This window comes from Canis lupus, chromosome 11, assembly GCF_048164855.1.
Source record: "Canis lupus baileyi chromosome 11, mCanLup2.hap1, whole genome shotgun sequence".
Lineage (NCBI taxonomy): Eukaryota > Metazoa > Chordata > Mammalia > Carnivora > Canidae > Canis > Canis lupus.
The window spans coordinates 23712582-23852225 of NC_132848.1; the positions used below are offsets into that span (position 1 = coordinate 23712582).

Sequence of the window (139644 nt, forward strand, 5' to 3'; positions counted from 1 at the left end):
CCCCCAGCTTGTGCTATTTGTTGTGACGGCCCGAGCAGACTGACATGTCTGGGGCGCTCTGGGGCGCCAGCCCCCCGTCACCCTGGCCCCGGGTGGGGCACACGGCGTAGGCCCCAGCCAGTTAGTGCAGACCTGGCCACTGCGATGGTCGCGGTGGGCACGCGAGCCGAGCCTGTCCATCGGGGTGAATCTGGGGGCTCCGTGCTACGAATGTGGAATGCCTTTCTCCTCTGTACCTAAGCTGCCAGCACAGGGCGCATCTCCCCACGTGGAGGGCTCAGGCTGCCTGAGCCCCAAATATCCACCCTGCCCATGGCCAATCCCGAGCCCTCCCACTGTGACCTCGGCCTTGGACCTGACACTGGTTCTGGCCAATGGGGACGAGCGTGGAGGCCACCAGCCAAAGCCTGCAAACTGCACGCACCTGTCCCGGTGCCCCCACACGCATGCGGTGTGCCCCGCTTGGCCTACTGGCCACATGCATGCCCACCGGGGAGCCGCGTCCCCACAGCTGACCTGCAGCCAGCCCGACACGCACGCGAGCCCGGATGAGAGCAGGAGAGACGCTGCCCTGGCTGCCCGCCCCAGACGATGGTGGACAGCCGAGGCTCGCAGCTGCCGCTTTACCACACGGCGGGACAGCTGCAGGAGATGCCGGACGCAGGCACCCCACCGACAAGCCCCCACCTCCGGCTTAGCCACGCTGGACTGTGATTCTAGACACGTCATCTCATCTCAGCCCACAGCCCAAGAACGACACAGAAGGGCCAGCGCCCGGCTGCTCACTACAAGGCTCGCCAGGAGTTTTTTTATTTTTTAAACATTTTTTTAAAGATTTATTTATTTATGAGACCCAGAGAGAGAGGCAGAGACCCAGGCAGAGGGAGAAGCAGGCTCCCTGCCGGGAGCCCTATGAGGGACACAATCCCGGGACCCCGGGATCATGCCCTGAGCTGAAGGCAGATGCTCAACCCGAGCCACCCGGGCGTCCCTCGCCAAGAGTTGAATGGTGAGTTTACGAAGCACGAGGAGCACACAGAGCCCTCAATGCGACATTTCCAGCACTAGCGGAGGGTCCCGGCTGCCATCGGGGGCCGCGGGGGGCGAGACGGGGCCCGCGGGGTGTCTGTCTCCCCTGTGGCCTCTCGCCAAGGGGCCGCCCGGCTCACCTGCCCCGGGGTGTCGGCGCGGGGCTCCCCGCGGGCCTCTGGGGCACTGAAGACCTTCCCGTAGTACTCGATCAGCAGCTCGGTGAACAGGTTCAGAGGCACGAGGGCGCTCAGGGAGGACGCCCCCTGGGACGGCCAGATTAAATTCAGCCCGAAGACACACGCCAGGTTGGAGCTGTTCATCTTGTTAAAAATGCTCTCCCGGGACACCTGGAGGACACACCCAAGACCCGGGGAGTGACTGTGGGCTCTGCTCTGGCCTTGTGCAGCCACCTCGCTGCAGAAGGAAGGACTCAGTCTTGATGCTCCGGGACACTCTGGCTCTGACCGCCCGTGAGCTCCTTCTGGGATCTCCTCAGCACCCCCGTCTTCTCTTCCATTCCAGAGGACTGGGGAGGTCCCCTCAGGGTGGGGGAGTGCAAGCTTGGTGTTTGGGGTCACCCAGCCAGACCACGTCCCTGGTAGTTACACTTGGTGCTTTTTAAAAAAGATTTTATTTATTTATTCATGAGAGATGCAGAGAGAGGCAGACACACAGGCAGAGGGAGAAGCAGGCTCCATGCAGGAAGCCTGATGTGGGACTCGATCCCAGGACCCCGGGATCATGCCCTGAGCCGAAGGCAGACGCTCAGCCCCTGAGCCACCCGGGCGTCCCTCTGATATCTACGCTTTGGCTGATGAGCTGGGCATAGTCAAGACTGACTAGCACATGGGGGTCACTGGAGGACTGGGGGTGGTGGTAGGGGGAGCTGGCCTTACAGCACTTACAACCCCAAGCAGCAGGATACATCACCCATTTTACAGATGAAGAAACTGAGGCCCAGAAGGTGGCAGGGGGGCTACCTGGCCCGATCTCTTGCTTGCCTCCAGGGTCCTGGGGACCTCCAAGAATCAGAAGTAGGACAGTGCAGAGCCTCGGGGGCCATGGGAGAGCACAGGACCCGGGGGAGCACAGGTGCACGGCCCGGTGACCTCCTGGGGATCTGGTGAGGATGCCCACACTGCCCAAGCCCTGCCTCCGTGACACAGGCAGCCCCCAATCCCCTGCAGGAGCCAATGCTGTGCAGGGCCAAGCCCTGTGGACGTGTTAACGTCAGTGCCCTGGTGGAGGACAGAGAACAAACCCATCTCCAGCTCATGACAAAGAAGTAGAAAAAATGATTAGGATAACTTCATTTTCGGCTTCTGAGAAACAATATCAAGTGATAAAGAGGGAGAACGAAATAGTTTTTTTATTTTAAAGCCATGTTTACACCCAACGTGGGGCTCAAACTCATGACCCCAAGATGAATAGTCTCCTGCTCTACCGACTGAGCCACCCGGGTGCCCCCGAAATAGTTTATTTTTAAAACTAAGAGGTGGTGGGAACACCCAGGTGGCTCAGCGGTTGAGCATCTGCCTTCAGCTCAGGGTGTGACCCCGGGGTCCTGGGATTGAGTCTCGTATCGGGTTCCCTGCATGGAGCCTGCTTCTCCCTCTGCCTGTGTCTCTGCCTCTTTCTCTCTCTGTGTCTTGTGAATAAATAAAATCTTTAAGAAACAAAACACACACACACACACAAACCTAAGAGGTGGGGTTTGACAGGCTCCAACATGTGACACTGGCTGTGCCTGGGGGTCCCCTCCCCTCCCCTGGTCATCACATCCCCAGGCCACCTGCCATGGAGCAGGGCTCCCACAGAAGCCCCGAAGACCCTGGGCCAGCCCCTGCCATGGTGTCACCACACCGTGGGGAGTAAGAAGCTCTGGCCCGTGCCCCGTGGTTGGGAGCCCCAAGGCCCAGCACTGCCTTGTTCACACCTGTACCCGACACTGCCTACGAAGGGCCTGGAGAGGTGAGGTGTTCCAGGAAGGGTCATGTGACAGGATGGTGGGTCTGGGAGCAAGGTGGGGGCCCATTTGGATCTGGTGACCTCGCAGACCACTGTTCCCTGCCCGGACTGGGGAGCGAAGCCTGGACTCAGAGCCAGGACAGGTGTTTCTCTCACTGTTCATTTTTACGCTGTGCAGGGGGCTGAATGGCAGCCCCACAAAACAGGGGTCTCCCTGGGACCTGTGGGCGTAGCCTTACGTGGACAAAGGGTCCTTGCCGGTGGAATTAAGGGTCTCAAAGTGAGATCATCCTGGACTATCCAGGACTCGGCCTAAATGCAATGACGGGCACTCTTATAGGAGAAAGCGCAAGGAGACTGGCCACACGGAGGGGACAAAGCCACGTGGAAACCGAGGCAGGAGTGAGGCAGCCACAAGCCAAGGGACGAGGGGCCACCGGGAGCGGGAATGGGCAGGACAGACCCTCCCCTAGGGCCTCAGTGGGAGCACGGCCCCGTCCACACCTGGCTGGCCTTCTAGCCTCCAGGAGCGTGACGATAGATTTCTACTGTTTGAAGCTGCTGCCCAGTCCGTGGCCCTGGGTTACGGCCACCCCAGGACACTCATGGCCTCTCACAGGAAAGGCCCGCTCGGGCTGCTCACACCCATGTTGCACCCGGTGCCCTGGCCTGGGGACACAGCCGCCTCCCCTCCACCGACGGGCCATGCAGGAGATGACGCGGGAGCAGGGGACCCCTCCCCACCCAGCAGGTCTTATCAGTAAGCGGGGGCAGCCACGTGTGGGGCCAGCAGGGGAGGCACAATGGACCCTGCCCAGCAAAGTCAGGCCTGGAAGTCCTCTGGGCTGAGAGGGAGCCCCGAGCCCCTAGGCTGCATGGGCACCATGTGCAGGAGGGTCCCCCTGGGCCAGGCATGGAGTTTGGGCCTCCCCCTCCGCCCACCCCAGCCCCGGGGCCTGCTTTGTCCACTCACCTCATGCAGGAAGCCCATGAGGTAGCTGAGGACGGCATAGTTGTGTTCTGGAAGGCTCTGCAGGATCTGCCGGCAGCGCGTCACCCGCAGGCTGCTCTCCACACCTACAGCGGCACAGGGCTCTCCCTGAGTCCTTCCCGAGGGGACAGCACGGGCGCAGAGAGGAGGACAGCCCCGAGGACGGACTGTCCCGAGGTTGGGCCTGGAGCCCTTGCTTACTTCCCGGCCCCGTGGCTGTTCCCTGCTGAGCCCTCCGTCCCGAGAGCTCCAGTCCCTTCTTCACACCGCCTCGTGCACCTGCTACCTGCCAGAAAGCCCGCAGAGCAAGTCACTCAAGCTACACTCGGGAATGGCCTAGACCACGGTCGGCAAACTACAGCCTGTGGCCTGGTGGCCCACTTCCGTCAAGAAAGCCCCAGAGCCACACCCACTCATCTGTACGTCCCCGGTGGCTACCGATGCGGGACAGAGCTGAGCGGTGGCGACACAGACTGACCCACGGAGCTGAAAGATGGGCTCGTGGCCCTTTACAGAAAGGCCTTAACCTGTGAGTGATTCCCTGTGGCTCAGGGGCCCACACCCACTGGGGGCCTGGGGGAGCAGCCACAGACTCAGACCCCCCCCACTCTCCCCGTAACTAAAGCCTCCACTCAGCTCCATAAACCATAAAAAGTCAAAGTGAGTGCAGCCCCAGTGGCTCAGCAGTTTAGTGCCACCTCCAGCCCAGGGCGTGATCCCGGAGACCCGGGATCAGGTCCCACGTCGGGCTCCCTGCATGGAGCCTGCTTCTCCCTCTGCCTGTGTCTCTGCCTCTCTCTCTCTCTCTCTCTCTCTCTCTCTCTCTGTGTCTCATAAATAAATAAATAAAATCTTTAAACAAAACAAAACAAAAAAGTCAAAGCGACGCACATCCATGATTCACAGGGTGCTCACCGTGCTCCGGCTGCAGACACGCGTGCACACACATGCACACACACACGCACACATGCACTCCCCACTCTTCCAACACACTAACCTCCCCCAGCTAAGCCCTGAACACTGGGTGCTTTCCAAACACAGTCCCCGCTGCAAGCACAAACTTCCCCACTCTGCACGCCCTCGTTAGCCTTTTAATAAAAGCTATTCTTTAAAAAAAATTAAAAATTTTTAAAAAGCCATTCTTTTCACGAACTCAAGCTGCCGTAGGTAATGCCAGGGTAAAAGGAGTTCTCGTGAAATAATATTTCCCAAGAAACCAACAAGCTCGGAGGACACCGTAGTGTGGCCTGGACCTCAGGCTCCTGACCTCAACCTCATGTTCCCAAGAATTGTGGTCCCAGGGCACGTCCTCGTACTGGGCCACCTCCAGCTCCCACTACGGTCCCCTGGAGAAAGAGCACTCGGGGGCGAGTGAGAGGGAGCAGCCTGCTGACTGTCCCCGGTGCTCAGCGGTGCCATGAGCCATGCCACTCACTTTATGCACATGTAACCCTCCAAGCAGCCCCGCTTTTGGAAAGTGAGCTCAGAGAGGTTAAGTGACGCGCCCAACGTCACACGGCTAATGCCTGGTGAGGCCCAGACATGGCTCAGCGCTGAGCCACGCTCTTAACCTCCTTGCGGCACAGGAGACGGTCGTCCTGGCTGTGACTTCCTTGTGCCCTGGACACTGCAGGCCCCCGGAGAGCCCATTCCTCCTGAGCGTACCCCCGAAGGCCTCGCTTTCACATCACTTCAAGGAAAAACCCACCCCACCCGAGTAGGGCTGCCAGATGAAACAGAGCACACCTAGTTAAATGTTCATTTCAAATAAACGGCTAATATTACTTATATTTTTTAAAAAATAGTCCTTGTATATGGGAGAATCAAGTTGAGGTGAGCATCCTGTATTTTTTATTGCTGAATCTGGCAACCCTGCGCCTGTCACCACGCAGCCGGGCCGAGTGAGACCATGGGGTCTTCGGCTTCTGGAAGCATTTCAGTTTCTCCACGAGTGGAACTTCAGGATCATCTGAGTCCTGACATTAGCAGGTGGCAACACAAAACTGGAACCGCCCCGAATGTTTACCCAGAGTGTAACACGGTTGATGGAATCGTACACAAGCATTAAAGAGATGAGTAGATACGCACACGAGGAGGGAAGGAGGAGATGAGTAATGTCAGAAAACACTGAGAAAGCCAGGCTCGAAGAGCGCGCGAGAGGAGAGGAGCATCCCTGGCCGAGGGGCGAGCGCACGTGGAGCCGCTGCGGGTGGCCACTGCCGTGGGACCGCAGGGGTCGGCAGGGACTCCCATCCCATTACACAGCCTTTGCCCTGTTGATGTTTGGGATGGTTTGTTCTTTTACACTATGCGCTTGTGTTATTTCCATCATAGTATAATTCTTAAAAATTCTCAACATCAGCCCCCAGCCCGGCCCCACTCCCTGGTGCAAAGGGGCCACCGGTCGAGCTTCACCCCTCACAGACTTGATCTTTCTGTGGCCAGATCTGTACCCACGGGCCGTGCCTCGATCCCCTTAGCTCGGCGTTCCACGGCAAAAATCCGGACCATCTGCATCACCTGGGAATGGGCTTAGAAATGCAGATTCTTAAAAAAAAAAAAAAAAAAAAAAAAAAGAAATGCAGATTCTTGGGCCACTACCTGGACCTGCTGCATCTGAAACCCTGGGGTGGGCCCCCGCAACCCATGTTTTCACAAGCCCTCTGGGGGGCCTGGGGGAGCCCGAGAACCTTGGTGGCACTGCCAAGCCTCCACCTCTGCTCGCCGTCCTGCCCGGCCTGCCTTTCCCCTGCTTCCCTTCCTGTGAACGCCGACGCCCACCTGGAGACACGCTGCCCCCGCGTGAATCCCCCACACTTGGCTCAACTACGCGCCTGTCCCCGCAGCTAGCCCGGTGCTCCTGACGAGCAGGGCCCGCGTGGTCACCGCCCTCCTGTCCACGAGTGCCCAGCACGGGACCTGGCATAAGGAAGTCGCAGCCAGGACGACCGTCTCCTGTGCCGCAAGGAGGTTAAGGGCGTGGCTCAGCGCTGAGCAGATCTGCGTCCAGGTCTGGGACTCACCAGGCATTAGCTGTGTGACTTTGTCACTTAACCTCTCTGAACTCACTTTCCCCATCTGCATAAAAGTGGGGCTACCTTGAGGATTAAATGTGCATAAAGTGCGTGGCTCGGCTCAATGACACCAGTGAGCTCTGGGGACAGCCAGCAGGTGCCCGTGTCAAAGATGAACAGATGTGGGAGGAGGCCGGTGTGGCCCATGCCACGCTCCCACTGTGCCGAGATGGCTGGCACTTTACAGGGAGAATGAGGGCACACGGAGGGACACGCGGGAGACAGCGTCAGGGCAGGGGGTTAGGGAGCGTGACCGGGCCCTCTGGGTGTGTTGATGGGAGAAACACACTCACAGGAGGGGGCAGGGGTGCAGGCTGGGGTGAGGACGCTGGGATCTCCCCACATCTCAGGGACGGCTCTGGGGTCCCCGCGACAGTCCTGAGGGTAGAAGACTCCCATCCCCAAGGGCGGAGGCAGGGTTTCTGAGTGCAAGCTGTCTCCGGTAACTGTTCTGAGAAGGTGTGAGGGCATCTGCCCACACCTGGGGGGCCTTGGGCAGCACAGCCAAGTCTCCTACCCCCATCCCCTTTCTAGATGCAGAAGCAAAGGTGCTGGACAGGGGGAGCTCCTCCAGAGCAGCTGGGAGGGCAGGGAGGCAGCGCCCTGACTAGGGCGGCGTGCCCCAAATCCAGACGCCCCCTGCCACCCCGCCCCCCAGCCCAGCTGCACCTGACAACCCCGCCCCCTCCCCACGGGCAGCGGAGGCCTGGCCTGGCCGTGGTCACTGTGGTCCACGGGGTCAGGTCCCAACAGGAGGATGCCGGGCCGCCCCCGCGCCCCCCAGACTGGCCCTGGGCTGGCTCCCCAGGGCAGGCACCTACTGGTGATCTCGAGAATCTGCTCATAGGCCTTGAAGGTCAGCAGTGGTTGGGGCAGCTCTCGCAGAAAGGTCTTCAGGATCACGGCAGGGAGGTGGATGTCCCCGTAGTCATCAAAGTTCACGGGCTTCCCTGGATGCAGAGCGAGGTCTGAGTTTACAGGGCTGGGGATTCCGCTTCACGGTGGCTCTGGCGCACAGGGCTTTAGAACCCTTGACATCCGCTGGCCTCGGGGATGCTGCCACCGCGCCCTCCTCCGCTGTCCAGGTCTGGGGCACGCCACTGACCCCCACTGTGTAGTTTGGTCCCAGCCAGGAGGCGGGTGCCCAGCACCCAGGACAGAGGAGGGCCAGCCCGCAGGACCCCATGACGGGCCTGTCACCGGACGGGACAAGGCATGACTGTAAGGAAGGATGAGAGCGTGCGGCGCCCCACGGGAGCCTCCCTGGTGCAGCTGAGAAAGCGGTGCCAAGCCCGCCAGAGGGGCCGCCCAAAGGCCACCCCGTGGAACGGTCCCCACATTCCAAGCCACAGTCCAGGCGGCAGGAGCCGAAAAGCCCTAAAGGCTTTTGTATGACTTTACCTAAAAGCAAAATGGTAGCGTGTAGCCACCTGTCCCGGGAGCCGGGACTTGGGGCTCCCCTGGGCGGCTGCCCGGGCCCTGGGCTCTTCTGGGGGTTCGGTGGGGCGGGGGAGCTACGCTACCTCGGCATCTGGGACTCTGTGGCCCTGTGGGCCTTGTGGGCCCTGCAGGGCTGCACAGGCCGCCACGTGGGAGGCTCAGCGTGGAGGGTCTCCGGGGGGCAGGCTCACCTTGATTGTACAGCCGCTGAATCTCGCGGATGGTGTGGACACTGGCCGACCTCCGGAACAAGCCTTCAGCGTGGAGTCCTACAGAGAGAGAGCCTTCAGGCATCTCACAGGTCCCCGCACATTGAGCTTCTAGAATGTTCCGACCTCCTACCCAGGCATCACCCCCCTGTGGCTGGCGGGGAATGCTCTCCAGCCTGGTTCATTCCCTCCCACCCCCACCTTCCACCATCTTCACCTTTATTTATTCCTCGAACCACCATATTCCCCATCCCCACCCGACGGCCTACTTCTGCGGCCCCCAGGAAGGGAGAACCTGGTCAGATGGACCCGGGGTCCAGCCCAACTCTGTCCGTCCAACTCCTGTGTGAGCTCGGCGAAAGCACACCGCCTCTCTGCGCCCGGCCGCCCTGTCTGCAGAGCCCCTGCCTCTGAGGGCTGCAGGAAGGACCAGCGGGCGAGGTTCGGCATGCGTGCGGCATCCGAAGGCCTCCGCGGGGGCTGCTTCCCCTCATTCCTACAGCTGCACCCTCCCCGCTGACCCATCCGCTATGGCAGCCACTGGCTGCACAGGGTGATTGGAATGCACATTTCATTAGTAACAATTAAATAAAATCAAAAATCCAGTCACCCAGTGTAGGAGACACACAGGAAGTGCTCGACTGCGCTACTGCCACCTGCCGCTAGAGGTTACCACTATGGACTCTGCAAACACAGAACCTCCCAAGTCTTATGGGACAGCACTGGGCTCCCCACCCCCCACAATCTCTTCTCGAATCTGAAGCCCAGTGAACTATTCAAGGTACACACCCAACTCTGATCGGCCTGTGCACAGAGCCATTCCGTCTTTGCAGGTTAGCTTCCCGTGGGGACTTACATGGACCTGCACAGTCCGGCCTCCCCGGTCCCCTGCCCCTGCCTCCAGTCTGCCCCGTGCTCCCTACTACTCCTGGCCCTTGCATGCGCTGGTCCCTCTCTCTCTCTTTTTTTTTTTCTGAGACACTGCAGTAAACGTTCCAAGGTGGTTCCCAAATCCCTGGACCCTGCGGGACAGACACTTTCTTCCAGGTATTCATTCAAATACTAATCCATATGCCACAGTTGAGGGACTTGGCAGACAGAATGCAGGTCCAAGGCAGCTGACCTTACCACATGGAGATTATCTTGGGTGGGCCTGACCTAATCAGGCAAGCTTTTTAAAAAGGGACCAGGTTAGGACGCCTGGGTGGCTCGGCGGTTGAGCGTCTGCCTACGGCTCATAGCATGATCCCGGGGTCATGGGATTGAGTCCCACATCGGGCTCCCCACAGGGTTCCTACTTCTCCCTCTGCCTGTGTCTCTGCCTCTCTCTGTGTCTCTCATGAATAAATAAATACAATCTTTAAAAAAGAGAACATGCAGTTCCAGGGACATGCCAGGTAACAGAGCCCCAGGGACCCCAGCCATGGTGGCTCCCACTTCTCATCTGATGCACCCCCACCCCCACTCTGCAGCACCTGCACCTGCAGTGGCCGCCCCTCCCTGGTAGCCTGTCCTACCCAGAGAACTATCCTCCTTCTCCCAGGGTGAAAGCAGCCTCCACACCTCCATGATTTCTCTGTGGGTCTGAGCTCTGGCCTCAGGAGTCTGGAGGAGCCACAGGGCTCACCCTCTCTGGTCACTGAGCACACCCACGCCATGGGCAATTGCATCTGCAAACCAAGATATCATGCACCTCCTTTTTGGAGGGCTTTACATGTATTGTGTCATTCAGGCCTCACAGCAACCCCATCAATTGGCTACTGTTACTAACCCCACTGGACAGATGAGGAATCAGAGGCCCAGAGAAGGTAAGTAACTACCCAAGGTCACACAGCTAGTACACAGTGAAGCCAGGATTCAAAGCTAGCAATCCATGTGCCTGAGCCCATCCCTGCACTGGGCTCCAGCCCCTCCAATTCCCTGGTCTGCAGGGTGCTCAGGACGTGAGATGGGCTCCCCAGGCCAGGCCCTCATGTCCCTGGCTCAAGTCAGCTCTCACTCACCTTTCTCTCTTAGGTATGTCACTGTGAATCTCAGGACAGGAGGGATGAGTTCACCTTGATTTTTGTCCTTGAGGCTGAGGGAAAAGGGAAGGAGGCAACAGTATTTACCTGGGCAGGACGGGAGACTCTGGTCCTCTCCACACTGCTGCAAAAACACAAGCTGAGTTGTGAGGGATAAGTAGGAGCCTATGGAGGACAAAAGAGGGAGGGGAATTCCAGGCAGAGGGGAATGCACAAGGGAGGCCCAGAAGCATGAGATTTGGTCAGACTGTTGGTTCTTACTTGTCCTATCAATCCTTTAGAGAAGGGCACTGAAGTCTCCTCACAGATCTGTGCATCCATTTATTCCTCGGTTCTACTAGCTTTTCCTTTGTGTATTTTTTTTTTAATTTTTATTTATTATTTGTGATAGTCACAGAGAGAGAGAGAGAATGAGGCAGAGACACAGGCAGAGGGAGAAGCAGGCTCCATGCACCGGGAGCCTGACGTGGGATTCGATCCCGGGTCTCCAGGATCGCACCCTGGGCCAAAGGCAGGCGCCAAACCACTGCGCCACCCAGGGATCCCCCTTTGTGTATTTTAAAGCTCTGTTACTAGCACACAGATTTTTAAAATTATGTCTTACTATTATGAAATGTCCCTCTTTGTCCCTGGCTTATTCCTTGTTCTGAAGTCTATCTTGCTTAATATTAATACAGCCATTCCAGCTTTCTTTTGGTTGGTGGCTGCATGGCATATCTTTCTCCATCCTTTTACCTTTTTTAAAAAGATTTATTTATTTATTTTGGCAAGAGAGAGTGAGCACGTGCAAACTGGGGAGGGACAGAGGGAGAGAGAAACGCAAGCAGACTCTGCAATGAGTGGGAAGCCCGACATGGGGCTCAATCTCACAAACCTGAGATCAGACCTGAGCTGAAACCAAGAGTCCGACACCCAACTGACTGCACCATCTAGGTGCCCCTCCTTTTACTTTTAATTTGCAGTCTTTTAACATTTTATATTTTATTTTTTTAAAGATTTTACTTATTTATTTGAGAGTATGTGCACAATTGAGGGGAGGGGCAGAGGGACGAGCATACTCCCCAGTGAGCAGGGAGCCCAATGCAGGGCATGATCCCAGGACCCTGAGATCATGACCTGAGCCAAAGTCAGATGCTGAACAGACTGAGCCACCCAGGCACCCCTCATTTTATATCTTAAACATCAGGAACATCTTCCTTTTCAAAAACAAAATCCAAACCGAGAATCTCTCTTAACTGGAATGTTTATGCCACTTACATTTAGTGTATTTATCAATATGGCGTGGTTTAAGTCTACCATCTTGCTATTTGTTCTTTATTAATTTCTCTTCTTTCCTTGATCTTGTTTTGCTGATTATTTTTTAGAATTCCATTTTATCTCCTTATTAATATATTAGTTGTGTCTCTTTATTTGTAGTGGGCCTAGTTTTACAATACACAGTCTATTCCTCAAATATTACACTACTTGACTTACAATGTAAGAATGTTACCACCATAAAGCTCCACTCCTCAACCACATCTTTGTGTTAATGTCCCATTTACAGTACTCCGACGTGTTATTCATCTCCTATTTACTCATATATTTACATTTCTAAAACTCTTCATCCCTTTGTAGGATCTAAATTTCCATTTGGCATTAAATCTCTTCTGTCTGACACACTTCTTACGGTGTAGAAGTGTAGCATTTCTTACAGTGTAGAAGTGCTGGAAATAAACCCTCTCAACTTCAGTTTATCTGAGAAAGTTTTTACTGTGTATTTCATTTTTGAAAGGTTTTTACTGAGTATGTCATCTTAGTTCACAAAAATAAAATTTGGGGGATCCCTGGGTGGCTCAGTGGTTTAGCGCCTGCCTCTCTCATCTCTCTCTCATGAATAAATAAAATCTTTAAAAAAAATTTAAAGATAAGAACTTTTAAAATTTGAAAAATATATTGCTCCACTGCCATCTGACTTGCATCTCTGTAAGAGAAATCGGCTGTCACTCTTTGCTCTTCTATGTCTAGTGTCTTTTTTTCCCTCTACTTTTAAGATTTTCTCTGTCATGGGTTTTAAGCAATTTGATTATGATGTGCCTTGGTGTCATTTTCTTCATGTTTCTTATGCTTGTGGTTCAATGAGCTCCTAGAACCTGTGGGTTTATAGTTTTTATCAAATTTTTAAAAAGATTTATTTATTTATTTATGATAGAGAGAGAAAGAGAGAAAGAAAAAGAGGCAGAGACACAGGAGGAGGGAGAAGCAGGCTCCATGCAGGAATCCCGACGCGGGACTTGATCCCGGGACTCCAGGATCGCGCCCTGGGCCAAAGGCAGGCGCTAAACCGCTGAGCCACCCAGGGATCCCCTAGTTTTTAACAAATTTAGAAAAAAAGTTTTTCAAATATTTGTTGTCTTCTTTCTGGAACTCCAATTATATATACCCTACGCTATAATATTAATTTTTTAAAGGCTGTTGTAATATTCTAATTTATGTTTTAATTCATTATGTAATAATATCACAGTCTATTTTACAAGTTAAACATATGACTATGAAATAGAAATGGTACAAGAAAACTAAACATAGGTCAGGAACATGAATTTTCCCGGCAGCAGGTGCCCAAAGGAAGACATGTTCCTTGCAGGGCCCAAAGCGGAGGCAGGGAAGGTGATGGGAACAGCATTGGCTCGTGGTGTGTATTCTCTGCTATAGGTTGGTCTTTTTTTTTTTTTTTAATGTTTCATTTTGAATTATTTGTATGGCTTGACTGGGCCGAGGGATACCCAGCTATTTGGTTAAATATTATTCTGGGAGTGTCTATGAGGGTACTTTTGGATGGGATTAACATTTGAATCAGTGGATTGAGTAATAAAGCAGATTGTCCTCCCTAAGCAGGTGACCCTTCCTCCAATCTGTTTAAGGCCTGGATAGAACAAAAGGCCAAGTAAGGGAGAATTAAGTCTCTCTGCCTCTCTGAACTGGGACATTAGTTCTCCCCTGCCGTTGCACTCTGACTCAGACTGGAACAACCCCATTGGTTCTCCTGGGTCTCCAGCTTGCCAACTGCAGACATTGGGACTTCTCAGCCTCTGTAACCACACGAGCCAATCCTTTATAATAATTATCCTACTGGTTCTGTTTCTCTAGAGAACCTACACTAATATACTGGGTCTGTTTCTACTGATCAGTTTTCTCCTAGTTACAGAACATGTTTTCCTGCTTCCACCTTATACTTTTTCTTTGGAAACTTTATATTGTTGGCTGCTAGATTCTTTTTTTTTAATTTCTCTGAATGGAGATGAACGTTGTTCTGTCTTGCTTTAAATCATCTGGGATACTTTCAAGGACTGCTTTTAATTTTGCAAGGGAGGCTCTAGAGCAGTGGTCAGCCTAGGACTAATGTAACTCCACTACTAAGGTGGGAACTCCACCCAATGCCTTCGGTACTGAAGATCTTACTTTAGCTGGGAGAACAAGTATCGTCCCCAGCCCTGTGCAAGCTCTGAATAGTTTGGGGGCCTACTACCTTCCAGTGGTGCTTTGAATTTCCTTTCATATAGAAATCGTTTAAACAGCCAAAGACTAGAGGGGACCTTCTGCAGATGTCCAGAGCTCTCCATGCAGCTCCCTCCTCTCTAGAACTCTGTCCCACAATGTCACCCACCTACGGCCCCCCCAAACTCAGAGCTCTGTTCCCTAATGTCTGCAAAAGCACTGACTGGCCTCTCTCTGCTCTGCGGCCTGGAAATGCTCTCCAGGCAGTGGCTGGAGGAACCCCAGGGCTCGTCCCACTGGGGGCTCTTCTCTCATGGATCACAATCCCATGCTGCATGCTGCTCAATGGCTGAAAATCTTCTAGTTTCAGGTAGGGCAGTTAATTTGTTCTGGGACTCAATCGTGGCAAGAAGCAGAAGTCATCCATTTATCATTGCAGGGTTGCTGGAGGCAGAGGGGTGGCCTCAGGCCTAGCTACAATCCGTGGTACCCTTCAAGCTTCCCTGGCCCTCATTCTGCTCCATCAACAAGTAAGACCCTTGGGGTAATGGGGACAGGAATGGGGCAGGTATAGCTACCCCTCCGATTCTAACACACAAACTTGGACCTCTCCTTCTTTCCTTGGTTCCCCCAAGAACAGCCCAAAGCTCAGCAACCCCCCACTCTTTGGGAAAGAGTAGTCACCTTGCAAATACTCAGCATTACTCCTTGCTATGCGCTTGCACATCCATAGTTTCATTGGATTCCAACAGGGAACGGGTGGATGAGACAGGCTGTCATCCCCCTGCTTCACAGATAATGAACACGGAGCCTAGTGCGGGGAGACTGTTTGCACCCCATGGCTGGGTGCACAGTCCATTATCTCTCTGTGACTCCTAGAGATGTGTATGTAGTAACAGCACCGCTGTTACCAAAAATGCCTGTTAAAATGTAGCCACTGGCATATGTTTTTGTTATAATGGAACACGAGGCCGGAAGTAAGCCAATAACCAAATGATGGAAAACTCCAGCAAGGGTCGAAGGTATACTAGTTGGTCTTCCGGGCCTCACTAGACCTACACTTGATGCAAAAATTTTGACTGGAACAACCTCAGGATGTTTCCTTCCTCTTTGGCACTGACTTCCCCGATGCTCAGCGAGCTCTGAGGCTCCATGTCCCCTGGTGGCCTTGAGGACGCTGGTCCAGGCCCCTCCTGCCAGCACCAGCTCTCCTTCCTCCAGCTAAAGGCATCCGTGCTTCCATGTCACGCACTGACTAGATCCGGGTCCTGGAGCTGCAGGGGGTGTTCGGGTCGGGGACTCTTTCCTCACCATCACCCTCCCACCTTGTGGGTGAGCCTGGAGGGATCCCCAGATGGAAGGCCCTGAGAACGTGGGAGGGTGTCCTCCAGGAGGTGAAGGAGGGCCTGACCAGGAGCTGTGCACTTCCCTCGGGAGCCCCTATGTTCCAGGGCAAGAGGGCCCAGCTCTGGTGTGTGGTGGCGACTCATGGCATCAGGCTCTAAGACATATATGACGTTTCCGGAATGGAAGTCAACAGTATGTGCCCCAAACCTTAAAAATGGCCATATTCTCTGATTCTGGAAATCCATCCATTCCTAGGAATTCATCCCGAGGAAATGATTCCAGATGTGTGTGTAAGGCCTGAGTCAGCCTCAATCTCTTCAAATCCGGTGTCCAACACAGGATGTGAGACACAGTAACAGTGGCTACTTGGGGGCGGATGAGAAGAGCAGATTTCTGTGCTATTTATTCCTGACACAGAATGCTGGCTGGGCACCACAGTGGGGTCAGCTGGTGCTCACTGCTAAGTCTTCCTTCCCTCTCTGCTTTGCCAGGCTCTCCCGAGGATGGCCACCTCCCTGCCTCACTGATGGTGGGCTTGGCTATGTGACCTGCTGCGGGATGGCAGCAGGCATGATGTTCACCACCTCCAAGGAGATGCTCTGAACGAGACTGCTGCAGCTGGGCTCGGCCATGCTTGCTCCCCTCCTCCAGCACGACAGCGGCTTGCACCCCGAGAGCCCACTCTTCCCACCTGGTGTCAGAAACACAAGACACCCGAAGCAGAGCTGAGCCACCGCCTACACCCACACCTCACACAACCTGACCAGGAATAAACACTTTGTCACTAGACCCTGCCTGAGCCTGAGACTATTTGTTAAGCGGCACAGCCTAGGAAGAGCTGATGAATACACATGGGAAGAATGTGCGCTCTCAGGAAGCTCAGAGTCCAGCACTGCAGAGGAGGTATTTTAGGGACACACTGAGGATGTTGGATTTAGACACATGGAGACGGGATGTGCAGGGAACGCAGGGAACGTGCACGGAGGTGAGAACACAGAGGCTGTTTTGAGAAACCACTAGAACTCAGATGGGGAAACCGAGGCCCTGAGAGTTTAAGCTACTTGACCAAATGAGTGCAGAGCCAAGATGCAAACCCAGACTGGCAGGCTCCAGAATCCAGCCTCGGCACAGCAGCAGCACTGGGACATAAATGTAAGCCACAAATGAACGGCAATGAACGGCACGGACATCATCCACCGATGGCACGCTTAGCCCCCGGGAGGAGGGTTACCACCAAGACGCACAGGAAGAGAAACCGAAAGTGTGAGCTCTGGCATCAGACCTCCTGAGACCCAATCCTGGCTCTGCCACCGCAGCCGGGAGACCCAGACACACCCCTCGACCTGACCCCGCCGCCTGCCTCTATTTGCTCTTCTGTTAAATGGGGTGATCGTCGTACCTGCTACCAGGGTGGCTGAGTGAGCACGAGCAAAGCCCTTAGGACACACCCTGCGACTCCAGAAATAGTCAGGAGATGTGACCTACAGACGAATGACATCACGCGACCCAAAGACTCAACATCTGTAAAAGGAAGAATTAAACTAAAACTCGGGATCCCTGGGTGGCTCAGCGGTTTAGCGCCTGCCTTTGGCCCAGGGCGCGATCCTGGAGTCCTGGGATCCAGTCCCACGTCGGGCTTCCAGCATGGAGCCTGCTTCTCCCTCTGCCTGTGTCCCTGCCTCTCTCTCTCTCTCTCTCTCTCTCTATCATGAATAAATAGCTTTTTAAAAAATCTTTAAAAAAATAAAAATAAATAAAATACAACTCACAGCACCCTCCTGGCCAAGGATGCTGTGCGGGTGGTGACAGTAAACACACATAAATCCTTGTCGCCTTCAGACTCCTTTCCTGTGAAGGCCCTGGCACGCTCACTCACGAGCAAGTGGGCTTCCTCTTGTCCTCTCTCGGGACAAGAAACTGCAGCTGGGACCCCCGGAGAGGCAGTCCCCCTTTTATCAGGCCTGCACAGCCTCCCAGCCTGGCACATGCTCACGCAGGCACACAGCCCCACATGCATCTCACCTCGAATGCTGCAGGCACAGGGAAATCTGCCACCCGCGCTCCGACTCTCCCACACCTCGGGCCTCAGTGCCGGCTCGCAGCCCGCCCTCCGCCCAGCACACCTGCCTTCCTGGCTCCGGTGTGCCCTCCCCACCCCTCTCTCCAGGCCCAGGGCACAGTCCTCCTCCAAGGAGGAGGCCTCCTCGCTCCTCTCTGCAGGGCGCAGGCTCCCTGTCCTCCGTCCCCCAGCACCGTGTGTGGACCCCATGACGCCTACGGACTTCTCGTCTGAGTCACTGTGGTCGATGACCCTGGTCACAGAGCGCCTCACCCACGGTGCCGCTAATGCTGTCGATGACTGGCCGCCAGAGGTCCTGTACTGTGCAGATGTGGCTCCAGCGCCCAAAAATGTATTAACTCACTGAATCTTTGGGAGAGTTCTAGAAGTTTCCATGATAAACCCCATCTATAGATAAGGACACCGAGGCTCAGAGGGTTCACAAAACCAGGCCATGGCCACACATGTGGAGGATCGTCAGTGGCCTGGGGGCCGCGAACGCACTCCCTTAGATGGCACCTGCAGGTGACAGGTGGGGAGGTCACTCTGGACTAGTCGGCAGGCTTGAGCTAGGCCCACGGTGGGCAGGAGGGCCAGACTAGAGAGGACAGTAGCTAACCACGCCGGGCACCACCGAGTGGGCTCAGCCGCACCACACAGAGCAAACCCGCCCACTGAGCTCTGCCCAGCTCCTGGCCCACGGAAGTCGGGACACCAACACAACGGTGGCTGCTTGAAGCTGCTACGTGCTGGGGGGCCTGGGACCCACACAGGTAAACTGGAGGATGGACAAGAATGTGCCGCCAGGGCTCGGAGCCACGAGTCTGAGCCCACAGCCCCTGCTCCTGTATCTTATTCACTCAGTTTCCACTGTGATTTTATGAGCCCAAGTTAGAGACCAGACGAGGATGCTGGGAGTGGCTTGGTGACCGGCCGGAGGCCCCACAGCCCCGAGGGGGGCAGAACTGGATGCCGGGCCCGGCCCAACCCAAATCTGCCACCGTTCTGCAGTGACTCATCAGGTGGATGGCCACCAAATCCACCCTTCCTCGTGCTCCACGATTTACAGGGGACTCCTTACCACGTGGCCCCCGCGACAAGCACGAGAACTCCACCAACAGCACCGAGGGCCGGGGCCAGTCTCCGCAAGGATGCTCGGCCTATTAAGCCCACGCCCTGAACTGCAGTTCCGAGGGGCACACCAGGCTCAGGGGCTCTGGGGGGCAGGGTGCTATCCTGGGATCAGCACCACCGCCCCCAGGGAGCACTGGGGGTTCTTGGCACACGATGTTTGCTTGTAGCCCCTCCCCGTGGGAGACTCGCTCAGAGTAACTCAGAGCGCGTCCCTTCCCTGGTTTTGCAGGCGAGGAACGCGCACACGAGGGACTGTAGCTTTTCAGAAACAGCAGGGATGGGGAGGGAGGGGGAGCAGGCCTGCGTCGCTGGGCACCAGGCCATCCTGGATAGTTGGTCATTCATCTCTCATCCCCTCCCAGTTCCTAAATCAGGATGGTGGCTGCCACTCACCTCGCTGACCTGCGGAGGTCTCAGCCACAAAGGTGGCCGGGAGGCCCCGGGCACCGGGACAACTGGGCAGTGCAGCACGCTGCCAAGTCCTTGTACCCGCCGCAGACCCAGCCTTGCGCTCTGGCTGGGGGCTTTGGTGGGGTTACCCACCTCTGCGTGGCTGGCCTCTGGGAGGTGAATGAAGAACTGGAAAATTCTGTACCATTAACGAGACCAGTCTCCAAAACTCTAATGGGGTGGGGGTTTCTAGCAAGGCAGGCTGACCCAGGTGACTGAGAACCAGAGCCCCAGGAGGCCCGTTCCCACCCAGCATCATTTTCTGCTTTCCGGACAGCCACGTGGTGCAGGAGAGCAAAGACGAGGACCCAGGCATGCAGGGAAAGAGAGGAGAAAGCCAAGGCCCATCGCCTCTTTCCTTGTGACAGCAGGTCCTGGCTCAGCTGAGACCTTCTGCCCTAGGAGCCGAGCAGCTCGGAGCTGCGAGGTCCTGCTCGTGAACCAACAGCCCAAAGGGGACCTCTGAATCCATCGCCCCCACATCCTGCTTCCTGCAGATATGCGAGGAGGAGGGGAGGTGTGGGCAGGGGGACATGCCCATTCCTCCCACATGCACATAGGTTGTGTGACGATAACAGCACAGCGGGGACAAGGGATGGTGGTGAGTTTTGTACGGCGGTGAGATGGATGAAGGCATCCCTGCTCAGAACCAGTCTGCGAAGAACGAAGATGTGAATTCTAACCTTGAGGCGCAAACTATCAAGCCAAGTCAAAGACATCACAATATAAGGTGACTGCACACCAGTATTTCTTAGGAATATAGATGCCAAACCATCCACAAAATACAAAATACTTGATAGCAAAGCAAATAGAGTGCCACGTAAGAAGACGATCTACTAGGAATGCGTGTGATTCATCCTATGAATACGAGGTCCATGCAACATAAAAATCAGTGTAATTACCATATTAATAAAGGACAAAAACTATGTCATCTCAATAAAGGCAAACAAAGTATAGGACCCGATCTCACATCCCTTCATAGAAGAAAAAGAAGAACAAAACCCAACCACTCAACGAGCTAGGAATGGGAGGGCTTTTCTTCAGCTGGATAAAGGGCATCTATGAAAAACACACAGCCCAGATAACATTTAATGGTGGAAAAACCCAGCCACTTCCCGGTAAGGACAGGAAAAGACACTCCTACCCGACAGCATCCTGAAGGGTCTGCTCTGTGCGATGGGGCAAGAAGAAAGGAAATAAAAGGGATCCAAGATGGACAGGAAGACGTAAGACTATCTCTGTTTACAGATGACATGATCTTTGGATACAGAAAATACTCGACAAATTCACAAAACACCTATTAGAACTGATAACTGATATTAGGAGGTGGGATATAAGATCAGTGTACAAAAATTGACTCTTGCTAAACACCAGCAGGAGGGAGCAATCCGAAAAAATGAAATTGGTAAAACAATTTCATTTATGGGACACCTGGGTGGCTCAGCGGTTTGGCACCTGCCTTCGGCCCAGGGCATGATCCCAGGGTCCTGGGATTGAGTCCCACATCGGAGTCCCCGCAGGGGGCCTGCTTCTCCCTCTGCCTGTGTCTCTGCCTCTCTCTGTGTGTCTCTCATGAATAAATAAATAAAATCTTAAAAAAAGAAAAAACCAATTTCATTTATCGTTGCATCGCAAAGAACAAAAAACCCTTACGTTAACCTAACGAAAAAGCATAAAACGCACGGACTGGAGATGATAAAACATCATCGGAAAGAAATGTAAAAGATCCAAATATGTGGGAAGACTTCCTGTGTTCATAAAGTGGAAGATGTGCCACTGGGAAGATGGTAGTAATCTCTCCCCCCACAAACCGACGCACAGAGACAGCACAACCTCTATTGAAAAATCCCAGCTGCCTTTGGACAGAAACCGACAAGCTGATTCTAAAATTAATCCAGACGCCGGAGAGACCCAAGAAAGCCAAAACCATCTGAAAAAGGAGAACAATGCTGAAGAGTCCCACTTCCCGATTTCAAAACTCCGTACAACGCCAACGGTGGTAACAACAGCGTGGCACCGACCTGGGCCGACGGAATAGAAGCAAGAGTCTGGGGAGAAACCTCACATTTACGGGCCATCGTTTTTTGACAAGGGAGCCCAGGCATTTCCGTGGCGGAGAGCACGTGGGTTTTTCCAACAGATGGTTCTAGTCTGGGTGGAGTCATCACGGAAGGCTTCCTGGAGGAGGGGACTATGAAGGAGAAACGAGAGCAGGTGAGCCTGGCAGCGGGAACCGGTTCACACGATCTGCACACTTCTGTTGTGAGGCTGCCCCGGCCCTGGAGGCGAGGAAGGCAAGGTTTTAAGTCCAGTTACAGGGAAAGAAACTAGCCTGATTTCCCAAAGCTGGGACCTGCACCCCGTCCCTGACCCTAAGGAGGTGCTTATGTCCCCGGCCTGCTTCCTGCCACCTCACAGTGGCCCAGCTGGAGCCGCACTAAGCACACACCTGTATTTTCCCCCTTCAGGGACAGTGAGGAGCAAAGATACCTTGACTCTCTGGCTTCCCCTTAATCGATTTAACTTAACTAGCTTGTTCTCAGGTGAGAGCTTTGCGTTGTGTGCTCCTCAACGTAACTTGGCAAATTAACATTTGTGAATAGGATCTGGTTATGAATTTTAATGACTTCCGTCCATTCACAGTCCAAACAAAGTACATCTTTGTGCTCTATTTAATATGTTTATGGCCATTTTACTGTAGCCGTTTGCCATGGAACAGCATAAAATATTAATTTAAAGAGGCAATCGCGTGGATTATCTCCCAAAGTGGCACATGCAGAGTGTTTTTCAAAGGCTGGGCGACCATACTCATCATCCCCTCAAGATATAATGACCTGGGGGCGCCTGGCTGGCTCGGTCCAGGCGGAGCGTACACGACTCTTGATCTCCGGGGTGCTGAGTTCAAGCCCCGCAATGCGTGTTTAAAAAAAATGGGAAAAAAATACAATAGGGCAGCCTGGGTGGCTCAGCGGTTTAGTGCTGCCTTCGGCCCAGGGCGTGATCCTGGAGACCCGGGATTGAGTCCCACGTCGGGCTCCTTGCATCCAGCCTGCTTCTCCCTCTGCCTGTGTCTGCCTGTCTCTCTCTCTGTGTCTCTCATGAATGAATAAATAAAATCTTAAGAAAAAAAATGCAATGAACTGATGTTTACAGTTACAACCGGCCCCAGAACAGGAACGAAACCCAGGCCTTTATAAAGGACATTTCTAATATCTGTCTTCGGTCGGCTAACGGAGGGCTCTGGAGTTCAAATGCTCTATGAACACACTCTGCATGGCACCTGCTCGGGACAGAAAGCCATGGGTACCTCCCCCAATCTGTACTCAGGTAGATGCCTCTAGAAATCCACGAATTAGGTATGTTTTGTTTTGTTGTTTTTCATTTTATAAGTCTTATCGGACAATACAGAGACAGAAGCGGTTCTGAACAACCAAACAGGCAATCTGAAAGGCACTGCTAGGGCTGCCAGACTAAGAGCTTTTTTTTTTTTTTTTTTTTTTAAAGGTTTTTTATTTGGAGTGCCGGGTGGTTCAGTTAGTTAAGTGTCTGTCTTTGGCTCAGGTCATGATCCCAGGGTTCTGGGACCCAGTTCCCTGCTCAGCGGGGAGCCTGCTTCTCCCTCTCCTTCTGCTCCTCCCCCCTGCTCCTGTGTGCACTCTGTCAAAAAGAATAAATAAAAAATAAAGGTTTTTATTTCTTTGAAAAAGAATGAGAGGGATGCCTGGGTGGCTCAGAGGTTGAGCGTCTGCCTTCAGCTCAGGGCATGATCCTGGGGTCCTGGGATCGAGTCTCCATAGGGCTCCGTTCAGGGAGCCTACCTCTCCCTCTGCCTGTGTCTCTGCCTCTCTCTGTGTCTCTCATGAATAAATAAATAAAATCTTAAAAAAAAAAAAAAGAAAAGAATGAGAGAGACAGAGAGAGAGAGAATGGGGGAGGCAGAGGGAGAACATGGCCCCCGATGACCTGTTCCCAGCACACACCAAGGGCAGCACCAGCGCTGACACACAGGCCAGGCCCAGAAGCACAGAGCTGACAACTTGGGCCCACCTGGGCCCCTCCTCTGAGAGCTGAGATCTCACCAGCGCCCCCCTCACCCCTCCAGGTGAGCCTCAGGATGCTGGGGTCACACCCTCAGGCAGGAGTGGGTCACACCACCCCATTTTTACAGTGTGTGTAAAGAAGGAAAATTCGGTAAATTTTGGTTCCAGTTATACTTGGGAACATCATACTCGTACGGATGCTGTGTTCACGAGGTGCCTCCAAAGTGGCTCTTCAAGGGGACACCACTTGTGTACATGTCTGGGTGGGGAGGCAGGGGTGAGGCCCCAGGGCCCAGAACCGCACTGTCTGCCGGGGTAGCCGGGGGGCCATTTAAGCTCACATCCGTTAAAATTGAATGAAGTCAGAAATTCAGGGGATCCCTGGGTGGCGCAGCGGTTTGGCGCCTGCCTTTGGCCCAGGGCGCGATCCTGGAGACCCGGGATCGAATCCCACATCGGGCTCCCGGTGCATGGAGCCTGCTTCTCCCTCTGCCTGTGTCTCAGCCTCTCTCTCTCTCTCTGTGACTCTCATAAATAAATAAAAAAAAAAAAAAAAAAGAAAGAAATTCAGAGCCTGCGCTGCACTAGCCACATTTCAAGAGCTTGCCAGCCACAAGGGGCAGTGCAGATCACGTCTATCATCACAGAATGTTCTGGAAAAACGGGGCCCAGCTTTAGCCACTGGGACACACCCAAGGTCACTAGGCCCATCTCCTTACCTCCTAAATGCCAGCTCCACCCTCAGCTCCACCCCCCCCACCCCCCCGCCGCACCACTGCCCTCCCCGCCCAGCCAGCCCCCACCAGGTGTCCTGGGCACAAGGTTTCCACACACCCCGTCTCCCACACACTCCTCCCTGCCCAGTCTTCACTTCCTACACCCCCTAACCAACTACTACAGACTCTAGTTTGAAAAGCCAGGAGCTTGCGATCCTACACGGGACCCTACACCCATGGAGGTGTCAGAAGGCTAAGCTGGGTCCACGTGGCTGTTTCTTACCGAAGCTCTAGGGGAGAATCCACTCCTTTCCAGCTCCTAGGGGCCACCTGCATTCCCTGGCTCATGGCCCCGTGTCACTCCAACCTCTACTGTTTGCTCGGGTCCTCATGTCTCCCTCCTGACCCTGACCCTGGTGATGACACTGGGCCCACCGGATAATCCAGGATCCCTCTCTCCCCGTCCCAGTCACACCTGCAGTCTCCTTCACCACGTAAGGTGTCGCAGGGAGCAGGACACTGACCTCCCTGGGGCCAGGATTCATCTCATCACGTGCTTCCCTCCTTCCCTCTAGGCCAGGAAGAAAGAGGAGGTCCTCGGTGTCTGTCTCCCCTGGAGCCCCACAGCCCCTACGGGAGGACGATGAAGAGTCCCCCTGCCCAGATGCCTCAGGAGATGTGAGTGACAAGGACGAGGGGGGCAGGCAGGCATCCCCCGATCCCCCAGCAGGACACTGGCCAGAGAGTTTCAATTCACAACCTTCCAAATCCCATCAAGTCCCACCCTGGGGCTCCAAGTCGTCAGATTTTGGTTTAGGGAAACAAACTGCATGCAGGCTTCCAAGAGCAAGTGACTCACTTTCATGGGAGGAGCAAACTGCCACCCAGGACCCACCATCACCCTCCAGACCCTGGTTTTTCTACACACTGTGTAGACCAGACCCAACCGCCCCACGAGGATCAAACACTTCCTTTGTCTTCTGTCATCCTAGGTGCCCCACCCAGGGCCCGGCCTACAGCCAGTAGCAGGAGGATGCAAGGATGGATCAGCTCACTGCCAGGTGGGGGGGCAACACCTGGAGAGGCTCCCCGTGGAGCCTGCTGGGACGGCAGGGGATGCACAAGGCCCCGGGATTAGCCCAGAGCATCAGGGAAGCCTTCCTGGAGGGGGTGCCACTGAACGAGTCTCAAAAGAGATCAAGTTGGCCCAGAAATCCTTGACAAGGAAAAGTTAAAGTTCACATCATCCAACTCATTCATTGCAGAAATAAGTGAACAAGCTGAGATGGGGAGTGAATTCGAGGTCACATGGCTTAATAAGGGGTGAGATCAGCCAGGAAGGTCAGGACAAGCTGTGATCCTAACGGTCCCCAACCCAGCAGCAGGACCCAACGGAACTTAATTTCTCACTTGAGCTCCGCATCCGGCGTGGGCGTCCGTGGGAGGAACGCTGGTCACTCGGCGGGTCAGGCTGGCATCTCCACCCGTGCCCCGGGGCAGACTGCCAACTGGCTCCCAAAGCTCCCTCCTGACCTGACCTGCCCATGCCCGCCCCTGCCCCACGGGCCAAAGCAAAGCACGGGGCGGTGCCTCCCTTCCAGGGTGGTGGCACGTGTCCTGCCGCGCCTGGGGTCAGGAGCCACTGCAGCCGTGACCATTGGCATTGAGCAGCAGTGATGAGAGCTGAGAGGAGAAGCCCAGGACCCCTGTACCCCCACCCGCTGCCCAGTCCCCTACACATGGGGTGGGGGCGTTGGGAAGAAGTCTGGGCCCCTAGTTCCCTGCCCACTGCCCAGTCCCCTGCACACGGCGGCGGGGGTGGGGGGTGCAGTGGGAAGAAGCCCGGGCACCAGGTCCCCTGCACGGGGTTGGCAGGGAGAAGCCCAGGCCCCCTGTCCCTGCCAGCTGCCAGGTCCCCTGCACATGGAGGGGGGGCAGTGGGGAGAAGCCCGGCTGCCAGGTCCCCTGCACATGGAGGGGGGGCAGTGGGGAGAAGCCTGGGCCCCCAGTCCCCCACACACAAGCGCACAGACACACACAGAAGCAGGCACTCCCACGTCAAGGCACACGTTTCAGGTTCCCCGCCGGGGTAAATGGGACTCCTAGGGACAAAGGTCCTGGGACGCGAGTGTCCCAGGCCGTGGCCCGGCTCACTTACTACTGCAGACTGACGCCAAACTGCTGGGTGGGCAGGGGGGGCCGCGGCGGCGGTGTCTTGGCGGGAGGGGAGGACCTGCCCTTGTGCAGGCTCCGGAGCTTCTCATCGTACCTGTGGACACAGCAGGAGCACGGCTCTCACCTTGCAGGGGAGGAGCCTCGGGCCACAGGGGCCACACGCCGAGAACAGCTGCAGGACCCTGCGCCGCGTCCTCTGGGCCCACGTGTCACAGCGCCATCTCACACGTGTGTATGTGCACGCACACACACGCACACAGTCCCCGCTATCACGGGTGTTCCCGTAGACGGCCGAGAGAGCAAGCCAACCCCAGTCTCTCCTGCGAGCCCCCGGCCAACATTTCACCTGCGTGTCTGCACGAAGGCTTCCGTCTGCTAGGAGCACCCTCCCGCAGCCTCCTGACCTGGCACCCACCCCTGGAAACTCACTTCAGGACTCACCTCCTGGAAGCCTCCCCTGGTATCTCTTCACCACTAACGCCCTCCCTAGCTGTCATCACTGACTTGCGCCCCCCACTACCTGCGAGCGTCCCGAGGGCAGGGTCACTCCCTACGCCACTCTACGTGCCCAGTTTCTGGCGCGTGACTTGGCACCCAGAGGAACTCAACACCTCCCCTGTTCCTGAGGGGCTGCCGACCTCCCTGCAGCTTGGCCAGGGCCCTGCTCCCCGCAAGGAGCCCCCAGCGAGGAAGATGCAAAGGGCAGGGGGCCCGAGACCTGCCCGTGCGTGGTGGTGCAGCCAGCTGATCACACGCCGCCCTCTGCCCCCCAGACCCCACCGGAGAGACCACGGAGCGCAGATCCCCACTGCCACATAGGCTGAAGTAGCAGACACACGAATGGGCTTTGGGCAGAGGCCACGGTGCGGGGAGCAGGCTTCCAGAGCACCTGCAGGGCGCCTGGGAACACTGCGCTCCGTGCACGGGGTCATCCACGCACCCCAGGAACTCCCCTGATGCTCTGCTCGGGAGCAAATGCAGTAAGCACCGAGGCAGCCGGCCGCTGTTGCCGTGATGCTTATATTTCTAAATCAGCGCCACGGAGGGAGGGGAGAGCCCCTCGGCCGCGCAGCCCGCCGCGGGCCCGGCTCAGAGTCAGCAGTTGACATCCCTGCTGACGCCGCACGTTCCGGGGCCGGATCTGCTGGGCGCACATTTGGAGGCGCAGCCTTCCACAGGAGCGGGACAGTCAGAGGCCCGTGGAACCCCTGGGGGGCCCCCATGCCTCCCGGACCCTGGGGGGGGGCCCAGGGTCGGACTCACCGCAGAACCTCCGGGGGGACAATCAGCTGGTCATATTTGAGGTGTTCGCGGAGCTCGCTCAAGGAGTTGAAATAGATGACTTTTTTCCCAAACTTATGACTAAAAAAAAAGGCAGAAGCCAGAGAGTTACAAGGATTAGACAGAGAGGCCCGGCCAGGGGCGGGGTGCTGGCCTCGGGTTTGGGGGGGGGAGCAAGGCAGGCAGCTCTCCGTCACCGTCACGGTAAGTGCTGACACCAGCCAAAACCAGAACATAACAGAAGCAGCGTCTGCAGATCTTTTGCTTTCATAAGATCTCAGGCACCCAACACTCTTGAGAGTCTCATCTGCATAAAAATAAAGATCTGCTCCAGTTTGAATCTGCCAGGAATCTGCAGACAGGGGAGGTGGGCGAGGGAGGGGAGGGCGGGGGGGGGGAGGGGGGGGTGCTGCGGCTTCCGGCTGGGCTCCGGGGTGCCTCCCCCGCTTGGGCACCCCTCCCTCTGCCAGGTCCCTGCCAGGGGCAGGGAGCACCCAAGGTGCCGTCCGCTTTCCCGCCAGGACGGTGTCACTCGGGAGGCCAGCCTGGAGCGAGCAGCATGGAGAGGTGCCCGGGCTGAATCCGCTCCCGGCCTCCCCGGCCTCCCAGGCCTCAGCATCTCCCCCTCGGAATCGGGTGCTCCCTCCGGACGCTTCTGACACCTGGTACACGCCACGCGTGCTCGGACTGAGCGGCCGGTGCCCCGGGCTGCAGGCAGAGACCCGAAGGGGGTCCAGCGGGTGACAGTCAAGGGCCTGGCCTGGCACCTGCTGCTGGTAAATGATCACCGCCAGCCTCGTTCCTCGTCACGGGCGTCCAGAGAGCCAGACGCATTTCACATGCCCGATGTGGTGAGTGTGGACACCTGCGTACCCGTGATGCCAAGGCCACAAGCCATCGTCTAGGATGTGTTCCTGGCGTCCCCTCGCTTTGTATATGTGCTTACAACACGCAATGTGAGGTGTGCCCTCTGAACACGTTTTCAAGGGCACGACCCTATTGTCCACGCTGGCGGTGGGCAGACCCCCAGACCCTCTTCCCCTGTGTCACCAAAGCCCAGGAGCATTTTATCACAAGCGCACCTGGAGGCCGAGCCCGCGGGAGGCCGAGCCACGTGCACTGGCTCCCCCTAGTGGGTGAGCGGGAATCAGACCTGGTGCACGCACCCCAGCACCCCAGCCACCTGCCTGGAGGGGCCTGTCCTTCCCTATGACCTGCGGAGGGGGAGGAGGAGGGGGGCAGAGATGTCAGCTTGGAGCTGCAGGGAGGCCTCTGGAGCCAGCCCCCTGCCCCTGGGGAGCGGCCCCCAACTCTCGCTGTTTCTCCTGCCTGACCCCCTCCAGCTGGTCACCAGCCTCTGGAGGGCAGATGCACGCAGGGCCCTGCTTCCTGCCCCTCAGACCCCAGAAAGGCCTCGGGGCCAAGCATCTCCAGGCCCACCTTCAGAGAGGGTCTGGGTGAGGAGGGAAGGGGCTGGGCCCGGGGACACTGCTGTTCTGGGGCATCGCACAGCCTCTGCACTCATCCTCTTCACTTCCAAGTGAGGACTCCGGGGCTCGGAGAGGTCACGCAGCCGCCTGAGGCCGCACAGCTGACAGGCCACAGAGCGCAGTCCTGACTCCACGGTCTCCACCTCTGATTCCCAAGGTTCTCTGCTGGCACCTGCTTATGGCCACGCCTGAGGCAGGAGAACATGCAGAACCACACAGGCTGGAGCTGGAATCCCAGCTGAGCTGCTAGTCACAGTGTGACCTCAGGCAAGCTACTTAACCTCTCTGAGCGCCAACTTCCTCTCCTTCGGAACAAGGAGACGACGGCTGACGTCCCAGGATCGTTTTTGGGGGGCGCTGTGCACATAAGGTGTATAGGAAATTGTGACTAAAGTCATCACAGAAGGATAATAAAAAACTTGTAACAACAACGCTAGCAGCAAACACCGAGCATCCGCCAGCGCCAGGCAGGCCCTGTTCTAAACCCTCTGCACGTACCAAGTCAACAAGCTGTTGCAACAACAGAGCGACTGAAGCAGCGTGGTTGGCTGCATGGAGAAACCACGGCAGAGAGAGGCCGCATCTCCTGCCGGGAGTCATGGATGATCAGTGGCGGGGCAAAGACAAGGCCAAGGGATGCCTGGGTGGCTCAGTGGTTGAGCATCTGCCTTTGGCTCAGGTCGTCATCATGGGGTCCTGGGATCGAGTCCCACATTGGGCTCCCGGCGGGGAACCTGCTTCTCCCTCTGCCTGTGTCTCTGCCTCCTTCTCTCTGTGTCGCTCATGAATAAGTAAATAAAAAAATAAAAAAAAAAGACAAGGCCAAGCTCCGGAACCACCAAGGCACCTGGGCTGCCTCACTACATGGTGGGAGCACATGAATTTTTCCCCCAAGAATTTAGAGAGGTTTCTAGAACTCTTAGAGCTTTTCTAAGGCAAAGGAAAGCACCAATGAGCAGAGGAACAGCAGACCTGCCTTCCCGGGCAGCCAGGCAACCAGCACTGGCTTCCTCACTGTGTCAAGTACGGCACCAGCGTGCTGGTCCCAGTTAGGCATCGAGGCAGATGGACAAAATCCCCCCTTCCCAACAGGTGTGGGGCTGTGGCTGCGGCCCAGGCAGCAGGTGGGAGAACTGGAGGGGAATCCTCCGAAAACGAAAGGATGTCTGGCCACGGAAGTCTCTCTCTGCATTCATTGGGAGCTATTCCAGAAATCTCCAAGTGGAGCCTGCAGACCTGGGAGCCGTGTCTGGCCCCACCGGCAGGGCCACGTGGGCCACGCTCTCTGAGCGTCATGAGTTCTTGCAGGGAACCACCAAACCTGAGGTGGTCTTGGGGACGCCCGACACAGGTGCATAAAGCAGGTGCTCAGGCCAGGGTGGGATTTAACACACCAGGGGTGAAGCTCACTGACCTTCCCTTTCGTGACCGTGACCCGCCATAGCCACGGGGTGGGTGGGGTCCCCCAGACACATGGGTGCCCGGAGACGACCCCTTCACAAATGCTACAAAGGCCATCCCCCCGAACCCACCCCAGTGACGTCCTCACTGAGAACACCACGTACCTGATGAGCGGTTTGAAGATGGTCCACAGAACTTTGATGAAGTTGGTGGGGTGCACGATGTACAGCGCCTTCAAGTTCTTTTTGTACCTAAGGAGGGACGGGTGAGATGACTTCAGAGCGACATGCCCCACACCCTAAGCTGAGAAACTGTGAAGCCCTAACCGTGAGCCTCAGAACCTTCGCTCTGTCAACAGAGCCGATTTAAGGACACTGAACCAAAAACACAAGTGGGAAATCACGGTGGCTCAGTGGTTTAGCGCCTGCCTTCGGCTCAGGGAGTGATCCTGGAGTCCTGGGATCGAGTCCTACATCGGGCTCCCGACATGGAGCCTGCTTCTCCCTCTGCCTCTCTCTCTCTCTCTCATCTCTCATGAATAAATAAAAATAAATAAATAAATAAATAAATAAATAAATAAATAAATAATTTAAAAAAATAAAAATAAAAAGAAGCGGGAAATCAGGACTGCTCATCTACCACTGCCTGGCATGCATGCAGCACTTTACAGTTTGCAAGTGCAGAGCCCCCACTTAAGGAGCTCACCCACACCGGGAGGTCGGTGGGGGGGGCTCACTGAGTACGCAGCAGGCTGCGGGGTAGGGGGCAACCACTTAAACACGAGGTGCTACTTAGCTTGCTTGCTTCCTCTCCTCTGCAGAATAATCCAGCCCAAAGCCATGAGGCTGAGCCCAGGAGGTTGGCACCACCTGGGGTGGAGACAGCGAGGGCAGGCAGGGTGACTGTGGCCTGGCTGGCATTGCCCGAGGGGAGGAGGGGCATCCACACAAGCCAGCGTGCCGTCACCCAGGGGGGACGTCAGCCAGCTCTTACCCACTTGCAAGAGCCGACGATTGTCAGAAATTTCAGGAATTTGGGGAACCAGTTGTGAAACAGCCACTGCTAAGTAATAAAAACACATATGGAAGTCATATTAAGGTAATAAATATTTAATAAGTATTTAGGGACGCCTGGGCGGCTCACGGGTTGAGCGTCTGCCTTCAGCCCAGGGTGTGATCCTGGGGTCCTGGGATGGAGTCCCGATCCTGGGGTCCTGGGATGGAGCTCCCCCACAGGGAGCCTGCTTCTCCCTCTGCCTGTGTCTCTGCTTCTCTCTCTGTGCGTCTCATGAATAAATAAATAAAATCTTTTTAAATAAATAAATAAATAAATAAATAAATAAATAAATAAATAAATAAATAAATATTTAAGGCTCAGCACTTCCTAATTATCTTCCTACACTTACTACTTGCCGTGAGTACCTTGAGACGACTAGCCTGCTGTAGCTCAGTAACAGAAGTGCACACCAAGCGTCCACCCGACCCCGTGTCCTGTGGCAGCTGGTAGCCTGAGGCTGGCCACGGTGGCAGATCTACACGGGTCACAAGCCAGTCTCCCCGACCCCCGACAGCTGGTCATCACACGCGGACCAGGGTGCCGCCTGGCCGGACCCGGGGGTGGGGGCAGAGGCTGGGAGAGGTGTGCAGCGGCCGCCAAGTGTGTGAGCAGGGCTTCCTCTCGGGGACGTGGTGGGACGGGAAGGGGGGTGTGCGGTGGCGGGGTGGCCCGAGGGATAACCCGACCAGGTGCTGGGGGACGGATGGGTAAGCAAGTTAGCACGGGAAACGCAAGCAGGGTTCCCGCAGCCAGAGAGGAGGGAGACAGAGGCAGAGAGAGAGAACCAAGGTGAGGTCTGGGGGTGCAGGATGGGACCTGCTGGCGGCTTTGGGGCAAATGCACAGTTCCTGGCAGAAGGAGAGAAGTGTGAACAGCACCTCAACTGGCCATAGGCAGGGCCCAGGGGCCGATCCCCCCAAAAGCAACAAGCGTGCTACTTCCAGGCCCCCTGACAGCAGCCTCCACTGAAGGCAAAGAGCAGACCCCGGGGCATGCTGCGCACAGCGTCAGCTGGGAAGCTGGGGCGCTTCCTTGTGCCAGGAAGTCTGGGAGGAAGGGGTGTGCAGCATGACAGGACGCCTCTGTGGGTCCCCAGAGCCAGGCCGGAAGGGCACCCGCTTGGCCGAATTTGAATGTGAACATTAAACACCGTCATGGATTATAACCCGTCGAGCGAGACAGGAAGTCGCACGTCCGCGTTGACAGGAACGAGCCAGAAGGGCAAACTGCCAACAGCCCTAACCCTCACTGGCCGCCACCACGGTTCCCGTTGGGCCAAGAAACAGCAACGGATGCAAAGGCGAGAGCACGACACGCCGGTGAGGAGCAAGATGTGTACGCTCCCGTCTCAAAGCGTCTCCCAAGGAAATCCTACGGAATCACAAAAAGAAAGGCCCTCAATGCAGAGAGGAGGAGCCACAGGGACTTGCGGGTGACGGGGTCCCCGAGTGAGCACAGCTGCCACCGAGTCCATCCTTACATGGAGGCGGCTTCCTGGAATTGGGGGGCGGGGGGTCACGACACAGGAGCGTGGCCTGGTTCTCCCTTAAGAGGAGCAACCTGGGGGGAGAACAGTATGGAGAACGAGGTGTCAACAGCCAAGGGGAAAAGAATGCAGGGAGCCCATCGGGGTGCAGCAAGAGCACAGAAAACCCTGCAGTACAAATCTCACCAAGCTGGATTTGGGGCTGCACTCGCATACCTCCGGCGATGGGGAGCTCATTACTCCAGCCGACACCCCACTGCTGGTCTTGATGCCTGAAACGCCTGTCCTTTTTGATTCTACTGAGCCCAGGTCTGTAATCCTAACCCCCACCTCCTGGTCCACCTTTGTGGGAAGCAGGAGAGTCACGCAGAACAAGTTTGCCTCCTTCCATTTGACAATTTATCTGCATCAGCTCAACCCAGGGCTGCAGATGCACCTCCTCCCATCAGCCTGAGCTTCTGGGAAGGGCCCTGTGGAACCTGTCACTTGAGTCTCCTCGAGTACCTTCCGCAGCCCCCCACTGCCTCCTAAACCAAGCTGGGTGTCTTTAGCACACCCTCTGTCCCCCGCTACCTCCGTCCACGGCTCCCCAGGTGACCCCCCCCAGCCCAGCCCTCCCACTACCGAGCCCCAGCCCTCCATACTCTTTCTCAGGTCGGCCACCTAGCAACACCCTGCCCATCCCTCCAGGAGCTGCTCAAAGACCGCCGCCTCGGCCTGGCCTCTCTGACTGCCCCAGGGGGAACGCTGGCACTCACCCCTGGCCCCACCCGCTCCTCCATGGTCCTCCGTCCTCCCATCCAACACTGCCTGAGAGCCTGCCATGTGCAGACCTTTCCCCTCATGCAAGAGACACAGAGAGGGGTTGGGGTGGGGGGTGTGCAGCTGGGTGCAGGGCACACAACACGGTGCTCTGTGGATGCCCCGTCTGCTCAGGGACATGAGGTGGCAGGGAAGGGGCTGTTGATTCTCTGGGGACAACCCAGGAAAGCTTCACAGGGGAGGCTCCAGAGCCAGGGCCCGGTTGCCTCCAGCTCCCCCGCAAGGCCTGGCACCTGCAGTGCCCGGTAAATGGCCACAAAGTATAGCAACAATCCTTCCCCTAAGACACAGGACAGAAAGCCAAGAAATCCCTCCAAAGACTCTCTGGGCAATGGCAGCAGGACCCAAAGCCCAGGAGGGCAGGCCTTGGGAAACCGGGCGCTCCCTGCCACCATGCCCCCCACTCGGAGGTCTGATAGGAGGACATCCATCATGGGCATGAAAGGCCCTGGAGAAGGAAAACCCGGAGCAAGCCAGAATAGGCACGCGAAGGCCTGGTCACACAGTCTATTGGCCAAAGGGTCGATTGTTAGGCAAGGTGTCGCTCAAGGAAAGATCCACCAGCGCCAAGCTGTGCCCAAGTGATGCGGAGCCTCGGGTGGGACAGGAGACAGGGTCTCAGGTGGGGTCCCAGCCCTGCCGTGCACCAGGTGAGGGACGTAGAGGGAGACCCCTGCTCTCCGGGGCCGGCGTGTCCTGCCCTGGGAAGCACGCTGCCCGTCTCTCCGACAGAGCCACCAGCAAGCCCCTGGCAAACTGTAAAGTGCTGAGCAAGCACGAAGGGCAACTGGAAGACGGCTGTGCAGTCACAGTTCTTAGACCAGGGTCAGCAAGCTGGTGCACCTGGGGCACCCGGGCCACATCAGGCCGGCCACCTACTTTTGTACAGCCCACAAGCTGAGGAGGGCTTTTGCATAGCTCGTGGTTGGGTACAAAAAAGATGAAAAGATCACCAGTTTATGATATGTGAAAATGATAGGAAATTCACACTCCAGCGTCTGTAAATAGAGTCTTATTAGAACCCAGTTCCGGGGCAGCCCGGGTGGCTCAGCGGTTTAACGCCACCTTCAGCCGAGGGCCTGATCCTAGAGACCAAGGATCGGGTCCACGTCGGGCTCCCTGCGTGGAGCCTGCTTCTCCCTCGCTGTGTCTCTGCCTCTCTGTCTCTCATGAATAAATAAATAAATAAAAGCTTAAAAAAAAAAAACAAAAAAAACCCAGTTCCACCTCTTGGTGTGTTATCTGTGGCTGCTCTTGCGCTACGTAGTAAGTAGTACGTGAGTAGAACCCAACAGAAACCTGATGGCCCATGGAGCCGAGACATTGCCTGGCTGCCCCTGCCCTAGACGACAAAGCTGCATGGAGCCCCTGCCCTGAAGGGGGGCGACCCCACCCACCCCGAGCTCCTTCAGCCTAGCTCCCCACCTCTCCCCGCCTCCCGTGACACAGCCATGACCCCTCCGAACCTCTGCCCTGGGTGCCCCCTCACTCAGTGTGGCCCCGAGGCCCCACCCCGAGGGCCCCAGGGCACACACCTCCTGTCAAACTCCTTGTAGGTGCTCTGCAGCCAGCTCAGGGATGGCTTGTTCTGGCTGTTGAGCCCGTAGTGGAAGTAGACGATGGTGTAGTCGCTCTCCACGTACTGGTCCAGTGTGTGCTTCAAATACCTGGTCACAAAACACACACTCTCACCGTCACTGAGACCAAACACGCTTTCCCCGTAACAGAAGCCCAGTGGGTGCCAGCACCAGGTCACGTGGGGGCACGCACACACTGGGGCACCTGGGAACCCACCCGCAGGGCGCCCTGTCCCCATTTGTCAGGGGAGGCTGGGTACACAGCAAGCAAGGGGATGTGACCGGCCAAAAAATGGTCCAGAAAAGACATCCACAGCAAATCTCTGGACTCTGGAACCCGTGAATGTGACCTTATTCGGGAGGGGGTCTTTGAGGGTGTGACTAAGGTAAGGTCCCAGCAAGGAGGAGTCTATCCGAGATTATCCAGGCGGGCGCTAAACGTCCATGTGTCCAGACAAGACAGATAAGAAGGGGAAATCATGTTAGGGGGTGTGCCCCCGGACCCGGAGGGTGATGGTCTGTCCATAGCCGCGGGAGCTGGAAGCAAGGCAGGCTCCTCTCCTGGAGGGAGAGCTCCCCCGGGAGGAGCACGGCTCTGCCAACGTCTGGCTGTGGGAACAAATGGATAAATGTGTTGTTTTGTGCCTCCAACATGCGTGATGAGTGACAGAGCCACAGGGAACAGAGGACGCGCTGGGATTCGCACCCAGGATGGCCTCCTCGGCCCTTCTGCAATTCCTTCCATCCAGATTGGCTCGGGACATTTTTTCTCAGCACCATAAAGCACAATCCCGGCTCTGCCTGCCACGTGACCACACGGCGCTGTACGAGTCCCACGAGCGCCTCCCACCCTTGGTCCTTCCCGGCCGCAGCTGGGGGACCCGCCTGGAAAGGCCTCGTCCAGCCACCTGTAGGAGACGAGCGGCCGAAGGCCCTCTCCGAAGTCCAGCACGATCGTGGGCAGGGGCCGCCGACACGGAGGGGGCACACCAGGCTGACCGGGGCATCGTCTAGAAGCACATCTCGCCGTTACTTCAGCCCGGCTTCCGGGGGCCTGTGGCGGGGGGGCACACCTGCTTTCACCACGTGCCCTGCGAGGGCGGCCTGCCGGGAGCTCTGGGTGCAATGGGCGTGGGCCGGGGGCCCGTGGGGACGAGTGTCGGCAGAATCACTCCGGGAGAAACTCGCAGAACCCGCCACGGCCAGGATGCTGCGGTGGAATCTTTATCTTGCACAAAAGGAGGTCAGCTCCTCCTCTGCTCATCTGCCTCCAAAGCACCATCAGAGTGCCCTCTGCCCAAAGCACAGACTCTCAAGAGCAGGCTTTGCATGAATTTACTCACTTAAACCCCACAGGAACCCTGGAAGCAGGCACCGTAGGCCCATTTTACAGAGGAGTCAACTGAGGCTGGCCGAGGAAGCAGGAAGGGGTAGGCAGGGCCAGGACGTGAATGGAACAGCCTGGCTCGAGTCCACGCCCCTGCCCACGCTGTCCTGCCCCCAGAGAGCCACGCGCCCCCACCCGTCGTCTCCGGCACGACAGCTTGAGACAAAGCTGGCCTGCTGTGTCCGAGGTCTGGGCTTATCCGTAGTGGAAGCAGCTCTGGCGCCCACGCTCCGACGCACTTGCTCCAACACCTGCGGACTGAGCCACGGGGGAACCGTCATCTGTCACCCTGGCCGCAGAAGCCAGCCTGTGACCTCCCTCCCATCGCACGGGGCACCAGCACCGCCGGGAACTCACGGTCGCTTCTGCATCTCTCGACCCTTCCAGGGCCGGCCAGCGGCGGGGAGATCGGGGAAGGTCCTTGGTCAGCTCACACTTCCAGTCAAAGCGGGGCCCCTTCCGCTGGCCCAGCGCGCTCCCTGGTTCTCCTTGCAACATGCCGAGCTCTCCCCGCGTCCGGGGCACATCTGCGGCGTGTGCTCAGCACAGGAAGTCATTAACTAAATTACTGCTTGAGCTTCAAAGGCACGGACTTATTTCTTCACCCATTTCAAAAATGGGAGCACACATCTGGCCACGAGAAAGCCACCGCTTGGACAGAGAGACAGGGAGGATGGTGTGTGTGATGGCGGTGTTTTCCATGGAAGCACAGAAAAGACTCTGCCGTGGGGCTCTCCCCAGAAAGGCCAAGAAGCCCACAGGGCACCTCTGAGTCAACCAGAGAAAGGTGCTCCTTCCTCTTGATCGACACCCTCCGGCGTCGAGTGAGAAGAGCCGCAGCTGGACAGCGGACCGGTCATCATGCTGCCCTTGTGCAGTGAACAACATACACAACTGGTCACAGAGGCTGTGCTGACCACCTCCTTCTGGAGGGGAAGGTTTCTGAGGCAGGCACGTGAGAAAACACAATGTACCAGGTGTTGTCAGAGGCAGGTGTTTTTGGATGGAGGTGAAATCCGTAACATAACATTAACCATTTAAAAACGAACAATTCGGTGGCAGTTAGTACACTCACAATGTTGTGTAGCCACCCCCTCCATCTGGTTCCCAAACATTCTCCTGGCCCAAGAGCAAGCCCACAGCCACTAGCGAGTCAATTAAATCCCTGCCTCCTACAGCCTCCTGCTTTCCGTCTGTCGGGGGCACTTCTGTCTTTACAGGAAAACAAATCCTGAACACCTCCTGGCCCCTCAGGAGACCTTCAGGGCCGGCCGACCCCGCCACTGGTCAGTCGGTCTTGGGTTATGTAGGGCCGCGGAGGGAGTAATCAGACAAGGGAGCGGGTTAACCTTGGAGGGCCCCAGCTAAGAGGTCTCCCTCATCCGGCGTCCCCATGTGTGTGCCCCGTACACTGCGAGCGTGCTGGGGGGAGGCCTGTACCTCCCAGGAGGCCCAGCTTGCTGTCCAGGGTAGCCTGCCCGGGAGGCCGGCACCTCATGAATTCCATAGCAGATCTCATTGTGCGGCGGCGGCAGCGCTGGCTGGAGACCCCGGAGCCCCTGCTACCATCAGGGTTCCTGCTGTCTCCGCTGTATCTCCTGCTGCTGTCAGAAGATCCTTCAATGGAACAGATCGGGGGATCCCTGGGCAGCTCAGCGGTTGAGCATCTGCTTTCAGCTCAGGGTGTGATCCTGGGGTCCCGGGATCGAGTCCCACATTGAGCTCCCTGCGAGGAGCCTGCTTCTCCCTCTGCCTGTGTCTCTGCCCCTCTCTGTGTGTCTCTCATGAATAAATAAATAAAATCTTTAAAAAAAAAAAAAAAACCACCAACCCAAAGGCTCTCAAGGGCTTCTGACTCCTGCCTTCATCAGAGCTGGGGGGCTCCGGGTGGAGAAGTGGGTTGGGCGGAATGGTCAGAAGCGGGAATGGGAGCAGTGCTGTCATCCAAGCGGAGCTGCCCTCAGAGAGTTCGGTCTTCTCCAGACCCCAAGTCTCCCGCCCACCCAGAGGGGTCTGTGCAGTCACTGTGGTCAGCACGCGCTGACTCCCCCAGCACCTGTCATGAGGCTCAGGGGCTCCTGCCAGGAAGGACTTGCCTGAAGCAGTGTGGCCATCACGCAGAGCATGTGGACGCCAGCAACAAGGGGCAAGACAAAGGGGGGGGCGACAGTGGCCAAGGCCACACACAGGTAAGTGGAAGGCCTTCCTTCTGAGCAGAGGAGACTGAGCAGATGCAGGGGGCGAGTGGGGGCCCGAGAGGGACGGAGGCCTCAGAGGGCCTGAGGTCTAGTCTCAGAGCTTAAGCCTGTAGGTGGAGAAGCCATGAGTCCCGCAGGTGGATTTGGTGACCTGGCAAAGGATAGGACACCTGCTCAGGGACCTGCAAGCCCATCTACATATATGAGCCTTTAACCCTGAACATCCTCTGTGCTGACGGTGAGGGAGAGGCATGTGCACGGGGAAGGCAGCCTACAGGGCACGCGTGCTCACAGGGGGTGCGTGTGTGTGCACAGGGAGCGTTCTCACACACACACACAGGGGCGTGTGGAGGAGCACAGGCACAGACGGACTTACTGCAGCAGACGCCTGTGGTTGAGCTCGTGGGAGGGGGGCATCCGGCAGCAGCTGAACGTGATGACTCGTCTCCCGAAGCGGTCCTCCCCTGCAGGAGCAGACACGGGCGTGAGCCCCACCAGCGCCCAAGGCCGCCTTCTCGTGGCCCCCCAGCAGCCCACCTGACCCAAGAGGCCCAGGCGGGTGGCAGATAGCATCTGTGACACGACACTCTGCATACGTTGGCCAGGCTCGTGCTCACCACCAGCCTGCACACTGGGCACCATCTCTCCCCTTGACCAACGGGCAAGTGGGGCCTGGTGGGATTAAGTCACCAGGGCAAAGCCACACGGTGGGCCGGGGGCACCCAGCTCTGGAGCCTAGATGCATCTGGCTTCCAAGCTGGTGCCTGGCCATGCCGTCTGCGGCCTCCTCCCCACCGTACTAGGTCGCCCCACTGAGCGCCCCCAGGCCTCCCGGCCCTGGAGAAGGCAGAGGGTCGCTTGGGCCCAGTCACCACTGCACGTGACCTCACAGCATACTGGAGTCCTGACACTTGGTGCTGGCCCCCTGCATGACCCGGCTGACCCCTTGCCTGTCTAGACGCCGTAGTGCTCACCACACGTGGGACAGTGGCAGGGGGGATGCTCCCCAAGGGCCAGCGCTCCCCAGTACCCAGGCTTGCAGCCTGTGTCTATCCTCAAATCGTGTCCAATACTCCACCGTTGCCAATGGACTGAGACTGCTCCTAGAACCTGAAGAAAGCAGGGACCCTTCTAGAAATCATACAACTTTAGACCCCCTTTCACTGTGAAGAAGCATTTACCTTTGTTTTCAAGGTTTATTTAAAATGAGCAAGGATGGGCAGCCGGGGTGGCTCAGCGGTTTAACACCGCCTTGGGCCCAGGGCATGATCCTGGAGACCCGGGATCGAGTCCTGCATCGGGCTCCCTGCATGGAGCCAGCTTCTCCCTCTGCCTGTGTCTCTGCCTCTCTCTCTCTCTGTGGCTCTCATGAATGAATAAAGTCTTTAAAAATAAATAAATAAATAAATAAATAAATAAATGAGTCAATGAATGAATGAATAAATAAATAAATAAAGTGAGCAAGGATGAGAGCGAGGCTCTCCCACCCCTTCCAGCTCTGAACTGAACTCATCGGGACGGCGCATGCACTCACGCACACGCACACGCACGTGCAGGCTCAGGCCCTGCCCTGGTGGCACACCCGGGGCAGCTGCTTGTTATTGAGGACACGTCTGGACACGGAAGCTACTCCGACATTCAGAATTCTCGAGCCGTGCTGGTTCCCAGACACAGGACGTCCTCAATGCCGAGGCTCCTTAGGGATTCGGCTCATGCCTCGTGTGTTTAGAAAGCCCCGGATGGGAAGGACTGCGGTGGAAGCCCCACGGCGATCAGCCTCACCGCATGGGGGCTTCAGGCACAAATCCCCCCGCCGACGGCCGTGCCTCCCACGGTTTCTACCCCCTTAGGGGCCAGGGGACCTGCGTCCACACTCGCCCGTGTGGCACAGGGAAAGGGACAGCGTTGCTCCTCCAGCGGGGAATCGTCCATGTGGCTAAGAAGACACGGGAATTAACTCCCCTGAGGTCTGAAAGAGAAAGTTAACACCCGTGACAGAAGGTCAACATCACTGCGTGGCATCATCAACCGGAAGCAGGCCATGCGGAAAGTCTGGGATGGACTAAACAAGTGGGCCCACGGCAGACCAGGTCAGCCAGCGTTCGCGGATGGCCCACTGTGTGCTCAGTTCCGGGGAGAAAGACCAGGCGCGGCCCTCCCTGGCCTCCCCGTGCTGGGCCAAGGACAGCGATGTGGGGACAGGGCCTCCGCCCAGCTCACGAGCCCCTGAGAAGCCACGGGGGCTCCGGCAGCCAGGCTATTTCTGCGGCCCCTTCCACCTGGCTAGGCTTGGGTCACACCGTCACAGTCAGGGACGCCATCCAATGAGTCATTCTGAAGGGCCCTTGGCCGCTGGTGGAGGGTGGCCTGGAGCAGGACGTCCCAAGCAGAGGCTGCCTAGTAAGGGAGTGAGGAGGTGGGAGACCGTGACCTCCAGGACTGGGGAGGGGCTCCCCCCCGCCCCGTGCTGGCTTGGGCTGCCAGGCCTTTCGCAGGAGACACAGGAGCCGAGAGGGGAGCACTGGGTGCAGCTGTGGGCAGGGGCTGAGCCTCGTCCAGGACTGAAGGTCCCCAGCACAGAGGAAGGATGGCCTGGGGTGGATGCTGGGCCAGGAGGCCTGTGGGCATGAGGAGCAGCTGCCCAGACCACTGGGTCCCAGGAAGAGTGGGACCTAGCAGATCCATCCACTGAGCCACATGGTGGGCCACAGTCAAGCACGTCGTGGTTGGAAAGAGGCAGCAAGCAGAACATCCACACCCCACCACCGCAAGGGACACTAAGGAGCAGAACTCAGTGCCAGGCACCAGAGCGTCACAGAGGAAAAGGGACAGGCATGGGGACCAGGTGCCCTGCCACAGGGGTCGCAGCAAGGCCACCCAGGGACCAAGGATGAGCAGCAGGAAATGCCCAGTGAGAAGTGTGACATCAGACTCCTGGAAAACCCGAGGGACTTGATGGGCCGGGATGCCAGGACACGGCGGGTCCCCGTCAGTCACCAGCACACTGCCCTCCTTGGACCACAGGCCCGGTATGCTGGCTTACCGACGGCGGGTGGGAGGGGCTCAGGCCTGTCCATGCACCCCAGGCCTGTGGTTGCTGAGACCCACTGTGCTGGCCAGGTGAGGGGACGCACGACCCCAGCCCAGAAGGTGGAGGGTGTGCAGAGCCCAGGACGGTCAGGGTCCGAAGGGTGAATTCCCACCCGGGGAGTCTGGACTCGGTTCAGGCACGAGAGGAGCGTGGAACAGGCCGCAAGCCCCTCCCACCCACCACCTCAAACAAGGGCAGAGCACAGCTCGGGCAAGCCACTGAGGCAGGGCCGTGGAGGGGCCTGCACAAAGCACTGGCACATTCATGCCTTCATTGCATCAACACTACGGGTCACCTACTGTTTGCACGGTCCATCAACTCGCACGACGCTGAGCTACTATTGAAGGCTTTGTGCTCCCCTGAAACCCAAAACAGCACCTAATGAAGCACCTAATGAAGATCTTCTCTTCATCTCAACAGATTTTGAAACACCCCACAAGCTAATATCACAGCATTATTCAGACTGGACAGACCCACGGGGCTCACAGCGAGGGTGGTGGTGGGCCAACCGGGACTGTGAAAAAGTAAAACAGGAGAGAGGGACAGAGGAAGAGCACAGGCTGGGCCGTGTCCCCGGGGACAGAGTCCCTGTCCCCTCACATCCAGGCAGCCCCGAGCCAGCTTCTCTGCTGCTCCGCGGTACATGCACGATCATAAAACTGGCTTGGGAGTGGGGCACCCGGGTGGCTCAGCAGTTGAGCACCTGCCTTTGGCTCAGGGCATGATCCTAGGGTCCTGGGATCGAGTCCCCATCGGGCTCCCTGCAAGGAGCCTGCTTCTCCCTCTGCCTGTGTCTCTGCCTCTCTCTCTGGGTCTCCCAAGAATAAATAAATAACATCTTAAAAAAGAAAAGAAAAGAAAAAGAAACCTGGGTGGGAAGTCCTAGTCAGTAACACCGACGAAGTCACGGCATAGCACTGGCATACAGTAAGTGCTCAATAAATGTGACCCGTTACCCTAGGCCAGGGCAGACGGCAGGTGTCTCCAGGTGGCGGTTTCATTTACAGAAGAGGAAGCTGACAAAAAAAAAAAAAAAGAAGAGGAAGCTGAGGCCCAGAGAGGCCACGCGAGCGGCAGAGCGGCACCCCCAGCCCCCGAGCGCCCCACAAGCTCCACAGCTGCCTGAGCACAGGCCTCCTGGGCCACCCTGAGAAATCCCAGGTGCGTCCGGCCCCCCACTTATTAAGCAGTCTACGCAGCACGTGCATTAACACCACCAGTCAATACGAGTAAATGCCCCTCCGTCCTTCTCGGGTAACACCGGCCAGCATATTGAAAATGGGCTTCCGGATGATATAACGTGGAACGAAATGAAAACTATCAATAAAATGCAAATTCTGCGAGGCGTCAGTTTAATTCATGGCCCGTCTCCCCCTCCTTGCTGTGCACAGCCCAACATCACTCACCGTCCCCGAGACGGGAGAGCCCAGTTTATGAATAAAGAAACGGCTCCCGGAGCCATGGCCCGGAACGCGCTCCTGACGATCCGTCATCTGCTCCGAGGGAAGCACGACTCAAATGCATAATAGAGGCGGCCGCGACCTGACCAGGAAGGACTGGGGAGCTTGTCCCTTTGGGTTTTTGTTTTAAGGCTGCTCATCTCTTTCGCAGAAAGGAAACTTGAAGACCCATTTTTGTCTGCAACCTGCAGGGAAGCCGGGCCCGGGTCTAAACTGAGGGCGAAAGATCCGGGTCTGGGGCGGCGGCCTGTCAATCAGGAGGACCAGACCAGACCTGCCTGTCCTCTGGTCTGCCCCTCGCCGCCTCCGTGTCTCTGGATTAGACCTCCGGCCTCTCTGGTCCCCGTGCACTCTGCTCTCCACCACGTCATCTGCTCTGGCTGCATGGCCCCGGCCCCACGCTGAGCTCCAGACGTGACCCGTTTCTTAAAATCCTCACGTCAACTGTATTCACAAAACGCTATCGTAAGGATTCACAATTTCATAGAGCTTCTGCTTGGCCAAGTGCACATCCCTTAAATATTGACAGATCTTTCATTATTACTTTGTACAAGATCCTGGTTTCTGGCTGCAGACCTGGCCGTCCAGTTCTGGGGGAGGTGACACCCAGAGAGGAAATGGGGGGGCTCCCCTTGGTGGGGAGCCATGTCTGCTCATCACTGTGGCAGGAGGCACAGCGTGGCCCACGTCACCTCCTGGTAGAGCAGGAAGGGTTCCAGGTGGTGAACCGTCCCCGCCCCGGGCAGGCCATCCACAGAGGAGCATGAACCGGAGTGAGGGATGAGGGGACGAGGGGACAGAACCGGACGCCCAGGTGAGGCTGGGAGGAGGGGACAGAGGGCTGACCCTCCGTGAGGCAATGCCAGGGGCTCTTCCAGTGGGTGCTCTGATCGAAAAGCCAACGGGGGTTTCAAGGATGCTGATCTGTGTTCTAATGACTCCTCTCTCCTCAGCCGCCGCGTCACTCAGGCTGCAGTGTTTAGATTTCCGTTGCTCTAGTTCTTGGACTATGACGTCTGTGTCACCCACGTGCAGAGCTGGTTCCGCCCAGCTTTGCTCCAGCCGCCTCCATTGGACTCCTGAGGTCCTCTGGCTGGGCTGGCATCTTTAGAGGGCGGCCTGAGGCCATCAGATCTTCCCTAAAGACAGTTAACATCTAGAGAAGCTGCTATTTAAATGAGAATTCTGGTCTAACACAAGAGAAGTCTCCAGAATCCAGGGACTCAAGCTGTAATCCTTCCCCACCCCCCTGTAAGGAAACTTGTAGCTCGAGACTGGGCTCAGGCGTCCCACTAAGATGACCTTGGAGCGCCTCTGGAAGAACCTGCTCACAACCCAGGGCAGCCCACAGACCCTGAACGGTGGTGCCAAAGGACCCACCAAAAACCTCGAGGACGCCGACAGCCTTGCTTCAGGAAGGAACCCTGTCCCGGCCCCCAGGTCCCCTGCCCAGCAGGTGGAGATGAGGCCTGCATTAAAGGAATGACCCCAACTCATTTCCTAGGGCCCCCCGCCCTTGATTCAACTCTCCTTCTGCGCCCCTGGGAACCTCACCCCACGCTGCTAGGACCCTTTAGGCAGGGGTCAATGCATCAAGAAGACGTAACAATCCTAAGGGGACAAGCCCCCTAAAAGCAAAGCGTCGAGACACATGGAACAAAAGCAGATAGAACCAAAGGCAGGAACTAACAAATGCCAATCAGGGCGCTTTGAACACACCCCGGTCGGCAAATGATGGAAGGAGACACAGAAGTGACTGAGAAGGAGAGGATGTGGACACCATTCATCAACTGAACCGAACTGAATACGTAAAACTCTCCGCCCGACACGGCAGGACACACACATTCCTCCCCAGCACACAAGGGACATCCACCCAGACAGCTCACGCACAAGGCCACCACTTCGCAGACTTAGATCTTGGAACCAACCCATTGATATTCTTAAAAGTTACCGAGGCCCTCAAGGAGTTGTTCCTGTTTTGCTTTTTAAAGATGTCATTAAAAAAAAAAAAAAGATTTCATTCTTTTATTTTAGAGACGGTGCTTGCTTCGGCAGCACGTGTATTTATTTTAGAGAGAGGCAGAGCAGGTGCGAGCTCAGGGAGGGGCAGCGGGAGAGGGCGAGGGCGAGGGCGAGGGCGGATCCCAGGCCAACTCCGAGTTCAGCGCGGAGCCCAATGTGTTTGATTTCACAACCCAGAGATCACAACCTGAGCCGAAACCAGAGTCAGAGGCTCAACCAACTGAGCCACCCAGGTGCCCCAGCCCTCAAAGAGTCTTAAATTTTTTTAAAAAGCAGGTTATTTCTATTGAAATTGACCATACTAGAAATCTGAACGAGAAAAGTTTAAAATATTTATTTAAATTTTTAAAAATATTTATTCATTTAAAAATAACCCATTGCAGGGGTGTCTGGGTGGCTCAGTCAATTGAGCCTCTGGCTCTTGATTTTGGCTTAGGTCATGATCTCAGGGTGGTGGGATCGGGCTCCACTCAGCATAGAGTCGACTTGTCCCTCTCTCTCTGCTCCTCCCCTTGCTCTTGCTCATGCATGTGTGCATGCTCTCTCTCTCTCTTAAATAAATCCTAAAAATCCTTAAAAATAACCCATTGCATGTTAACATAAATAATGTATTTTTTTCCTCTTATGAAAAATACCTATGTTTCCTGCCTTCCTTTTCTGAGGAAGCACCTGACCTGTGCCTCCACATGGGATCCAGCAACCATCCCTGTTCCCTAAACCTTAACAGTTCTCCAAAATGAACATCTGGGGCTTGGAATGGCTGTCCACCTGTCCATCCCCATCCTCTCCTTGGGCCTCTGCACTTAGTGTGCACCAAAATACTTAGCACTTGTGTCTCTAGAGCCTCCAACTATTGAGAACCATCCCTCTGTTTGATCATCACCTTGACAAGTCTCCAGCTCCTTTGGGACAGGAACTACTGTTTATGGAGCTTGGTGCAGAGGACAAAGAGGTGAGATGGTAGGGTCACTGCCCATGACGGCTAACTCCACGAGTCACCCCGACTGGGCAAAGGGAGGCCCTGACAGCTGGTAAAACAGTATTCTTGGTGTGTCTGCAAGGGTGCTTCCAGGGGAGAGCAGTTTTTGAACTGAGGAAAGAAGGTCGCCCACCCCAACACGGGAGGGCAACCCCAATCTGTTAGGAGCCTGGATGGAACCAAAGGGCATAGGGCGAGTTTGCTCTATGCTTGAGCTGGGACACCCACTTTCTCCAGGCCTCGGGCACCTGGGAGCACCAGTGCTCCTGGTTCCCCAGAGCCCAGGCTAGGACTTACACCACCGGTCCTCCTGGGTCCCCAGCTTGCAGACGGCAGATCTTGGGACTTCTCAGCCTCCACGGTCATGCGAGAGCCAATCCCTACAATAAGCCTCCTCTTACTGTATCTCTGGATATTGTATCTCCTGGTTCTGTCCCCCCGGGGGACCCCAACTAAAATGCTGCCCCCATGAAACACACCATGCGGCCCTGACCCCTCAGGCCTCGTCAAAGTGACACAATAAATTCCCCCAGACCCACTGCTGGCCATGGGGCTGCTCATCTTCTAAGTGTGGGCAGATGTTTGTTCCCTTTGATGGGAAGCAGCACAACACCGTCCTTGGTTAATAAAGCAATCCGTTTAATTTTGGCCTCTGCTCCTTAAAGACCAACGCCGCCTGCTGGCTTCCCGGAGCACCCGGCGATGCTCTGACTCCGACAGGCATGTCAAAACCCTGGCAGGTTCTTTCAGTTCCCGTTGTGGCCACAGCCAGCTGGAGTGAAGCAGCGGGGAAGAACCCGCCCGTGCCACGGGGACGCGGCACTGTCAGTGTGCCTGGGGCCACCAGCTGCGACCCACCTGCCACTTGCAGGATGCCGTGCCTGGCCACGTCGTAGAAGGGGTGATCCATGCTCAGCGCCGGGTCCTGGCCAGCCGTGGGCACCACCAAGGGCCTTCCCGTCGTGGGCATCACCAAGGGCCTTCCCGCCATGCTCAGGGCAGCTGCCTCCTCTTCATCTCTTTGCAGCTCTACGGCAGACGGCGAGGATTAGAGGAAGTCAGCTGTCTTCCCGAGGAAGAAAGGCAACGAGGGGGCCTCCTGAGGTCTTTTTATAGGAGTCACATGCCTCAGCTGTGCAACCACTGTCCCTCTGCGCAGTGCCTCCTCACTATGCGCTTGTCTCCGCTGTGCTCCCATCATGCACCCACCTCTCCTGTGCACCATGTATGCACTCGTCTGTGCTATGTACCCACTTCTCCTGTGCACCTACTATGTGCCCATCTCTCCTGTGCACCATGTGCCTATCTCTGCTGTGCTCCCACTATGTGGCCATCTCTATTATGCTCCCACCATGCACCCACTTCTCCTGTGCACCCAATACATGCCTATCTCTCCTGTGTACCCACTATGTGCCTATCTCTGCTGTGCTCTCACTATGCACCTGTGCTCCCACCATGCATCCACTTCTCCTGTGCACGCAGTAAGCACCTGTCTCTGCTATGTACCCACCTCTCCTGTGTACCCACTATGTGCCCATCTCTCCTGTGCACCCACTGTGCATTTGCTTAGTGTGAACCCACTATGCATCTGCTCAGTGTGTGCCCACCTCTCCTGTGTACCCACTATGTGCCTATCTCTGCTGTGCTCTCACTATGCACCTCTCTCTGCTCCCACCATGTGCCCACCTCTCCTGTGCACCCACTAAGCACCCATCTCTGCTATGTACCCGCCTTTCCTGTGCACTATGTGCCCACCTCTCCTGTGTACCCACTATGCATTTGCTCAGTGTGCACCCACCTCTCCTGTGCACCTACTATGCACCCACCTCTGCTGTGTACCCACTATGCACCTGATGAGGATGCAGAACCATGGAGGGATAGAATGAGGCCTCAGGGCTGAATACTGTCCTCCATGTGGACAGAAATGGAAACTGAGGCTCAGAGATGGGGAATGAGTGCCCAAGGCCACACTGCTTGTTACAGCCCTGTCACCCCTTGCTTTGTGTACACATAGAATATGTCATCCTTCACATGTGAAAGATCCAGGGTTGGAATTCCTCCACGTAAATAAATGTTTGGTTTTATTTATAAACAAAAAAACAAAAAAACCAACCAAGGAATAGCCTTTCATGTAAACATACACACATGTGATCTTCACCAAAACGCCAGGGGTGGTTCCAGAGGCTTGGCTCTGACATGGTTCCCTGTTACCCTGAGCCTCAGTTTGCTGGTCTGTGACATGGGGATACAGAATCTGGTACCTTCACGCGTGGCCTTCAGCAGCGAACAAGGATTATCATCCCACCTGAGCCCCCCAACAACCCAGGAGGGTGGCTCTCATCGCCCACAGGGGCTCATCTGAACCTGTGCAAAAGTGCCCTGGAAAGATTAAAAAGGCACTCCGTGTGGCCGGCTGGGACAGGGGACTGGTACGACCCCAGATGAGGACGACCTCACCGGGCACTCTTTACAGGGGCCGACTTCCCGAGTCACATACATATATTATGCATTAAAAGCAAACGCGCCAATGACCTCCTCGCAGGACGAGGCCGGAGGAGAAGACACATTTACCTATTTCGGCCAGCTGCTCCAGGTCCAGCCGGGACATGCTCTGCCGCCGGGCAGGGCGGCCCAGGCACACCGTCCCAAGGCCACCTCTCGGGATCCGGGCACAGGGTCCTTCCGACACCCTGAGGGAGAAGCACACAGAACCAGGGACACGTCGCACACAAGGACATGCTAGGGCTCGAGGACGGAAGGAAATGCCCTTTGGGTGCCTGGCTTGCTTTTCTCTCCTTAACATAAAAAAAAGCACCCACTTCTCGGGGTGCCTGGGTGGCTCAGCAGGTTGAGCCTCTGCCTTTGGCTCAGGTCGTGATCCTGGGGTCCTGGGATCAAGTCCTGCTTCGGGCTTCCTACTCAGGGGGGAGTCTGCTTCTCCCTCTGCCATTCCCCCTGATTGTGCGCACCCCCCCCCCAAATAGATAAATAAAACGTTTAAGAAAAAAAAAACGCACCCACTTCTGATTCCCCAAGACCCCAAATCGAGACAATGTTTCCACTTCTGTTCAACTGCCCAGCACCCCCTCCACGTGGGGGAGGTCCAAGGAGCCGGAGCCCCGAAGGTGGCGCCGACCCCACGTGTGACGGCCTCTTCCTTGGGACTGTTGCCCGCGGCCAGGGCTCCCCCTCACCAAGCAGCCCCATGTCCCAGCGGGGCAGGGCAGGGCGGCCACAAGGGTGGGGCACACCTGGAGCGAGAACAGTGCCACCAGAACCGAAGCCCTCAAGGCCACCATCATTTCTGCTCAGAGAGATGCACGCACCCTCCTGCACCCATTTAGGGAGGGGGAAATGAGGCCAGCAAAGATTGATCAGAACTGCTCACGGTTGTGCGTTATTTTTTTAAAAAAATTATTTGTCTATTTATTTATTTGTGAGAGAGAGCGAGAGAACACGAGTGGGGAACCTGACATGGGGCTCAATCCCAGGACCCCAGGATCATGACCTGAGCCAAAGGCAGACCCTCCACCGTCTGAGCCCCCCAGGTGCCCCGGACCCATTTTTAATAGCAAAAGGAAACATACGACTTTGTTAAAATGATGTTTTCTAAGAGTGCTAGGATGAGGGGTGATAAATCCATTTATTTTTCCACATTTAGCCGTTTCTCATTTTTGCAGAAGCCCATGGGGCTCTGAGAAGATGCAGTGATCCAAACTAAAACAATGCACAGCTGACAACGTAAAGCATGTTTTATGAACATGAAAAATGTAAAAATCTTCCTTCCCCTTCCCCTTCTTCAAAACTCCCTGTGTTTTTCCTTCTCCATTTTACAGATGAGAAAACTGACCCAGGGGTCAGGGAGTCATCTGCCCGGGTGCAGAGCCCGGGACGAGATGATGCAGAGGCACTCACCCAGGGCACCGGTCAGAGGTGTGCAGGAGCAGAGAGAGTCAGGGAGGGCCCAGGGTCCGGAGATGCATGTCCCTTGCCTGGGGGAAGGGGTTCATGGAGACCCCCTCATCATGGTCACAACTGATCACTTTGGGGCGGGGGAGAGGAAGTCAGAGTCCGTGCTTGCCCATGACAGCTGCTGTTTAAACACTAGAATCTTAGTATGAAGAATACTTGTAAGTGGGCGCCCCAGGCCCCGGGGTCCCAGTCCTGGACACACACACACACGCAGCAGAATGTGCATGGAAATCTGTGCATGGGAAGACAGGGGCCGGGGGCTCTGGGCGGCACTCTCAAAACAGCCCCAAGCCTAAGTAGCCACAGCCAGTGGAAGGCAGCTGTAACCAGACCGTCCCCCGGCCACCCGCCCCGCAGCCGTGTGTCTTCCACAGCTGTGCGTCCCAACCCGGGGCAGGGAGGGGGTGTCTCACCATCACACCCAGCAAAAGGTCAGGTACACGATTCCACGTTTTAAAAGTCTGAAGCAGGCAAAACAAACCTACGGCGACAGAGGCCAGCCTCTGTCAACAGGGAAGGGCATGGGGGCTGGCCACATTCTACTCCCAGGTGCTGATGTGTGGGTGTGTCTGTTCACGCTGTGAAAACTGAGGGAATTCGGGGGGTCAGACGTGTCAGGGTCAGGCAGTTGGGGAGGGCTTGCCCAGGAGGTGGAAGGGCTGCGTGCAGGACAGGGGGCCAGTGTCACACTGCGGAATGCCTGGCGGCAGCGGGAAACCACATCTGTTCCCTCGACAGGCATGCCCTGGGCAGGACCCTGGGTCCCAGACACAGGGGGGAACGGACATGTGCCCTCAAAAGTGCTCAGGCTGAGAGGGACCCGGACAGGAAATGGTCAGCAGGAGGAAGGGAGCGGCCTTCAGCAGAAACATGCAGGAACTGACAGTGGCCAAGGAGCCTGCAGAGGCCACAGGGGCAGCGGAGGCCGCCTCCCGACACCAAAGACGGCAGGGGCACAGCATCCCCGGTCTACACTGCCTGCACCACAGGAGGACACCATAGACACGCACCACGGCCACAGTCCAGGCCTGTGGTCACAGAGGAAGGGGGACCTGGCTGGACAGAGCGGACAGCTGTCCTCATGGCCACCAGCATCCCTGCCCCCTCTGCCAGTAACGCACCCACTTCAGGCCCCAGGGTCAGAACATGGGGTCCTTGCCTGGCCAATCACGGCTGCAAACGCCCTGAGCCACAGAGGTAAGGTCGGGAGTGATCCCACGTCTCCACTGTGCTAATCGGGGCGAATTCTGAGACTTCCATAAAAGCTATGGAGAAGAAATGATTTTTTTTTTTTTTTAAAGTAGGCTCCAGGGCAGCCCCGGTGGCGCAGTGGTTTAGTGCCGCCTTCAGCCCGGGGTGTGATCCTGGGGACCCCGGATCGAGGCCCATGTCGGGCTCCCTGCATGGAGCCTGCTTATCCCTCTGCCTGTGTCTCTGCCTCTCTCTCTCTCTCTCTCTTCTGTGTGTCTCTCATGAATAAATAAAATCTTTAAAAAATAAAAAAATAAAAATAATAAAAATAAATGGGCAGCCCTGGTGGCTCAGTGGGTTTAGTGCTGCCTCCAGCCCAGGGCGTGATCCCGGAGACCCGGGATCAGGTCCCACGTCGGGCTCCCTGCATGGAGCCTGCTTCTCCCTCTGCCTCTGTCTCTGCCTCTCTCTCTCCTCTCTCTCTCTCTCTGCGTCTCTATGAATAAATAAATAAAATGTTTAAAAAAAATAAAAAAATAAAGTAGGCTCCATGCCCAGCACAGAGCCCGACATGGGGCTTGATCTCACAAGCCTGAGATCATGTCCTGAGCTGAAACCAAAAGTCAGATGCTTAACTGGCAGAGCCACCCAGGTGCCCTAAGAAAAGATATCTTTTTTACATACTTTTTTTTTTTTAAGATTTTACTTATTTATTCATAAGAGACACACAGAGAGAGAGCGAGAGACACAGGCAGAGGGAGAAGCAGGCTCCCTGCAGGGAGCCCGACGTGGGACTCGATCCCAGGTCTCCAGGATCATGCCCTGGGCCGAAGGCAGGCACTCAACCACTCAGCCCCCCAAGGCATCCCAGAAAAGATACTTAAGTTTATTCCGTTGCACCCCAAACCATGAGGCGGTGGGCTTGGAACTACCAAAGGTCACCAGGTGGAATGTGAGAAGAATGAACCCAAAGGCAGAAAAAGGCAGAGCAAGGCAGAGAAGCAGTCCCCTAAAACACCATGCTCCTGGATTCAGCTGCACCTGGATGCAAAGATCCAATGAATCCTCTTTTTATTTATTTATTTATTTATTTATTTATTTATTTATTTATTTATGTATGTATGTATGTATGTATGTATGTATGTTTTATTTGTTTGTTTGTTTGTTTGTTTGTTTGTTTATTTATTTATTTATTTATTTATTTATTTATTTATTTATTTATTTATTTTTCCAATGAATCCTCTTTCCCGCATAAGCCAGTTTGGATTATAGACGACCTGTCACTTCTAACAAAATTATTTTCTTTGAAAAGTCCATGAAAACTACCTCAACGTCCTCTATTCGAGGAGAATGAAACGACCACGCCCACCCTGCTTTTCTTTCTGATTGTGTTACAAGGTAAATGAACTTCGTTTCCGAAAACTCTGAGGGGGAAACTGGCTTAGCAATGGAGCTACGTGGCACCCCAGCTGACCCAGGCCCTACACCCAACCCAGGCCCTACACCCTGAGCCCTACACCGGCACCGGCCCTGGCTCCCTCTGCCCCCAAGACATGGCTGAGCGACCCGCATTCCATGGGGCCCCCAAGGTCACTGCTCTGCCCTTGATCCAAATGTCCCTCGTGCCAGGCTGATAACATGATCTCTTAGCGAGCCTGGTCCGCTTCATGTCGCCGCAATTCAATCCGTTGCCCTCCCTCTACTCAGAGCATGTCTAGACGGCAAAGTTTGGCCTAACAGCAACACCAAGGACGTAATTTAAGGGGAGGAAAGCTGCCCCGGATCCTGCGAACAATTTTTATTTCTGCACGTTGCCTCCGGTCTTGGTCTGGATACACCCATGTTCTCTAAACTCACTCTTGGGGACACCTGGTGGGGCTCAGCGGTTGAGTGTCTGCCTTTGGCCCAGGGTGTGATCCCGGGGGCCCGGAATCGAGTCCTGCATCGGGCTCCTCGCAGGCAGCCTGCTTCTCCCTCTGCCTGCGTCTGGGCCTCTCTCCCTCTGTGCCTCTCATGAATAAATAAAATCTTTAAAAAATAAAAATAGAGTCATACTCAGATTACACGTGCATTTTGTAATCCACCCGGACCGACCACTCTGAGCCCAGCCATCAGCCCCTAACATCCCAGACCCCAGAATAGTCAGCCCAAGCCGCCAGGAGCACACCTCCCCGCAGGGAGGCAGGGGATCTGGGGCGCAGGAAAGGAGTGGGGGGCACATGCCTGTGTCTGGGTGCCTGGCCGGCGCCTTAGTCAAGTGAGCAAGCCTAACGCCAGTGAGCCGCCACCGTCGGTAGCTCCCGGGGCGCTGCTGGGCCGAGGACACACCCACCAAGACTTTGTGCCCGAAGGTCTCCTGTGGATCTCAGGGAGCCTCCAGCACGGCTGTTCTAGACGAACTGGCCCTCGGGAACCCACAAACACAAGAGAGGGCACCGTGAAATCTAGAACCAGACATTCCACATGGCAACTAGCCCAGCCTCTTCAAAAACTGATGTTATTTAAAAAAAAAAAAAAAAGTAGGACCTGGGTGGCCCCAGACAGTGACGCATCTGCCTTGGGTTCAGGTCATGGTCCCAGTCCCAGGGTCCTGGGATTGAATCCGACGTCACTGGGCTCCCTGCTCAGCGGAAAGCCTGCTTCTCCCACTGCCCCTCCGCCCCGCTCACCCATGCCCTGTCAAATAAATAAATAAAAATCCTTTTTTAAAGATTTTTATTTATTTATTCATGAGGGACCCTGAGAGACAGGCAGAGACACAGGCAGAGGGAGAAGCAGGCTCCCTGCAGGGTCCCCGGGGTCGCTCCCTGAGCCGATGGCAGGTGCTCAACCACTGAGCCACCCGGGCATCCCATAGATAAAATTTTTAAAAAAGGAGAGAGAGAGACAGAGCGAGGAGGGGCGGGGTGGGCGCATCAGACACCGGAAGGCCAAGGGCAGTGGCGTGAGCACAGAGCTTGCTGGAACCCTGGTTCATGAACAAGCAGGGGAGCTGGTCCCAGGACACGGGGAGCTGCCAACAGGGTCCGAATGGCAGACGGTACTGATGGGGCCTGGTCCGTGTCCTTGGGGTGGCACAGGACCCCGTCACCGTGCACAGGAACCGCCCGGAGCCGCCAGTGGGGAGGGCCACGCAGGGGCTATGCCAGCCCCGTTCCCAGGGTTCAGCTGAGACGCACAGAGAACCCGCAAGGAACAGCATCAATTCCCGCATCAAGCACGTGCTCCCTACTATTCCTTCCAAGCTCCTGCTCTCGGAGCAATTCCGACCCCGTACGACTGCGGAGGGAACAAGGGAGGCGGGAACACAGCCCCGGCCCGGCCCTGACAAAGGCCACCATCTGCCCCCATTTATCGGACAACAGAACTGAGGCCGATGCGGCCCGGAGCTGCCTCCACGGACTCCCGTCTCCTTCCCGTCCACCTCTCATCCACTTCGGCACAGGCAGCCCTGGGTGGTTTGCATTTCCACTTCTGGGAGCCCTGGCGATAGTGACCCAGCTCACACCCCAGTTCCAACCAGCCTGCGCCCTCCCTCCATGTCTCCCCCCCCCCCCCCCGCCCTCCTCGGATGGCTGGTGGCCTTGCCAGGGGCCTTGCCCTCTCTGGGCTGAGACGGAGCAGGGCCCTGCTGCCAAGTCCTGGGGGTGCAGCCAGGACACTGCTGGTGGGAGACCCTGGCAGGGCACAAGGAGGGAGCCCAGGGCAGGGGAGGGACGGGGAAGGGGAGTGGCCCCAGGAAGAAGGGCAGGTGAGGCCTGGGGAGTCACACCTTTCACGTGCACACACGCAGGTCCTGGCTTGGCTCCACCTGGGACCCAGGCCCCCATCTCCAACAAGGCCCTCGCCGCTGTGACACCACCTCCTACCCCAGCACACAAGACAGTTCCAGACCAGTCGCTCAAGACCCACATTTCATACCAGTGACCAGACTTGCTACCAACTGTGCCCACGGCCTCCCTGGGCTGGCGTCGCCCACATTTTTCCAAGGTCCCCAACCCTAGAGGCCATGGCTTCGGAGCACAGGGAAGCCAGATGGGATGGAAGCCATACAGCCAGCTGGCCAGGGCTGGGGTCCACACACGGGATCAGGTTGCTCCCTGGCAGGATGCAGGGCCCAGAGCACCAGGCAACGGAGGCCCAGCACTGCCCCACACAGACCCCCGGGCCCACGGTGTCCACGTCGGGAGCACCGAGCCACCTTCCAAATCTGGCTTTCCCCGGAGCTGCAGGCAGCTCCAGGGAGGGTGGCAGTGGTGACATCAGGGCCCGGCTGCGAGCCACCCACTACCTGAGGTGAAAGTGAGAAAAGAAACTCAATCATCTACCCCCACAGCTCGGGCCATGGCAGCTGGGGTGCAAGGAGTGCCGGCCAGAAAGCCTGCTAAGTGGAGAGCTTGTTCACCTCGGTCACGCGTCCCTGGGCCACCTAATGAGACTGGCTGCCAGGCACAAGGGTGCCGAGGGCTGTTGCTGTCGGGGGGCGGAAAGGGGACCACCCAGCCTTGTGGGGGACTCACCACCACCCGGTCATTCTGCTTATCCCTCACGACAGGCCAGAGGGCCTCCCCAAAGTTGGAGCATGGGAAGGGGCCACCTTGTCCCCACCCCCAGAGCTTCAGGGTGCTCCCGCACCCCTTCTGTGGGCTAGCCTGGACCGACGCACCTGCTACAAGCCAGGCAAATAGCTCAAAAGCAACGTTCCGGGGACACGTCTTGAGGGACCCGCCCGACCCAGGGGAGAACTGTCTGGAACATTCTCACTTCAAAGCCTCGCAGGAGGCGCTGAGAACAGCCAGGAGGGACCCAGGCCTCTTCTTGCTCCTCTGTCTCGGGGGGAAGAGCCTCCCTGCTGAGCCGCATGAGGAAGCAGCTGGGCCTGGGGAGCTCAAGGCCACCAAAGCCAAGGAGGCTTTGCTTTTCCTCCAGAGTCCGCTTTAACCAAACAAAGTGATATTTACTCCTTTTTTCCTTCATTTGCTCAAAACCTGTACCCGGATCGCCTATCTCAGAAAGCACGGGCAGCTTTGTTTGTTTTGAATTTTGCAAACGCACAGGTGGGCAGGTGCCTTGCTGTGGCAAAAGGTGGAGGGAGGGGTCTGTAAGGAGGACCCTGTAAGCTCCCCCAGCCCCACAATCTTATACTCGAGTAAAATAAGGCTCGGCACGCACCAGCATCAGATGGTTCTTCACCCCCACTGCACGTGGTCAGTGGGACCCCACCCCACGCGGGATGGGAACAGGATGGGAGCCCGGCCAGCGTAGGAGAAGGAAGCCCCTCTGTGCTGCTGCTGCTTAAGGAGCTGAGGAGCCCCTCGGGGAGGCCAGTGTCCTGCTCCCACCGGGCCCAGCTGGTTCCACAGCTGCAGGTCCAGGAGCCCAAGTGGCGCTGACTGGCTGGGAGGCATCCAGGCGAGCAGTGGGCTCGGGCACCAGGGTAAATCTGGTCCTATCGGCCTTGTGACAGTTGATTTTACGTGTCAACTTGTCTGGCCAGTGGAGCCCAGCTGTTTGGTCAAACACCAGCCTGGGTGTGGCTGTGAAGGTACCTGTAGATGGGATTAACGTTTACAGTTAATCCCCCTGACTTTGCGTAAAGCTGCTAATGTACCAGAACGTGGGTGGGCCTCGTCTAATCTGTTGAAGGCCTTCAAAGCAAACGCTGAGGTTTTTATTCAGGGACGGACTTCTGCCTGGAGATAAACGGAGAATTCCTGCTGCCCTACGGATGTTAGATTTGCTAGCGCCCACAACTGCATAAAAAGCCAACACCTGCAGACAAAATTATAGATAAATATCTATTGGCTCATGTCCCTCGAGAACCTGATTCAAGTTTCTCACATACTCAGGTTGCCTCTTCCTATGAATTACCAGAATCACAAAACAGGGGCGCCTGGGAGGCTCAGTGGTTGAGCGTCTGCCTTCAGCTCAGGTCGTGACCCCAGGGTCCTGAGATCGAGTCCCGCATCGGGCTCCCCGCAGGGAACCTGCTTCTCCCTCTGCCTCTGCTGCTCCCCCTGCTTGTGCTCTATCCCCTTCTCTCTCTCTCTGTCAAATAAGTTAATTAAAAAAAAAAAAAAAAGAAGAAGAAAGAAAGAAAGGAAACTATACATTGTCCAGAACAGAGAACCCCCTCCGGGGGCTACCCCGCTCCATCCTTTGGGAGTTTTAACTATGCAAACTGCAGAGAGCTGAGAGCAACACAAAATAATACTTGTCTACAGAGATGCAAATCCCGTCCTGTCCTGTGGAAGGTGGAAGTCCGGTGGGCTCTCCCTCTGCCCCCCACCTCCCCCTCCCCCAAAATGCCCTCAGTTGCCTCCCTGTCACTTTATTTCTGTATTCCCGACCTCTGTACGTCAGATCCTCCGTCCGGTGACACCACCCGCCTGGCTCCCTCGTGAGTTAAACAAAATCCTTAACGCGAGTCCATTTTTCTGTCTGTAGGACAGTCATGGCTTTATCCCTTTTCTGGAAATGATCTTTTAATGTTAGCCTTGCTCCAGGCACCTAGAGCTTTGCAAGGAAGGGACACGGAGTAAAAAAAAAGGCACATGTAGCCCGGCCTTGTTCACAGGACAGCAGGCTCCCGCTCAAGGATGTGAGGCCCCACAGCTTGGGGCTTCCAGTCCGGCTTGGACTCCACCTGCACCCCCTTACCCTGGGCATCCTCCTCTCTCTCCCCACTATGCTGCAGCCCCAGAAACTCAGCCCGTCAGATGCTCTCCCAAATCCCATGCCGCTCCCGCCTACCCCAGGACCTTATGAATGAATAAAATCTTTAAAAAAAAAAAAAGAGGAGCTGCACAGGGCAAGGTATCGTGTGTGTGTGCACGGTCTCTGGGTGCACTACCTTCCCAGCACCCCCATGTGCTCGGCAGCCGGGAAGCTCTCCTACGCAGCTTAGCACAGAGGCAGGACTAAATCATCACTGTGCTTGATGATGGACCTCAACTACCAGCCCCAGGTCTCTCCCTAGAGGTTGGGGGGTAGGGCTGAAAGGCTCAAACCCTCTCATCAGGAGGGAGGGGGTCCACTCTCTAGCCCCCTCCACTAGCCCCCTCATTAGCATGAACTCAGGTAAGATCCAAAGGGACCCTTTATTTTATTTTTTTTAAAGATTTTATTTACTCATGAGAGACGCAGAGACACAGGCAGAGGGAGAAGCAGGCTCCCTGCGGGGAGCCCGATGTGGGACTCGATCCCAGGACCCCGGGGTCACACCCTGAGCTGAAGGCAGACACTCAACTGCTGAGCCCCCAAGGTGCCCAAAAGGAACCCTTTAAGAATGAGAAAAGACACTCCCATAACTCAGGAGGGTCCCTGGGTTCCAAGGAGCCCCGTGCCCAGAACTGGGTCAGAGACCAAATACACACTGGTGCTCCCCCCCATGTCCTGTTCATCCTCACGACCTGTGTTGACACAATCCCCTCCCCAGCCTGTCCCACGCAGTTAATGTCCCAGAGCTCATCTGTAAACCTCCACCCTCCTCATCTGCGAGGGTGCACCTGCGTCTGTGGTCCTCAGGTTAATGTTACCATGGGGCCCCCTCAGCAGATCAGCTTCGTGAGGGCTGAGCTGCTGCCTGGACGCGTGCACAGGATCCCTAGAACCTACCACCACGGGGCACCTGCCATTGGCACGGGTCATGATCCCGGGGTCCAGCCTCGCGTCGGGCTCCCTGCTCCTCGGGAAGCCTGCTTCTCCCTCTCCCTCTGTCTGCCGCCTCCCGTACTTGTGCTCTGTCTCTGTTAAATAAATGAAATCTGGGCAGCCCGGGTGGTTTGGTGCCACCTTCAACCCAGGGTGGGATCCTGGAGACCTGAGATCGGGTCCCGCGTTGGGCTCCCTGCATGGAGCCTGCTTCTCCCTCTACCTGTGTCCCCTTCTCTTTCTCTCAGTGTCTCTCATGAATAGATAAATAAAATCTTTTAAAAAATAAACAGAAACTTAAAAAAAAAAAAACCAAACCCAAAAAACAAAAAAAAAAAAGAACCTAGCATCGCGCAGATACTACAAATGCACTGACCCTCCTAAGCGGTGGTTTTGGGGCACAAGCTCCATCACCCTCCACCTGAGTCTGCCCACCGCCACTTCCCCCTGGGTCTCTCGGTGCCAGACCCTTTCCCCTGAGCCGAGAGCCAGGCTCCCCGAGGAGCCCCCCCCCCGCCCCCGCCCCTGCCCGAGGAGGGGGGAGCGGGGGTGGGGGGCGCTGGCTGGAGACATGGACCGGAGCAAGCCTGCTGCAACGTGCATGTTATGCAAAAGAGATTCCAAATCACCGGACCTGTCTGTTTATAATTCATAGCAAAATGGTTTGTTGCTATAAAAATATATCTGCACATTTCACAAATAGGCCCCTCACAGCAATTATCTTAATGCAGTAGCTACAAATTAACACCTACTTACCTCGGGCAAATTAGCACTAAATTGAATTTGAGTGGTGTGGTCGTGTGCAGGGTGCACAGAGGAAGGGTTTGCCCGCGCATCGCAGAAGGAGCTTCTGCTAAAGGGATGGAGGGGTGGGAGGGCCCCCAAGCCCGTATTTCACAGGCCCCAGGGAGAGGGGCTGGCACCCCGAGGGGAAGGGGATGCAGTGCCCACGTGGGAGTGGTTGGAGCCCTTGCCCATGGCTGGGGGGCCGAGGGGTGGGGGTCACCAGAGTTAGGATTCCCAGGTCTCTAGTGGTACCTCGTAAACAGTAATTTTTAGGGGCATCTGGGTGGCTCTAGTCGTTTGAGTGTTGACTCTTGATTTCGGCTCGGGTCATGATCTCGGGGTCCTGAGTCTGCTTGAGATTCTCTGTCTCCCTCCCCCCTGCCCTCCCCTGGTGTGCGCACGCACGCGCCCTCTCTCTCCCTCTTCCCCAAAAGCGATTTTCACGCTCTTGTTTCAGTTCTGCTCCAAATTCAGTAAAGCAGACCCCCCACTTCCTGCTCTTCCTCACACGCAGCACTGAGGCCCCGACACCGGCAGGAAGGCACGTGTGGACCAGCGTCCAGGTAGTAGTAGCACCAGAGGCCACTGGAACCGGGCATGATTCCCAGGTGAGACACCAGCAGCGAGACCCAAACAGGCTGTAATGGGCTGCGTGAGCTTGCCGGGTCGGTACGCCGACAGGCCAAAGGACTCTGCCCCAGAGCCGCTCGCTGGGGGCTCTCGCAGCCACGGTGCCAGGACTCAGCGGCTCCCACTCCCATGGCCGTCTGGGCAGACAGGGCTGCTCCACCCCCGCCTCCCCGCCGGGGTACCCGGGTGCTCGTGCAGGCGCAGACCATCCCCTGCACAGCCCTCCCGGGTGGCCTGCTTACCTAACAGTCATCCTATCTCCCTTCTCCAAGCTGTGTTAGGGGAAGCCAAGCCCGAGCTAGTCAGCACAGGGCCACTTCTCTGGTCCCAGGAATGGCTTCGTTCAGGTCCATGAGGCACCAGGAAAAGTTTTCCTGACGCTTCTGGGAAAGATCGCAAGAGAAGACCCCTAGAGAAGTCCCTGTCCACACAGCCACGTATGAAGATGAGGCCAGAATGCTGCAGCCAACTCGCTCCCCACTGAAGATCCAGGGGTTCATAAAGAAGGCAGGGAATTGCCAGACCCTGATTGAGCCGTACCTGGTCTCCACACCATCGCCAGACCATTTCAGCTTCGTGGGCCAAAATACCCTCCTTGGCTTTTGGGCCAGTTCACAATTGGGTTTTCTCTTCCTTATAATCAAAAGCATCCTGGGCAGCCCCGGTGGCGCAGCAGTTTAGCACCGCCTGCAGCCCAGGGCGTGATCCTGGAGACCCTGGATCGAGTCCCACGTCAGGCTCTCTGCATGGAGCCTGCTTCTCTCTCTGCCTGTGTCTCTGCCTCTCTCTCTCTCTGTGTGTCTCTATGAATAAATAAATAAAATCTAAAAAAATAAATGAATAAATAAATAAAATCTTTAAAAAAAAAAAAAAAGCATCCTGAGGCCTCAGTTGGCCCTCCTACCCCAAGCTGGGAGAGGGGCTTCCCCTGGGGCAACACCCCACTCCCTCAGAGTCCTCATGGGCCTGGACCATGTGCCTGTGTGTCCCCGACCCATCACCATACGGTCACCGACAGCCAGGGCCGCGTCTGCCTCACCCAAGTCCCAACACTAACCAGCCCAGGGCCAGCGAGGAGGGCGGCGAGGGGGAGACCGTGGGACTCCTCCTAATGAGTGCTCAATGCCACGCTCTCCATTCTCAAACCCCGATCTCGGTTCTATACATCTCCCCACCCCCGTGCTGGATTTGAATATCCCGACTACCCAATCCAGACGCCTCCTGACACCCTGCGAGCACCAACACCTGCTGCAGTTCTTGGAATAAAATTCAAGCCCCTGCAAGCACCTGAAACACTGACTCTTCACGTCTGTGCCTGCGGCCACCTCATGCCACCTCCACCCCAGCCCCACTCTCTCTGCTCCAGCCACACAGGCCTCAGGGCTGTCTGAGGTTGCCCCTCAAACACTTCAAGCTGCTGCCGCCTCGGGGCCTTCCCACGGGCTGTCTTGGCTACCTGGAGCACAGCGGCTCCTGCAGGGAGGAAGGGACCCATAAATGGTTCCTTGTTATTACCGCTGGCTCAAGTCCAATTCAAGAATTCAATCTGAGGGCACCTGGGTAGCTCGGTCGCCAGAACACGCAACTCTTAATCTCAGGGTTGCAAGTCCCAGCCTCGCAATGGGCTCTGTGCTGGGTGCGGAGCCTATTAAAAATAAATAAGTAAATAAAAAGGGATAAAAAAATTGATATTGGAAGCAAATGGGAATCCAAATGCGTACTGCACATTATGGAATTATGTTAATTGGTTTTTTTAAAACATTTTAAGTGATTTCTATACCCAACGTAGGGCTCAAATTCACAACCCTGAGATTAAGAGTCGCACATTCCACCGAATGAGCCAGCCAGGTACCCCTATGTTAACTGTTTTAAGCAGAGGTGCCTGGGTGGCTCAGTGGTTAAGCGTCTGCCTTCGGCTCAGGTCATGATCCTGGGGTCCTGGGATCAAGTCCTGCATTGGGCTCCCATGCAGGGAGCCTGCTTCTCCCTCTGCCTGTGTCTCTCATGAATAAATAGATAAAATGTTAAAAAAAAAAAAAAAAAAAGCATAGTAATAGTATTGTCATGTTAAAAAAAAGGGATCCACACTGTGATATTTATGGAGTCTGGGGACTACTTAAAATCATACAGGAGGGGATCCCTGGGTGGCTCAGCAGTTTGGCGCCTGCCTTCGGGGCAGGGCGTGATCCTGGAGTCCTGGAGTCCCGGGACCGAGTCCCATGTTGGGTTCCCTGCATGGAGCCTGCTTCTCCCTCTGCCTGTGTCTCTGCCTCTCTCTTTCTCATGAATAAGTGAATAAAATCTAATAAAAAAAAATCATACAGGAGCAGGTGTGTGTGGGGGGGTGGGCTGGAGGTGGGGGAGTAAGCAGGTGAAGGCAGGTGGGGGCGAGCCCAGACCAGGTGTGGCTGCAGCACGGCAGCAGCTCACACTGGGCCGTCCTGCTTACTCCCAAAGGTGTTTTAACAGCACAGAACCAACGGTGGTGACCTGGGAGCTGCAGGGGCATCAGAGGCACCCAGAACTTAGCGGAGAACAAGACCTAACGAAGAGGGACTTTCGGGGTGCCCGGGTGGCTTGGCTGGTGAGGCGTCTGCCTTTGGCTCAGGTCATGATCCTGGGGTCCTGGGACCGAGCCCCGCATCAGGCTCCCTGCTCAGGGGGAACCTGCTTCTCCCTCTGCCTCTGTTCTCTCTCTCTCTCAAATAAATTAATAAAATCTTTAAAAAAAAGAGAAAAAAGGAAAAGCAGCAGCAGCACTTTCCAGAAGTCCCACCCGTGCCCCTGCTGGTTCAAAGCCCTCCCTGGCTTTAACCACCAAAGCCTCCCTGTAGATAACCAGGGTGCCCGCCCACACGGCCCACACGGCCCACACAGCCCACTGTCCACAAGGGTTTTCTCTGCTTGCTTTTTTTTTTTTTTTTAAGATTTTACTTATTTATTCATGAGAGACACACAGAGAGAGGCAGAGACACAGGGAGAGGGAGAAGCAGGCTCCTTGCAGGGAGCCGGATGGGGACTCAATCCCAGGACCCTGGGGTCACACCCTGAGCCAAAGGCAGACGTTCAACCACTGAGCCACCCAGGCGTCACTCTCTGCTTGTTTTAATTTCACCTCCAGGAGGGGGAAGGGAAGGGATGGCTTCCCAGGAGTTTCTGGACTCCTGACCTGCCAAACCAGTTCCTTCTGATGGACACTCACCAGGCTCCCCGCCCGTCGGCTCCATCAGAAGAAAGAACTGCTTGCCCCTCAGCCAGGGCAGGAGCAGGTTCCACACAAGCTCACTCTTCACGCTCCCCATGGTCCGTGGGTAGAACCAATACTGCGAAACACACTTATGAAGGCGCCACACCTTGTCACAGGTGCTGAGCGCAAGTCAACTCATTCGCTCCTTCCAGTAACCCCGAGTCGGTACTAACATTGCATTTACAGATGGGGAAACCAAGGCACACGGAGTGGCAAGCAACCCCAGTTAGCAACTCCAGGGCACACAGCCAGGGGGCGGGGAGGTCAGGAGCCGGGCTCCAGGGCCAGCTGCTGAGCAGAGCGCCACCCTATCCCTCCTAAATGCCCATGACGTCCCCTCCGAGCCTCAGGACAACCTGCTGCTTATGTAACCTGTTTGAGAGGCAAGAACACGGGGACCCTGACTCAGCCGGGTCTCCCGCCCTACGGGGACCCAAAAACCTGGACGGCACCCAGAGCGGGCTGCCGGAAGTTCCAGGAGCCAGGACTCGGGAGCAGGTGTCTCCAGCAGGAGCCCCACAGGAGCATCTCCCAGGCCATCCCTACACCACCCAGTGCGGTCCCCAGAAGGGCTCCCCTCGGCTGTGTCCCCGAGGCCCGGGAAGCCTCTGGACACACCCAGTACATCTTCCCTGAGCATCCATTTCAACCCAAGGGTTGATGGAGAAGTTTAACAATGTATCTGAAAAGAAACCAGAGAGAGCATTCTTTGATCCTGACGCTAACTTCCGAGGCATCTGAAGGACCGTCACCTGCAGGCTTTGAACATCTCCACCGAGAAGCCCGACCCCAGTGGCCCGGAGGTGCCACAGCCTGGCAGGGAGGTGAGGACGCAGGGAGGTGAGGACGCTGCAGCCACAGCTCGGTGGGCATCCAGCTGGCTCTCCACGCCCGGGCCCTGCGCCCTCGGAGAGTCACCTGAGCCTCCCTGCCTCCACGTCCTCATCTAGGGGGATAGTCACAGCCCTCCTGCCTCGGGAGGCTGCTGTGAGCGAGCCGTGGGGCAAGCGAGCCTGCAGGTCGGGGCCTGATGGCCCTTAGGGAAGGGTGGCCAATGGAGCCGTTTCCCAGGTTAGGAGGCTGAGTCCCTGAGAGAGGAAGCGACCCTGCTCAACACCTAGGTTTCTGCCTCCCCTTGCAGCTTTCTTTCCCCTGCCGTCTCTGTGCCTCAGTGTCCCCAGCCTGGAAAGAGCATTAAAATCAAAGGATGGGATGGAGTCTTGGATGCGGCCAAAGATAAGCCCAAAGATAAGCACGCCAGGCAGCTCCAGGGTGCTCTGAGCTCTTGCTGTGCCCCCTTTGACTGAAGCCACTGTTTACGGCGCACCTCCGACTCAGCCTGGAAGAGCCTGTTAGGGAGAAGCCGTAGATCTACACGAGGTCTAGTCAAGGAAGTTTCCAGACCTTAAAACATCTCACTGAGTCCCATTTCAATGATTCAGTGATGTTATCTACGTGAATTCCTACCGGCTCCACCTATCAGGTCCTCTGCAGGCATTCCCACCCCACCTTATGGGTGAATAACTCCCCCCCGCCCAGTGTGACCCCAACCTGCATACCTTCCATGCCTACCTCCCCCATCCATCTTCCAGTTCAATGGCTGCCTCCTCCAGGATGCCCCCCGTGACCCCCCTCTAGCCCCCAGCTTCCCTCTGGGTCTCCTGTGTCCAAGGACTGTGGAGGCGGCTGTCCACAGGAGGAGCTGGGCTCAGGCCGGTACCCCGTGTCCCTGCTCACTGCCCCCTCCCGGTGTCACACGGAGGAATGGTCAGTCACTGTATTAAAGGAGAAACGCACGAATGAGATCCCCCACGGCCAACAGAAACCAACCAAAGGATGCTCACTGTTGAATCTTAACTTAAATTCCGAGTTCTCACCGGCATGAATGTTAACACCACATTTCACAGATGTGCTGAAGCACAGCGTAGCCTCTGACCCAGCACCTCCCAGTCTGTGGCCACCAGACAGCCAGGGCCATGTCCCCACCCCTGTGCCCCCTTCCTGAGGATTCTAAAGGTCCTTCTCCAGGGGCCTGGGGAGCCACCCCACACAGCCCCAAGCCAGTGCTGCAGTCAGTGACCCCAGGAATTCTGGGACCAGGCCCCATGCCAGGGCTTGAGAACCGGGAGAGGAGCCAGGGCCTCACCCCTAACTGATTGTGTGTTCTGGCCCACTCACTCCTGGGCTTCCACCCCTGGGGCTGGCCCAGCAGCAGCCCAGCCAGAGCCCTGGCTTTGAATCAGCCTAGCACCTGCTCAGCCTCAGTTTCCTCATTTGTCAAATGGAAAGATGCCTCCCACCTCCCTGGTTTGGGGTGAGGGGGCTGATGTGCCCGTACAATATGCAACCCTGCCAAATGAGAGACCCCAAATGGGGGGGAAATGGGGGGCCAGCAGACAGGCAGATGGCTGGGGAGGGGGCTAGGGGTGAAAGGGGATGGGGCAGGAGAAAGGGGAGGGGTGGAGGGAGGGAAGGGGTGCAGGGGTGAGAAAGAAGAGGAGTGGTGGGGAGGGTAGGGGTGCAGGGAGAGGGGGAGGAGTGGGAGGAGGCAGGGAGGGAAGGAGTGCAGGGCCAAGAGGGAGGGCGAGGAAGGGGAGGAGAGGCAGGGAGGGGAGGGGGTGCAGGGTTGAAGAGGGAGAGAAGAGGACGGGAGGAGGCAGGGAGAGAAGGGGAGGGGCTCAGGCCGGGAGCAGGGAGGGGAGGGAGTGAGGGAGAGGCAGGCAGCTGGGACTGAGGAGGTGCGCAGCCGGCGAGGAGGGGGGAGAGGCAGGGAGGGGAGTGGTGCGGGGTCAGGAGGGGGGAGAGGCAGGGAGCAGGGAGGGGAGTGGGTGCGGGGCCAGGAGGGGGAGGAGAGGGTGCGGGGCCAGGAGGGGGAGGAGCGTGCTCCAGGAAACCCAGAGGGGAGGGGGGGAAGGGCGAGCAGACCCCCCACCCCCGGGCGGGGCCGCTGGGCTCGCCCGCCTTCCCGCGCCGGACACCTGTCGCCGGGCCCACCTGGGCGGTGACCCGGGGCGGCCGCCCGCTCACACCGTCGGAGCCGCGTGGCGTCCCCACGCGAGGCTCGGGCGGGCTCCCCCCGCGGACGCCGGGCCTCACCTGCCCACAGCCCCCCGGCGCCTCACCTGCGCTCCGCGGCCGACCCGCCTCACCTGGCCCCGCCCCGGAAGTGGCCCCCGCCCCGCGCCCGCCCGCCCCTCGCCCCGCCCCGGCCCGGCCCGCGCGGCGCTGCGGTTCTGGGGCTCGGACGCCCGGGTCGGCGGAGGTCGCGGCGGGGCTGGGACCGGCCGCACAGGTGAGCCCGCGGGCGGGGGCGGGGGCGGGGGGGGGGAGGTGCCGCGAGCCCCTGGCTTAGCCCCCGGGGCGCGCCTGCGTCTCGCGCGGGTCAGGCCCCTCCTTGGCACAGCCCACCCGTGCGGCTGGCCCCTTCCGTGCCCACCCGCCTGCCCGCGCTGGCGATGTGCAACGTGAGGAGCAGGCAGGAAGCAGTCCATAAAATCTCCCAAAGCGTCTCCTGGGCCCGGTGCTGCCTTCCTGGGCCGCGGTGGGGACCCCACGCTGAGCTCAGAACTCCCCAGAGACCGCGGCCCTGACCCAAGCTGAGGAGCCAGGAGGAGGCCTTCCTGGAGGAGGCAGTGTGACGGAGACTTGGGCCTCTAAAGGGTCGTTCGGGCCAAGTGCTGCATTTCCGCCCGTGGGAGCATTACTTCCCTGCCCTGAAGCCCCCCCACCCCCCCCGCGGCCCAGTCTGCACCCCGCTTTTGCCTACACCGGCTGATCTCATCCAGCCTCCTGCTCTCAACATGGTCTATACCCTGATGATCCGAAACAAAGATCTGCTGACCAGAGTCCTGCCTCCACCTCCCCACCTGCCCTCTCTGTGTGGAGGCCTGAGGGCCAGCTGGAGCCCCTCCCCAGGCTTCCTACCTCATGGTCCCTGGGCGCTGTCCAAACCCTTGGGGTCATCCTTGGCTCCCCTCCAGCTCCCACGTCCCATCTGCAGTCCCTCAGCAAGCCCCACGGCTCTTACTCCAGAGTAGATGAGGCGCCACCACTTCTCTCCCCCACACTGGCCCAAGGAGACCGGGCCACCAGCACCTCGCAGATGGCTCATGCAGCGGCCCCCCACCAGGCCTCCCTGCCCCACCCTGGCCCCTTTGATCTGCCTCCACACAACAGCCACAAGAGCCTTTCATGCCTCGCCCCAGCACCAGTGCTCCCCTGACCCAGGTGGAGAGGGACAGGTGGCTCCCCAGTCCCAGGCTGCTTTGCATGGACGGTGGCACAGCTGCTGGTGGACTGTGTGTGATGGGCTCTATGGTGCCCAGTAGCCGCCATCCAGCAGCCAAAATAATCAGGCATGCTGACCTCTCCCCATCTCGGGGGCGGGGGGGGGACTGATTGCAGAGGCCAGCCGGCATAATACCCCCCCTCCTTAATGGTAATGGTGAAGGTTCTCGAAGTAACTGGTCCTGGCTGGAATAGTTGGGGGAGAAGAAATCCTGCTTCCTCCTTTTCCCTCCCCCAACCTAGATGAGGAAGGTTGGTGCACTGGACTCACCAGGCCATCCTGTGACCACAAAGTGGTCTAAACAGAGATGACAAGGAACCAGGTCCTCCAGAACCCCCGGATCAAACCTGCCCCAAAGCCTGCCCTACTTCTGGACTTTTTAGTTTGATGCACCAATAAAGTCTCTCGTTTAAACTAGTTCACAGTTTTTTATTCCTTGCAACCCAAAGCATCCTCTGATAACACACCCTTATACTGTGTTACCAAATTGTGGAGTTTCTCTCCTGACACTAGCAGAAAAAAATTGAAATTTAAATTTACATAAAAAAAAAAAACAAAAAAAACAGAGAAGGCCTCTGACTGGCTGAGTCTGAGACACATAACCTTTCCAGGGGCAGGAAGGGAGTTAGACCAGGGCCTTATCCTCCCCAAAGTCAAAAGACAGTCTGCTTCCCGCCGGTTTTGCTAATGATAACCATGAAATACATGAATATGGATTAGTGTGGACAGGACCAGTGCCCGGCACGAAACGTTGGCTGTTTCCATTCTGTGGCAGGCCGGGGCTGCGAGGCCGTTTGCTCCCGGCTGGGCTCAGAGCTGGCGCCAACCCCAATCAACGTGGATGAAAGGATGACCCCCGTTTCCTGTTACCATTGAAAGAAGATTCCCACGGCCTCTGTGCTGACCTCGGGTGGTACCTTCTAAGTTCTTTCCCATGTATCTCTCACTCTCTCTCTGTCTTTTTTTAAGATTTTATTTATTCATGAGAAACACAGAGAAAGAGGCAGAGACACAGGCGGAGGGAGGAGCAGGCTCCTCACTATGAGCCCGATGCGGGACTCGATCCCAGGACCCTGGGATCATGCCCTGGGCCAAAGGCAGACGCTCAACGGCTGAGCCCCCCAGGCGTCCCTCCCGTGTATCTCTTAACTCAGGTGAAAGACCCTGCAGGCAGAGCATCCCCTGTTGGGAACCAGAACTACCCCCTCAAGCAATAGGCCTGCCCTGAGCCAGCAAGTCCCCAGGTGACTGAGCCCACGACAATGACGACCTGACCCTTACCGCCCACCTGTTCCAACCCACTGACCTTTGTCCCACATTTTCCAGGTATAAACCTGGATGTCTTTTCAGCTCTTTGGGGACAGCCTTTGAGATGTCAGTGCGCTGTCTTCCCGGCATTGACCTCAATGGAATAAACTGCTTTCCTGTGTCACCATCACTCATCTCCCTGCCTTTGGATTTTGTCAACGAGTGGCTGGACCTGGTCTCTTTGGGGCCCCGGAGCCAGGCGCTCCCACACCCCTGCTATCCATGTGCATCATCACCCAAGCAGCGGCCTTTTTGTGTGCAAAGAATTTGTAACCATACTCACCGGCCAGCCTGTTCAACTAGCACCTTGCACCTGCATCTTATTCTTGCGTACACTGCTTGCTCCCAAAAGACTCTAGGTAGGGAAGAGGGGACTGTGGTGCTAACTTCTCACACCCATACATGTGTGTGCCTCTGGACAGAGCGGGAATGGGCCTATTTGTACACCAAATCCTTCTCTCTCAAAACATGACAATGACATCAAGGATTTGATTCATGCCAGTGACTCACACACTCAATCCACACTCCATCGGGTTAATCTAGTGCTTTGTGTCTCTTGTCCTTTTTGGAATACAAATATCTTTTTTTTTTTTTTAAGATTGTATTTATTTATTCATGAGAGAGACACAGAGAGAGGCAGAGACAGAGGCAGAGGGAGAAGCAGGCCCCACGCAGGGAGCCTGATGTGGGACTTGATCCCAGGACCCCAGGATCACACCCTGGGCCGAAGGCAGGCACTAAACCACTGAGCCACCCAGGCGTCCCAGGCGTCCCCAAACATCTTTTTTTTATTATCAATGCAAGATCAGTCTCCCACAAAAGAGGGACAATTTGCAGGTTTTCTGTTTTAAAAAGCAACTTTGGACAGAAGAGAAAATCCCCCAGTCGCCGTGTGGCTGGCCCCATAATTGCACGGTATTAAGACACGGAGGGGGGGAAAATGCCACCCTCCCTGCACTTGTGTTTGTGAGACTTTCATACAAATTCCACAGCTATAGCTTAGTGGTCATAACATGCGTACGATAAGGCAGTAATGCAGAATGATTACAGGGGAAACAATGCAGGTGTGTTCGCCATTCATGGTAAAAGGAAGGAGAAAGAGAAAGGAACAGTAAAACCCAGGCGGGTCCCGGTTAGGTTCCTTTCTCCATTTTTCCCCAAGTGCGTCTAATCAGCAAGCCACCAGTTACTCATTTCCTTTTGTTGCTATAACAATAACTCCGTGCATTTCAAATGCCTTGCAAGAGAAGACAAAGAATAATAATGCGAAACGAAGGAATTACATCTGAATGGCATTATTCCCGGCTTTATTAAATTTGCTCTTACAAATGTTTATGAAGTCGGAGAGTTGGCTCTTCCCCAAGCAGCAAATTCCACGTTAATAAGCACTGGGGGCTGGAGAGCTTGAAGAAAGGAGGAAATAAAGATCCTTTGGTCCAAAGTCTTAGGCTGCACATTTGTTTTCTCTCAAATTAACTCTCCCTGCCAGCTGCTTGAGCCAAGACTTGCTCTGCTTTGAACCTTATTAAAACCTCGAAACCAGAATTTCCCTGCTGAGTGTGGGCGCGGCGGCTGGATGGAGCCTAAAGGGATCTAGATCGCGCCCCACTCTCTCCCTTGCGGGCCAGGCCCCTGAGACCCGGGGCCAGGCGAGGGCCTCCCTGCAGCGGTGCAGCCCGGGCCAGCTCCCAGTTCAGGGCGGGTTTCCCACCCGCCCTCCAAGCCTGCTCCCGCCCCTGTTTCAGAGCAAATGCATCTGGTTGTTAGCACTCACTGCAAACTGAGTACAACCCATGTGCACCCTGCACGATGCTTTCTGGGATCATTTGGACCTAATTATTGAAATCCTGTGGATTTGCAACTGAGCAGGCCACACTCTTGATGCCCTATCTGACATGAGGGTGGGACACCGGTTGTGCCATCTGGCACCCTGCCCCTTTCACATGCCCCTGCTACACTGGGATTCCCACTCCTAGTCTCTCTGCCCAAGGTGGCCAGACAATGGGTTTACCCGTTTTCCTTCGCAACCAGGGCCCAAACAGGGACTTAGGCTCCACCATCATGATGTATGCTCTTAGGGAGGAAGCAGTCCTGGAATATATTACAGTGGAAAGGGTGGTTGGGCATGTGAGTGGAGGGGTGGAGGAGGCTGCGGTGGCTACAAGCACCTGGGACATGATTGGTGTCAGTTCTGGTGGCAGCTGGAGCATCTCTGTGCAGTGGGGGCATCTTGTGCAATCGTAGTGTCTCTGCAGTGGGAGCATCTCTGTGCAATGGGGGCATCTGTGCAGTGAGACCATCTCTGTGCAACTGGAGCATCCCTGTGCAGTGGGAACATCCCTGTGCAGTGGAAGCATCTCTGTGCAATGGGAACATCTCTGTGCAGTGGGAACATCCCTGTGCAGTGGGAAATCCCTGTCCAGTGGAAGCATCTCTGTGCAATGGGAAGATCTTTGTGCAGTGGGAGCATCCCTGTGCAGTGGGAATATCCCTATGCAGTAGGAGCATCCCTGTGCAATGGGAACATCTCTATGCAGTGGGAGCATCTCTGTGTAACTGGAGCATCCCTGTGCAGCGGGGGCATCTCCGTGCAGTGGGATCATCACTGTGCAGTGGGGGCATCTCCACACAGTGGGGGTGTCCCTGGCAGGGCCTGCAGGAGTGGCTGTTTTCCCATCAGGTGTGTCCCCTGGAGTGGGTTGGGGTCCCTGCTCCTGGAAGGAGTGGTGCCTCGGTGTTGGCTCTCCCACTCCCGACGGCTGGGATCTCCCAACATCCTTTAGCGACCTCCTGCCCTATATTGAGACAGAATCTACTTCGGGGGCTGGCAAACACGAACCCTGCCAGATCCCGCGTCCTCCCATCTCCCCCCGCCAAACACAGGCTGACATAAATCCCCATAGTGAAAAGAGAAATGTCAGCATGAGAAATTCTTCTTGTGATGATGTGGATGATACTTTACATTTTTATAGCTTTTTACAGCCTGTTAAAGCGGTTCTGAGCTCTAAGCAAACACATCAGTCAATGGGGAAGAGCGTTCTTGGGGTAAGACCGTCCGTTTATTATTAAGCCATTATCACTTTCAGGTCAAAACCCATTAAGCGCTTGTCTACCCCATGCATTGTCTGCGCAGAGCTACTTAATCAGGGACGCTGGTGTCTGGGAGCTTACAATCCTACAGCCGGGCTCTGCATGTGTCCATAATGTGTGCACAAGCAAAGAAATATCACCAGCCACAGAATTTTGTGTCTGGAAAAATCCGTGCTACAGAAGCCAGAAACTGAGGATGGAGTACCTGCCTAATGTCACACAGCAGCGACCAATTCAGGATCAGAGCCCAGGGTCCCGGCTCTGCCCACATGGGTACGTGTGCATATAAACATATAAAACCGCGTATCCCCTTTGGCCTTCTCCCCCCGCTCACAAACCACTTTGGAAAGAGTATTTTTTAAAATATTTTATTTATTTATTATGAGAGAGAGAGGCAGAGACACAGGCAGAGGGAGAAGCAGGCTCCATGAAGGGAGCCCGATGCAGGACTCGATCCCAGGATCACGGAATCATGCCCTGAGCCGGAGGCAGATGCTCAATCACTGAGCCCCCAGGCGCCCGAGGGAAAGAGCATTTGGGAAAGAAGAGTGTATCAGTCAGGTCAAGCCAGGGTATGCCACTGTAACAAACAGCCCCCCCCATCTCAGGGGCTCACACAGATTTAGGTCTACCTCTCATTCACACCACATGTCTGCAGCCCCCAAGACCTCACCTAGCAGAGCCGTCCTGTCTAGAACAGTGCCACTCACCACACAAAGGGAAGGCGAGCTCCGGAGAATCTCCACCTGGCAGCTCCCAAGGGCCCCGCATCCCTTCTGCAGAGAACGCGCCGGCCAGAGCTGGTCACGTGGCCCCAGCTGCCACAAGGAGACAAGGAAGTGGGGGCCTTCCAGGTGCCCAGGAGGCAGAGAGCAGAAGAACATCGTGATATTAGGGGCTTGAGTCTGTGCCCGCTGCATCCCTGGCTGAAGCTGCACGGAGTCCCCAAGGTCACTGCTGGACACTCCCAGAGTTCGGAGACCACAGTCCCTCGCTGGAATAATGCTCCCCCCACTCAGGCCTCCACAGAGGGGCCAGCATGGAGCGCCCACACTCCCCAAGGAAAGTGCCACAGGGAGGGAAGGAGGTCTTCCTTCCCTGCTCTCTCCCTCCCTCCGTCCTGACCCCTTCTAAGTATCCCGCGCCGTCCTGTGAAGTACACTCACGCTGTGGATTCCTTCATTGTCCAAAACTGAAACCCTGTCCCCACTAGGCACGTCCGTCCCACTCCCCGTGCCCCCGGCAACCACCTTTCTATTTTCTTCCTCTGTGAGTCTGATGACTCGAGGGGCTTCCTATAAAATGGAATCCGACAGTCCTTGTCCTTTTGTGACTGGCTTGTTTCACTGAGCATGATGTCCCCAAGGCCCCTCCGTGTCGTGGCACGTGTCAGGATCGCCTTTTTTTTTTAAGAATGAACAATATTCGGGGACGCCTGGGGGGGCTCAGCGGTTGAGCGTCTGCCTTCGGCTCAGGGCGTGATCCCTGGGCCCCAGGATCGAGTCCCGAGTCTCGCATTGGGCTCTCCACAGGGAGCCTGCTTCTCCCTCTGCCTGTGTCTCTGCCTCTTTCTCTGTGTCTCTCAGGAATAAATAAATAAAATCTTAAAAAAAAAAAAAAGACAACAATATTCCTTTGCGTGGATGGAGCACATTCTGTTTATCTGCTGGTCCGTCCATGGACACTGGGTCGCTTGCACCTTTGGGCTACTGTGAATCGTGCTGCTACGAACATGCAAATATCATTTCAAGTCCCCTCCTTCGGCCGACCTGGGTGTACACCCAGCAGTCTTTCTTTTAATTCACAGGCCAAGTAGTACTTTGATGGTCAAATGGGAAATCACACGTGAGTCAAATCTTTAGGAGCACACACCGACTTCCAGGCTTTCTGTCTCAGCCTGGGGTCTTCCCTTCCTTCTCCGGGGTCATCCTGGGCTCCAGGCAGCTCCAGCCAGGAGGGACTCCCCACTCCGATCTGTCCCTCCAGAGCACAGGTCTCCTCGCCCCTGTGATTCCTGGGCCTCTGGCCACCCAGCCCCCTGCGGGACCTTCCTAAAAGCCAGACTGACGCTACAGAGAGCAAAGCGGGTATTGCAGAGGACACCCCGTGGTCCAAGGCTGTGCTCACTGGGGTCTCAGGCTAGTGGGTGGCAGTTGTGGGGTGCACACACACACACACACACACCCCAAAGCAAAGGTTAACTCTCAGAAGGGGTGCAGGCAGGCAGGCAAGGGCACTAGGAAGGTTATAGTGACCCACCCCCAGTTTTCTTAAATGCTACAGGGTGGGTGGGGCTCCCGTGACCTGTGACCACACTGGGCTCCTGGCCCCAGGTGAACTTCCTCTGACTTCCAGGGTGGACCTGGGGATCTTGCTACCTGAGAAATGGGCCCATCATCCATCAGGGTGGACGGTATTATTTCAGGGACGGTGTCCCCTGAAAATGTGTATGTTGAAGCCCTGACCACCTGAATGACTATATTTGGAGACGGGGTCTCCAAGGAAGTAACTAAGCTTTATTTTTTAAATTTTTATTTATTTATTCATGAGACACACAAAGAGAGGCAGAGACACAGGCAGAGGGAGAAGCAGGCTCCATGCAGGGAGCCCGATGGGGACTCGATCCCAGGACCCCGGGATCACGCCCTGAGCTGAAAGTAGATGCCCAACTGCTGAGCCACCCAGGTGCCCCAAGAAGTAATTAAGGTTTAAATGAGGTCAGAGATCAGGGGGCCCTGACCCCATAGGATTAGTGTCCTGAAGGAGCCATAGGATTAGTGTCCTGAAGGAGAGACATGGGAGGACCTCTCCATCCACCACTTGAGGGTCCAGTGAGAAGGTGCCCATTTGAAAGCCAGGAGCAGTGGCAGTGGGAGCGATTGAACGGGACAGTTGGGGGGCTGAGCATACCCCTCCCTAAGGCTTGAACAGATTGAGGAGTAGACACCCCAAGTGGGCTTGGACTTGGGGCCGCAAGGGGTGTGTCCCGCTCCTCGGAGGCCCTGCCCGGCCTGCCCAGATGGAGCCCCAGGATGGCAGGCCCACCTCTGGGCAGTGCTAGGGAGGAGGAGGGGAGGGGCCGGCTGCCTGGGCTGGGGGCCTCTCCAGGGGCGAGGCAGGCAGACCAGAGCAGCTCTGGATGCTGAGTGAGCCCCGGGGACAGGTGGCCCTCCCACACCCGCGCCCAGGACAGGATTTTCTTTACCTTTTCCAAGAAAAGGACCAAGGCTCCCTCTGGCCTGGCCTTCCTGCTCCCCAGAGGCTCCTCCACCATTCAGCTCATCCAGCAGGCATGTGGCCCCGGGAGGCGCAGGTCCCAGCCATGGGTCCCCCGTCCCCGTCCCCTAATGCTCTGGCCAGCAGCCACCAGAGCTCTGCAGTGGGACCGAGGTGTGACAGGGCCCTGGCACGGCCGCCCTCTCAGCCGAGGGACCATAGCCGGCCTCACACCTCTTGGAGCCTCTGTCCTGTCGCCTGTGAAATGGGATTCGTGGTAGCAGGCAGCCCCAGGGACAGGGACAGGGGTGGGGATGGGAGGACGACGCGGGCGCTGGCCCAGAGCAAGAGCGTCAAGTTCCTGGGGGCCAGGACAGCTGCTGCTGTAAAATTCTCCCGGTCCCTGGAGGTGGCTTTCTCCACCTCCGGTTCTCCTGCCTCCCAAAGTGGGTGGGTCCTGGCGGCCAAAAGGGCCTTTGCTTGTTAGGAAGGGCGACAGGCTGGGTTTGGAAGCCTGGGACCAAGGGACCGAGCTGACCTTTTCTGCCAGAAAACAAGGAAGATGCCGAGGGGGCAGGGCCAGGATGGTTTAGTGCCATTGGCGTTACAGAGACAGAGAGACAGAGGTAGAGAGGTAGAGACAGAGACAAAGAGAGACAGAGACAGAGACACACGTATGCATGCGTGCATTAGTGTCTGCATAGATGAGCATGACCTCCAGGGGAACCTGAGTTCCAGCAGGGAATGCAGAGGTGTGTGCAGGGGGGTGGGAGGTGGAAACTCTCTCCTGCAGCCCCCCTTCCCCCCGACCCCACCTCCCCTCCCCGTGGGAGGTCCGTGAAAGCCCCTCAGTTCCCGGATGCTCTGGTGCACTGGGCTTGTTCATGGAGAATGTGATGAAGGAGGGGGCCTTGCTTTGGGGCCTGGGCCCCAGCTGCCCACTCTTCCCATCCTGGTCCTGTGTCTTCTTCCAGGAGGGGACCCTCCTCATTTTAGCCTCACCCCTCCTGGATTCCACGGGTGCAGGTGAGGGAGGCAGTCGGGGCCATGGAGCTCCCAGTGTCTTCAGCCGGGTTAGCCCAGGCCTGCCTTCCCGGGGCCCACGGTGTCGTGGGAATGTCACAGGCCTTAGGAAGGGGGGTGAGGGTGGGGGTGCCAGGGGAGGCTTGGCCAGGTTTCCCCTCAGGGAAACCAGGGAGCATCTTGCACTCAGGGAATCTTGAAGTACGCCAGGCAGAGGGGTCCGGCTCAGGGAAAGCAGAGAATGAGGGGTGCAGGCAGCGGTGGGAAGCAGCAAAGGGCCTCAGGGAGGGGAGTGTGTGTGCACACATGTGCATATGCACGCAGGGGTATGCACGCAGGGGTGTGCACGCAGGGGTGTGCATGTGCTGCACATGCATGGAGGAGGGAGTCGATGTGGGGAGCCCCAGCCAGAGGCGGCCTAGAGAGGCGCCCCCGTGGAGGGCCTTCCGCACCAGGCCCAGGGCAGCAGGCAGCTGCGGGGGGCTCCGGGAGGGCAACGGGGGGCAGCCCCCGTGCTGTGGAGCAGCCTCCCTGGCTGCCCCGGGGGTGCAGCTGGGGAGGGAGGCAGCCCAGCCGGGCGGGGGCAGCGATACAGGCAGGAGGGTGAGGCGGCATCAAGGGTGACAGGTGGGGCACCTGTCACTCCCAAGCGCTGGGTCCCGGCGACTCTGGCAGGAAGGGGAGGCCGGCGGCCCCCATGGAGGAAGCCAGGGAGCGCCCTGAACAGGGCCACACGGTGGGGGGCTCCCAGGGGAGGGTGCCCTGAGTCCCCCCCCCCCCCCCCCGCCCTCAGAGGTGAGCCACAGGGGCTGGAGCGCCAGTCCTCAGCTCCCTGAGCTGATGCACCGGACGGAAGGACAGCAGCGTCATTAGCGTCCCTCCTGAGAAGCGCACGGTCGGCGGAGCCCGGGCCCAGGAGCAGCGCCCAGCGTCTGTCCCCAGCAGCGATCACACAGGCTCACGTCACACCCAGGGGGTGCTGCGACCTGAAATGTCACTTCAGGTCCTGACAAGTGGGCAGGGGGGTATGGGCCCGCGTGAGATCTGGCTGTGGCTCCGACCGGGGCGCCGCCACTGACACGTTCTGCAGACGGCGGGGATGTGGGGCGTCAGTAGCGTGCACCTCCCCTCGTCATCTGTGTTTTCTTGTAAAAGCGCCATTCTAAGGACGTGCTAGACGGGCTTCGCAGGTGCCCCAAGGAGTCACACAGACCGAGGCAGCACCCCGAGACGGAGAGCGGGACCCCCTCTGCAGCGCGGACATGGGGTTCCCGGGTTGAATCGTTTAAGACAGCTTTGTCGGTTTCTCCCAGATTTCCCGCTGTGTGGCCCTCTGTCCCCCTGCACCCCCGCCACCATCCTCTTCATCGGCTGAGGCTGCGGGATAGAGCGGGCGCCCCGTTCCCACCACCCTCCGGCTCCATCACCTGCTTTTGGGCGAGTTTCTGCCCGAAGCGCTACTGACTTTGATGCTTAGCGGGACTTCTCACTTCAAACCCTTGGAGCACCCGCCTCGGGACGGAGGGCTGCCGGTGTCTGGTGCGGGTCACGGCACGCGGGTCCCCTGGGGGCTGGCTGAGACGCAGAGTCCGCATTGGCAGGTGCAGGCTGGGCCCGAGATCCCCAAGCCCCACGCAGGGGCCAGAGAGTGTCCCGAGAACCTACAACGAAGACAGAAACATAAGGTGGGTTCTCACAGCCCAGCCCATGGGGAAGGTTCCCTGGTGATGCCGTGGGCGGACCAACCACGAATAGTGAACGTTCCACAGGCTCGCTGACCTGTGGCTGGGGCTCGGCGGGGACAGGACAGGCGGCCTCCTCGTGGGGGTCGGACTAATCACAGACCCCTCTGAGCGGGTCTCCCAGGAGCTCGAAGCCCCGGGGCCCCTTCCCGGGCCCAGGTCTCTTCCACGGCTTGGGGCTGCAGAGGTACGGGCTTCTCCACATCTAGAATGCCTGCACCGTAGAAGGTTCCAGCCCCACGTCCCGTGTCTGCCCCTGAAATTACAGTGACGAGTCCCGTGGAGGGAACAGGTGGAGGGACTAGGGGTGGCAGGTGGGGTGGGGTAGGACAGCAGGCTCCTGGGCCGCAGGCTTGCACTGGCCGCAGCCAGCTTGGGGCCTGGCCTGAGCTCCCTGGCGGCCAAAGTGAGACCTGACCGGGGATGTGGCCTTCATCGTAAGAAAGTTTGGTTCTCGGAAGGGATGCTGGTGCTTCATCCAAGGCCAAGGCCCACACATCTGTACGTGAGACGTTCTGTGGATTGGGGGGAGGAAGCAGAAGCTGGTCCTTTAAATTATGTGACCTCTGGTCCTGAGTTTTCATGTCATTTACCCATTTATGACAAGATGTTTCGGTTTACCTTAAATGTGTTTTGAACAAGGCTGCTAGACCTGCTCCCAGCCCAGGTGATAAGCTGCTCCTCTAAGGGGGGGGTCCTGGGGGCAGCCCCTCCACTTCTTCAGGACCCACGCTCTGCACCCACCCTCCCGGGGGTTCACCTTCCCCATCACAGGTGAGGCACCACAGGCTGGCGTATGGGGTCTCCCTCTGCCCAGGGCAGTATTTGTCAGAGCTCCGGGGTCCCCACAGACAAAGGCCACACCTGGCCGTGAGCCCCTGTGCTAGCAGGTGCCACCAGAATCCCCAGGGGCCTGGGATGCCCAGACCTCTGCAAGGGAGCCCTTAACACTAGGAGGTGGGCACAGAATAGAGGGCCCAGCCCCCCGGTGAGGGCAGAGCCACACAGGTCCCTGCCATTTCTGGCCTTGGCCTGGCTCTTCTGCCTGGAGGGGACCCTGCTGATGGTCATCACCCCCCATCCCAATCCATTAGCTGGCTCCAGACCTATCCTGGGTTCCAGGAAGGAGCTGGGAGCCAAGGAAGGCAGTTCAGGGATCTCAGCCCCATTGGCCCAGCCGAGTGGCCCTTCTCGTTAGTTCTCCGACCTGGAACAGGCTTCCGGCCCAGTTCCCCTGAGGCTGGGGTTGCTCACTCTTGTCCTCCCAGCTGCCCGGCTGCCCCCTACTCGGGGCCGCCCACCTGTTCCTGGAGCACCTTCCAAGTGCCGGGGCGGGGGGGCGGGGCGCGGAGCTCCTGAAGTCAGTACATTCCCATCTTGTCCACAGATGACAAGCCAGAGCTCCTCCTGGCCGGCCGCCCCACGGCACATCTGTGCCCCGAGCTGAAGCGGGGCTCCTGGCTGGGTCTCCTAGGAGATACGCAGACGGCTCCTCGCGCAGATCCCCATGGCTGGCGGGCCCTGTGTCGCCATCAGTGAGCCTCCCCTCCTGACCACCCAGTGCACAGCACTTTCCAGCCCCCATCCCATGGGGCCCCCTCCCCACCTCCAAGAGATGAACTCGAGGGGTGAGCCCTTTGAATGGGGCAGGGGGTTGCCTTCCAACCGGATGAGAAACATCCCCACCTGGCCCACAAGAAACCTCATGTGCTCTTCCCTCGCTGGTGGCCGTGCCCATCCCTGACCCTATGCGTGTGCCCTTCCTGCCACAGTCCCAGCCACTCCTAAGAGGCTACCCCGCTTTCCAGCTCTTCCTTTTCGGGGCCTCTGAGCCCCACTATCAGGATGGGGCAGAGGAACTGGGCCCCAGCAACCTGCCCTGGGACCGAGATGTGAGATCTGGGGGTGAGCCCCGGGGAAGAAGGTCTGGGGCCTGGCATCACAGACATGAGCTCGGGATCGGGGCAGACAGGTTTTATTCCATCCTCTTCCTGCCCACGGCCAGCCGCCCCGGGCAGAGCAAGGACGGGTGGCTCGAGGGTCTGGGACAGGCACACACAGGTCACGCTGTGGCCTGAGGCAAACGGGAAGGGGGTTAGGCAGGTCTGTGACCGACCCCCATTGCTCTGGGGATCATTCTGGAGGCCCGGCTGAGCCACAGGGTTCGGTGTCCACGGGGGTGGACACTGGCGGGCCGGGGCAGGCTGGGGGCGGTGGCAATGTCTGTTCCATGCACACACGGCTGCCCAGCGGACCTGGTGACCTGTGAGGCAGGTGGAGCAGCCAAGAGGCCCCAGCACGGAGCGGGGCTGGGGGCTGGGGTGGTGGTGGTTTTTCCGACAGACTCAGGAAATGGCAAAGTGGCTGGCGCCCACAGGAAAGAGTAAAAAAACCTCTTGCACACATGCACCCCACAGGCACACACACGGGGGCAGTAAAAACTCGGGGCCCTCACACAATGCTCTGCCGACCCCCGGCCCCCTCGAACTCCGATGCGCCAGAGCCACGGGCCCGGCCAAAGTCAATGAAGATCCCTTCCGAATCGGAGTCCACGGATTCCAGGATCTGGTCCACCAGGTTCTCTGGACTGGAGGAGGGCGGGGAGCCGTGGGCCGCGCCTGGGCCAGGCTCAGGGGGCTGGCTGGGTGGGTACAGTCTGCTGGGGCACGGCCCCGACTGGGGCACCGGAGACGGTCTGAAGGCCCCGGCGGGGCCCTGGCCAGGCGAGTCGGAGAAACCCTGGGGCTCGGGGAAGGACGTCATCTCCGAGACCGAGTGCCTGCGGATGCCAGGCCCACCGGCTGCTGCACCCTCGGCCTCGTGCTCCGCCACGGGGTTCAGCAGCGGGGTGTTGTAGCTCTTGGAGCGCACCACGGGGTTCTTGGCCAGAACGTCCCCTGAGCGGGAGCGGCGCAGGAAGTGCTTCTCTGCAGAGACAGACAGACGAGGTGTTAGGCCCGGGAGGCCAGGGGCCGGGTGGGCAGCAGCCACTTGGCAAACCCAGGCACCCGTGTGTTCCAGGCCCTTCCTGGAGCCCCTTGGACTCTCATTTGCTTGGTCCCTGGTGGTAAGAGCCCACGTGGTTGGGGCTTGGTCTGTGGAGACCCCCCAGGGCCAAGAACAGGGGCCGGGGCACAGCAGACGCGGTTTACTGAGCCCAATGAAGCAATGGGGCATGTGTTAAAGGAGCCACGTGGCTGGCTTCTGCCCTTCAGGCCAGGCAGCCCCACCCCTGCAATCCCCAAACAAGCTGGGTTCCTTGGGCTCTGGGCCTTTGCACATGCTTGTGCCCTCTGCTGGCCAACTCTTGACTTTCAGGACCGAACTCGGATGGGACCTCACTGGGAACACAGAAGCCTCTGCCGGGCTTTAGGGGAGTCATCACGTCGCCGTGTGTGGCGTCGGCCTACCAGGTCCCTGCACACAGCAGGGCTGGTGAATGCTTGGGACCGGTCTGTGCCTGACAGAAAAGCCCATTCCCAGTGGGATCTGGTTCTGGCCGTCTATTCCCTGGGGGGCCTGGATGGCTGGATTCCCTGGGGGGCCCGGGCAGCGGTGGATGGGGCCAGAGGTTACCCAGCTCCCCGCCCACGGCCCAGTCAAGCCCTACCCAGGATGCAGGAATGTGTGAAGGGGCCCTCGCTGGAATAGAGGCCGTAGGTGCCCAGGTAGGGTGACACCACCTTCTGGATCAGCGTCTCCAGCCGCAAGTAGTCCTTGGTCACGCCCCGGGACTCGTGCACCCCCTGCAAGAGAGGGAGGGAGGAGGGTGGTCGCCGGACAGCCTGTTCCTCGCCTGCCCGGCCCAGTCAGACTGAGCTCAACAGTCACCACCAACAGCCAGACCCCCGGGTTTCTGGCCCCCATCCGAGCCTGTGGTGACCTCCCTTCCCAGCCCTCCTGAGTCGGGGTGTCTGTCCCTCCCTGCTTTGACACCCTCGAGGCTGCCCTCTGCACATGGCAGCTGGAGTGGCCTGAAAGATTGTGACACCCTGTGGCCACACCAGGTTGAGAAACCTGTACTCTGCCCTTCGGAAGAGAGTCCCCCAACCCCAACCCCAACCCCAAAGCCACGCACTGGCCTCCCAGAGGCTCTGGGCAGTCCTGGGGGACGCACCAGCTGACCTCACTGAGCGACAGCAGCACCACCCTGGGGGCCCTTGCTCCTTGCCCCAGGGAGGCTGCCCCCCATCCTCTCCACACTGCCGCCCGGCCCTGCCAGCTGTCCACCTCCTCCCTGACCCCCCTCATCCGAGCTCTGAAGGGAGCTCCACCTCCTCTGGTTCCATCAGAGCCAGAGCCTGAGGAAGGCAGCCGCCCGGAGGACAGCCTGGGTGTTGCTGACGGGGTGCAAGCTGGTGCCCCAGCATCCCCGGCAGAGGGCTGGCACAGTCGGGCTCCAGTGAGCGCTCACGGAGTCACTGTCTGAAGGAATGAGGGGACAACATCCCTCCCCAGGGGGCTGCTGCTGGCTCACAGCACATGACACCCTTAGGACGTCAGATGACAGCTACAGACAGTCACACCGCCTACGAGAGACCCACAGACTAAACGTAAAGGGGTGAGGGGTGCCTGGAGGGCTCTGTCAGTGAAGGGTTCGAATTCTGATTTTGGCTCAGGTCACGATCTCAGCGTCATGGGATCAAGCCCCTCACTGGGCTCCGTGCAGGGCAGGGAGCCTGCTTAGAGTTCTCTCTTTCTCTAAAAAAATAAATAAAAATAAATAGAAGCAGAGGGTTGAGAGCCGTGCCACGCTGATGGCAGTCTCAGGAGGGCAGGAGCAGCCAAGTTACTTCAGACAGGGTGGACTCTGGCCCAAGGAGCGTCATCAGGAGTCACGAAAGTCATGACATAATGATACAAAGGTCAACTCTCTGGGATGGCATGACAACCCCTAAGGTGCCTGCACCTAATAACAGAGCGTCCGGCCAGGTGAGGCAAACTGCTAGAGCCACGGGAGGGGCCGTGAATCCACTCATGGTGGGGGACCTCAACCTGCACGGAGACAGACCAGTGGGCAGAAACTCGGGAAGGACACATGGAACTCAATGCTACCCCCAATTGACTGGATCTCATCACCAGCAGACTGCTCTCCCCCGACAATGGCAGAACACGCATCCGCAGCTCCCGTGGGACACCTGCCAGGTCTGGCCACGTTCGGGGCCGTGAGATACACCTTCACACATCGACAAGGACCAAAATCCTACAGTGCCTGCTCTCAGACCACAGGAGCATGAAGCCAGGACTCAGAACAGGAAGACAACCAGGAGATCCCCAAATACGTGCAGATGAAACAACTGACTTGCTTTGAAATAACCCATGGGTTGAAGAAGAAATCTTAACAACTAAAATGTTTCTGGTGAGGGATGCCCAGATGGCTCAGCGGTTGAGCACCTGCCTTCGGCCCGGGGCCTGATCCTGGAGACCCAGGATCAAGTGTCCCACATCGGGCTCCCTGCATGGAGCCTGCTTCCCCTCTGCTTGTCTCTGCCTCTCTCTGTGTATCTCTCATGAATAAGTAAATAAAATGTTTTGGGTGAAATGAACATGAAAACACAGTGAATGCACTGGAGGCCGTGCCCTGAGGGAAGCTGTAGCATCAAATGAATATACTAGGACAGAGAAAGCCGAAAGCCAATAATCTAAGCTTCTATTTCAGGAGACTAGAAAAAGGAAGAGCAAACAAAGTTCGAAGAAAGCAGAACAAATATAATAAGAGTAGAAGTCAGCGAGCCGAAGACAGGAAAGCCTCAGAGATAATCAACGCAACCCCAAGCTGCTCCTTGGAAAGACCAGCAACGTCTCTAAGCCTCCAGCTAGGCTGACTAAAACAGAGGATGTGAATCCCTAACAGCAGGAACGAAAGAGGAGCCATCACTACAGACCCCAGAGATCTGGGCAGTGGGGTTCTAAGTTGCCATGCAGGACCCCACGTTCCCGGGAGCCTCCTCCACCCCCAGCAACAGTGGCAAGGATGACCACGATGCTTCCGCTCAGCTGGGCCATTCCGTGAGCTTCACACTGCTTCACTCCTGAGACCTACAAAGGATGTCTGTCTCTGCCCCTGGGTGCACAGGAAGAGAATGGGGGACCAGGGGCTGCATGCCTGGCAGGCACTCCGATGCACAGTTGCTGCCCCGGGGCCTGGGAAGGAGAACGGTCACTCTGCTGGAGAAGCACAGGGAGCACGATTGGTCCCCAGCACATGCTCACCAGCAGCTGTGACATTAGATCCATTTGGGACGGGAAAGCAGTGGGGACAAGGGCACCGGGGGCATGAGACAAGCTCCTTCAACGTGCAGGCCGGGCAGGGAGTGGTGCAATAGCACAGGCGTGCGGCCAGGGCTGTACCCATGGGTAGGGGGTGGGGGCAGGAGGGCAAGTCTTGGAGGCCGCAGGGCCAAGCCTGGGAAGCTGTGTGAGGCAGAGAGGCCACCAGGGGGTGGCACTGCCCCAGCCTGGCCCCCACCTACCTGTGTTCTTGGGATCAAGGTGGGACCCCCTTCCTGGTTCTAAATCTCGGTCCAGCCACTGAGTTCCCAGAAGTACCACCAGGGGCTTTACACCGGGTTTAACCCCCTAAGTGCTGGAACGTGCCCTGCAGGCAGGCGGTTTCACTGTTGCACAGGTGAGGAAAGAGGCTGAGACACAGTCTTGAGGTCCCATTTCCACCCAGCCAGGGGCCCCGAAAATCCTTCCAAATCCGTGGCAGGCCCGGCACCAGCTCCCACCCAGTACAGTCCATCGACCCCTAGACCTCCACATTCTTCAGCCCTTCCCTGCTCTGGAACCTTCACTGGCTGCCCCAGACCCCAGACCAGCCTCGCAGACCCTACTTTAGAAGGGCACCCACATGCTCGGGGGATACAGAACACTGACCTGTCCTCGCCTCGTAAGACGCAGGCGAGGACAGGCCTCATCAGCCCTGGATGGACGAGGACTCTACACCCTGCCTGTACCATGGGGCGGCTGACGGTCCCTAGCCTTGTCCCGCCACAGTGCGGAAACTGCGGGACACTGTGCCCATCACGGGGCCGGAGATGCGGCCGTTCGCAAAATGCCATGTTTGCGGCACAGGCTGGTGGCCCGTCAGCCCCTCTGCGGTCTCAGGCAGGCCACTCACTCCCAGGGGCTGGAGGGTGGCCGCCAACACCTTGCAGCTGCCGCCTTCTTGAAGCTGCCCTGGAGGGTGAGAGCCACTTGCACAGAAACCTCTGGAACCACCGTGGGGAGGCGGCCAACAGCCCCGACGACGGACTGGAGCGGGGCGTGAAGGCACGGCAGCCCCTGCCCATGAGGGACACCCTGGGCTCCCCAGGGAACCAGGTGGAGGCCAGGCCTGTCCTGAACGCTCACCTTCCCCCAGCACCTCCCGGGCTCCACCTGCTTCCCTCTCCCCTCACAGGTTTTTCCTGAGAAGCATCCCCACGGATGTGCCACGTAGACCCGAATGAGTCTCAGGCTCTGCCTCTGGGGGGCCTGGCCTGGTGCCCGGAGACGCGCCTCCACGGGCCCCCACCCACCTGCAGCACCAGCAGCATCTGGACGATGGCGGGGGGCACGCGGGCGTGGGTGCGGGCCAGCGCGTCCTCCAGCTTCACGCTCAGGGTGATGGTGTTCCGGAAGTGCAGCAGGGCCAGCTGGCGCACCGACGGCTCCTTGCCCTGCAGACAGAGTGCCGCGTCCCCCGCCCTGCTGCCGTCACGAGACCCCTGCCTCCCCCCGCATCCACAGGTCCGGGCCCCACTGACCCTCGGGGCCCCCCTTCCACCTCGTCCCACTCCCTGGACAGCCCCGGTCCTGAGGGGAGGCTCCTGCCCCACGCCGAGGCCCTACTGTGTGCTGGGCAGGGCCTACCACGCACTGCTCAGGGCTTCACGGGCCTGTACCAGGGGAATGTCCTTATTTCCCAATTGTGGGAGGGAAACTCGTTCTGAGACGCCCAGGGACATGCCCGTGACCGGGTCGGGCCATGACCTGGGTCCCGGGTGTCCCGCAGCTGGGGGCCCCTCACCTGCACCGGGTAGAAGATGGCCTGCAGCGTGGGCAGCACGTCACTGAAGAAAAAATCCCAGGTCTCTGCCAGCGAGTCCAGCAGTTTCTGTCCTGTGGGCACAGGCAGCCGTCGCTGCTCACCGCCCCTACCCCGTCCTCTCTCCCGTGTGCAGGAGGACACAGGAGCTGTGGGCCGGGCTCCAGGCCTTGGAAGGCCCCCCACCCCCAGCACTTGGCAGCCCCATGGCCTGGGGTCCGCTGTGTGGCCTCCCTGTGCCTCAATTTCCCCGTCAATAAAGCAGGACAGTGCAGGGGCCAACTTCCCAGGGCCACGGGGATGAGGTGAGCTGTGACAGGGTCCCCGTGACGGGGCCCAGGGTGGAGGCGGCACTGGCTAGCACTGGCTGGAGGCTCCCATCCCCTTCTCAGCCTCGTCCTCCCCTCCCCCCGAGTCCCATGTGACCCCCCAGCAGGCGGGGAGTCCATCTGCCCACACCGATGTTTACAGAGCACTGACGCTGGGCACCGGGGACCTGTCACAGGACGGGGAAGCAGGACCTCGAATGGCGTTGTCTGCCCGTGGAAGGAAGGGGTGACTTCAGTGGGCAGATGAAAAGACAGAGCCTCTGAGATTCAGGTCTTTTTCCTCCAGGGCCCTGGTCCCTGTCACCCTGGGCTGCCCGAGGTGGGATCTGGGGGGCCAGGGAGATGGCGTCCAAGAACAGCATGTCCCAGGTAGGGCAAAAGCAGACAAGTGAAGAGGATGAGGCAGGGAGAGCTTCCTGGAGGAGGTGCCATCCAAACTGATGGAGGCGGCTGGGTTTGCCAGGATGGACACCCTCAGGGTGGGAGCCGCACAAGCAGATGTGTGGAGGGCAGGCCTTTGGTCAAGCTCTGGGCGCCTGTGCAGCCCCCGAGGGAGGAGGACACAGGCTGGCTTTGGGCTCCCCCAGGAAACACAAAGTGCAGAAGCCTGGGCCCTCCCAGCGGGGATGAAGCCCTGCTGGGTCTGGGATAAGCAGGTCCCGGCTCGTGTTGCCAAGGCCCCTGCTGCGAGGTGGGACGCCCCCCCCCCCGGAAGCCAGGCTAGTGACCGGCTAGATAAAAGGGGGTGCAGGGGTGTCTCTGGGTGAGGGGGGTGAAGTGCCACAGGCTGGCTGCCTCCCCAAGTACTGCTCGCAGGGGACAGCCTCGAGGCTCCCAAGGGACCCGGGGGGGGGGCAGATAAAGGCCTTCGCCTCCTGTCTTACTTTCTTTGGGCTCTGGGCCCCACACCTTCCATCCACAAAGGCCCAGATCTGTGGGGCTGCGGGGGCTCCGCGGGGCCCAGGGGGCGCCCCAGGCAGCCCATCCGACGGTGGCGGGGCCTCCGTGTGCGGCCCATCCGCTGGCACCAGGGCTCTGGGGCAGCAGCCAGTCCTGGGGCCCGCACCTAGCTCCGCAGAACCCGGGAGGGGTGGGGGCCGCCGCCCGTGGAGCTCTGCCCGTACAAAAGTCCCTTCAGGTCCCTGCCACCCCTGGCAAGAAGAAAGGCGGCTCAGTTCCCGGGGCCGGCCGTGGGGTGGCTCTGGGCATGGGCCAGGCCGCGGGGTGGAAACGCTGCGGAAAGCACATGTTGTCAAACACGGACGCCAGGCCCCGTCAGAGCCGCACGCTGACCGAGAGGCCGGGAAGCACGGCCTCGCCCACTGGCTGCGGTCTCCCGCGGGCTGAGGTCTAGGGGCACCGGCGAAGGGGCGGCAGGGCTGTGGGGGGTTACAGTTTCAGGTGGCACAGTGCTGGAGCCCTCTCTGCTCGCTGGAGGACCCCAGGGGAGTCCTGCGACTGGAGCCTCAGTGTGTGATCCTCTGACGACGGGCGTGATGACCGTCCTTGCGCGCACAGGGCGGCAGGCTCGCGGAGAGCAGGCCACAGGCACGGCCACTGGTGGGCGCAGCTGGGCCGCGTCCGTGCTGAAGCTCAGCAGAAGCCAGGTTCTCATCCGTCTCCCTTGATCAGCCGGGGAGGCCGGAGGGCACCAGGCTGATCTTGGCCCCGGTCTCAGCCCCGTGATGACCACAAGGCAGCAGAAAAGGCTGCAGCGGGGGCTCCGAGGAGGCCAGGCGGCCAGGAGGACGGCCCGGAGGAGTCAGGGCCGTGGCCACTGTGCGGTTTGGCCAAATGGCCTATAATAGGCTGGGATTCCTGCGGGACGAGGGAGGCCCGGGCCTAGGGCCTGGAGCCTGCAGGAGCCCCCGAGCTCCTCCCCAGAGTCCTGGAGCATCTGACAACCGAGGAGCCATCCTGGGGGCAGCCGGAGCCCACTCCTGTGAGCCACGCTCCAAGACCACAGACCCACATGCAGCCCCGGAGGGAGACTCCAGGTCTCCCATTTCCAGGAATCACTGGGCCCGGGAGCTCATGTCCAAGGCCCGGGTGGAGGCTGGAACGGGGTAGGCGGCAAGGTCCTGGGGCTGCCCACAAGGCCCCCTGTCGCCCTCCAGCAGAGGCACCGTTGAGGACACTGCTGGCCACAGGAATTGTCTCGAGAGCTGCCCTGGGAGCCACACCGGGGCAGGAGGTGGACGGGGCAGGCTCCAAAGGCCACCCCTTGGGGTGTGGTGCTGGCTATGTCCCCACGGCATGGACTGAGGGGGGCCGAACTTCCTCCCGAACAGACTGCGTTTTGAGGCCTGGCTCTAGGGCCACCATTTCCGTGTAGTCCTCCCTGACTGCCAAGACGGAGCTAACCTTTCCTTCCCCGGGCCCTCCCTTCAGCCTGACGTTCGGCATGCTGAACTGTCACCGTCTGGCCCACATCTGTGTCCCTAGTTGGGCCGTCGGTCCCTGCCAGGCAGGGCTGGATCTCCTCCATCTCCGAGCCCCCAGAGGCTACCTGGGGCCTGACCCGTAGTGAGCAGGCGGGTGGGGCCCATCCAACCCCACAGCGCTGGGATGGGGACGCTGAGGCTCAGGCCTGTGGCGGGAGGGCAAGGGCAGGCCAGGCCCTGTGGCTCCCAGACTGGGGCTCCGTGCCCGTCCCTGAGGCCTGGGGAGGCTGGACGGCGCCGGCACTCCCCGCTGGTGGCCTGGCCGACACAGCCGCTGCAGGCGGGCTCTCCTGAGCTGCACAAAGCTTCTCTTCTCTGAAGATCCCGGCTCCCCTGGGCCAGAGCCGGTGGGTGGCACAGGCACTTCTGGAATGTGCCAAGTAAGGAGAGGGGCGTGGGAGGGCGTCTCCACCAGGTGCCAGAGCCTCACCACCCTGCCCTGCTGGCTCAGCTGCCGCCTCCTCCAGGAAGCCAGCCTGGGCCTCTCCCTCCCCTCCCAGGCTCCTGTCTCCGAGCCTCTGCCCGATACAAGGAGGGGTATAGGAAGCGCAGGGGACATGCTGCCCTGAGTTCCTCCGCTGGCCAGGGGGTCCTCCTCTGTGCTGTGGGCTACCACCCCTTCACCCTAGGATCCGAGTAAACTCAAGGAAAAACCTGAAGCAGTAGTAGAACCAGGCTGGTGCCTCAGTTTCCCTGTATGTGCAGTGGCTACAGTGATGCTATCTCCTTGGCCCGGACGTTGGGGATCCAAGGAGTCAGCAGCTGGCCAACACCCAGGACGGTGGAGCACAGAGCGAGCAAGTGCCTGGTGTAGAGAAGACGCTCAACAGACGCTGGTGGAGCCTGAGCTCAGCACGGGGCCTCGCACGGAACAGGCCTCAGCACAGGCTCCTGGGTCCCCGGAGATGTTGCTGGGACGGGGTTCAGGCGCCAGAGGCCCCGGGGCAGTGAGGGGAGCCAGGGCCTCCACCCGATATCTCAGCCCTCCTGGGCTCTATTGCAGGGGTGCGGGAGGGGGGATGCTCTTCCCAATAAGGTTCCCTCCTAGGATCAGATTCTGGCCTGGCTGCCCTGCTGCCCCCCACCCCGAGCCCTGGGGCCACAGGTCAAGCTTCCCAGCAGCAGCACGGCCCACACTCGGTCCCAGCTGCGGGGCCACCACTCACCCTCATAGAAGCGGATCTTGTCCCGCAGAATCACCATGCCTTTCGTCAGCAGCTGGTTCTGGAAAGCACGCACGGGGTGCCGTTACCGCCCCGGGGCTGCTGGGGGCAAGCAAGACCCCCAGGAGCCCCCTAGCTGGCAGCCGAGGCCCAGGGGGCAGGGACTCAGCTGTGCCCGCCACCCCCCAGCTCGCCCTGGGAGCACAGCGAACCCCCCAGAGGCCCGCTGCGCAGGGCAGGTGGCCACCTTCACGTCCCACCATGAAGGAAGGCCCTCCATGCAGGCGGGCTGCAGGCCAGACATCCTGGCCTGGGAACCACATCGGGGACTTGAGGCCCAATGTGCCGGGTTCCCGCTGTCACGCCACCCCAGCGTCACGGCCACTCATTTGAAGCGTCCAGAAGGGGAACGCTTGGACACACGGAGTGGATGGTAGCCGCTGGGGGCCGTGGGGAGTGGCGAAGGGGGGGCGGCTTGGAAATGTGGGGCTGCTGCTGGGGGCAGTACGTTCTGGAATTAGTGGGGTTAGCACCCTGAATGCCACTAACTGTATACTTGAAATGGGCGCTGCATGAGTGTCACCCCGTGATAAACCTGTCATGCTGAAGAACCAACCCTACAGCTGCATGAAGTGAGGCCTTGCACTTGGAGCCCACCCCAGGCAGGTGGTGTGAGCCGGGCAGGCAGTTCCAGGATTTCACGGGCTTTGCGGGCTTTGGACCAGAGGAGCTGTGACAAGTGTCAAGTACAGCACAACCTGGGGACTGGGGGCCTCGCAGTGCTGATGCCAGGCCAACAGCATCACCATGTGAGCTCAGGGCACTGGGGCCATGCTGTGACACAAACGTGGATGCTCGAGAGCCCACCCTGCTATGCCAGGGGATGAACGACCCGTCAGAAAACCAACCCCAGGGGCACCTGGGTGGCTCAGTGGCTGAGGCCCTGCCTTCAGCCCAGGGCATGATCCTGGAGTCCCAGGATTGAGTCCCCGCATCGAGGTCCCCACGGGGAGCCTGCTTCTCCCTCTGCCCATGTCTCTGCCTCTCTCTCTGTACCTCTCGTGAATAAATAAAATCTTTACAAAAAAAAAAAAAAGAGAGACAGAGAGAGAGAGAAAAGAAAACCAACCCCATGTCTGCCATGAGCCAGGGCGCGCATGGCACGAAGACTTCACCTGGATTGTTATTAACCTTCACGATGCTCCACGTGGGCTAGACAGGGAAACTGAGTCACAGTGGTGAGGTGGTCCTGGGAACCAGTGCTCCATGTACCCACCAGGAACAGGTGACCCCTGCCCCTTCTGGCCAGCTCGGAAAGCAGCCCCAGCCCCGCGGAGAGCAGACCACCCACCTGCAGGTACTCCGTGAAGAAAGACCCCAGCTCTGTCTTCAGCAGCTGCCTGTGGGCCGGAGGGGACACGGGAGTGAGGGACAGCAGGGCTCGGAGCCTGCACGGCATGGGGGGGGGGACACGCCCCACCTGTCCCCACGCAGCGGGCCTCTGTGCGGCTTGCCCCAGGCTCTCAGGCACCTGCCACCATTTCACACAAGAGGCAGCTGGAGGCTCCCCAAAGGCAGAGTGGGGGCCATGGGCACCCGTTACGTTCTCGGGGGACACAGGCAGATGAGGGGCTCCAGCTCCTCAGCTCCATCCCTCCCCCTGCAGCCGCTGCACAGCCCCTTCCCCTCCCTCCATCCTCCGGTCGTCCTCCCCAGGGCATCTTCACGCGGCTCCTCCCATGCTCCACCCTCAGCAGGCTCAGAGAGGTCAAGTGACTCATCCAGGGCCACACAGGACACACCAAGCTGGGCTCTGACCCTTGTCCTTTGTACTCAACGTTGACAGCTCTGTGCTGCACACCTCTGGGGGCTGAGGGAACGGCGGGTGTCCTGGCCCAGACCCAGCACAGCCTGAAATGCTTGGGCGCTGTCAACGTTAGGCCCACCTGTCCTCTCCCTCCCCCTTGGAGCTGTGTGCACTCGTGCACACCTACACTCGGGGGGGGGGGGGGAGGTACCAAACTCACCTCCCCCCCGTACCCACTCTGTGGCTGCTCTGGTCCTCAAAGGCCTTTAGGGGCTGCAATGCTTTACTTTCCTGAAAGTGGGGACCCCCAGGACTGGCTGTCCCCCGGGGGGTAGGGGCGGGGGGATAAGTGTAGCCCAGAGGGCAGGTGGTTCGCGTGAGGTAACTAGCACCCCAGCAGCTGACCAGCAGTCACCCCTGGAGCTGGGGGCTTCGGGCAGGATCTGGAAGGTGCGGAGGCACAGGGAGGGGCCACAGCCATGCCAGGCCAGTCACGGACCGGAGCTCTCGACAGCTAGATGGGTGGTACCTGTGTGCCTGGTGGGACGGTTAAGGACCCCAAGGGTCAGTGCACCTGCAGCCGTCTGGAGGCAGCCCCGGGGCCCCGTCCTGCACCCCTGCCCGGTGGCTTCTCTTAGCACAGGACCAATGTCAGGTCACTGCCCGACGCTGTCCCCATGTAACGGTGAGGTTAACGGGGACGACGTTCACCGGGCTGAGCCCCACCGGGACAGCAGGGGGTGGAATGTTGCGCTGTGTGAAGCCAGTGACCCCGTGGTCGGCCCCCAGCCACCGTCCCTCCACCTTCTCCCAAGTCAGGGCTTCCAAGGATAAAATGTGACCTGAGCTCCTGTCATGACCCCGTGTCCAGGCTCAGTATCTATCTCAAGGTCCCCACGTGACACAAGGGGCCGCTCTGGGCAAGAGCAGAGGGAGAGGCTTCTGGAGCAAAGGGCAAGGAGGGAAGATCTTCTTTTAGGCCCAAGACTGAGCCTGGGTGAGTCCCCTCCGCGTGTCAGGGGCCAGAGGGCCAGCCCCCCCATGCTGCCAGTGCACCGTGCGAGGCCGGGCAAGGCTGGGTAAGTCCCCTCCCCTGCCTGCATTCCAGAACCCCGGGGCCCAGGACACCCTAGAAGGTAGAGCAGGAGGGTGCGGGGTGTCAAGGGAGACCATGGCTTATCCTTGGTGTATACAGCAGGTGCTCAGTAAAGCCCTCCTCACCCTCTCCCTGGCCCAGTCAGTCGAAGTGAGTATGAGCATGAATGAATGACTGAATGTCTCCTTTAGGGCCAAGCAGACCCTCTGTCCCACTGCTGGCTGCCCCGAGCTCCCCACTACGTGTGCCCCTGAGCAGGGGCGAGGGGCATGGGCAGCCAAGCACTCTCATTTGTGCTCTGCCCACCAGCTCTCCCAGCTGCAGATGAGGGAAACCAAGCTCATTCCACAGATGTGCAAACTGAGGCCCCAGGGCCAAGTGGTGAGGTCACTGTGGGTTCTGCTGGTCACACTGCACCCGCACCCTTAGGGGAGCCTCCAGGCAGCCTACGTACCCGGACACCACCCTGTCCAGACAGGTCTGCAGGTGCAGCGGCAGGGGCAGGGGCAGTGGCACGGGCAGGGGTAGGGGCAGCGGTAGGGGCAGGGGCAGTGGCAGCGGCAGGGGGAGGGGCACGGGCAGGGGCAGGGCAGCCGATCTGCACCCCAGCCAGAAGCCCAGGGGGCAGCAGGAGGGGCCTCAGGGCACAGCAGGTGGCCAAGGTCCTGCCCTGGGGCTCACACGCCTCTCGGGCCCCAGGCAGACCAGGAGCTGCCTGAATGCTGCAGGAGAGGCCACCCCAGGCAGACACCTGGGCAGCAGTGGCAGAGTCAGGACGGGCTCAGAACGCAGAGCAGCCTGAGCCACGGGCCTTTCACAGCTGAGCACAACCAGGCACCTGCGGCCTGATTCTGAGGGTGGGGTGTGCGAGGAGTCCTTCGGGGGCAATGCCGTCTGAGACGCAGCAGAAAGACGTGTCCTCTGCAACCCAGAGGGACTTAGTCTCTGTCTGGAGAAACTATTTTGCAAAGTGTGTCTGTTCCGGGGCAAAGGAATAAAAGGGTCAAGAGAGAGGCTGGATCAGCAGCCTGGATGTCACCCAAATCCACCCTGCACGCTTTAGAGACCACCACCTGGGACGTGAGAAGACAGCCCCCACGGGGGCGAGAGCCCAGTAAGGGTCCAGATCCACAACATATAAAGAGCTCCCGCAACTCAACAATAGGAAGACATATCACCCGATTTACAAATGGGCCAAGCGGACGTTTCCCCCCAAAAAACGGGTGGCCAACGGGCTTCTGAGATGTTCCTGTCATTAGTCATAGGGGAAATGCAAACCCAAACCACAAGCCGGCACTTCACACCCACAAGTAGAATACAAACGCCCAGAAGTAACAAGTGCCAGTAAGAAGGCGGAGGACTGGCCACTCAGACGCCGCTGGCGGGAAGAGACGCCGGTGCGGCCGCTGTGGGGCACCCATCCCACCCTGGGTCACCCAGAGAAAGGAAGCCGCCCGACCACACACAGCCCCACCCTGCACGTTCATGGCCACGCCTGTGTTACAGCCCCAGGGGGCAGCAGGGGCCCAGGTATCTAACACTAGGTGAATGGAACCACGAAAGGCAGTGTCCCTAGCGTGGAATGTTATTTGGCCACAAGAGGGAACGAAGTATGGCACAGGGACGCCCCTGTTGCTTAGCAGTTGGGCGCCTGTCTTCGGCCTGGGGCGTGATCCTGGAGTCCTGGGATCGAGTCCCACTTTGGCTCCCTGCACGGAGCCTGCTTCTCCCTCTGCCTGTGTCTCTGCCTCTCTCTGTGTGTCTCATGAATAAATAAAATCTTAAAAAAAAAAAAAAAAAAACATGGGGAGGGAGGATGATGGCCAGACACCAGGGTCCTGTGACTATTCACCCCCCCTGGATTTATTTAGCCTTTCCCGGGCAAAGCCAAGGAGCACCCCCACCAACCTGCCCACCCACCTGCGAGAACAGAGGGGAATGTGCGGTGACAGCATCAGTGGCTCTGGTCACGGGGCCCTCTCGTGGGATCAAGGCTGATGACTGATGACATCATGTGTAATTAAATGCACTTGATGGAACGTGGCCACGTGCTGGAGAAGGGCAAGGGGCAGTCCCAAGGGACCCACGGGCCCCAGGGTCAGGGACTCGAGTCCCAGCTCCACTGACCAGCCCTGGGAACCCAAGTGACATGCCGTCTCTGCCTCAGTTCCCCCACCTGTAAAACGGCGACAATCAGGTCTCCGCTGCTCGGGCCGAAGGCGTGGGAAGCTCGCCAGCAAACCCTTGACGGAACTGTTGTGAGCATAGTGAGTTAAGGACGCCCCGCACGGAAGGTTTGCGCGGGTTAGAGACGCGCTCCCCGGACAGCCACGGGCCAGGAGCTCCACGCCTCCCGTTGTGCCCGGCCGCCGCCTGCCCCTTGGGGGAGGGTTCTGGGGTTGGAGAGGGGAGCCTCTGTGCCCCCCAGCTCCCCAGCACACCCCCCTAAGGGAGGCCGCCGCTCTGTGCTCGCTCCCCAGGGCTGGGGATGGGGGCGCACCACCTGGAGGGGGAGACAGCTGAGAGCCAGACGGGTCGTGACCACCGTTTCTGCCACCAGACGTGGGGGTGGGGAGAATGGGACACACGCTGGCTGCTTTGTGAATTTGGGAAGTGGTCTCCCTCCTTTTTGTTTACACATCCAGCAGATTCCCCAGGTTTGCCACGAACTCCTATCTCCCTCAGCGGATGCATTTGAGGACGACGGGGCTCCTGGGGCCGGCCCTGGGTGGCCCAGATGAGCCCCCAGAAAAGCAGGGTCCCCTGATGGGTCGCGTGTAGGGGCCCTGGGAGAGGCAACGAGCTCCTGCTCTGTGACTCCAGCTGCCCCTTCCCCCACCCGGGCCTCAGTTTACCTGTCTGTAAAGGTCCCTTCCGCTCCGCTACACTGGGCAGCGGTGCCCTGTATGGAAACGGTCCCTGTCCCAGTGATGCTTTTCTCCCCCTCTTGAGCTGATGAGGAGCTCCTCTCCCCAGATACTGCCATGGGGACCGGCAAGGGCCGGGGAAGGAAGGAGACAGCACGGGGGTAGGAAATCCCTCCTCGGGGCAGCTGCGTGACCCTGGGCAAGTGTCCTGACCCCTCTGAGCATCACCTCCTACACCATGAAGCAGGGCTGACAGCACTGGCCTTGCAGACCTCTTCCCCGGGGCGGACGGTGCTACGCTCACACCGGCAGCTCGGAGGGGCCGGTCTGTCCCGGGCTCCCTCAGCAGTGCTCACCGCCTGGCCACCCACAGGAAATGAGGGGCGTTCGGCTGGGCTGGAACTGCCCTTCCGGGAACAACACTCCCGTCATTAGGCAGGTGGGTCCTTCCTCTTTAACAGAATAATATCCTTCGTGATGTTCGCCACCCGCGGGGAATGTGGGCGTCATCTGGAGCCACTGACCAAGGCCCACCCCGCTTCCCCTGAAAAGAAAGTCCTCAGGATGGGTGGGGGTGAAGGGCAGCCAGGGCCTGCGGTCGGGGTCGCTGCCCACTGGGGTGTGGCCGGGGGGACTAGGGCCTGGCTGTGGTCTCCACCCAGGCGCTGCCTCCCCCGCCACTCGCAGGCCCGTGACGCGACGGGACGCTGGCCACTCACCGGACGCCTTCGTTGAGGCTGAAGAGCTCCTGGTCGGGCAGCCCCTTGCGCTGGAAGACAGCGATGACCCCGTTGTGGATGCTGCAGGCGGGAGAAGGGATGGCGCTGAGCCCCGAGACCCCTGCCCACGCTCGAGGCCTCCCCTCCCTGGAACAGCCCACGCTGCTCAGCTCAAGAACAGATGTGGGTCTGCTCAGAAGCGGATGCCCGGCTGTCCTTGTGGGACCCTGTGCTCCCCAGGGCCTCTGCTCCCGTCTCAACCTCTAGCCCCAGCCTCCCAGGGCATCCACTCCCATCCTGACCCCATAGTTCCAACGTCCCCAGGGCCTCCGCTCCTGTCTCGACCCCTACCTTAGCCTCCTCAGGGCCTCCGCTCCCATCCTGACCCCACAGCCTCAACATCCCCAGGGCCTCCACTCCGTCTCGACCCCCAGCCCCAGCCTCCCAGGGTCTCTGCTCCCGTCTCGACCCCTAACCCCAGGCTCCCCCCCTAGGAGCTCTTCGGGAGCCTGCACACACTCTGCCCTCCTTCCTGTGTTCTTGAACCCTCTCTTCCCAGGGGCACCCTGAGATCACCTGTCCCACCCTGTAATGTAAGCCCGACACGGGCTCCTGGGTGCCTCTGACTCCCAGCATCCCTGAGCATCGAACGCTCGTATTATCTGCCCCCCCCCGGGGAAGCTGCCTCCAGCCACAGGACCTTGGCACATGCCCTTTCTGCTGGTTGGTCCTCACCCACGTCCGTTATCTATTTCCTTTAGATCACGCGTCACTGGCAGCCTTGCCAGCACTTGGTGGTGAGCAACCACACTTTTCTGTGTGGTTTAACTTGTTTCCACCGCTATCTACAAACCCCAAGGGCACGGGGCCGGTTGTTCATGACCTGCCTGTGTAGACCCGGCGTCTGGCCTGAAGGAGGCTTGCAGGCATCTGGGGAGAGCTCCTCCTTGACTCTCCCTCACCCTCCAAAGCAAGTCGGTCCTGAAGGTCGACCCATGTCTACCTCTTGCAGCTCCCCTGTACCACCCCCACCCCCCGCCCTCCCTTCCAGCCAGGGCTCCTCTTCGTGCGCCTGGACCTGATGACGCCAGCCGGCCTCCTCACCACCTCGAGCCACTTCCCTGATCAGGGTCTTGCGAGGCATCTGCTGCCCTGCAGATACAGCCCAAAGCCCGGACGTGGCATTCAAGGCTCGTCAGGAATGGCCCCTCCCCGCATTCCGGGGCATCATACACTGAAGCCTCAGAGGGGGGACCTGCCAGCCACCGCACCTCTGCGCTTCCGCACCCGCTGCCCCTTCTGCCTGGAAGGCCCTTCTCCCTGGCTATGAGGCAAGTAATACACTGAAGACTCGGCTCAGAAGCCACTTCCTCCAAGAAGCCCTCCGGACCCCATCCTCCCCCCACAGAGACTCCTATGCTTTGCTGATTCACTTTCCCATTAGCAACCCCCCCCCCCCCACCACCAGGGTGAGCACCAGGCCTGGGTGGCTCTGCTGCCCTCCCCTCTAGGACCCAGTGCCTGATCTAAAGCCCACAGACTTGCTGCTGTGATTCTTGGGGTGGAGGGGCCCCCAACTTTGCAGACGGGGAGACAGAGGCGCATAGAAGCCAAGTCCCCTGCGGGAGGGCACAGAGCTCGCCAGGCGCCCCCTCCTCACACCGGGCGGGTGTCGGCAGGGCTGGGGCAGGGCCCTGCGTCCCAGGTGGGGGAAGGAGGCTCCGAGGCGTGCGGGGTCGTGCCCAGGGCCCACGGCCGGTCCAGCTCCACCAGGACTTATGAGCTTCTCGGCAAGTGCTCACCAGCACCAACACATCACGGGACCCGGGGCTGCTCCGGGCCTGGCATCGCAATGCCACTCATTTGCGTGTCCAAGACACACATCCTCTGATTTCCATTTCTGGCCTGTGAAAGGGGGTCATGAGCAGGCTGGCCCCCCACCCCAGGCCGCGGTAAGGATGGGGCCTGGCTGGGGCCGAGCCTCAGGGTACGGTCCTGGGGGGATCGTGCTCTCCTGGGTCGGAGTCCCCGGTAGACCCAGGCCCAGCACCGTGTAAGGCTGCTCCTCCTCTACGGCTAAAAACGATAAAAGTCCGCCAGGAGGGCTGCCCGGAAGCCAGTGGTCCTCCGGCAGCTGCCACGCTGGAATCCCAGCAGCTGCAAGCTCGCTGCCAGCCCTGTGGGGGTTGCTGGGTGGTCTGGGGCCCAGCTGCTCCTGGGGCAGAGGGGACCAAGGTCGAGGCCCCGAGGTGGGAGACAGCCGGCGCAGGCTGAGCCCTGGGTGGCCTCTCCGTGGCCCTCCGCCTCTCCCTTCAGGTCCTTCAGGAGGGACCCCAGCCCCGAGGTGACCCTCCACCCCAGGGCTCTGGATGGCAAGGCTGGCCCCTCGAACCAGGTCCTCCCCGAGGCCCTCAGAGCATCTGGTGCCCTGGGTGTCACATGTGTCACCCCTCCTGCCTCAGGGCCTCTGTCCCTGCTGTCTCTTCCTCTCTACACTCGCCCTCCACCCACCCCGAGGACCTCAACCCCACCCCCCCCAGGTCGGTCCCTCCTCCCTCATACCCGTCTTGCAGAAAAAAACTGACCTTGGCGGTCATTTCTCGGGGAGGGAGGTCTATGTGCCTTACTGTTCTCCCCTGAGCCCCAGCCTTCCCCGGGCGCTGCACCCAGAGTGTCAGCCAGCGAGGGACGTTATCTCCCCTTGGGTCTTTCCTACACTTGTATCCCAGCAGCCCCGGCCCCACCCCAGGGGCCACCCTGAGACTCCGCTTCCCACACCCGCTGTGACCCCTGGCCACCCATGCCCCAGCTTCCCCATCTGCACGATGGATCCTGAACGCCAGCACCCAAAGGAGACAGTGCCCGGGCAGCAGCCTGGCCCGCCAGTGATGCCCGCTATGGCATCTGCAGCAGTGACTCTGAGCAGAGGCCTGTCCCCAGAAGCTCCCACCACAGCTCAACCATCCGCTCTGTGGTTTTCTCCATCTCTTGCTTCTAACCACCACACAGGGGGCCTGTCACACCCCAGGCTCTGGAAGGAAATGCTCAGGGTCTGGCAAGCCAAGGGACAGCCCAGGATCGCACGCAGCGTGACAGGTGGCAGAGCCAGTGAGCCTGGCCTGTGGTCCCCACGGTCCCCCTACCCCCCTGCGCTGGCCCAGGAACTGCCTCCCACCCTGTGCCTGGCCGGACGGGGGACGGGGGTGTGCGGACAGGCAGGGGCTGTGCCTTCCATCCCTCTGCAGGAACGGGCTGAGGCTGCCCTTCCTTCCCAAGTCCAACTTGGGCAAACAACAAAAATCCTTGCTGCGAGCCATTCGGGGAGAGGAAGGGTGGGGAGCAAGAGGCCCTCATGTGACTTATCATCCCCCCCAAAATAGAAGTGAAACCCCAGGCACCACGGGTCGTGGCCTCCCAGCCAGAGGTGGGCAGGCCCAGACGCAGGCCCTGGCAGATGGTCCCGTGGAAACCACAGGCGGCCCCTGAGGGCGCTTCCGGAGGAGACCCAGCACTGCCTTGTGGAGCCTGTCCCCCTCCCCGGTGTGTCCCAGCATCTCTTGCCTGGGCCCAGGTCGGTAAGTGGTAAAGGGGAGAAGGTGCGAGGCCCCTGGCAAGGCTCTTGGGTGCCCTGGAGAGCAAGAGGCCCAGGGAAGGGAGGGGGCACAACGAGACTGGGAGGGGCAGGGCGGACTGCAGGTGCCTGGGGGCACCTGCCTGGGGACCCCTGGTTTGGGCTGGAGCCCATATGGGGCAGCAGGGTGAAGGGGGCCCCACATCCCCCTGTCACTTTTCCCAGCGCTGCCCACGTGCTCGCACAGGAAGCCCCAGCACAGTGAGTGGGGACCGTAAGGCCCCTGGCAGGGACCTGGAGGCACAGCCCTGCCTCTGTCGGGTGCCCACCCCGATTCAGGCACGGCCTCCAGAGGCCTCTGCCAGGTGACCCCAGCAGGCCGGCCCAGACCTGAGCATGACGGCCACATCCTCAGGCCCTGCGCCCTGGCATCCAGGCTGGGCATGTCCCACCGGCCACGTGGGAAGGGATGGTCAAGTGAATGAGGAAGGGCGGGGGGGGGGGTGCCGGGCTCCACTGGGCCCCCCAGGCTCCACTCCTGCTGCTGGCTGCCACCCCACCCGACATCCGGGGCGCTAGTCCTCGCTCTTCTCTATCTACGCCTGTCCTTGCCGGTACGCGGGGGTCATGCCTGGCCCTGAGAGATGAATGGGGGGGCCACCTCTGCTCCAGCTGCCCCAGGAGCAGCCCACTGGCCTCCTCTTCACCTCCAGGGGAAAGGCACAGGAAGCAGGCAACTTGGAATCCAGGCCCTGATGTGACCCTCTGGAAACGGGTGACATTTTCCAGGCCTGTGCCAGCTTCCTCTGCTCCTCTGCAAACAGGTCCCACTCACCCCCTGCTTTCAGCCCACCTGGCTGCAGATGCTCTAACAGGGCTCCTGGCCAAGCGGGAGGGGCCCAGGCCCAGTGCACTCCTCCCTGGGCACCTGGCAAGGGGCCTGATCCGCCAGTCCCGACTGCAGGGGGCAGAGTGGAGCACCTGCATCCTTGAATGGGTGCCGGGGGCTTCACAGCCCCCCCTTCCCAGCTGTGAGGGGGATGCCATGATGCCATGGATCCTCATGATGCCATGAGGGGGATGCCAGATGAGGGGTTCTGGATGCCATGCTGGGGAGGGCTGGGGTCGGGGGCCAGGGAGGGTGGGGGGGCTGGGAGGGAACTGCAGGTGGGAGAAGTATTAGCGTCAGAAATGCCACAAACAGGGACACCTGGGTGGCTCAGTGGTTGAGCGGCTGTCTTAACTTCAGGGTGTGATCCCAGGGTCCTGGGATTGAGTCCCGCATCGGGTTCCCCCACAGGGAGCTGTGTCTCCTTCAGCCTGTATCTCTGCCTGTCTCTGTGTCTCTCATGAATAAATGTATAAAGTCTTAACAAAAAAAAAACAACAACAACCCACAAACAGTGGCTTAAAACAACCCAAATGTGTTTCCTCACATTCCTGAAGGCCAGAAGTTCTCAATCAGTTCCGCGAAGCTGAAATCAAGGTGTTGGTGTGACTGGCTCCTTCTGGAGGCTCCGGGGGACAATCTGCTTCCTGGCCTACTCCAGCTTCTACAGGTGCCCACGTTCCTTGTCCCAGCCTTGTCCCACCCAGGAAGCACGGTGGCACCTTCTATCTCTGCTTCCATCCTGCCATCTCCTCCCCTCGCTCTGACTCCTGTGCCTCACTCGCTCTCCTGAAGACCCCTGGGATGACACTGGGCCCCCATCTCGAGATCCTTAACTTCATCACACCCGCAGAGTTTCTGCCTTTGACATATTCACAGGTTCTGGGGGGCAGGGGTGTGGACAGCTTTGGTGGCCGTTACTCTGCTGACCACACCTGGACTGACTAGGGGGGGTGTGGAGGCTCAGGACCCAGATCCATCAGGCAAGGCTGTGGGAAGTGCGCCAAGCACAGGCCCTCCCAGCCCCCTCCAACCCCATGGACCACCCCGGAGCCTCCAGCCAACCTCCTCTGGCCCCTCAGAGACCCCTGAGAGGTGCTGGTAGACGTGCAGGCTTTGGAGCTGGCCCTGGCTTAGAACCCAGACTCAGTGTGGACCTGGGCCCCATCTTCTCTGAGACTCAGTATCCTCCCCTGTGAAATGGGGCCAATGAGCCCCACCTTGAGGGCCGCTGGGGAATGACTGGAGCGCCGCTGGCGGGGGTTTGGTCAGGGCCCAGCTCAGCTCAGGGCCTGCGCATGGCCTGCGCGGCTGCAGAGTGCATAGCTCTGGGGGCCTGGCATTGCTGGGAGGAGGTCTGTGTGCAGAGCAGTCTGCAGGGGCTGGGCAGGCGGCCCTTGCCCAGGACGGGGTAGGGTGGGCTGTCTATACCCTCCAGGTTCCTACCACCAATACCCACCTCTCTCTATCCCTGGGGCCATGACCTCCAGTTAAACCTGGGGTCAGATCCCAGACCCTGACATTAGCATGAGATCTTGAGCAAGTCCACCCCCCCACCTCAGTTTCCCTATCTGTAAGCTGAAGATAATCATCCCAGCCTTGGAGGGAGAGTATGGGGAGAGAGGGAGTGTCACATGCAGTGTGCCTGGCACCGTGTGGGCACATACCCTACCTACCCTACCCTACTTGGGGCCTCCCCTCCCATACCTAGAAGGTGGGGTGGGGGCTGGGCTCTCCAAACCTCAAGCATCCGGGCCCAATCCAGGGCTGAGCTTTAGGGAGCTCCTGCTCGCCCCTCGCCCCTCAGCTGGCTCCTCAGCTCAAGAGCATGACCTTCATGGAGCTAGAGGCCCCCCCACCCGCATGGGGTCCAGACCCCATGAGGAGCCAACTGGGGCTGTCCAGGAGGAATGCATGAACAGAGGGGGATACGACCTGCCAGGTCTGAGCCCTGGAGGGAGGGAGAGGGAGGGGGGGCAGTAGGCCAGCGTCCCGAGGCCTCCAGCCTGAGAGTGCTACACAGGTACACCTATCTGGGGCCTCGCACTCGGCCTGGCTCAGGGGGCCTGGCTCAGGACAAGCCCGCCCAGTAGAGAAGTAGGGGCTGAGGAAACAGCCTTACCAGTGGGGCCTGTGTGGGTCACCCACACAGTTCCCGCACACCTAGGAGTCAACATTCCGGAGGAAGGAATGAAGCACAGGGGCCAGCTACGTGGTCAGCGCTCACCTGTCTCCCAATTTATCTCCTTCCAGGCACTAAACAAGACCTGTGGTGACCTCATTCCTTTACTTGTGTCCCTGTTTATCTCCTGACTCCCTCCCCCAACTCGGGGCCCAGGAGGCTGTTCTTTTTCTGCTGACTCAACACCCTGGGAGCCGCCCAGCACCAGGGAGTGAACAAATGCATGAGCAACTGAATGAATGAATGAATGAATGAATACTAAGTGAATGCATGGATCCTATTCTCCTGAGAACAAGCTTTGTACTTTTGCCCCACATCAAGGTGAGGGAAGAGGCACAGGAGATTTAGGGGGGTGTGCCCAGGGTCACTGTTGTGGCTTGAATAGTGTCCCCTAAAAATTCCTGTCTTCTGGAAACACGGTCTTCACGGATGTTGGTTGGGTAAGGATCTTGAAACAAAAACCATCGTGGATGAGGGAGGCCCTAGAGCCAATGGCTGGTGTCCTTAGAAGAGAAAGGAGAGCGAGATTTGGTCACAGAGACCCAGGAGAGGCCACACGAAGATGGAGGCTGATGGCCACGAGCCAAGAAGCTGCCGGGAGCCAGAAGAGGCCGAAGGATACTCCCCTGGGGTCCTCGGAGGGAGCACAGTCCCGCCAACACCTTCGTTTTGGACTTCTGGCCTCCGGATCCTCTGTTGTTCAAAGCTACCAAGCTCATGGCAATTTGTTACAGCAGCCCAGTGACACTAGTATGGCCACACAGATAAAAAGGCCTTGGACTCCAGGGGAGGAGCCCACAGCTTAGCAAAGCAGGCCCTGACAACCGACACAGCTGTCTGGCACGAGGCTGTCATCCTGGGGACGCTGCAGGGAGCACTGCAAGAAGGGGGTGGGCGGGCGGGCAGGAGAGACCTGAGCAGAGAGAGCCCCCCCTCCCCCCCTGGCTCCCACTCATGGATGGGCAGAGGAAGGCGCTTTGCTTCTCCTTGGCTCTGTACCCCCTCTGCCTGGGGAGGAGGGAGCAGGGGCTCTGGCTCTGCTGTGTCCTACATGGGTGACAGTGACATGGGCAGGTCTGCTGGGTGCTCTGTGCCCCCTGTACATGGCCAAAGGGGGTGGGTGTGGGGTGATAGAAATACCTCCCTTGCCAGGGAAAGTGAACCAAGAGCCATGAAAGGCCAGGCACCCAGGAGGAGTGCAAGACGGCAGGTGGGAGCAACCATGTGCCCAAAGGATGGAAGACTCAAGCTGTGGGAGAGGAAACGTGTTCTTCTGAAGTCTGGCAGAGGCTGAAGCTCTAAATCCCATTAAGTGGAAAGCAGTGGAGGGACTCAGGTGGCCTCTGTCTGCAGGCACCTCTCTGAGCGCCCCAAGACTCAGAGCTGGCCTCAGGTCACACGGGCGGGTGGCCGTCTGAGCCCTTGAGCCAGTCAGTGCCCAGCCAATACCCTGGCCTCCGTCTGGACAGCCCCAGCAGGAGATCCCAGCTGGCAGAGAGGAGCTCACAAAGCTCAGTACCCGGCAGACTCCTGAGGGCCCCCCCAATCCCATCCCTGCAAGCTCACGCCAGCATGAGTTTGGGCTTGCGGTGTCTTGCGGCGTGAGTTACAGAGTACCTACTATGCGCAGAGCACTGTGCGGAGGGTTTCAATGCATGTTTGCATTTAATCCCTACAACAGCCCCATGAGGTGGACACTCTCATTAGCACACCTTATGGCTATGCAAATTAAGGACCCCAGAGGTTAAGCGACTTGCTCAAGGCCACGCAGCAGGGAAGAGGCGGAGCTGGGACCGGAACTAAGTCTGTTGGGCTCCTTCCACTAAGCCAAAGTGGAGAAACGAGGGGGCTACCTGCACCTATCTCCTGAACTCTGAGATGAGAGAAATCAACTCTTGAGACACTGTGCGGTCAGTAGGGTCGCTGAGATTCCCCAGTGAGAGTCCTTCCTTCCCTGTCTCCCCATCAGCCCCGTAAGGAGGAAGGCACATGAGCCCACGGACGTAGGAAAACTGAGGCAAACCCAGCCCCAACAGTCTGCAGCTCAGCAGGGACCCGGAAGACCAGCGCGTGGACAATGGGGTCCTACCCAGCGCACAGACCAGGGTCTCCGGCTGGCAGCCCTGGGCCCGCGATGATGCTCACGAAGCTCTCGATGAGCAGAATAAATGTGTGGCCACACTGACAGCCGGGTTCCTGGGGGGCCAGGACCACAGCCAGTGCAGCTGGCAACACTTCACTGCCAGGTGTGCCGGGCAGTGGGGAGGCATCCTAGGCCCCCCTGAACAGCCTCCCCCTCCCACCCCACCCCCTTTCCCTTTTGGTAGAAATGTCTACTTTGAAAAGGGATCAGGAGCAGCCAGGATGGGGACTCTCACTAAATAAACCATCTCTTTTCCGGATCCCAGCCCCACTCTTCAAACAAAGCTTGGGGGTGGGGGGACTTCCCACGCCCCTGCTGGTCTGGGAAAGGCCCCCGGGGGGTGGGGGGGAGGGTCGTCTCAGGAATGCCAGGCAGCTGCTGCACCCCTGCTGACAGCTGGGAGGACCAGGGGCCGCTCCGGGGAACTACCCGCCCACCCCTCTCCGACCAAAGGGACCTTGACTCCGAGACAGGAAGCGCAGCGGCCACCCACCGACTGCGCCCTTGGGGCTCGTCTGCTCATCCGCGAAATGGGAAAAATACTTCCTGCTCCATTTACCTCCGGGACTGCCCTGAGCACCGGGGCGCAGACGGGGAGACCCCGGGGCCGACCCCGGGGCCCACCCCGTGGCCCACCCGCTGGGCGCTCCGGGGCGCGCCCCGAGACCGCGGGCCCGTCCCTCCCTTCTAGAAACACGTTGCACTAAACTTCCCCGCCCGCCCGCCCAACTCCGGCGGGGCGAGTTCCCTGCAGACCGTGCGGTGCGGCGGCGCCCCGGGCTCGCTTCCCCGCCCGCGGGCCACTGCCCCCCCCGCCCCGCGGGCGCCGGGCCCGGGCCGGGAGGGCGCGGCCTTACCTGTTCCAGGTGGCGTTGGCGCAGGCCCGGCGCTGCTGCGTGCCCCGCTCGTCCGCGCCGGCGGCGGCCGGCTCTCTCTTGCCCAGGTCACTGAGGCTGGGCGAACTCATGAACTTCAACCTGCGGAGAGTCCTCATCGTGACCCGGGCGGCCCGCGCCGCGCCCACGCGCGCCCCGCGCCGCGCCCTGCGCCACGCCGCGCCGCGGGCCCCGCCGGCACTGCGCCCTCTACGAGGAAACTTGGGCGAGAGCAGGAAGCGGAGCGGCCCCCCGGGGTCCCGCCCCGCGCCCGCGCCTCCGCCCCGGGCCCCGCGCCGCCCTGCCCGCGGGGTTAATCATTGCTCCGAGCGGCCGCAGCCCCGAGCGCCAGGAGCGCGGCCGGCAGCGCGGACCCGGCGCAAACGGAGGCGGGGGCGGGGGCGGGGCCGCGGCGAGGGGGCGGGGCCGGGCGGGGCGGGGCCGGCGAGGGGGCGGGGCCGGCGGGCGGGGCGGGGCCTCCTTGCCGCGGTGTGCCCTTGGGGCGCGCCTGGACCCTCGGGTCCTGCGAGGGCCACCTGGGCCCACGGGACGCCAACACGCGTGGGACGCACACCCCCACCCCGAGCGTCCGCCCCGAGCCGGCCGCTGCGGCCACACGCACGCAGGGCGCTCGGGGCCTCCTTCCTTTGCCAGTGCTTCCCCAGAGTCACCCCTGCCTGGCATCCCCGCGAAGGCTCTGCCCACACAGAGCCCGCAAGGCCCTGCCGCGTGGACACAGACTCCCAGGTTCGCATGAAGACCTGGTGGAGACCTCCGGCCCCCTTGGGGCACCCCACCCCACCCCACCCCACCCCAGCCCAGCCTGGGCCCGACCAATCCTCCTCCTCTGGCTGGAGGGCTAGCCACACCCGGGGCTGCCACGAGTGGCCTGTCCACTGCAGAAACCAGCAAAGCTGTCGCTCCGCCTGCCCTCCGGGTATCAGGGATGGTAAAAACAAGTGGGTGCCCTAAGACTTGGTGGCTGGGGACAGTGACCCCAGTGAAGGAAGGGCAGGGCCCTGGTGCTCTCCACACTTCACACAACACCTTTAGATGCTTGGTCTCAGATCACTCTCCCTCTATGATGTAGGAATTCTTTTTTTTTCTTAATAAATTTTTTTTTGGAGTATTAGTTGATACAGAGATAGGGATCTTTCTTCCCATTTCCAGTTGAAGGGATGTGGTTCAGAAAATGCAATGACCTGCCCAATGCCATATAATCAGCAAATAGCAACTCTGGGCCAACCCAGGCCTCCCAAGCACACTGCACAGGCATACACAGCAACCCATCCTCAGCCCGGCCCCCCATCCCTCCCCAACTCAGATAGGGCACCACAGCACTGTTGCCCTCACCCTACTTCCTGGGCATTTCCTGGGGCCATGCCTGTGCCGAGCAAGTTCTGGTGGCACCACAACCCCCAACCCCGTGTCCTCCCATAGATACTTCCCTGGTAAATCAGTGGGGAGAAATGTGCTGATCCTAGAATCGCAGCAGGTGATGGATGCTCAGAGGCTCCCCCCACGTTGTACAGAACAGGGAACTGAAACCCAGAGGCCACTGGATCCCTTTTGCCAGGGTGTGTGCATCTCCCACTTCCTCTCCATGGCAGAACCAAAGCACCTGCTACCCAAGAAAGGGGTTCCTTCCACACCATGGGTGGGGGCTAGCTAATTCAGTCCGACACAGTGTAGAGACAGTAATCGGCCTGAAGGAGGCACTGGTGGGGCCTGGCTCAGCCCCCAAAGCGGGGCTCTTCATGCCCAATGTGCCAGGTGGGTTGGTTTGCCAAGGTCATGCCAAGCCCCTTAGAAAGTGTATGATGATAACCTCTCAGGGTTAGCCACACCTTGCTATTAAAGACATTGCCCGGTTAAACTCAATCAGCACTTCCTGAGCACCTGCTCTGTGCCAGACGTTACCCTCATCCTAGGGAGGCAGTCATGTCGGTTAGACTCCCTGACCTGACCTCAAAATCAATGGAGTGGAGATCAAGGACCGTGAACCTGCAGAGTCCATCATCCCCAAGGCTGAGACCTGCAGGACCTGGCGTAAGCCGACAGGCCAGGAAGGACTGAGCTGGCCCCTTCCTCGCCCCTGGTGGCTTCTCACCCTTTTAGGAACACCTGCGGAGGTGTGTGGTCCCTCTGCCTCCACCGCCACCTCCCCGGCCTGGGAACCAGACACCTCCCAGTGCCAGCCATCTCCTCCTTCTCTGGCAGCCTTCACCCCAGGTTAGGCTCCGGGGTTGCCCTCTGGTCATGTGGTGACTTTCCATCCTCTTGCCATGAGCCAGGCGTGCAGGAACTGTAAGACGGCTTCCGTACTACATTTCCAAGCCCAGTGCGCAGTAGGCATGCGGCACAGATGCTTTGTGGAAAGTGCCAGACTGGACCGACAGAGACAGAGCCATGGTCACTATCAGCGGTGCGAGTGTAGCAGAGCAGGGCCATGGGGTTGGACTTTGGGTGGGATGGGATGCATGGTGGTTTCCCAAGGGGTTAGCAGGTTGCCCCCCACCTTCCGGGGGAGAGGGCTGGCTTTGGTTGTTCGGCGCACTCAGGTGGGGGCGCTCGGCTCTGGGGCAGAAGCAGCCACTCAGGGTGGGAGGGGGAGGGGGGCAGACCCCGTGGATGAGAAATTAAAGGAAAAATGGGTGGCATATGGGTAAGTCAGCCCAGAAGGGGAGGCAGGAGGAAGGGAGAAGAGGAAGAGGGGAGGGGGTCCTGCTGGAAAGGGGGTTCTGGGAGTGGAGAGGGAGAGCAGAGTTCTGGGAGAAGTGGCCAGCAAGAAATTCGGGAGGGAGGGATGGCAGAGGGATTTCAAGGCCATCTACAGCGTGTGTTAAGGCTGTAAGCGCCCCGGCCCCGGCTGCGACCTCTATGAAATCTGCCTACACCTCAGAGCCCAGAGCTGGGGTGTGGTGGGGGTTAGGTGAGGTGCTGCTGCCCTGTGTTAGGCAGGTGACAGGCAGCGAGGGTGTGGCTCAGCCAACCCACAGGGCTGGAATCTGAGGCAGAGGCCAAGCAGAGGCAAGGCTGTCGTGACCCCCCACCCAGAGCAGGGGACAACCCCTAAATGTGTTCTGCACGGCCTGCAGTGTCAGGGGAGAAAACAAAAACTGTGCACAGCCAAGATTTGACAATGGAGAGATTGACATGGAAACCCTGATTTCTGGCTTCCTGGGAAGCATCAGATGACCAGGCCTCCCGGGCCTAAGCCCCACGTGACGGCTCTTGTGGAGCTGCTGCCCCCACAGGCAAGCAGAGGGGCTCTGGGCGCCCACCAGGCCCGCCCCCACTCACGTAGGGGGCCTTCGAGGCCTGATAAGAGGTTGGGAATCGAGCAACTGCTTGTAAGTGTTGGCCCAGGACAGGGCCCGAACGTGCGGAGACTCGGGATGGAAATGCCCCTGTCAAAGGGATTGGGAGGCTGGGATCCCCATCCCCCAAACTGCCAAAGTAACCTTGCTCTGGATCCATGCCAGGCCGGATGGCCCCAACCATGCCCTTCCTCCCCCAGGATGGAAGCTGCAGTCCATCCTCCCATCCACCAGTGGGGTGTTGGGGGTCAGGACAGGGCCCTGGTCACCAAGAGCGACCCCAGGGCTTGTCCTTCTGATAGGAGAGAGAGCCCTCGATTGAGTAACCAGAACTGGGGTCCACCAGCCCTGCCACCAAGTCTGGTGATTCCCAGGGCCTCAGTTTGTCCATCTGTAATGTGGGTGGGATTGAGGGTTCGGAGCCCTGCCTCCCACCACCCCCCTACCCCAAGCCTCCACGGGTAAGTCTGGACAGGGGAAACGAGAACCAGAAGGCCCTGTAGAGGCCATGTGCTCCCCAGAGATGTGGCCACAGATGGAGATCCGGGTGTCTTTGATGCCTGCGGTACTGCTGGCCGAGGGGCTGGCCCAGAGGTTTTTGTCTTTGCAGGTAAAGAAAGCACTGGGACCAGTGATGACCTGCAGGAGGGGCCTGGCACCTGTAGATGGGCTCAGGGCGCTGAGACTTTGCATCCGAAAGCGCCCTGGGGTTCCTTCAAAATGCCCCTTCCCAGTCCTGCTGGGGGCCTCAGTCAGGTTTGGGGGCAGGGCCTGGGGATTACTAATAAGCATCTGAGGGGACTCTCGTGGGGCCTGGGGTCTGCACACCCCTGAGCCTGGCTCAGCCCCTCACTCCACAGATGGGCGGCCTGATGCCCGCGATGGAAGCAGGAAGTCTGTGCAGCTCTGCAGCGCAGGCCTCCAGGCTTCCAGTCCACCAGGGAGAGCCCCGGAGCTGCAGGACGCCAGCCTGCTCCTGCATGCCCCCCCCCAGAAGCGGGGAGTCAGCCCACCCGGAAGGGGCCGGGTCCAAAGGGGGCCGCGGGAGCGGCAGAGAAGCAAGGCACAGGGGCGGCCACCATGGCTGTACTGGGTCCTCCAGGCTCATCTGGGCTGGGGAGGGGGCAAGGCCCGTGCACAAAGTCACAGCAAGTGGCAGAGCGGAAGCTGGAGCCGGGCCAGCTTGGGGGTGAGGGGGTGGATGGCCGCCAGCTCTGTCACTGTCACTGGCGCTGTCCTCAGCCGGCCTGCGTCTTGCCCGCTTCCAGACACTTGTGCCCCCTGGTGGCTGAGCCTGGTGCTCCCCGAAGCTGCGAGGAAAGGCCCTTCTGCACTGTGGGGTCTTGGGGATCCCGGAGTTGGGGGGGCTTAGCAATGTGCCGGGCACAGCACTCCTCCCTTCTCTGGGGTGGACGGTGGGGGCAGGGGTGACGTGCCTGCCCCACGAGGGGTGAGGTGGGACGAGGCAAGCCACGTCAGCATGGGGTTTGTGCCAAGCCCTGTAACTGCTGCCTGCTACGGCCGCGTGGTGGAAAGATTCCTGAGTCAGGGCTGAGGTGCTGGGTGACCCCAGCAGCGCCATGATTAGGTTGGCCACCTCTGAAGGCTTTGCAACGCGCGGTCCTCAGGGACCATCCCAAGGCTGGACAGCGGCTCATCATCGCAGGCTGGATGGGCATCGGAAATGACACCTGCCACCTTCTGTGAACGGGGGGACCTCACAGAGACTCCTGCTTGTCAAGCCTGGGGCGCGTGGGGCCTGCTCTCAAACTGCTCCAGAGGAAGGAAATGTCCCCTCTGGTGGCCTTAGAGCCAGGCTCAACTATTATTACTCCCATTTCACAGATGGGGAAACTGAGGCTGAGTGGGATTAAGTTGCTTTCTCAAGGGTCGTCAGCTCCGGAATACTGGAGCTCGGACTGTGTACTGCTGGTGAGGCAAAGTCCGCCTCCCGAGGGCATATTTACTGACCACCTACAACATGCCAGGCACTGTTCTAGGTGTTGTGGATACAGCGGGACAGGAGACAAAAAAGACAGGGTCTCTGGCATCATGGGGCGGGCTCCAGTCCTGTCCAACACCCCCTAACATCTTCTCTCTACTGCCCCTCCAGTCTTCTCTCTACCAGCTGAGCCCCCACCAGCCCCATCCCACGGCCACCAGGACCCCATGCAGAGCTCTTCCTCAAGCGGATGGTCTCCGACCTCTGTTCTCAGAACACTGGCCCTCCCCTTGCTCTGGATCCAGTTCCAGGGGTGGGTGAGGAGGTTCGGGTCCGCGGAGGTCCCTCGTCTCCAACACGATACCCCCACGACGACGGCCTTCACACGACTCTGTCTCCAAACCTCACTCCCCCATTTCTAAATGAGGCCTTGACCAGCCAGCTCCCCAGGCCCCCCTGGGCTAGCATTGTATAACCCCGATTCTGGTCTATAAAGAGGTGGCCGTGGCACGGCAAGGGTAAAGCAGAGGGGGAATGTGGCACAGCGGAGGTTGCAGGCTTCTGCGGTGCCCCCCAAACAGGGGCTGTTCCCTGCTGGGCCACCTCCCCTGCCAGCCCCTTAACCTCCTGGAGCCTTGCCTCCTCCGTTGAATGTAGAATGGGGAGACGGAACCGGGGACCCGCCAGCATGAGCATGGGGTACCATGAGAACAGTGACTGCCGATGAGGCCCGAGAAGCACTCACGATGGGCCGGGTACGGGATGCAGCCACCAGACTTTCCATACCAATCCCATATGGAGCAGCTGCCGCCATCATCCCAGTCTACAGGGAAGCCAGCTGGGGATCCCCCTCCACGAAGGTTAAATGACTGGTCCACGGTCACAAGGCCAGGCCGGGATTCAAACCCAGGCCGCCCGGCCTCCACGTCGTGCACTCAATGACCTTCACTAAGGAGGCGGCGTGGGTCTGCCTGACCAGAGCTGGCCTGCGGTGGACATAGCCGATGCCACGTCTAGAGGCAAGGTGGGCAGCGTGCAGGGTGGGGAGAGCTGGGCCACCGCCACCCAGGGGCCTGCTCCTCCCAGCCTCCTTTGGGAGAACCACCCCATCCAGCCCTTCAACCTTGATTTGGATACAGACATGGCAACCTTCCTTCCAGACTGGGTCCTGGGGGCATCCAGATTGCTCCCCGGTTGTGGGTAGAGTTGTGTCCCCCCCCAAAAGAGGCACGCTGAAGTCCTAACTCCTGGTACCTGTGCTCGTGACCTTGTTTGGACATAGGGTCTTTGCAGATGCGACCGGGCTGGGATGCAGTCATGCTGGAGGACCAGGGCCCTAAATGCAATGACTGATGTCCTCATAAGAAGACCCCGCGAAGACACGGAGACAGAGACATGGAGGGAGGTCAGTCGTGCGAAGACAGAGGCGGACGGGCGTGAGGTGGCCCCGCGCCAACGAGCGCCGAGGATTGCTGGCAGCCACACGAAGCCGGAAGAGACAAGGAGGGATTCTCAGCCCCGCTGACACCTTGATTTCAGACCTCTGGCCTCCAGAGCGGGGAGAGAATAAATTTCTGTCGCAAACCCTCCAGCTTGTGGCCATTTGTTAAGGGAGACCTAAGACATGACCATATCACCTTCCCCTCTCCCCCCACGGCGCCTGGTTTGGCCTCTGCATCCGGGAACCCTACGTCCAAACGTGGACATGTCGGGCCCTCATGCCAGCCAGCTGCAGACCCTTCCCTCCCCTTCCCCTGCTCTCTCCGATGGGAACGCACAAACCCTAGGACACGGGTGGTGAGCATCTCTGCGCCAAAGCACAGCGCTCCGGCCCCTGCACCCTAACTGCGTGCCCTGCTCGGGGTCCGGTTCCTGAGCTGAGCATTTGCAGCAACGCTGCGAGGTGGGCCCTGTTACCATCCCCGCTGTGCAGACAGGTAGACGGAGGCCACACGGGACAGAGCTGGATGGGACTGGGCTTGACTTCCAGCTTTATTTCTCCCTCAAGCACCTCCTTGGCTGGCAGCCTTTTCTTAGAAGAATCCTTGGAAAGAACCAGCACTCGAGATATCAGAACTCACACGGATAACCTAGGAGGGGGCGCCCGAGCGAATGGGAAGGCTCGGTGCAGGGCAGAGGGGCTGTAGGAAGTGTTCTGTCCTTCACTGTCCCTCCGTGAGCCTTCGTTACCCCTCCAGCGAGGTCCCGGGGCCCCGGGAATTACGAGGCCCAGGCGGGCATTCCGATCCAGCAGGGTGTGTAGAAAACAAGCAGCATCCAAACTTGGCCTGAATTCTTGATTCCATAAATAAAGCCCCAAGAGCCCAGTAAGGAGGTGGCATGGGGTTGTCTGGACTATGCCAAGTCCAGGGCTTTGCTCCCAGGGGAGGGGGTGTCCACCCAGGATGGCGTTCCACGCGTCATTCCTCCGTTCCTGCAGGAATGTGGCTCAAAGTCCACAAGGGTACGGATTCAATGAAGGAGAAAGTACTGCTGAGATTCACTGGAAGGGTTGGGGGGGTTCCATCTCCCCACGGTGGGGGAGGTACCCCTTACTGAGTGCCTAGCCCACATACCCCCACCATAACCCTGCCCACTGGGCAGCCCCATCCTCCGCTCCAGGTGACACTGAGGTCCTAGGTCCTGATGTCACAGGCCGGTGAGGGGGCAGGGCCAGGGTGGACACCGGGGTGCCCATTCTAGTCCCTGGCTTCCCGCAGGGTGGACTGTGGACTGAATTTATCTGCCTGGAGGCCGAGGCCTTCCACACCTGCAGTCTGGGCAGGTCCCCTGCCACCCTCCCAGCAAGTACAGGTCCCAGGCCTGCGCCCACAGCTCGCCCACCGCTCCAGGCCCTCGAGCCCTGGCAGGCTCAGGACTCCACCTTGCTGCCAGCACACTGACTTGCTCCCCGGATATGACGGGGCCCTGCCAGCCCAGAGGCTTCAGACGGAGCCCTCCGCCTGCAGGATTTCCAAGCTTGGTGTCCAAGGCCCTCCACAATCTGGGCACCGGCTTCCATTCCTTCCATTACTGCTTCATCCCCACACTGAGCCCTCTGGGCCCCTCTCTGCCACCTGCATCCAACCGGAAGGCAGAGTGACTGCTGGTGCTCCAGACTTCCTGCCTGCCTCGCACCTCCGGGCTTTTCTCCGGGTGCTGCCCTTCCACGGGGGATGCTCTTCCTCCCTTTCCTCCAGCGAATTTCTTCTCCGGTGACAGTGATAAGAACACTAAGGCAGCAGGGTGATCTCGACTCGGGGCACGGGCTGCCTGGGCTTTACTGATGAACAGAGGTCCACCTCGAGCTGACTACTATTGTTTACCTGTGCCTCAGTTTCCCCATCTGTAAAACGAGAACCACGATAATACCTTCCTCCCTGGGTGATTCCCAAGGCTGAAAACGTGTCCACAGATGTAAAATGGGCCAGGCGCACAGTGGGTGCTCATCGGTACGTGCTGTCTTCCCTCTGCCTTGGGTTAGGATCTCGCGACTGGGCCTGCCTCCTCCATCAGACTGGATGTTTGCTGCGGCCCTGGCTGCGGTGTGCAGAGTTGCGAGGTAAATGCCACATAGATGCAGACAGAGACTTTTCTTCTCGACCAGAGTTGGTTCAGGCTCCTTAGAGCCCTCCGCTAGACTGGGCCCAACCTTGGGCTTCCCATCCGTCCTTGCAGGATCCAGTTTGAGCAGGCATCCTGCTGGGTCAGTTTAGCCCCTCCCCACACCCTCCATATCTTATCAGTCTGGCCTGCCTTCAGCAAGAATTGCCTTGAGTCGGTCACAAGAGTGCCCCTTACCCCACTCACTGACCCCGGCCCTGCTCCTTGGCTATAAGTTCTGCTTGCTGGAGGCGGAGCGGAGTCTAATTTCTCTCCCCCGTTGCAGATCCCTGTCCGCAGCTAGGAAATGCACAGGCTCTGAAAACTCTTTTTTCAGGCCACAAAATCTGAATCTGCCCTAATGCTATTTAGAGTCCTGGTCTACCCCACTCTGTGTAGATCTAATGGCCCCCAGGACGCCGCCCTCATGCCTCCTGCGGGGTATCAACAGGTTGAATCATCATTCAAAAACCCAGTAGGAATTCCCTCGTCACATCTGGCCCTGAGGGTCTCAGATAAGGGACAGAGGCTATGCACTCATGGGAAGCTGAGTCACAGAGCTGGCAGGTGGCTGAGATGGATTCCACTGGCTTCCGGAGATGGCCTGCAATTTAGTAGGAGTCCTGGAGATAGGTAACCGACAGACTCTGGAGAGTGCTCCCTGAGAAGCAGTTATCCTGGGGGCATTAGGATTCTTTTGCATCGACCACTGAAAGGTCAAGAGGCTGGACGATTCTTACACCACCTTGGGCCCAGGGCCTGATCCTGGAGTCCCAGGATCGAGTCCCACGTCGGGCTCCCTGAATGGAGCCTGCTTCCCCCTCTGCCTGTGTCTCTGCCTCTCTCTCTCTCTCTGTATCTCTCATACATAAAAAAAAAAAAAAAAAAAAAAAAGAATGACACAACCTGAAAGCTCTCTCCCTATGCATCTCCTAGAAATGCTGGATAAAAAGACTACATGCATAACTTTTGTATGAGCTTGTAAGAAAGTGAGGAAAATCACTAGGGGCCGGAATAATACTATCATTCAGATGGTCTTATTGCTACACTTAGATCACATTTAATGTTGATTTTCCTGAATAGTGCTTGAGAGATGCAATAATTCAACTCGGAGGGACATTCTCAGCGCCTTAGTGCATCGAGCCCCTAGTGCTTCCAGCAACCTCAAGCATTGCTGTGCCCATTTCACAGATGAGGAAACTGAGCACATCCTGTGCTCATAGTGCTGGAATCCAAGCCCAGGCGGTCTCGCTCCCAGGCCTGATCTTCAGGCTTATGCTCCACTCACTGTGCTGTATCAGCATAATGGTTAAGTCATGGGAAAAGGCTAGGACTTAAAAGCCTGGATGTGACAGGAAGGTGAACAGCCCTGTGGGGCAGAGAGGGGGTGTTGAGACAGAGGGGAAAACCAGCAATCAGGAGGGGAGACCTGAAGCAAAGGGCCGGTGGGAGAGACAACGGAGCCCCTCATACAAAGCCAGGGCTCTTGAAGGGCTGTGCCCCTAAGAAATGGGGAGCCCAGAGAAAGATCTGCACCCTGGCAAAGACAGATGACCGGGAAAGCTTGTGTGTGTGTGTACCTGAGCTCCAGGGAGGAAAAAGCGTGCAAGTCTCCTGGAACCTGCGGTCTGGCATCTGGCCTCCCAGAGGACACGGTGTGGCCAGGCAGGGGATAGCCTGGGGCTGCCCTCCAGAGCCATCCTAAAGGTGCCCAAGCCGGGCCAGGTGTCCACGGATCACCCCTGGCTGGAAATAAACTCACCATCCCAATGACACAGCACACAGGGAAACAGGCTACCAGGAGGGAAGGACAGCACACACTACAAATATCAGGACACAGCTCCCAAGAACTTGAGCCAAGAAACTAATGGGAAGAGACTGTAAAGTGAATTTGCTTAACAGAGTCAGCTGCCTACTGGGAAAACCAGCATCCTGGGCATGGGATGGGCTCAGTGGTCCCAGCCTACTGGGCGCCGGGCTAGGTGCTCGAGGGGACAGGACCGGGGCAAGGGAACATCATGCAGTCCCAGTGTTGACTTCCCTCCCCATCATCCTTCCTCGATGTTCACAGAAGTCCCAACTGAGGGACGCCTGGGTGGCTCAGCAGTTGAGTTCTGCCTTCGGCTCAGGGTGTGATCTCGGGGTCCCGGAATCGATTCCAATGTTGGGCTCCCCATAGGGAGCCTGCTTCTCCTTCTGCCTGTGTCTCTGCCTCTCTCTCTCTGTGTGTCTCTCATGAATAAAAAAAAAAAAAAAAAAAAAAAAAGAATCCTAACTGACTCGAGTGCCTGGGTGCATCTGGGAAAGGTGTTGAGCTCCAAAACGAAAACATCTGGCTCTCTGCAGAGTAGATGCGCTTCAAGATCAATCTGAGCTTGCTGCTGCCCACGCTTAACCCAAGCCCAGCTGGGGGAAGTGATATTCACGGAGCATGGGGTTGGAGACGTGCCATTCCCCCAATCTCACCCTATATCAGAGCCCGCTGAGCTGGGGTCCCAAGACCCTGGGTTTTTCCCTGAAAATGTCTGCCTAAATCCTGACTGGGAGTGTGCCTTTTGCTGGAGTGAGGGGCTTGGCTTTCATGGGCTTCTCCAAAAGGGTGGGGACTCCACCTTAAGGCCAAGGTGAGGGATGAGCACGGACCACCAGGATGGAGTGCCTGTGGTACCCAAAGATTTGGAGGAGGGGAAACATTGTTTTTGTGCTTAAATGCACACGGCTCTATAACAAATTAAGGAGAAATCCTCATGGATTCTGAAGACGACACAGGGAGCTTCAGTCATCTCACAGTTATGGGACCTCACTGGGTCCCCCTAGCAGACCTCCTGAGGATGCCCCCCACCTCTCCCCAGCAGTTGGGAGAGCCGGGGAACCTGGTTCCAGACACCAGGGCCTTGGATCAAGCCAGACCACGGGCACACGGAGGGTGCTGCTCAGGACATCACCTGGGGACCCCTTCATGACAGCTCCTGAAGGGATCATCCCCTGGGCCTCATTACCAGGAAAACCTGCGCTTTCATCTGAAGGGTGTTCATTTTTTTTTTTTTTTTTGAAGGGTGTTCAAATCTAGTGAGTGATCCTCTTGTCCTCTTTGCTCTTGTTGCTGGGAAGCTCAGAGCCAAAAACTAGTCCATATCTCACAGGTACACTGGACCTCCTGGCATGATTTATTTTTTTCCAATCTGGGTGCATCTTGATAACGGGTGTTACTTTGCGAGCATCTCTCCAGCGGCCAAGCACAGGCCTGAGGAGGTACGCGTGCAACCACACCATCGTAATTCCCTCTGGTGCAAGTATCACCAGCCCTACTGTAGAGACAGGCTGGCCAAGCAGCGGGAAGCAACGCATGTTCCTGTGGGGACACAGGGGGTCGGGGCACTTCCCGGGTGGCTCACCTGGCAGGGCAGCAGCCACAATCTGACTCCCTTCCCAGAGGTGTCAGAGGAGAGGGGGAGGGACCTCCCCCCACGTCCCCTGGGGTCCCTGAGCCCTCCTGCCCTCCTTCACGCTCCCCTCCTCACACACCTGTGTCCATGGCTCCTACTGCCCCCTCCTCTGAGAACGTGGCCAGGTCTGGGAACCGACACACTGTCTAAGAAGGGCATTTAAACAAAAACCACCTGGCCCTCCTTTCTTACCAAAAAAGGCTATTTCAACACCGTAGCAGCAGGAAGAGACAGGAATCGGGCTTCCCGGGGAAGGATGCCGACGGCCCCGTTCCGACACGGCCTCCCCAGGCCCTCCTCGCTCTGCTGTTTCCCACAGAAAGCCCTGCCCGAAGTGCTCCTGGAGCTCATGGGGTCCAGCTATCCATGCTCTGGATGGGGAGCCCGAGGCCTCAGGCAGAGGTCCTCCTGGGCGCTGGGCACCCCCACCTCCCTCCTGGGGGTCACCCCACCAATCAGAGTTCCCACCCTGTTTTCCAGGGAGCGGGCTGCAGTTCAGAGGGCACTGGCCACCCCCCGGCCCGCAGCAGGGAGGGGAAGGCCGAGATCTGAGCCCAGCTCTGTCCCGGAGGCTGCGACCATGAAGTCGTCAGTCATCGCGAGCACCTACTGGATGCCAGAGCCTGTGCGTGGAGGCTACCACGTTGCCCCTCCCCTGGCGAGTCACGGGAGGGCAGAGGCGGAGGGGGCAGTGGGTGAGAAGGACGGCGATGCCCTCGGGGGGCCCTGAAGAGCCCTCAGCAGCTGTGACATGTTCAACAGGCCTGCAAAACCCTGCCCGGGGTGACCTCACCCAGCAAAGTCTTCCCCACGAGCCCCACCCTGGGGTGTATACACCTGCATTTGGAGGCACTGCCCAGGCCGCCTGGAAGACTTGAGAGTGGGATCCCTCACTACCACAGACATGCTCCTGTGGTCCGAAGTCCTACTTAGTGCTGGACGGGGCCTGCCTCCCCCACATTCCCCAGTGGGGTCCCAGGGCCGCGAGGGCAGTGCCAGAGGCCGTTTGTACTTCCCTCCTCTTCATTCAGTGAGTATTTCTTGAGAACCTAGCATGTGCCAGGCCCTGAGCAACGTGCTGGATTTGAATCTGACCTCGGCCAAATCTTTTACCCTGTGCCGGCCTTGGTGTCTACTTGGCCATTGCCACTGCTCTGGGAGGAAGACACAATGTTGGGTGGGGGAGAGGGAGGAGTCCCCATTCTACCAACAGGGGACAGAGGACTGAGGTGAGCATGTCGCAGGGTCTAGAGCCCAGCATCCGAGGCCACACGCAGGGGGCCTGGCCCACCCCCAGCTGACCAGCTGAACACGGGGGTGGACGGGGCCCTGGCTGGGGCCTGAACAGGCCTCTTCATCCTCCCTCCTCCCCTCTTGACTACCCACTGCCTATAGCACCTGTTAGCACAAGCGCAGGGAGGAAGCTCACCTGCCTTAGGGACATTCTCAGCATCCCCCCTCCAAACACCAGGGCCTTTACCCACCTGTTGGGCACTTGGCCTTGGGGCCAACAGACCCAGACGACGGCCCCCAACCTTGCCTGTCAGCATGGAGGAGGCCTTTCCCTTCATTGGCTGGTTCTCTACACCTTCAGGTAAAGCAGAGCAAGGCTCACCTGGGCTGGCCGCACCCCCTCTGTGACTCGGTGGGCAGACCTCGCTGGCAGGTGCCCATGACTGCTCAGGGCTCTTTCTGGTTGATCTTGTGAAATCTCGCTTGTCTCCCACGTCTGGGGGTTCCCCTGTTCCCCAGGGCGGCTTGTCCCCTAACCAGCCACCCTGGGTGATGCTCTGACCACAGACTACAGAGCAGGTCCCAGCGAGGACCGGAGGTGGTGAACTTTATGATGGCTCCGCCTCTGTGTATGATGCCGCTGGCTAATCCCCTCTCTGCAGATGACCCAGCGGAAGCCCCGGAGGCTCAGGAAGCCCGGAGCCAGAGCTGCAGGAAAGACCGGCTATTCTAAGTTGGGCTCTGGGGACAAATCTCGATTGAAAGCACAGCCCTGTCACTAACTGTGACCTGGCCTCAGTTTTCCCATTCTGTGAGATGGGGACCCAGCAGTGCCTGCCTCTCAAGGTCGGGGCAAGGATCTCATGGGCTCCTTAGTGCCTCCCCCAGAGTCAGGCTGGCAGGTGGAGTGCTCAAGGCTCGGGGGATGCAGCTCTTGTGATGCTCTCGGGGGCACGCTCCCCCCTCCACCCCACGGGTCACTCAGGATCGAGTCCAGCCCTCTCATCCAGGGTCTTACCACCCCTACCTGACCCTCCTCTGGGGCTCCAGCCCCGCAGCGCTCACTGGCCCAGCACACCTGCTTTCCTTGCAAACCCACCTGCCAGCAAGGTGCCAGCGATGCAAGGCCGACAGCTGGGCCGGGGCCTCCCCTGGGCTTCCGTTTGTGACAGCTCCATCACGCCATGGGCCTGTGTCCCGTCAGCCTCCCTCATCAGACTAGGTCAGGCCCGTCTGGCGGAGCTAGAGCCAGCCGGCGGGACCTGTGACTTCGTGGCAATTGCCTCCCAGAGTTTAGCACACGTCTCTCGAAGCGAAGTTACCGAATGAGCACCCGTGAACACGCCCTGCCACCTGCCGCCTTCCCTCCAACACGTAAATGCCAGATTTGCCGGGTGGACACGGGGCCTGACAGGGGCGGGGGGGTGAGTCACAGGGGGTCACCCAGCTCCAAGGGGAGGAACTCAGGCCAGCCCTGATGACCCCTGGGGCTCTGCAACGTGGCCCCGCCCCCGTGTCTCTCCTGGCCCCAGAAGTCCTTCCTGTCCACCTGAACGTCCATGGTCTTTGCAGGTCAGTAAAATGGAGGCCCGGCCTGCGGAGACTTTTCCAGAAAGGCAGCAAGCTTCCACACGGAGCACGCCTTACAGCTTTACTCCTGTCTCTCACCCTATATTTATAAAACCCCATCACAGTCCTGGAGGTCACTCAGTCACCTGATCCCTCCTCGGACACCCCTGGGGTCCCGCTCTGTGCCAGCCCGAGGTGGAGCCCTGGGACCCAGGGATGAGTCAGGCAGGGCCCCACCTTGAGCCTTGAGGGGGGAGACTGAACAGATGCGCATGGGGCACTAAGTGCTGTGTCAAATATATGAGCAAAGATTCCAGGAGCCCTGCCCCATTTTGCCTGGGTGGATACAGGGCAGCCAAGGAGGCTTCCTGGAGGAGGAGGAAGAGTTCTAGGCAGAGGAACACACAGGGAGGCCGAGGGGACAGCAAGGCGGGGGGCAAACGGGCATATGGGTGACCTGTGTGCATGGGCAGGTGGAGAAGGGCGACAGTGTCCCTGATCCAGCACCGGGTGGTGGGCTGGAGGGGTGGAGACGACCCCGGCCACCCACAGGTGTCCCATAAGTCGCTGGCATGTGACCTGGCTCCCTCCTTCCGCTGCTGGCGGCCAGCGGGGCTCCCCGGGAACTGGAGCTCGCCTTCAGCACCCTAAGCCCTGCGGAGAGGCTCCCGCCCTAGGCCAGCAGCTGTGTAAGGGCCCCAGGGCACCAGCGCTGCGTCTTCCCTGGGGGCGCTGACCGCAAAGCCCACCGGGGCCTCTCTGGAAACCAGACCTGGTCCAAAGGCTGACGGATGCCCGGCGGGCTGGTGTGCAGATGTGACAGGAAAACAAGGACACGGGTGCGATCGTCACTCAACAGCGCACAGTTTACCCCCCCAAGTCACAAGCTGGAGACCCGGGCTCGGAGCAGCGGGGTGGCCCAGCGGAGCTCACCTGCCGGGTACGTGTGCGGTACGTGGGCCCGGGCGCTGCACCCAGGCCCCGACGGCTCCGTGGGCTCCCCCCACTGTGGCATCGGTGTCCCCCGCCGGTCCATGGAGCCTAGAATGCCGGCTGGTGGCCAGGGCCCGAGCATATATTTTATGAATGAGTGAACAAAAGAATCTGCACCCCCTGCTCCCCCCCACCCCGCGGCAGTAGGAAGAAGCCATCTGCTACTGTTTTTTGTTGTTGCTGTTACTCTAAAAATCAAAAGCACAAACCCGAAGTCAGAGCTCTGTGTCGCACCAGGACGGACAGACACCCGGGCCCCCGATGCCAGGCTGGAACCGAGTTTGGCATCACAGGGACAGGAGTCAGAGGCCAAATCTCCACTGAGCCACGAGCGGCCGGGGGTGGGGGGTGCGGTGGGGGGCCTGACCCGTCGCCCCCTCCCCTGCTCAGAGCCTTGGCGTCCCTACCCCTAAGCGGAGGTGCAAGAGGACGACCTACCTGCCTTGCCGGCTGTGTGAGGACTGAGGAGGTGGGACCCGGGGGGCTGAGTGCAGGGGGGTCGCAGCCTGCTGGCCTCCTGTGCAGTGACCTTGGCCGCTGGGTAAGCTCTGGAGCCTCAGCACAACTGCGCTGGCCCCGCGGGCAGCAGAATGGCTTACACATTAGGAGGGACCCACAGGGCCAAAGGGCAGAGGGGCCCAGGAGGGCGCGGGCAGGTGGCTCCCCCCCCCCCCAGTGACTCAGCAGGACTCAGGGAGGCCGACAGGTTGAGGGATGGGAGCTGCCCCTGGCTGTACCCTGTGCAGGGAAGCCCAGCTGCCGCTGTTTCTGATAAATATTTTATCACCGCTCACAGAGCAGTCCCCAGGAAGGTGCCTGCAGCCTCCGAGCCCGCAGAGCACCCCTTCCTGCCCGGACAGAAGGAAGTGGCTGGGTGGGGTGCAGGGTGGGGTCAGGAGCCCAGACCGCTAGTGCATTACTGTTCCGCCGAGACTTCAGGTCAGCTCAGCTCATGCTCCCTGAGCCTCAACCACACTCTGCCCCGCCCTGTGCTGGGTGCCGGGTGCCAGGTGCCGGGTGCCGGGCTCAGCCCTGCCCTGTGGACAGCTCCCATGTTCCCCTTCACCACACCTAGGGCGCCAGCCTCTGCCTTTTGCCCCAGGCAGATGTCCCATCCTGCTGGCCCAGTGCCATGCCACCTCCTCCAGGAAGTATCCCCAGCTTTCCCCTTCTAACTACATGACCTTGGGCAGGCCCATCACCCTATCTAAGACTATTCCTAATGTGGAGCTGATGATGCCCACTTGTGGGGGACAGAATGAGATCCTATAAATGAAGGGTCTCCCCGTGCTTTGTGGGGGACAGGACAAGACCCTATAAATGAAGGGTCTCCCTGTACCTCGCCCACATGGAGACATTCTCTTCAGAGGGAGCTGAACATCAGGAATCCAACCAACAAATATCGAGCATGTCTCAGGCTGGCGCACAGGGACAACACAGGGCCTGGCTGCTGCTGGCAGGGCCCCCGATTTTACCGGGGCCACCAGACCCCCATGACACTGACACGAACACCAAGCATAGCAGCAGCAACAACATGACAGGAATCGCAGCTACCGCGTCTCAAGCCCTTGCCGCTGCCAAAGGCTTGACATCACATCCCCTGTTCACACCTCCCAGCAGCCCCGTGCCCTGGGGTTCTCATCCCCCTTCAGAACAGACTGGAAACCACAGCTCCCCACCTCTTCATGGCTGGGCTCTCCCCACTGTGGCCAAGGCCATGCTCAGGTTCTTCCCCGGCCTTCCCTCTCCACCCAGAGCCTACTGTGCCAGGGACCACCACCACCTACTCAAGTCCGAGACCAACGGTCCTAGGGACTCAGAAGGTAGTGAGCTCCCTGTCACAGGACATAATCAAGCATCATGTTTATTATCATCAATACGTGGCCTCAATGGCTGGCTCTCAGTCCATTTTAAGCAGACCCTAAGGACTGACCTGCTGTGTGACCTTGGACAAGAGACTGACCTCTCTGGGCCTTGCCTTCCTCATCTGTACATCTGTTAAACAAGGGCAAATATGTAAACCCCTGAGCGGTCTTCAGGTGCATCTCTGGGGTGGGGTGTGTGTTGACTCTTACGGATTTTGTAGCTTTACCACCCCCCTCCCCCTTCACGGGTACCAAGTGGGGTAGAAATCGAAATTCCCATTTCACAGATATGAAAACTGAGGCCCAGGCAGTAACCACCGCTCAGACTCGAAGGGTCCGCGGCAGAGCCAGAACCAGAGGGCGGGTCTCCTGGTGCCGCACGGGGGCCGCCCTCCCCGCCTGGGTCCTCCCTGCCCCGAGCCTTTCTTCCTGGGTTCCCCGTGGGCCCCAGGGGGACTGGTTTTGCTGGAGAAACTGCTCTGGCAACACACACAAGGTTTTTCACCAGTTTGGCCGATGGCACAAGAAGCAGGACCATAAGAACCTTCCAGAAAATGAGGAAGACGTCTGCTTCCTCCCTGTGGGAGCTCCTGCCGTCGTTGCGGTGCTCTGGCGACATCCTGTCACCCTCAGGCAGGTAGCGCGGGCGCGGTGGGAAGGGGACGTGCACCCCTCTCGACAGAGACCCTAGGTGTGAGCCCCAGCCCCACTCCTGGGTCTGCTGCCCGGGTCTCCAGGCAACCGCTTGGCCTCTGTGAGCCTCAGTTTGCCTCTCTGTTCATGGGGCATGGCCATGATCACTGCTGGAGAAGTCCGCGGGTGGGGCCTGCACATGGAGGGGCTCAGGAAACGGCAGCCCCCCTTCTTTCTGGGCCGAAGCCCACGGCCTGGAATCAGAACTGAGGACAGCACCACTGCGTGCTCAAAGGAGCCACACGGATTTCCTTGACAATCCCGGCACCACCGCCCGCCCCTGGTGTAGACGGCCCGTGGTAATCCCACGGTAAACTCCACCTCGGGCCTCGCTGTGCTCCCTCGAGGGTACCCAGGGGCACGGGTGTCAGCTGAAGGCTCCTCTGGGCCAGGCACCCAGTCCTCCGGCCACCCCGGAGGTGGCCCTCAGCGCTGACGCTGGTACCAATCCCGACAGTAACACTGGGACCCGTGCCGGGGCACGGTGGACAGAGCCACAGTACGCCCAGGTGGCTGGGCTGCCACTCTTCCACCCGCGCAAGGGGAATGTCCCTCTCGGGGCCTGACACGGAGCCACGAGATCCTCGCCACACCCCTCGGCGCTGAGTGCTTGCAGTTGTCACCACGTCACAGATGGAGAAGCCGAGGCCGACAGAGGTCTAGTGACTTGCTGGGGGGGTGGGGGTAGGGGTGGGGGTGGGGTCAGGATTCGAACCCAGGTAGCCGGGGCACCGCAACCCGTGCTTTTAATCATCTCAACACTTAAGTCCAAGCTGACCCAAGGCAGGTGGCAGAACTGAACCTCAGAGAGGTAGGCAGCTTCCGCTTGTCCGCACGGCTCTTGAAGGTGGGCCCGACTCTGGGGTCCCCGGCGTTGGTGGCCCCTCTCTGGCCCTGACTGGCTCTCAGCCGTCTGAGACTTAGGGATTTCTGAGTCACCAGAGCTGTGCTCACACACCGATCTCAGAGGCCTTATCCCACTGGTGCTCCCCCCACTGAGACTCAGTTTTGAGACGTATAAGAGGGATGTGGTTAAAAGGCAAAAAGAGGGTTATAGTGTCACCAGGAAGTTGCCTTTTTGTTCCACTAAAGCCACGTCTTCATAGCAGTCCAAGACTCTAACGTGCATCTCCTGACGCGGACGTGGGGCACGGCTGGGTCCTGTCTTCTTCAGCAGGTACCCCCGGGCCACCCTGGGCCACCCCGGGCCACCCCGGGCTGCTGGGTGAGCCCAAGGCAGGACTTCCTGACCCTGCCCTGTGACCCTGAGGAACAATGACCCCGCAATCTGACCCTACAGCTCCCCATTCAGATTGCACCTGGGGCCCCTCCCGTTCTGTGCAGCTCTCTCTACCTCGTGGGACCTCCTGTCTTCTGCTGGGCCTGGAGGAGGCAGGGGGGACTGAGTGAGGGGATGAAGGCAGGAGTGAATGGCTTCCTGTCCCTCTACGGGCGTCTTGGGAGCCCACTCTCCTCACAGACGTCCCAGCAGATGATTTTGTTCATGTCCATGAACGCCCAGGACTCGGGGCACCTGGACAGGGCCCCGGGCTTTCTGCTTCCTCTCCTCGGCCCAGGCCCTCCTGGCTCTGCCCGGAGCCTCCTGGGACACCTGGGTGTCATCTTCCAAGGCCTGCCTCCAGAAAGAGCTGGCACCAGCGGCCCAGCCGGGTCCCATGAAACGCTGCCCGACTGCCCAGGCGATCCCGCTCGACCGTCCCCAGGCCTTGCAATCCATCCATTAGAAACAAAACAACAACAACAAAAATCCATCCGCTAACCAACATTTCTGCACAGGCTGCTTTCCCTGGTGATGAGAAATTAAGTCCACGCGGATGTCCCCATCGCCGGATAGTTAAGGTGGCCGAAACCCAGAGTGCCAACCGTTCTCACGGCCTACGCCACGTTTGCGGCGGGCTTGCCACGTGTCGTGCGTGGTGCCTCTTCGGGTCAGCCCAGACCCATAAGGAGTGGGGAGTACTACGGTTTCCAGATGGAAAAGTGGAGGCTCTGAGAAGCAAGGTAGCTTGCCTAGGACCCCAGGGACAGCCGGCGGTGGCCCTGTGATGCTGCCTGACTCCACAGCACCCCAGGCCCCCCCCCATTTTAAACAAACGGCTGAGAATCGCAGACCATTTGGCAGGAAAGACCCCCAGGGAGGCCATAACCTGCTGATTGAGGAGGACTGGGGCTCAGACAAGGGGAGGAGCTTGCTCAGGGACACAGCAAGACCACGCCCCCGGGTTGGGGTGTTCTTGGGTCCACCCCACTGCCAACCAGCCAGAGGGAGCCAGTGAGCTTGTGCCCTCTTCCAATGCCACCACTCAGCGGCGTTCACCCTTGTATGTGCACCGGGTGGAGGTGGGGGGTGCGTTGCATGGTACAGATTCCTGGCACCCCCCTCCGAGGTCGGGACAAGAGCCCAGGAATTGGCATGTTATGAAGCACTGTCATTGAAGAGGACAATCTGGTGGCCCTGGGCCCCACCCCCAGAGCCCGTAGCTCACACCCCTCCAGAAGGGTGTTCCCAGCGGGGCCTGGGGCAGGAGGTCTTGAAAGGCCCCAGGGAGGCCCCCCTCCCCCTCCAGATGCGGTCCAGGGAATAGCGTTTGGAATCCCAGGGAACTCCGGCACAGCCGGGCTTTGGCCAAAAGCATCACTAATCACCTGGACAGCGACGGCCAGTCCATGCAGTCCTCCCGGCAGCTGTCGGCGGATCTCAGTGCTGCCCCACGGCTTGGATGGGGAAATGGAGGCCGCCCACAGGAAGTGGCCTGGCGGGCCAGGGCCAAGACCACACCCAGCGATCCCCAGGCCAGGGACCCTCCCCAGCCCAGCAGGTCTTCCCTACCTTGGCTCCACTGGACACAATCTTCGAAAGCGTCAGGCCAGTGAACGGTCTGATTTTGCCAGAGGCCCGAGACCCGGACCCAGGCAGGTCAGTGCCACCTCTCCGGGCCGTGCCCAGGGCTCCCTGGTTCTGAGGGCACAGACCTCTATGTGCTCCAGCCCTGGGGCCTCTGCCCTCAGATGCGCCTGCTGCCCCCCACCCACCCCCACCCACGCGGGGCTCTGCGGGGCCAGCTCCCCACGGGGAGGGGGGAGGAGGCCCAGGCCAGAGGCCAGAGGGGTGGGGCCGCGCTGAAGCCGGACAGGGGGACGGGGCTGGGGAAGGAGGTGCCCCCGGCCCTCTCCCATCTTTGTTCGCTCCACGAAGGGGGGCAGCGTGGAGGGAGGGAGGGCCGCCACGGGGAGGGGGCAGCGTGGGGAAGGAGGAGCAGGGAACGAGGCAGCTGGACAGCCGGCTGCACCCCCCGCAGAGACCCGCCCGCGGAGACCCGGGAAAGTCAGGGACAGAGACGGGAAGGGGGCGGGGCGGGGCGGGGGGCCAGAGGGGAGCCGCGGCGGACGAGCTGGGAGGGCGGGGGGCGGGGAGCGGGGCCGGCCCACCCCGACCCCATCGCGGGTCCCCGCGCCCCGCGTCACGCGTGCACACACACACACACGCGCGCGCGCGCCCCGCACACGCGCCCCCCGCCCCGCCCCGCCCGCCCCTCCCCCCGCGGGGCCTCGGGGCCCGGCGCCGCCGCTCACCTCGGTCCCCGCCGCCGCCGCCGCCGCCGCCGCCGCCGCCGCGCAGAGCCGGAGCCCGGGCCGGGGGAGGGGGCCTCGGAGGCCCCGCCCCGCCCCGCCCCGCCCCCGGGTGCGCGGCCGAGGCGACACCCGCTGCGGGAGGCGACCCGGGGGCACGGGCGCCCTCGGCGGATCCCCCACCCGGTGCACTGCGCAGGCTGGAGGCGGTGCCCGCGGGGATGGGGCGTCCCCTGGCCACCCCGCACCCCGCCCCTGCGCGCTCCCTTCCTGCCCCCCGAGCGCCCCCTCCTCGGGCCTCGGCCTGTGCGGGGCGCTGCGAGCGGCGAGGAGGAATCCGACCCTGGGATGCAGTCCCTGCCGCCGGGCGGGGGGCGGGGGGCGGGGAGCCTCAGGGTCTGGCGGCTGGCAGAGGGGGCAGGGACCGAGCAGACAGATGCTTCCAGCGTCGGAATGGCCCAGCGCTGTGCTTCCCCAAGTGTGCCCCCGCCCCCCGCTCCGTGGGCATCACCCTGAACTTGTTGGCAATGCCCATTCTCAGGCCCCACCCCAGACTTGCAGAATCCAGGGTTGGGGCCTAGGAATCTGGGCTTTAACAAGCCCTCCAGGCGATTCCCATGCTTGTGGAAATTTGAGTGTTGCCCTGGCTGAGATGTCCAGCACCCCATGTCTCACACCCCCGGATGGAGCCCCCAGGGCCCACATCTGAGAGCGAATACGCGGAGTTCTCTTTATCCTCTGTTCAAAAAGGCCCACCTTGTCTCCTTTGTGGCACTCTGTTGGGAAGGGGGACCCAGGAGAAGGTGGTCCCTGCACCAGGAATCCCGGGGCAGGAATCCTGGGCCAGAGGAGAGTGTCATCAGAGGCCAGGCTGCCAAGGCCAGGGCCTTCCCACTGTGGTTCCTGATCCTTATGTGTGTTCAAGTGTAGTGATGGTTTTAAAGTCTTGAAATGGGGGCATCTGGGTGGCTCAGCAGTTGAGTGTCTGCATTTGGCTCAGGGTGTGATCCCGGGATCCTGGGATCGAGTCCCGCATCCGGCTCCCCGCAGGGAGCCTGCTTCTCCCTCTGCCTGTGTCTCTGCCTCTCTCTGTGTGTCTGTCATGAATAAATAAAATCTTTAAAAAAAAAAAGTCTTGGGATCTCTGGGTGGCGCAGCGGTTTGGCGCCTGCCTTTGGCCCAGGGCGCGATCCTGGAGACCCGGGATCGAGTCCCACATCGGGCTCCCGGTGCATGGAGCCTGCTTCTCCCTCTGCCTGTGTCTCTGCCTCTCTCTCTCTCTCTCTCTGTGACTATCATAAATAAATAAAAATTAAAAAAATAAAAAATAAAAAAAAAAAAAAAAAAAAAAGTCTTGAAATGCAATTATGCAAATATTTCTCTGTATTCAGGACTTTTTCTCCTGTGATCTGGCTGTTTGCAGCTAAGCCACCTGCCTTTGTTAAAGTGGGACAGGTCAGGCAGCAGGCCTTCCTGGGGACTAGAGGCCAGGAGGGGGAGTGTGCTGATGGGCTTCACCAGGGTCCAGGGACATGCACCTCTGCCTGGGCAGTTGGCCAGGGCGTCCAGAAGGTGGAAAGGGCATCTGGACAGAGGGACCTGCTGGGGCGGACACATGTAGTGAGTGTGTCCTGGGAATGTCCAGCACGTTCTCTGGATGATTTCAAATAGCCTCCCTTTCTTTTTTCTTCCCTTGTCCTACTTCGGTTTTCTTCCTAATACTCAGACTTGGCATTTTCTTCTGTAACTGATCATTTCTTTAGTGTTGAGTTTGTCCACTGGGCTGTAAATTGCCTGAGAGAATTTCTTCTCTCCCCCCCAAAGTGTCCCCAGCAGTTAGGAGAGCGTTTGGACCTCAGAAGTTGCCAACTAGATGTTTGTGGAAAGAATGGGTGATGAATGGCCCCGTAATGAGCACTACTGGCCGCTTTTCACTGGTGGCACCCCTGTTCCCCCAGATGCATCACCTGCCAGGCTCTGTGACCTCCCCACCCCAATGGGCAGCATTGTCCGCTGGTGCCTGGTTGGGGATGGACAGAGCTGGATGCAACAGCCGGAGATGAGGAGGGAAATGGGGCATCTCCTCCCGCTGACCGCGTGCTGTATCCCCTGGCTGGCTGTGCCCTCTATGACCGTAGCTTTTGCTGGGAGGCTCCCCACAGCTGTAGGTCCCGCTGGCTTCCGTATGAAACACCACTTCCTCTGCTTGTTCTTTCCAGCCCCAGGGATGGTAGCAGTGTCCTGCAATCCCAGTCTCTGGGCGCTCCTGAACCTGCCCACGCCTCAGTCAACGGTCTCTTATTTAGACCACGTGTATGACATTACAAGGGTGGATACGTGTCATTATACATTTGTTCAAACCCATGGAATGCACGACACCGGGAATGACCGTAACATCAGCTCTGGACTTTGGGTGATACGTCACTGCAGCAGGTTCATCAGTTGTGACAGATGTCCTGCTCTGGTGGGGGATGCTGATGACAGGGGAGGCTGTGCATGGTGGGGTATGTGTGTGTGTGTGTGTGTGTGTAGGACATCTCTGTACCTTCTTCTCATTTATGCTGTGAGCCTAAAACTGCTCTAAAAAATTTAAGTTAAGAAAAAATGCCCATGCAGCGAGTAATGACAGAGCCAGTATTTGAACCCAAGACCTCTTGGTTTAGAGCCTATATGTCTGTTTTTTTTGGGGGGTGGGGGGAGGGTTGAGCTCTTCTCCCCCGAGTGGCCCAGGACTGGTGGTAAACAGTGAAAATGAAGGTGACACAGGTGGCATAGACAGCAGCTGGCCCCTGGGAGCCCCCGGAAAGCATGTGCTGGTGGCTGGGCTCCCAGGATGCCCATCTGCCTCTTTTAAGCAACTTGGTGAGAACGGAGTGTCCCCCAGGGCTGGCAGGAAACCCCAGTTTGAGCACTCGTGTGTGTGTGTTAGAGCAGCTCTGAGGGTCACGTGAGGCTGTGGGAAACCACCAGGAGGCTCAGGTGAGGCCCCTGTCCCCACCGCAGCAGCCGGTTGACCTTCCATTTCCTTCCTTTGCTCGCCAAGTGAGCAGACGAGGCCAGCGCCCAGCGTGTGCCCAGACTGTCCTGGTGCTGGCAGGGCACACGTTTTGCAGCTAGGAGACCAAGGCTGAGTCCCTTATCAAGGGACCTGTCCACTCTGAGCCTCAGGCTCCTTGTCCCCACCATGGGGGTGGCCACACCTGCTAGTTTCACAAAGTTGTTTTTTCATTTACTTCTTCATTGGTGATTGAGTCATTGAAAACTATTTAACAAGCTTTTTTGCTCATTGCCTGGCACTTAAAAAAGGCTTTGCAAACCTATAGCCGTGGGCAAGATTTATTTCTCTGAAAGGTGAGTGTCTCTTGTGGGACAGGGCGAAAACCCACAGACTCTGAGGGCTCTCTACATGGGGAGGACACTTACCCAAAGTGACTTACCCAGGGGCACACAGTGTGCCAGGCTTGTAATGCACACCCCCTCCCCCAAATGTCCACGTCCTAATCCCCAGGGCTTGTGAGTATGTTACCTTTCAGGGCAAAAGTCACTTTAGAGATGCGATTAAGGGTCTTCAGATGGGGAGATGATCCTGGATTATCCGATGGACCCCCTGTCATCACAAGGACCCTTCTGGGAAGGATGCAGGAGGGCCAGAGAAAGAAAAGGGTGGCATGGAACAGACCCAGAGGAAGATGAGAGATGCCACGCTCGTGGCTTTGAGGGAGGAGGAGGAAGAGGGGGAGGAGGAGGCCACAAGCCGTGGAATGCAGGTGGGTCTCTAGAGGCTGGAAAAGGTAACAAGACGGATTCTTTCCTTGAGCCTCCAGAAAGAACACAGCCCTGCCAAATTCTGGCTCTCGGCCTGCACGAGAATGATTTGTTTTAAATCTGTAAATTTGGGGACACCTGGGTGGCTCAGTGGTTGAGCGTCTGCCTTCGGCTCAGGGCGTGATCCCAGGTCCCGGAATCGAGTCCCGCATCGGGCTCCCCGCAGGGAGCCTGCTTCTCCCTCTGCCTGTGTCTCTGGCTCTCTCTGTGTGGCGCTCATGAATAAATAAGCAAAATCTTTTTCAAAAAATATATCTGTAAATTTGTGGCCATCAGTTAGAGTAGCCACAGGAGACCAGGATACACGGCAAGGCTAGATTTGGAAGCTGGTCTCCTGCAGCTCAGCCATGCCCTGCCCCCAGGACTGCCATCCAGGGACCCCTATGAGATTGGCAGGTGCTTCAGGGTTAATTTCCTCCCATAGGGTGCTTAAGATGTAACAAAAAAAAATACATAAAATAACAGAAAAGCAAAACAGAATGACTCCCAGCTTCACCTGCCCAGTGGAAGAATGAGAACGCTCCTTTTCTCGGTTTGCAGATCTGATCTGTTCCTATAGATCTAAAAGGGCAGTCGGGGGTCACATTTTGGGACAGGAAGGAAAGGTGAGGTTTCTGAGCAATAATAACATTACACTTGCATGCGTTTCCCCGTTGTGTACTCTGCTTTCCCTTTGCACTTCAGCCTCTCGGACTTGACCTTACGTCTCAGACGCCGTGTTAGATGGCTCTGCTCAAGCAGGCGCGTCGGTCCGCACCCCTTGGCAAGCACCTGTTAGTTATTGAGCTGGTGTCTGGGAAGCTGCGACAAATAGGAGGAGACGCTGAGGTACTCATTGTCTCTCCTTGGAGTGGAAGAGGAGAGCCCGGCTTTCAGCTCCAGGTCCCCGGGGTGCAGCACAGGGCATGGCCCATAGTAGGTGCTCCCTGAACGTCTGGCAAATGATGGAAGTACCTTGCAGGCCCTGCATAAAGTTGGGATGCAGGAGACAAATGCAAGCCTCACCTGCGCACCACACCTGGCGGCACGCGTGGGCATTGCACGTGGACCTCACACCTGTGTGCTACACCTGGTATCACACCTGTGCACAAAGGTCAGGTGGCCAAGGAGGCCGTGGGAGTTGGGCTGGACTCTCCCTTTGGACTCTGGAGATGCCAGCTCCCCACTTGGGAGGACACTGTCAGAATGGAGCCCACCCTGACGAGCTGGTACCCAGAGGTTATCTCCTTGTGATCCACCCTGGAACCTCTCATCTTGGGAATGTCCAATCTTGCCCACCTGGGATGCCAGGCCACCCAGACTGCCTGTAGCCCCCAGCCTTGCCCCTGACCCTGACCCCCATGGGAGATGCAGGGGGCCCTGGAAGCCTCAGTGCAGAGCTTGGCCCCTCCACCGTGTCCACCCCTGAGCCTTCCATCTCAGCCTGGGGTGCATTTGGGAACTTTCCTGAACATTTGAGGGGCTGTGGGGAGGTCCCACGTGTTGCCCCACGTAGCCCTTCCCCTTCTTTGGAGATCCCTCCCTCACCAGAGCAGCTTGCCTCCCGTGGAATGGAAATAACATCAGACAAATCTGCTGATACTCAAGACGAAGACAAGACCCCTGAGTCATGAGTGAACAGGACGGCAGCGTGAACATCCTGCAAGCCACACAATGACCAAACCCAACTCTAGCTGGCTCCAGGCCCTGTGGACTAGGGGCTATTTTTTTTTAATTTTTTATTTATTTATGATAGTCACAGAGAGAGAGAGAGAAAGAGAGGCAGAGGGAGAAGCAGGCTCCATGCAGGGAGCCCGACGTGGGATTCGATCCCGGGTCTCCAGGATCGCGCCCTGGGCCAAAGGCAGGCACCAAACCGCTGCGCCACCCAGGGATCCCGACTAGGGGCTATTGATTTGTTTGTTTTAAGGAAGCTCTGTGCCCAGTGTGGGACCCGAACTCGCGGCCCCAAGATCAGGAGTCATATGCTGTACTGACTGAGCCAGCCAGGTGGCCCCGGACCAGGGTTATGGGTTATCGAGAGGCCCCCTTCCCGACGGCGTCCAGTCCAGAGCAGAGCCTGCCTCCTCAGGCCCCCACCCTGCGCCCCCCAGCACTCGCCCAGTACCCCATGAGTCCTCTCTAACTCTCTTGCAGCATGCTCCACTACCACGGTGGCCCTCTTTGCTCACCCACAGGGATGCCCCTGGTGGTCTCTGTCAGAGACTTTAGGTAATGGGGAGGCTCTCCCGGCCACCAAGAGGATGGGCTCCTCCCCAGACCCTCAGATGGAGGGGAGAGAGCCGGAGGGCAGGAGGGGGGGTGGTTCGAACCTGGCTGGTGGCCGTGCCAGGGAAACGGTGGACCGTGGGCTGCTAATGCTCCCGTGGTGACACGGCCTGGCCGGCTGGCTGGGGGAGGTGACCCAGCTCGGGCCACGGGCAGACTTGCCAAGCGGGGCTGGAGGGGTGGGGGCTCTGCCGAGAGCCGCTGGCCGCCTGACGCTCCCGCTGACTCTGGCTCCAGCCTTGGATTTGTCTGCCCTGGGCCCTCGTCCCGCGCCGGGAGCCCAGGCGCCCCTCTGTCTTAGATGCTGGGGAGGCCGCTGGCCCGCTGGCCGTGGGGACAGAGTCTGATCCAACTCGAGGACCATTTTCCGTGTTGTTCCTGTGCCTCATCTATGTGAGGCTTTGCATTTGGGGCTGGGCTGCAGATGGGAGCCGCGGAGCGCTCTGGGGAGGGGGGCAGGGGAGTCAGACTCCAAAACCATTTCTGCCACTTTTTTTTTTTTAAGATTTTATTTATTTATTCATGAGAGACACATAGGGAGGCAGAGACACAGGCAGAGGGAGAAGCAGGCTCCCTGCAGGACTCGATCCTTGGGCCCCAGGATCACTGTCTGAGCTGAAGACAGATGCTTAACCGCTGAGCCACCCAGATGCCCCCCATTTCCACCACTTGTTATGACAAAGGCTGTGCTACTGGGTGCTCAGAGAGGGCAGCAGGGAGCTGGAGGGGGAGCCGGCCCCCTCCCGGTGAGAGGTCAGTGGTAGTTGCGCACAGAGAGCAGAGTGCGGCTCAGGGCTCCAGGACCAGTGCTCACCCCACAGGCCGGCGCCCTTGAGCATGGAGGCTTCGGTTAAGTACCCCAGGCCCCGTGCCTGCCTGTGAGGGACTTGGGCTCAGACCCGGGCACTGAGCCAAGGCCGGGGTGCTGGAAGGGGCGAACTGGGCGGGACCCAGCCACGTGAACAAGACTCTCCCTCCAGAGACCCACTCATTCACTCCGCCCGGTGGAAACAGCTCTGGCCGCACAAGTTCCCTCTCTTCCCCTACCCGGGGTGGTGGATGGTGGGGGGAGAGTGCAAGTGTGGGATGGATAAATGGGGTCTGGGCTGCGGCCCTCCACACAGCCAGCCCCTGTCCCCCTACCCCTCGGACACCCACCCTGAGAAGCTGGCAGGGAGCCCCCCGCACTTGGCCCAAGCTTCCAGGGCCAGGGAGCGGGATTAGCGCAGCCTGGCAGTCCTGCCAAGAAGCTGTCTTCAGTTGCTGCTTTCCGATTTCCCAAACAGAACAAGCCTGGGCACCGCAGAAACCCCGGGGCCCAATTTCCCTTAAAATAACTCCGCATCCTCGGTGGCCTTCCTGGCAGAAGCAGCCCCTGCGGTCTTCTCCCAAGTTCAGCATTCCTGGACTCCACCTGCGATGCTGGAACCACCCCTCGCTCCCTGAGGCCAGGCCCGGTGGGTGCTTTGTAGACTCCCTAGTGTTTTCTGCACGGACCACCTGGATGCTGGGAGCCAGAGCCCAGCTAGGACCTCTGGACTGGAAGCTGGGCCTCCGGGGAAAGCCTTCAGTTTCTCACAATTCCCCGAAGTGTTAGCTACAGGTTTTCTTGTAGCTTCCTTCTTTTTTTTTTTTTTTTTAAGATTTTATTTATTGATTCCTGAGAGACACAGAGGAGGCAGAGACACAGGCAGAGGGAGAAGCAGGCTCCCTGAGGGGAACCCGATGCGAGACTCAATCCCAGGCCCCCGGGGTCACAACCTGAACAAAAGGCAGATGCTCAACCCCTGAACCACCCAGGCGACCCTTCCTGTAGTTTCTTTATCTAGTTCTCAATGTTCCCTCGTGTTCCTAAATGGCTGAAAAAAAATTTTTTTTATCATGAATGAATTCGGTCCCCTCCCTTTTTTTTTGCATTTATTGAAATGATACGGTTTTTAAAAATCCTTAATTCTGTTAATGGGGCAAATCGCACTGATTGATTTTGAGCATTAAATCAATCTTGCATTTCTGGCAAAAAGCCGACTCTGTCACAATTCATTATCCTTTGTGTGTATTGCTGGGTTTGACTTGTAATTGCCGGGGATTTGCTCTACGGTCAAAAATGATAACTGGTCTGCGGTGGTTCCTCCCTCCTCTCCTTCGTGTGATGTCCTCGTCGGCTCTCGGGATCAGGATGGCTCTACCTTGTTAGAACAGTTCGGGGCGTGGTCCTTCCTCCTTCGGTGTCTGAGGGGGTTCTTATGAGACTGATATGGTTTCTTCCTTAAATATTGGATAGAATTCACCAGTGAATCCATCCACACCCAAAGTTTTCCTCCTGAGAGAGTCTGAATTACAAAATCAAATTTTAGGAATAGATATGCGGCTCTTTAGATTCTCTTATTCTCTTCTTGCGTTGGTTTTGGTAAGTTATGGTTTTCGAGGAGTTTGCTTCGCGTCAGGCCTCAGCCTTATCGACATCACGTTTTTTTCATGATGTTCCCCTATTATCCTTTTATTGTAGGATCTGTAATGATGTCCCATCTTTCCTGGGATTGTTAATTTGTGCTTTCTTTCTTTTTCCTTGGTCAGTCTCACCAGGGCTTTGGCTATTTTATTAATCTTTTCAAAGAACCAGTTATTGGCAATGTTGATTTATTTCATTTTTAAAAATGATCTTGTTTATTAAAAAAAAAAAGATTTAGTTTATTTATTCATGAGAGATGCAGGGAGAGAGGCAGAGACACAGGCAGAGGGAGAAGCAGGCTCCCTGCGGGGACCCTAATGCGGGACTAGATCCCAGGACCCCAGGATCATGCCCTGAGCCAAAGGTAGATGCTCAATTGAGCCACCCAGGTGCCCCCGCTGCATTGTTTTCTGTATTCATTGCCTATTGCTGCTGGAACCAATGACTTGGGGTTCAGCTAAGCAAACATCTTACCTTCTGGTCCTAAAGGCCAGAAGTCTGATGGGGGCCTCCGGGGCCTAACCTCGAGGTGTCTGCAGGGCTCTCTTCCTTTCTGGAGCCTCCAGGGGAGAGCCCCTCCTGGCTTCTTCCAGCCTCTAGACACCACCCACACTCCTTGGCTGGTGATCCCCACCTCCCTCTTCAAAGCCCACAGTGGGGGGCTCAACCCTGCTCTGATCTCATCACTGTGAACCTCTTTCTCCCTGTTCCACTTTTAAAGACCCTTGCTAACATAAAAAAAAAAAAAAGACCCTTGCTGTTGATCACACTGGACTATTGGAACAATCCAGTGTATTTCTCTGTTTCAGCAGCCTTCACTTAACCTGTCACCTTAATTCCCCTTAGCCACCTATCAGTCACGGAGTCACAGCTTCCAGGGATCAGACACGGACATCTCTGGGGAGGCTGCTATTTTGTAGAATTTGATTTTCATTTGCTCTCTAGCTTCTTTAGATTACTGGTTTTAAACCTTTGTGTTTTTTTTTTTTTTTCAAATTATTAACACCGAAAGCTTCCATTTCCCCCCTAAGCCCTGCGTTAGTTAGCTGCTTCCCACAAATTCTGACGTGTATTTTCGTTTCCGTTCAGTTGAAAACATCTTCTCATTTCCCTTGGATGTCTTCTTGGACTCACAGGGTTATTTCATTGCATGCTTCTGAAGGTTCCAAACATTTGGAGCTTTCCTAGATTTATTTTGTTGCGACGCATCGACGACAGAGGAATTCTTTGCGTAATTTCGGAGCATGCACTGAGACTTGTTTTATGGCCCGGGATCTGATCTATGTTGGTGAAGGTCCCACGTGTACCTGAAACATGTACTTTGAAGTCATCTGCTGCCCTGCTCTGCAGGCTGTTGGTTGGGACAGACTCTGGGTCACGGCCTCCCCTCTGCGCCTGTGGTCTCAGCACCTGATCAGCTACTGGTAAACCCGTGGCTCTGCCCCTGGGCCTCGGTCAGCGGGTGAAGGGATGCAACTGGGGGAAGGAAGGGAGAGATGGAGGGCAATATTTTGGTCAAAGTTTGTTGAATGAACTAAATGTCAAGTCATAGCAACCTAGGCAAATGTGTGACACACTCAAGGGAAAGGCGAATGGGGAGCCTGGTGAGTGGGCAGGTGGGCCAATCCTCACCTGTTTGGTTCTCTATGTACCTGCGTCTCACCAGGAGCCGACCAGGATCCAGCCAGAATCCGGCACGGGGCAGGTCCTCTGTAACCACTCTTCCGTGCAAGGACAACCAAAAGGGAGGGCTCACCCAGACTTCTGGTCAGCCAGATCTGTTCCCCATCCTGGCTCTGCCCCAGGGAGTGTGTGACCATGAGCAAGTCATTTATGTGTCTGGTGCTCGGCCTCCTCACCTGTGAAGCAGGAGAGTAATCAGTACTTTGCAAGTGTTGCGATGGTTGAGATGAGGAGAGCAGAACTCCTGTCTGGCACAGCACCTGGCGTGGGGCGGGGACTCCCCCGTGTTACTGTTGTCTGGTGCCCAGGGGGACCCTGGGGCGCTCCCTGGTCTGCCCGGGAGCCTCGGGTGCTCTGAATGCTGGAAGCAGCACTGCCCACAGGGGACCTTGTGCACCTTGTTGTAACCCCCGCCTCGTTACAGACTCCTCTCTGGGCTCTCAGCCTCTGGGCATCCTGCGGCGGCGGATGGGTTGCTCCTAGGGGTGCGGGGCTCACTACTTCTAGCCGTTGACTGAACT

General features: G+C 58.6%; 2 protein-coding genes and 1 long non-coding RNA gene across 12 annotated transcripts; 1 reads left to right on the forward strand and 2 right to left on the reverse strand.

Annotated features, from left to right (window-relative positions):
* Positions 1 to 782: 782 nt before the first annotated feature.
* On the reverse strand, positions 783 to 67808 carry ARHGAP8 (Rho GTPase activating protein 8). Of its 5 annotated transcripts, none has more exons than XM_072843578.1 (13): positions 67784 to 67808; positions 48952 to 49070; positions 47239 to 47409; positions 39205 to 39292; positions 35202 to 35333; positions 30467 to 30553; positions 27394 to 27492; positions 26114 to 26224; positions 10718 to 10791; positions 8697 to 8774; positions 7887 to 8015; positions 3974 to 4077; positions 783 to 1379 (listed from the first exon to the last, which is right to left on the reverse strand). In XM_072843578.1, the coding sequence occupies exons 1-13, from the start codon at positions 67786 to 67788 to the stop codon at positions 1065 to 1067; spliced, it is 1512 nt and encodes a 503-aa protein (XP_072699679.1). In that variant the 5' UTR covers positions 67789 to 67808; the 3' UTR covers positions 783 to 1064. The 5 variants fall into 5 exon arrangements, with proteins under 5 accessions (XP_072699679.1, XP_072699680.1, XP_072699681.1 ...); XM_072843579.1 differs by lacking the exon at positions 67784 to 67808 and adding an exon at positions 66982 to 67025; XM_072843580.1 differs by lacking the exon at positions 67784 to 67808 and adding an exon at positions 66956 to 67008.
* On the forward strand, positions 21121 to 27695 carry LOC140642681 (uncharacterized). The gene is made up of 3 exons (XR_012039089.1): positions 21121 to 21413; positions 24531 to 24633; positions 24948 to 27695. It is a non-coding gene; the product is annotated as an uncharacterized lncRNA (long non-coding RNA).
* A 12677-nt stretch (positions 67809 to 80485) lies between the features above and the next one.
* PRR5 (proline rich 5) lies at positions 80486 to 128987 on the reverse strand. Of its 6 annotated transcripts, none has more exons than XM_072843586.1 (9): positions 128902 to 128987; positions 106626 to 106745; positions 96984 to 97064; positions 91846 to 91894; positions 90498 to 90555; positions 86541 to 86632; positions 86050 to 86190; positions 82137 to 82272; positions 80486 to 81453 (listed from the first exon to the last, which is right to left on the reverse strand). In XM_072843586.1, exons 2-9 carry the CDS (start codon positions 106733 to 106735, stop codon positions 80978 to 80980), a joined length of 1143 nt encoding a protein of 380 aa, XP_072699687.1. In that variant the 5' UTR covers positions 106736 to 106745; positions 128902 to 128987; the 3' UTR covers positions 80486 to 80977. The 6 variants fall into 6 exon arrangements, with proteins under 6 accessions (XP_072699687.1, XP_072699686.1, XP_072699689.1 ...); XM_072843585.1 differs by lacking the exon at positions 128902 to 128987 and adding an exon at positions 128159 to 128299; XM_072843588.1 differs by lacking the exon at positions 128902 to 128987 and adding an exon at positions 123188 to 123333.
* Between the last annotated feature and the right edge of the window lie 10657 nt (positions 128988 to 139644).

Coding starts and splice junctions, on each gene's coding strand:
- ARHGAP8 (XM_072843578.1), bottom strand. Junction 10,792..26,113: donor TTTGGCGTCAGTCTGCAGTA/GTAAGTGAGCCG, acceptor CTTTTCCCTCAG/CCTCAAGGACAAAAATCAAG. Junction 4,078..7,886: donor GCAGATTCTCGAGATCACCA/GTAGGTGCCTGC, acceptor GTGCCGCTGTAG/GTGTGGAGAGCAGCCTGCGG.
- PRR5 (XM_072843583.1), bottom strand. CDS start 106,762: ATGAGGACTCTCCGCAGGTTGAAGTTCATGAGTTCGCCCAGCCTCAGT. Junction 91,895..96,983: donor AGCCTCAACGAAGGCGTCCG/GTGAGTGGCCAG, acceptor TCCGGCCCACAG/GCAGCTGCTGAAGACAGAGC. Junction 90,556..91,845: donor TCTTCACGGAGTACCTGCAG/GTGGGTGGTCTG, acceptor CGTGCTTTCCAG/AACCAGCTGCTGACGAAAGG.